The sequence below is a fragment of the Macaca fascicularis genome, chromosome 4 (assembly GCF_037993035.2).
Source record: "Macaca fascicularis isolate 582-1 chromosome 4, T2T-MFA8v1.1".
Taxonomy (NCBI): domain Eukaryota; kingdom Metazoa; phylum Chordata; class Mammalia; order Primates; family Cercopithecidae; genus Macaca; species Macaca fascicularis.
In genome coordinates this window covers 57,262,571-57,406,749 of record NC_088378.1, presented here as the reverse complement: position 1 = coordinate 57,406,749, position 144,179 = coordinate 57,262,571, and the positions used below count along the sequence as shown (strand labels likewise).

The 144,179-nt window shown below is 38.6% G+C and overlaps 1 protein-coding gene across 6 annotated transcripts; it reads right to left on the bottom strand.

Moving 5' to 3' along the window:
• Positions 1–24,661: 24,661 nt before the first annotated feature.
• TAB2 (TGF-beta activated kinase 1 (MAP3K7) binding protein 2) lies at positions 24,662–116,038 on the bottom strand. Of its 6 annotated transcripts, XM_065543544.2 has the most exons (10): positions 92,998–93,147; positions 88,592–88,678; positions 88,116–88,167; positions 84,113–84,192; positions 65,504–65,694; positions 56,533–58,033; positions 38,703–38,863; positions 38,399–38,492; positions 37,241–37,321; positions 24,662–26,712 (listed from the first exon to the last, which is right to left on the bottom strand). In XM_065543544.2, the coding sequence occupies exons 5-10, from the start codon at positions 65,603–65,605 to the stop codon at positions 26,570–26,572; spliced, it is 2,082 nt and encodes a 693-aa protein (XP_065399616.1). In that variant the 5' UTR covers positions 65,606–65,694; positions 84,113–84,192; positions 88,116–88,167; positions 88,592–88,678; positions 92,998–93,147; the 3' UTR covers positions 24,662–26,569. The 6 variants fall into 6 exon arrangements, with proteins under 6 accessions (XP_065399616.1, XP_065399619.1, XP_065399621.1 ...); XM_065543547.2 differs by lacking the exon at positions 88,116–88,167 and having other exon boundaries at positions 84,113–84,195; XM_065543549.2 differs by lacking the exon at positions 88,116–88,167.
• Between the last annotated feature and the right edge of the window lie 28,141 nt (positions 116,039–144,179).

The window sequence follows — 144,179 nt, the reverse complement described above, 5'->3', positions numbered from 1 at the left end:
GGCTTGTGGCTGTTTTCAGCCCCCGCTGGGGGTTGTGGCCCACGACAGCGCTGTTATCACATCAAAGGCTGTGACAGTGGCTGCCAAGCACCCATCACTCTTGCCCCAGGGAGAAAATATCAGGGATCCCAAGTTGCAGCTGACCCAGTCACAGAGCCCCTGGGCCATGAGGCCACTGAACGCTTTTGTGGGTGCAGGACGGACACAGTCTCCAAATGGAGGGAGACAAAGAGCCCGGAGCCACTTGGAATCCTGGGAATCCTTGGTGACCCATCACTCAGCTTGCCCAGAACCATCCCAGCGTTAGCACTGAAAGTCCTGCATCCTGGGGGACCCGTCAGTCCCGGGCAAACTGGATGAGGGTCACCCTGACTCCTCACAAGCCCATGGGCCCTGAAGGCAAATGGCTGGGAAGCTCTGAGCACTGGCTCTCACCCTCCTCTGCTCCAGTGTCTGCAGAGACAGGAACATCTGGAGGAGTGGGGAGGACGGTCTTGCTGTGAGCCTCGAAATAGAAATCATAAGAAGCCAGATGGCAGAGCTTTGGGCCTGCGATGAGGCAGCTGGCTGCACCAAGGTCCTGGGAAGAGTCCACAGCAGAGGCCAGCCCTGTGCCCATTGCCACCGGCCTTCCCCAACCCCTATTGTCACCTCTGGGGAGTTGACTGTCACTGCTGAGTCTATCATCTCCCTGCTCTGGTCACGTCATGACCTTCAGAGGCAGGTAAGTTGTCAAGGGGTAAGTCACCACCAGCCCAGGGTAAGAGACTAATGTGGGACAATCACTTAGGGCCCTTGGTTGACCCCATTCTCTCTCCACCGTCCTCCTTCATGTCCTTGTCAAAACCTGCTCTCAATAAAGACAGCGTAGAAGGCGTGATCTGGGGGGAAGAAGACCTTTCTTGGGTCCACGCGCAGGAGTGAGGAGGCAGCTCTGTCTTCTCTGTCTCCATTTCCTGGGGCTAAGGTTGGAGCACCTTGTGGGCTTCCCACCCTGCGGCACGGGACCTTCTCCCACGTCCAGAGAACCCTCAGCAGCCTGTCATAATGACAACAAGAAGCTGGGCGCGGTGGCTCACGCCTGTAATCCTTGCACTTTGGGAGGCTGAGGTGTGTGGATCACCTGAGGTCAGGAGTTCGAGACCAGCCTGGCCAAAATAGGGAAACTTCGTCTCCACCAAAAAAAAAAAAAAAATTTGCTGGGATGGTGGCAGCTGTAGTCTCAGCTACTCAGGAGGCTGAGGCAGGAGAATCACTTGAACTTAGGAGGTGGAGTTTGCAGTGAGCCGAGATTGCGCCACTGCCCTCCAGCCTCGGCAACAGAGTGAGACTCCGTCTCAAAACAAACAAAAAACAAAAAAACAAAAATCACACAAGAATACATGTCTTGCTTTTATTTTACACTGTATCAGTTACAAAAATCATGTGTATTATTTCATCTGCCAGATATTTCATCTGTCAGTTTTATCGCACCTCACTTTCCATACTCACATCCTTTTAGTGGACCAATAACATCATTTTATTCATTAATGGATCTACTTAATTTTTTCTTAAAAGTTTACAAGAAAAGACGATTGAATGTTAATGGGAAAAATATGAAGTAAACACCCAAATCTTTTCCATTAATCCCCATCTTAATCTGGCTCCACATCATGGCACCCATTCAGAATGGCTCATAAAACTGAGAGTCAGGACACATCTTTTTTTTTTTTTTTTTTAACATTATATTTGGTAAAAATGAGTTAAGAATGACTTTTTTTTTTTTTTTTTTTTTGAGACGGAGTTTCGCTCTTGCTGCCCAGGCTGGAGTGCAATGGTGCAATCTCGGCTCACTACAACCTCTGCCTCCCAGGTTCAAGTGATTCTCCTGCCTCAGCCTCCTGAGTAGCTGGGATTACAGGCATGCGCCACCACGCCTGGCTAATTTTGTATTTTTAGTAGAGATGGAGTTTCTCCACGTTGGTCAGGCTGGTCTCAAACTCCTGATCTCAGGCGATCCGCCCGCCTTGGCCTCCCAAAATGCTGGGATTACAGGCGTGAGTCACATTTTTTATTTTTATGTTTTGTAGGAACAGGGTCTCACTATGTCGCCCAGGCTGGTCTCAAACTCCTGGCCTGAAGCCATCCTATCTCGGCTTCCCAAAGTGCTTGGATTACAGGTGTGAGCTACCCCGCCCGGCCAATTGTTTACATCTTTATGTCTGTGTATACCTATCGTTTCACTCCCACTTGTAAGTGGTTTTCTGTTTCTGTGATAATTCACTTAGCATAATGTTCTGCAGCTGCATCCACGTTGCTGCAAAGAGAAGCCCCGTTTGCTTTATCCAGTCCTCCACTGATGGGCACCTAGGTGGATTCCACGGCTTTGCTGTTGTGGACTGTGCTGCAATCAACATGTGAGTGCAGATGTATTTTTGGTAGAATAATGTATTTTCCTTTCGGTACATACCCAGGAACGGGATTGCTGGGGTGAATGGTGGTTGTATTTTTAGTTCTTTGAGAAATCTCCCAACTGCTTTCCACTGGGGCTGAATAATTTACATTCCCACCAACAGTGTATGAGCGTTCTCTTCTCTGCAACATTGCCAACATCTTTTATTTTTTGACTTTTAAAGAGTAGCTAAGAATGACTGACTTGCTAGATGGTCACACAGTGGGCACACAAACAAACATTTCATAAGATCATAATTAAGGAACATTTCAGAAGCTTTGCTGAGTAAGGATAGTCATTGCAAAAAACAAGCTTCCAAAAATGGTTAACTAAAACTAGGAGGGAAAGATATTGTAATACAGACAACTTACATTTGTGTGGCACGTTGGCATTCATCAAGCAAATTTCCATTTACTGTATTATGTACTTTACTGTATTATGTACATTTCCATGTACTGTATTATGTACTTTTCATATTAACAGTGAAAGTACCATTAATATGCTGTGAGGTAGGTTTTAAGTCCCATTTTATGGATAAAATGAGGCTCATGGGGTGACTTGTCTGAGTCCTTCGGCTGATGGGTATTGGGTTCCAACTGTGAAGGACAGGGACCAATCCAGGGATCTCTCCAGTACACCTGTGGGCAGTGTTGGGACAGGGCTTCTTTGCTACCTGCTGCTTTGTGGCTAAGTAAGCCCGCCTTGGCCTCAGGCAGCCTAGCTGCTGATATCAGCTCTACCTCCTACCATTTGCTGTGTGTCCTTAGGAAAGTATCTTAGCTTCTCTGAACTTCAAGTTTTTCATTAGTAAAAAGGGTGCAAAGAGTATCTGACATATTGGATCATCAAGAAGACTAAATGAGCTACTGTAACTAGAGCCCCAAGTGCAGTGCTTGACAACTTACAGCACAAAATGCTGGCAATGATCATTACATTGTTATCCAAGTAAATCATAAAACTAATTGAAGGAAGTGACTAGGGGATGCTCTGTAGCCTCTGTGACACAAATATTGCTCCATGAAGATATGGATTTTCAGTAATTTATTTTAATGTTTATTTTATTATTTATTTTGTTTTATTTTACTTTGAGACAGAGTCTCACTCTGTCGCCCAGGCTAGAGTGCAGTGGCATCATCTTGGCTCACTGCAACCTCTGTCTTCCAGGTTCAAGTGATTATCCTGTCTCAGCCTCCCGAGTATCTGGGATTACAAGCATGTGCCACCACCCCTGGTTAATTTTTGTATTTTTAGTAGAGACAAGGTTTTGCCATGTTGCCCAGGCTGGTTTTGAACTCCTGACTTTGGGTGATCCTCCCACCTCGGCCTCCCAAAGTGCTGGGATTACAAGTTTGAGCCACTGTGCCTGGCCTGATTTTCAGTAATTCTGAAGCACAAAGTACTCAGGCTGTTGATGATTTCACCATCAATACAAGTAAGCAGTCAGCTTCGTTAGTGGTCTGCTGTTGTGCAGATGTAGAGAACTGATAAACAGCATGGAAGGAGAAAGGTACGCCTCATCGCATGGTGTGGGAACACATGTATGTAGTGCTAGAAATACTAGTATTTAGTATTTTAGTATATTTAGTAAAATTTAGTAATTTTAGTATATAGTATTATTGGGTCAATTTTGTTCTTAGTTTCACACTTACATTCTTGGACATTTCGATATTCAAATGCCTCGTGGGGAATTAGTAACATATCTCTAAGGTCTTGTCCAGCCCTAACATTCCACGGTTTCTAAAAACCACCCCAACACATTTACATAGCATCGCTGACCAACTTGCTTTGAAACGGAAAAAAGTATGTTCTCATTTCATGCGGTTTTTTTCCTATCCTACTACAGAAATAGTTCTCCCCCTCAAATCTCACTTCAAATGTGGGTTTGAGGCATGATTTTTAAAGAGCTTCAAACATTGCCGTGGTGTTGGCAAGGATGCCGGGAGGGAGCCCTCCAGAACATAGGACTCCACTCCTTTAACCTCTGCAAGGCGGGAGGAAAAGCACAATCGAAATTCTCTGGAGGGGAAGGCATTGGTCTGCTTCAGCTAACTGAGAAAGGAGCTGAGCAACTGTAATCCGCTCCAGTCCTGAATCCTTTATTCTCTTTACACAGAGTGGCTAGAAACAGACTACCCAATACCCAATACCCAATGGTGGTGTCCCTTCAGACCCGGGGACGCATGTCAGAACCAGAACGGACCAGTAGGTGGCGCCGTTGTAGCACAACAAGCATTGACCTGGATTGGCGACTATTCTGAACCTGCTCGCGGTGGAACTGCCACTGGCTCTCTCCCGTGTCATGGGGTTCCCACAGGCCTAGCAGCTCGGAGCCTCAGGTCAGCAGCCAGTGAACAGCTGAGGATGATGATGATAAAATACAGGAAAAAGCACCGGCACTTGCACCCTGGCAGTTACAGCTCTTTGTGATGGAAGATGTAACAGCTACGGCAAATTAAATACATTTTCATTTAAAATTCATAAGAAACTATTTTGAACATACATAAAATTAGTGTAAGTATGACTATTGTAACAAATGCCTGATTTTTTTTTTTTTTTTTTGAGACAGGGTCTTACTCTGTTGCCCAGGCTGGAGTGCTGTGGCATGATCTTGGCTCACTGCAGCCTCCGTCTTCCAGGTTCAAGTGATTCTCCTGCTCAGCCTCCCGAGTAGCTGGGGCCACAGGTGTGCACCACCACACCTGGCTGATTTTTTTGTATTTTTGGCCATGTTGCCCAGGCCTGTCTCAAAATTCAAGTCAGGCAGCCACTTTGGGAGGCTGAGGCAAGAGGACCACTTGAGCTCAGCAGTTTAACACCTTGCCATGTTTGCATTAATATTTTATTTCTTTTAATCATGATTTGTAATTTTCTTTACAAATGTACAAGTGCATACTTTATTAAAATTATTTCTGAGTACCACGTAGATTTCTACCACTATTGTTATTATGAACGGGTTCTTTTTTCTTCACAGTCTGTTATTGGTGTATTTTGTGTGTGTGAATAAACTTTGAATTCCCTGAATACTTTATCTAAATCTATTGAGATCATTACATTTTTCTCTTTCATCTTTGCATATGGGATAAGCCAGTTAATTTTCTCCTTTAGCACTGATCAAAAAAATTCTGTTTTTAAAAATAATATTATGGCCGGGCGTGGTGGCTCACAGCTGTAATCCAGCACTTTGGGAGGCCGAGGTGGGTGGATCACTTGTGGTCAGGAGTTTGAGACCAATCTGGGCAACATGGCGAAACCCCGTCTCTACTAAAAATACAAAAATTAGCCAGGCATAGTAGCGGGCGCCTATAATCCCAGCTACTTGGGAGGCTGAGGCAGGAGAATCGCTTGAACCCGGTGGCGGGTGGAAGTTACAGTGAGCAGAGACCGTGCCTCTTCACTCCAGCCTGGGCGAAAAGAGTGAAACTCTGTCTCTTTATAATAACGTGAGCATTTCCTCATCTTACTATAAACTCTGTAAGGATGATCTGTGGGAACTACATTTTCCGCAGTGGAGAGACTAAACTTATTGCACATTATGTCTCCTTTTTTGCTATTATAAATAAAAATACCTTTGGCATAAATTGACCCAATTAGATGCAAGCAAAGTATGTGATATTTTTAGGCCTCTGACGCCTGTTCTCAAGCTGCTTTTGTGAAAGCCGTGCAATCGCATACCATCACCATCACCAGCAATGCACGTCATCACTTCTTCACCAGCAAGACTTCATTAAAAACAATCCCCCAAACTACTGTCATCAGCACCACACCAGCAACGTGGTAAGTGAAAAGCTTCAGGTTCATTTCTTTAACTTTTTCCCCCCATAGGATTGTTAACACGTTTAATTCCTCTTTGGTGAATCATCTATTCAAGTATTTTACCTGCTTGGTGATCAGAATCTTGGTGTTTTTAATTTATTCATGGTAAGAACACTGTAACTATTCAGAATAGCAATCTTTTGTCTGTTTTATTTGTTGTGAACCTTTTCCTCTGTTTGCTTTTTAAAATTCGGCTGTTTTGACGTAGCGATGCTTGCAGTTCTCCTGTTTCCAGCGCTTTCTGCTGCTCTGCCTGGCTGTGAGTGCCGGCGCGGCTCTTTTTGTCTGGCCCCCTCCCATTGGCCATTTTACTCTGTGCTTGAACCATCACTGACAGGTGGCTGCCTCTCTCTGGGAACACACCTCAGGGGCCCGCTGCCCCTGATGGCTCTATTGGATGTCCCCCTGGCATTGCGCTGCTCCCATGTACCCACTGCTCTCTGTGTTCCCTAAATCCATGAATGCCACAGTCATCCACCTGGCCACCCCCACCAGTCGCGGGCGACACTCCCGATTCCCCCTCTGTCCACTTTCTCACCAAACCTCCTGGTCGTTCTGCCCTCACCTGCCCATGGCTTCGTCCCCACAGTGAGTTCTGTGAAATTCCCTCTGGATTATGTAAATTGTCTTTTTGCCCCCCATACTTTCTTTAAAAAAAGTTTTTAAACATATAGAAGTGCAGAAAATGTCATAACATATACCTATGCGTCTACTACTCAGATTTTATAAATGCTACCATTAGCCATTACGTGCTTTGAATTTTTAAAAGAATGAGACTCCTATAGATGTCACTGAAGCCCTCTTTACAGCTTTCTGGATCCTGACAAGAAGAGTGAGGATGATGGTAAATCAGGAAGAGCGTTTCTTAGCAGACATGTGATATGGTAATGAGCAATGAGTCCGGGCTTGTTTGCATTAGGGAGGATGGGGAAGGAGGAGGAGCCCGGAGCCAGCTTCCCCCTGCTGCTGTTTGAGTGCTCCCCCATCACAGGCATTGTGCCCAGTGACTTCCATACATTACCATTTCATCCTTGCAGCCAATCAGAAAGTAGGGTTTAAGATGAGAACACGAAGGCAGGCAGGGGTAAATGACTTGCCCCAAAATCTCTTCTTTTCAGACATCACGGCTACTTTTACAGCTTTCTCTGGATCCAGAACATTCGTAGGAATAGCCATCCAGCCAATGCTATCCTGTGCCCTTATGAAGCCCTTTCTTCCTACTGCCCAGGCAGAATACAGTTTAGGCCATGATCAGGCTATGGAGATATTTGAAATATATGGGGGGGCACAGCGGCTGCAGGGAGAGTGGAGTTGCTGTGACTGCTGAGCTGTATTGAGTCCCCGGGAAGGATAATAGAGCAAATGAGCAGTTTGAGGCTGGGTGTGAGAGCCAGTGGCCTCTCTGTAGCTTCTGAGGAGGCTTTTGTCTCCTGTAGTGAAAGAGCTGACGCAGCTGACCAGTGGATTGAGGATCTGATAGTCCCAGGACTTTGGGGATGTTTAAATACTCAGTCAAGGCAGCTGTGTTGTGCTGAGGTCATTCATCTGGCTGGGAAAACACAGCTTGCAAGCATGGGATGGGAGCATATACATAGATGCCTCCCAGGACATGGGCTCTGCAGACCCCTAGAGCCCCCGGAGCTTGCAGATTTGGCCCACCGTTCCCTAGTGAGAGGTGCCTTGTGCTGGGAGACACTGCAGAGGCCTCTGCCCAGCCACAGGTGCCTCCTTAGGAGCTGCAGTCACCTCCTCTCCTGGCTGCCAAACTGCAGACAGGCTTCAATCCCAGCACACACCTGTAGCTGCCCAGGGAGGACAGCAATTGTCCTCTAAAGGATCTGAGGGGTTGGCCAGCATGTGCCTGCAGGAGTCAGGAGAGCACCTCTGAGATTGCATTTTGAGGGGGCTTGATCAAGGAGGCCAGAATATAAGATTGGATAAGCAAGAATCCATCAGTTTGGGGGTGTACTTGGGGGACACAGGATTTAACACCCTGGCAAGGACTCCAGAGGATGGGGAAAACTCCTGCTTTGTGCTGTTGGGAGCCTGGAAGTGTGACAGCCAACACAGAGCGAAGCGACAATGCCCACGTGGCTCTAACAGATAGACAGGAAGGAATAAAGAGCCTGAGGGGGCTCACACCTGTAATCCCAGCACTTAGGGAGGCTGAGGAGGGAGGATTGCTTGAGTCTCGGAATTTGAGGCTGCAGTGAGCTATGACTGTGCCACGGCACTACAGCCTTGACAATAGAGTGAGGCAGAATTAAAAAAAAAAAAGAACCTTAGTTGAGTGGTCATGCTGTAAATCATCTTACTGAGACCAGAAGACCCCAAGTTGTGTTCCAGAGAGGGCCCTGGGGCACACTGAGGGTGTCAGGAATGCCCTGATGAGAGGGACACTGACGTCACTGGGGTGATCTGTAGTGGCTTCCTCTGCAGCCCAGGCTTGGTGGTAGAAGGGATGGTTGCAGAGCTGTGCTCATTCACGGTCATGCCCCACCCCATGGTGTAAAGGAGCTGTGGCAGCCTGACATCAGGCTGCAGTGACCCTGGAGAGCAGCAAGATGGGTGTGGTGGAGGTGGTTATCACAGCATGGTGACCCTAGAGGCCACATGGACGGGTGGCCAGTGGGATGATGCTTAACACCTACAACCAGAAAAAGAAAAGGCAAAAGTGGAAGAGCAGAAAGCTCAGGGCAGCTGCAGCTGCCCAAATAAAGTCATGAGCCTTTCCTCGGTCATGCACCAGCGTCTATTTTCAGATCTGGGACCAATTAACTGAGGAGGTGGCCACATTTCTAGGAAGTAGGATCTCATAACACTGTGTCACATGCATCCCATACTGAGCCCCCGAACCCTCCCCCAAAGGGAACCGTGGCCATTGACTCAGGTGGCTGGATGCTGGGAAGGGGCAATGCCCAGACATTTTGAGGACTGGTGGACACAGGGTCTGCACTGACACTGACATGCATGGCCCCGAGTAACTCTGGGACCCTATTGTTGGAGAAGTAGCTTACTGGGGCTGGGGTAATAGATGGAATTCCAGCTACAATTTGGCTCTCAGTAGTCCGCTGAGTCCACGGTCCCACCTGTGACCATTTCTGCAGTCCGTGAGTGCGCAATTGGAATTGATGTATTTGGCAGTTGGTGTCACCACTATCTGGGGTCCTTGACCCGTGGGATTCTCTATTCCCACTCCCCCCAACCTCCATCCCCTGCCGAAAACATACATCAAAAACACCATTGCACCCCAGGAGAAATGGTGGCGATTAATAACCCCAGGAAAGATGTAAAGAGTAAAGAGGTGGTGGTCCCATCATATCTCCCTCCATTTCACTGACTGGCCTGGCCCCTGTGGAAACTGGATAGATCTTGGAGAGACAGCATGGACTGCAGGCTCAACCCGATAAAAGCTCTGATGTCAACTGTAGCGTCGGGTACGGTATTGTTAAAGCAAAATGAGAAGGCCTAAGGGACAAAGAAGGCCTTTGAGTTGGCAAATGTATCCTTTCCTATTCTAATTGGAAGAGAGGATCAGAAAGTTTGCATTCATGTGGATGGACAACAATATTCATTCACAGTTTACCTCAGGGCTATGTTAATTCTACTGCCCTCCCTCATAATCTAAGCCAGCGCGGTCTGAACTACGTGGCCTTCCCATAGAACAGCACAGGGCCCAGTGCACTGATGACTTCACGCATGCCCATCAGGTAGGACGAGCTAAAGGTGGCGAGTGAGCAAAGCCTAGGTAAGATGCAGGCCCACTAGCAGGTGGGAGGCAAACCCCATGAAGATTCAAGGACCTGCCACTTCAGCGAGTTGTTCGGAGGCCCAGCAGTTAGGGGCATGCCCGCATATCCGCTCCCCAAAATTAAAGACAAATTGCTGCATCCTGCATCAACAATCACACGGAAGAAAACCAAGTGCCTGGTAGGCCTCTTTGGGTTCTGGAGGCAACACGTTTCACACCTAGGAACACTTCTGCAGCGCACATACCAGGTGACATGAAAAACTGTCAGCTTCACGTGGGCTTAGGAGCAGAAGCGGCTCCCTCGCAGGTCCAGGCTCCCACTAAGCAGCCCTGTTGCTTGGGCTGTAAGGCCCAGCCAACCTTGTGGTGCTGAAGGTGCAGGTAGTAGAAAGAGATGCTGGGTAGAGCTTACAGCAAGCTCAGTGGGAGAATCCCAGCGCAGAGCTCGGAACTTTGGAGAAGGCGGTGCTATCCATAGCCAAGAATTAGCCTGCTTTTGAAAAGTAGCTCCTGGCATGTTACGGGCCCTTGATCACAGGGTACCAAGTGGCCAGGCATCCAGAAGTGTCTACTATGAGCTGGGTTCTGCCAGATTCACAAGTCGTAAAGTTGAATGGCCCCACCATCAGTCCATTTCACGGGGGGCATGGAGGGTCAGGCCCAGCAGAATCAGATGGCACAAGGTTGCATGAGCCAGGAAGGAGGTCCTGACTTCCTGTCACTCCCTTCCTCAGCTCACACCTATGGCCACCAGGGAGGGTCCTATACAACCAGTTAAGGAGGGGGACAGAGCCCAAACTTGGTTTAAGGGTGGGTCAGCTCAGCACGGGGGTACAAGCTGAAAATGCATGGTGACTACATTCCAGTGACATGGGGTGGCTGTGAGTGTCAGTGGAGGGAAAACCTTTTCTCTGGGTGGAACAACGAGCAGTGCCCCTGGCCATCCACTTTGAGTAGAAAGAGAAGTGGCTCAAGGCGAGACCCTGCTCACCAAGGCCAGCTGAGCTGCTCCTGCCTCTGACTTCCCAGCCCGCCAGCACCAATGCCAAGCCTCTTGGTGGGACGGCTCTGCGAGGACAGCCACCCGCGACTCCATTCGGTCCAATCTACTCATACACCACCCCCTGCGACTGCTAAGCTGGGCAAACTGTGCCTGTAGAAGCCCCTTCTGCACTCGATCGCTGCTGCTGGGCAGGGCAGTGTGGAACAGGACCTGTGAAGTCACTGTGAAGGGGATGCCGTCCCCTGCTGGGCAGTGAGGGTGTCCGTGCCTGTGGGTAGGGCACACAGTACCACGTCTGTGCCCAGGATTCCTACAGGCTGTTTCTAGCCACGGACCAGCACAATGGGTGCTGATGCAGGTCACCCATAAAGACAGCTGCAGCTCGAGGGCTCCCACAGCCCTGTCTCAGCCTGGCACAGCAGCCCAGGAGCCTGTCCATCTGGTCTTTCCTTCTCCCATTCCCCATGTACCCCTTCTCTCTGTGCCTCTAGCCAGGCCTCGGTGGCTGCTGCAGCTGAGCTGTTTTTTGGATGTAAAAGATCCATCGCCGGCCCATTTCTCAAGGGGTGTAGGTCTATAACGAAATTTGAAAATGTTCAAATAAAAGACAGCCTTAAAAAAATCAGTTAAGCTGGCCAGGTGCAATGGCTTATGCCCGGAATCCCGGTACTTCGGGAGGCTGAGGCGGCAGATTACCTGAGATCAGGAGTTGGAGCCTGGTCAACATGGCAAAATCCTGTCTCTACTAAAAATACAAAAAAAAAAAAAAAAAAAAAATTAGCCTGGTGTGGTGGCACATGCCTGTAATCCCAGCTACTCAGGAGGCGGAGGCAGGAGAATCGCTTGAACCCAGGAGGTGGAGGTTGCCGTGAGCCGAGATTGTGCCACTGCACTCCAGCCTGGGTGACAAAAGCGAAACTCCACCTCAGAAAAAAAAAAAAAAATCAATTTAGCTCTGTAAGAATTCAGTATTTTGTTCTTTTAAAAAAAAAAATTTGCTACAAATCACTGAAAAAAAAATCAGTTCTGGATTGGGGATGATGTGAAGTCTGGCCTCTGAGAACCACAGGTATAAAACGCACTGGGCACTCCTGGTTTCCCCAGCACAGGTGGAAGTTTGCCCTTATATGGTGGTAACTGATGCGTATTTTTCTCATGTCTGCTTTGTAGATGGGCACACGTAAGTGTAAATGCCCTAACACAGCAAATGGAGGTGGTGGGGAAGTACCTATTGTAGGCAGAACTTCATTCTCATGCAGCAAAGGTGATGGCTTCACTCTGGTTTTCAAACAGCCTCTTCTGAGACAGAGTTGGGAGAGGACGGCAGGAGGGCTTGGACCCCGACTGCTCCCTGCAGCCCAGAAGCCCTGCAGTGAAGCTGTTGTTTCCTCTGCTTGGCTCTCATGTCCTATGATCAATAATCAGGCACTTTGAAGTTGGCTGGACCTCATTTGTGCTGTCTTTTGGAATTAATTGAAACCTTAATACTCTGCTCTAATAGTTTCTTTTGAACTATGGAAATAGCAGCCCTGTAAGAAAATATTTCTGAAGGGAATGCTGAAAATAGCTTAAACTTTTCTCTGTAAAGTTTTTCCCGGTGAGCAATGTTTTTAACTGAAAATGTTCCCTTGTAATTATGCCTCTGTCTGTATTTGTGCTTTTCTTTTGCTTGACTTCCATTCTGTTTATTCAGCAGTTAAGGGCCATGCCACAGCGATCAGCTGACCGAAGGACAGCCTCGTGATGTGCTTAGAAAGCAAGAAAGTGGAGCCCAAATAAAGAAACCAGACGCGCGGCTTCCCTCCCCAACACAGCAGTTAACGTGGAGAGGAATGATCTTTCTGAGATGCCCTCCACTCTCCCTTTCCTATTAAAGATAGGAGAGAGACAGAGAGAGAGAGAGCGTGAGCGTGAGCGAGAGAGAGCGAGAGATCAGATGATCAGATTTAGGAATCCATCCAACCTAAAACAAAGAAAAAAGAAATCATCAGATGTGGCTGAGGTACCACAACTGCAAGACGCTGCTAGTGCAGTATCTGGAGCAGAAGCCGCCGGCCTTCAGGGAGTTGTGGCCCAAAGCTGTTACTTCCCATTTCTCTTTCCACCCCACCTCAACAACAGCAGCAACATCACAGGCAAAATCAGTACCAAGTACTTAAGAGCTAATTTTTATTTCTTTTTAAAATTGTTTTTATTTTTTAGCATTTAGCAACACCCCTTGACTAATGAGTTTCTTTATTATATCACAAAAAGCAGAAGCCAGGAAAAGCATTAAGGTTTTAGGTTTATAGTTTTTTTTAGTAAAGTTCCCTTGCATCTATTTCTTATTTGTTTATTATTAAGACAGGGTCTCAGTCTATCACTCAGGCTGGAGTGCAGTGGCATGATCATGGCTCACTGTAGCCTCAAACTCCCAGGCTCAAGGGATCGTCCCACATTCAACCTCCCGGGCAGCTGGGACGACAGGTGCACCACCACACCTGGCTAATTAAATTTTTTTTTTTTTTTTTTGTAGAGACGGGGTGCTGCTCACGCTGGTCTCAAACTCCTGGCCTCAAGCAATCCTCCCTCCTTGGCCTTTCAGTGTTGTGGTTATAGGCATGAGCCACCCCACCTGCCTCCTTCTCATTTCAGAATTTTATTTATTCTTCTGGATTTGAACATATGCTACTAAAGAGGGAATCTACAGTGAAAATAAAGCAAGACCACTCTCAAAGCACATGGCAGCACATGGAGCAGGGTCTTCAGCATGCACAGGGCCTGACAGCCAGTCCAGGCCCAGGGGAGCCAGGACGGTAGGTGAACACAGGGGTCTTTGTGTCTTGTTCACTGCGGTATCCCCAGAACCCAGGCCAGGCTTGGCACATGGGATGGCACTCTGAGTGAAGCAAATACAAGTAAGATTTCTAAATCAAGGCTTAACTCTGGGAAGCAGAGGTGTCTGATAGTTGTCTGGGATTTGTTAGGCAGCATAAGATGCTACATAGTGAATGTGACCAGAGTTAGTTTTAGATAAAAGAGAATCACTGGACATACAGTCAGTCAGCCCTCTGAATCTGCGGGTTCTGCATCTGTGGATCAAACATATTAGGAAGACAAACATATTAGGAAAAAAATACCATAATAGAATATAAGCTGGGTGTGGTGACTCACGTCTGTAATCCCAGCACTTTGGGGGAGGCTGAGGTGGGAGGATTGCTTGAGGCCACGGGTTCGAGACCAGCCGGGCAGCACAGGGAGACTGCACCACTGCAAAAAATAAAAAAATTAACTGATGTGGTAGCGTGCACCTGTGGTCCCAGCTATTTGGGAGACTAAGATGGGAGGATCACTTGAGCTGGGGAAGTCGAAGCTGCAGGGAGCCATGATCATGCTACTGCACTGCAGCCTGGGTGACAGAGCAAGACCCCATCTCAAACAAAACAAAACAAACAAACAAAAAATAAAGACCAATACAATATAACAACTATTTACAGAGCATTTCCATTGTATTAGGTATTATAGGTAGTCTAGAGCTGATTTAAAGCGCAGGGGAGGATGGGCATAGGTTATATGCAAATACAACGCCATTTTATATCAGGAACTTGAGCATCCGAGGGTTCGGTATCCATGGAGGTTCTCGAGTAAAACCTCTGTGGATTCTGAGGGATGACTGAATATTTTAATGGAAAAGATACTCGAAAACAGAACTAGAGGTAGGCAGCTCCCTGGAGAACATCTCTTTAATCCAAGCTGTGAGGAGGCCAGAGGCCATGCCTGCAGGACGTCCATCCCTGACGTTGGTATCCCTTTATTGACCATCAAATAGTGGTTGCATGGGAGTGTGGGCACCACTAGGACAAGGCAGCTCTTTCCTCCCTCAAAAGAGTGATCCTCAGCAAGGACCGGAAGACCAAAGTACCAGGATGGCATGGATCTTGGTGTACATATGGCAACATTCACTTGCACAGTCAGTGGGTCACACCGAGCTCCCTGGAAGAAAATGATGACGACACAATGCTCCTAACACAGGGTGACCACAAGCAGTTATCTTTCTTAGCATTAATTCAGTAGTGTTATGGTTGGAGAAGAAAACCATGCAGATATGTGGTGATATATTATAGAGGAACTGGCATATATATAACTAGTATAAAGTGAGTTTTAAATAAAACCGAAGTTAGCAACAGTATGGGTAATGGACTATCACACAGGAGGGCATCTCGTAGCTTTGGCTTTAGATACGACGAGGTTCTGTTTCACATCTGATCATTACTAAGGCAGTACCTCGTGGGTAGCTTGCTTTGTGTTCTGCTTTTCCCCTCGTTGGTCTTTCTCATGGATGTAAACACAGTAAACATTTCGTCTCCTAAAGATTTTTAAAAACATTATTTTTATTAATTTTTTTGAGACAGGGTCTCACTCTGTCACATAGGCTGGAGTGCAGTGGTACAATCTCAGCTCACTGCAGCCTTGACCTCCCCGTTCTTAAGCAATCCTCCTGCCTAAGCCTCCAGAGTAGCTGGGACTACAAGTGTACAGGTACCCCATGCCTGGCTAATTTTTTTTTCTTTTTTTTTTCTTCTTCTTCTTTTTTTTTTTTTTTGTAGAGATGAGGTCCCACTATGTGGCCCAGGCTGGTATTTGTTCCCTTTTACTGCTGAGTAGCATTCCAATATGTAGACACACCAGCATCTGTTTACCATCCACTGTTGATGAACATTTGGGTGGTTTCCAGTTTTTGGCCACTATGAATAAAGCTGCTCTCAACATTTAAGTCTTTATATGGACTGATTTCTTCATTCCTCTTGGGGAAATTATCCCCAAGCTTTTCATGGCTAATTTTTGCCCATTTCATTAAGTACACTCTTACTTGTCCTCCACAGAATATATATTTTCCATCTTATCTTCCCCAGCTTTTAGCCAAACAAGGTTACCTGCAGATCCCTATACCACCCCTAGAGTTTCTAAACTCCACCATAGCTCACACTGTTTCCTGTGTCTGGAATGTTTCCCCCTCTGTCAGAGTCTCACCCACCATTTGAGTCTCATCTCAAATGCCTCCTTTTCATTAACTGTCCCTGACTCAACCACGAGAAATTGTCTCTCTTCACTGAACTTTGTAGCTTTTTGTATAGCACCTGCCCACAGTTAATCTCATTATTAATAAGTGGTAGTTATGTTCTATAAAGTCTCCACAAACACTGATTTAGCAAAGAGTGAACAGTGACTTGCTCCTAGGGGAAATGCAGGGTTAGGTTCCCACGAGCCTCTGCCCATGATATTTTCACCAGCCCATGAATACATGACCTTGTTTTATGTGTTTCTGTTTAAAGATACTTTATTAATGAACATTGAACTCATAACCAATGGGGCTACAACTTGCGCATGAACAGTTTTCTAACATGTATTTTCTCGCTAAGGCCCATCCTGGCATTCTTGGGCTTACACTAGACAGCATTTCAGCAATGTTAAGGGCGTTTTAAACTGCAAAATCACCAATAAAAATGCAAAAAACGTATCACTAAATAGACTGCAGAAAGGACACTTGGTTCACAGTACAGGAGCTGACACAAGAGGCAGACCATTGTGTGGCTTGACCTGAGATGGGAATACGAGCATTGGGTGACTGAAATTTGTCACTGTTCTACACATATCTGCAAAGGACTATGAAAGTGCCATGAAAATTTTTAGTGAATAGGCAAATTCACAAACGAATCCACAGATAATGACTGTACTTGCATGCTTACTTCTCCTTTATGAGCTCTAAGATGGTGACTGTCTCCCATGTCATCAAACACACTGCCTGACATGGCAGGAATGTGATATTGAAAAGCATTTGTAGAAAATCATAGAAAAATAAAGATAGATCCTGTCATCAAATTTATAACATAAAATTTGTTGCCCACGTACTATGTGCCAGGCCTAAGCTGGGAGCAGGGTACAAAGCAGTGAAGGAAATGAGAGAATGTGGCTAAGATTAGGAAGACTAGCAAAAGGAGGAAGTAGAAAAGTTGAAATGTGAAATTTTTGAAATATAGAGATGATTCTGCAGATTGAGAGCTGATAAATTACTATCGCTACCTTAGAACAAACTGGAATCAAAGGGACAAGATGACAGCTGACCTAAGGTTTTCAGTGAGTACTACTTATTCTTTACTTGTTTCCAAATTTGGGAGCCCCTTGTTTCTTGTAATGTGAAGCCAGTAGTTACCTGTTAACTGTTAGCATATTAATAATAAACAGTAGATGCTGGGCGCAGTGGCTCACGCCTGTAATCCCAGCACTTTGGGAGGCTGAGGCGGGCAGATCACTTAAGTTCAGGAGTTCAAGACCAGCCTGGCCAACATGGTGAAACCCTGTCTCTACTAAAATATAAAAATTAGCTGGGCATGATGGCAGGTGCCTGTAATCCCAGCTACTCGGGAGGCTGAGACGGGAGAATCGCTTGAACCCGGGAGACAGTGGTTGCAGTGAGCCAAGATTGCGCCACTGCACTCCAGCCTGGGTGGCTGAGCTAGACTCTGTCTCAAAACAAAACAAAACAAAATAAGCAGTAGAAAGGAAAGAGATTGTAGTTAATAGAGTAATACAGGTGGAAGTTTAAAAATCTTTGCTGCGTGTTTTTGTCATTTGATATTGAATATAATCATGTTTTGAGATACTTCATAACAAAAATCACCTATTGTCATTCACTGGAATGGAAATTGCACATATTGCTTCTCATTCATTACCTTAGCAGAGGTTGGTTGTCTGGGTTAGCAAATTGGTGTTCTAAGATTTGTATGCTGTTTTATTACAAAAATAATTTGGCAGTTCAGCAAAAGGGCATGTGAAAGACTTCTGTTAAAAACTAAAAGGTAGTAGTTAAGACTTCAGTTCAGATAATAAAATGTAGGCTTGTTTCATGTCACTCACCATCAGGCAATGTCTTGGTTATCAGACCAATGGAGTATAACCAGTGGAGTCTCTGCTCTCCACTGCTAATCCTTTAGTCAGAAGCCTGGCTTGTCACCTTTCTTAGGAAAGAAGACAGGATTATTACATACTTTGTATTTAATTTTCTTCTTTCTTTCCTTTTCTCTTGACCAGTGTTCTCCAGAAAAATATTCTCCCATGTCCCTGTGCTTCAATTTTGAGGAAAAAAAAAAGACATTCATTATGTCTAAGAAGCAGCCACTCAAACATTTAGGTCCATGAAAAAGCAAACTTTAAACTTTGAAGTAAAGTTAGATGTAACAGAGGCCTCAGGTTGAAATGCCAATTTCTGAATTTTCCAGAATATCCACAAAGATCTCTACTTCTTCATTCCCCTCTGGCACCACACGGAAGATACCAGAAACATTATTTCTTGGTTTCATTGTTACATTTATGTATCCCAATAGTATGCCTGTGCTTATTTCAGTTTTTCAAATGCAAAGCATTCCAGCTAATTAGTGGGCTGGCCTGGGAACCTACTGCTTGTAATACTAGTTCTAGGGGAAAATACACACTACATTCAAAATGGCTGTACACATTGGTTAACTTGAATAAATGTTAGAAATTAACTTGGACTTCACGTTAAGTAAGAGTCATTATCATCAAGTCTGGGTGCGGTGGGGCGCGTTTGTAGTCCCAGCTACTTGGGAGGTTGAGGTGGGAGGATAGTTTGAGACTAGGAGTTCAAGTCCTGGCTGGGCAACATAGTGAAAACCTATCTTAAATAAAAAAAGAATCATCATCAACTACTGACCTTTTGCCACATATGAAGATATTTGCTATGGGGACACAAAGACACACCTGCCCTGACAGTCATACCTTGGAGATATTGCAGGTTTGGTTCCAGACCACCATAATAAGGTATCACAATACAGTCACATGAATTTTTTGGTTTCCCAGTGCACATAAAATTATGTTTACACTGTACTGCAGCCTATTAAGTGTGCAACAGCATTATGTCTAAAAACAAAATATACATTCCTTAATTAAAAATACTTTACTGCTAAGAAATGTTAACAATCATCTGAGCCTTCAGCAAGTCATAATCTTCTTGCTGGTGGAGGGTCTTGATGGTCGCTGAGCGATCAGGGTGGTGGCTGCTGAAGGATGGGGTGACTGGGGCAATTTCTTAAAATAAGACAATGAGGCTTGCTGCAGCAACTCTTTCTTTCATGAAAGATTTCTCTGTAGAATGTGTTGCTGTTTGGTAGCATTTTACCCACAGTAAATTGGAATCAATCCTCTCAAACCCTGTGGCTGCTTATTAACTAAGTTCATGTAATATCCTAAATCCTTTGTTGTCATTTCAATAATGTTCACAGCATCTTCGCCAGGAGGAGATTCCATCTCAAGATACTACTTTCTTTGCTCACCCATAAACAGCAACTCCTTATTTGTTCAAGTTTGATCATGACAGTGCAGCAATTCAGTCCCATCTTCACGCTCCACTGTTAATTCTAGCTCTCTTGCTATTTCCACATCTGCGGTGACTTCCTCCACTGAAGTCTTGAAGCCCTCAAAGTCATCCATGAGGGTTGAAATCAACTTCTTTCAAACTCCTATTAGTGTTGATATTTTGACCTCCTCCCATGAATCACAAATGTTCTTAATGTCATCTAAAATGGGGAATTCTTTCCAGGTTTTCAGTTTACTCTGTCCAGATCCATTAGAGGAATCACTATCAATGGCAGCTACAGCCTTATGAAATGTATTTCTTAAGTGATAAGACTTCAAAATCTAAATTATTCCTTCATCCACAGGCTGCAAAATGGATACATTAGCAGGCATGAAAACAGTAATCTCCTTGTACATCTCCATCAGAGCTCTTGGGTGACCAAGTGCATTGTCAGTGAACAGTAATATTTTGAAAGAAATTTTTTTTTTTTTTTTTTTTTTTTTTTTTTCCTGAGCAGTAAGTCTCAACAGTGGGCTTAAAATAATTCAGTAAACCATGTTATAAACAGATGTGCTGCCATCCAGGCTCTGTTGTTCCATTTCTGGAGCACAGAGAGCATATATTTAGCATAACTCTTAAGAGCCCTAGGATTTTTGGAATGGTCAATGTGCATTGGCTTCAACTTCAAGTCACCAGCTGCATTAGCCCCTAACAAGAGAGTCAGCCTGTCCTTTGAAGCCAGGCATTGATCTCTCTTCTCTAGCTATGAAAGTCCTGGATGGCATCTCGACACCTTCTTCCACCTTAAGGCTGTTTCATCTACATGGAAAATCTGTTGTTTCATGTAGCCACATTATCTTAGTTTGATCTTCTGGATAACTTGATGTGGCGTCTACATTGGCACTTACTGCTTCACCTGGCACTTTTATGTTATGAAGATAGCTTCTTTCTGTAAATCTCATGAACCAACTTCTGTTATTGTCAAACTTTCTTCTGCAGCTTCCTCACTTCTCTCATAGAATTGAAGAGTTAGGGCCTTTCTCTGGATTAAGCCTTGGCCTAAGGGAATGTTGTGGCTGGTCTGCCTTTCTATCCAGACGATTAAAACTTTCCGTATCAGCAATAGGCTGCTTCACTTTCTTATCACTTGTGTTCACTGAAGTAGCACGACTAATTTCCTTTGAGAACTTTTCCTTTGCATTCACAACATGGCTGTTCGGTGCAAGAGGCCTAGCTTTCAGGCTATCTTGGCTTTCAACATGCCTTCCTCACTAAGCTTAACCATTTCTAGTTTTTGATTTAATGTGAAAGATGTGTGACTTTTCCTTTCACTTAAAGTTAGAAGCCACTGTCAGGTTATTAATTGGCCTAATTTCAATACTGTTGTGTCTCAGGGAATAGGAGGCCCAAGGAGAGGGAGAAAGAGAGGGGAATGACTGGTTGGTGAACAGTCAGAACACACACATTGGCTGGGTACAGTGGCTCACGCCTGTAATCCCAGCACTTTGGGAGGCTGAGGCAGGCAGATCATGAGGTCAGGAGATCGAGACCATGTTGGCTAACACGGTGAAACCCTGTCTCTACTAAAAATACAAAAACTTAGCTGGGCGTGGTGGCAAACACCTGTAGTCCCAGCTACTTGGGAGGCCAAGGCAGGAGAATCACTTGAACCAAGGAGGCGGAGGTTGCAGTGCACCGAGATTGCGCCACTGCACTCCAGCCTGGCAACAGAGTGAGACTCCGTCCCAAAAACAAACAAAAAAACACATATTATCAAGTATTGGTTAAGTCTCACACAGACATGGTTCAAATATCAATTAAGCCTTAACGTGGATATGCTTCGTGGTGCCCCAGAACAATTATAACATCAAAGATCACAGATCACAAATCATAACGAATATAACAGTAATGAGAGTTTGAAATATTGTGAGACTCACCAAAACGTAATACAAAAGACACAGAGGTACATGCTGCTGAAAAAAATGGCACCAATAAATTTGCTCAATGCAAGGTTACCTCAATTTGTAAAACCTTCAATTTGTAAAAAACACTTCTGTGAGGTGCAATAAAGTGACACACAATAAAACAATGTATGTCTGTATCTAAGTGGAGAGGTCAAAGTAGCAATGAGTGCCCAGTAGGCAGAAAATATAGCAAGTGCTACGAGAAAAGGTGCAGTTTGGAAAGGTGTCACGATGGTGACCCTTGATCTGATCACTGGAAGTTAAATTTAAGTACAAAGACAAGGCAAATGGCATGGACAAAAGTACACTGGTGGGGAGGTGCAAGGCCTATTAAGGTAAGTGATCAGACCAATTTAGTTTTAAGAGGGCTCTGTTGGAAAGTAATGATCCTGAAGAGATGGGTAAGGAACAAACAAGTGTTACAAGTAAGCCCAGTGAACAATGGGGAAATAATAAAGATTTCTGAACAGGAGCGTGGGCATAGTGTTATTTCTGTAATATATTGTAATCTAGCTGCAGTGTGCAAGGAAAGAGTAAGAACTTGGAATCAATTAGGTCACAGTGTGAAAGGGACAAAGCCTACCAACAATCCATAGATGAGTTCAAAGGTGAAAATTAAAAAAAAAAAAAATCTGTAGCCAGGTGCAGTGGCATGCATCTGTAGTCCCAGCTACTTGGAAGGCCAAGGTGGGAGGACAGCTTGAACCCAAGAAGAGGCCAGCCGAGGTAACGCAGCAAGACTTTGTCTCCAAAGAACAAAACCAAAAACCACTGAAAAGCATTTCCATGGTGAAGATATGGCAGTCTTTGTTCACGGCTATGAGGATCAATAAACACTTCTGGAATAAGATCAGTAAGCTGTATTGGTTCCACGTCATGTCAGAGGAAGGCTGCCCTCAGAAGAGGAAGAAGGGAGTAAAGAAGGGAATCCGTAAAGAGCAAGGCACTAGAGAGAAGTGTGCTTTGGGTTCATTTTAGGCTTAAAACAAATATGCAGACATGCAAACACTACAGTAAGTTATTTGTTTATCCTGGAGAAATAATTTGTTATACTCCATCATAAAATGTACATTCTTTAGACAGCTGAACATATAATAGAAATATAAACATACCTGATCTTCAGGTCAGCCTTCCAAAGTTTAATCTTTTCAAAGCTACCTACCTTTGACATTGAGGGAACAATTCAATCTCAGTGATTGAAACATCAAATTCTGATCCATTGAGATGTGCCTAGACCAATTCAGATAGATAGCAAACTTACCTGTTAATACTGTTGAGAGAAAAATACTTCAAAACCCATTCATGTAAAAACACGACCCACTTTTAGGACAACACAGTTCCTAGTCAAAGAGAAGGGGTGGGCTCAGATGATAGTTTTACATTAATCCTTACAACACCCCTGTGAGGTGGGTTTAGCATTAATCTAATTACCTTGGTTCCACAAGGAGAGGCAATACAAGCAAGGAACTGTGCCAGGATTACAGAGTAAATCCATGAAGACATCTGAAATCACAGCATTTTGGGCCATGAGGATCACTTGAGGTCAGGAATCGAGGCCAGCCTGGCCAACATGGTGAAACCCTTTCTCTACCAAAAATATAAAAAAAATTAGCCAGGCGTGATGGCGTGCGCCTATGATCTCAGCTACTGGGGAGGCTGAGGCAGGGTAACTGCTTGAACCCGGGAGGCGGAGGTTGCAGTGAGCCGAGAATGCTCCACTGCACTACAGCCTGGGTGATAGCGTGAGACTCTGTTTCGTTAAAAACAAACAAACAAAAAAAATTGGTTTTCTTAGGCCTTTTCTCTCAGTTGTCTAATTGTATTTTCAGATGGAAGCAATACAAATTAAAATGCAGCTGAGCCATTTCAAGTAAAATGGATATAAAATTGAAGCACCAAAAAAGCTGAAGCCAAAAATATATTCATCTGCCATACAGAAATAGAAGTACTTTGTGATATTATATGGGAAGCTATGCTGATATCCAGCATATAGTTATTAAATCTGGAGCAGTCCCTGGTGCCACTACGTTATTTTCTAGGGCAATATGGCCAACTTCCATTACTCATGGGCTGAATATTTTATCTTTCATTTTTTTTTTTTTGAGACAGAGCTGTGCTGTTGCCCAGGCTGGAGTGCAGTGGTGCACTCTCGGCTCACTGCAACCTCCACTTCCTGGGTTCAAGCAATTCTTGTGGCTTAGCCTCCAGAGGATCTGGGACTACAGGCGTGTGCTGCCATGCCTGGTTAATTTTTGTATTTTTAGTAGATGGAGTTTCCCCATGTTGGTCAGGCTGGTCTCAAACTCCTGGCCTCAAGCGATCCACCCACCTTGGCCTCCCAAAGTGCTGGGATTACAGGTGTGAGCCACTGTGCCCAGTCTGAATATTTTATCTCATACTGTTTACCTCTTAAACCTATCCTTGCTCACTAGAATTGCTTGTCAACATTATGTTGGGATAGAGAATACTGGTGACACGTCAGCTAGTTTTGCTATTTACAGCTGCTTTAATAAGTTTAAAGCTAACAATGAGTTTTGGACTACCCGTGCAGCTGATTTTCTGCATAATTTCCCCAATATAAAGTTAATTAATATTAGATCAAAGGCAACACAGGTTGGTCATTTAAACAAAAATTTTGAAAGAAAAATAAAATTTCAAATTTTTTTTCCCATAAATATCCGCAGTGTAACACACATCTTTGTCTAAAGTATTAGTTGTCACAGGAGGCATTTGGCTGACATTTTGTTAATATAAAAATTTTCCTGAGAAGTCTAGTTTACATGAACTGCCAGTTCCTCTACCTCCGAACCCCAAATGACCAACATGTCCAGTCCTCATATTCACTGACAAAGAGTATTTCCTTCCTATTAAAAGATCACTTAAGGAAGACCTTTCTACAACTGCATCATGGCGAGATCAGCAAATGCTAGTTTGTTCTTTTCAGCCTGAGAAAAACACCTGAGTTTTTGTAATTTTTTGAAAACTGTAAATATAAAAATTCTCTTCAAGAGAAGCACCACCATCCTCATGAACTGCATTACACATCAAGGGACAGAACTAATATTAACGAAGTGTTTACTTCAGGTTAAATCGTCCCATAAATCACATTTGTCTTTAACAATGGGGTAAGTTTTGAAAAATCCAAAGGAAATCAAAGGGAAAGCTATCACAAACTATGAAAAAAGAAGTCTAGGGCAACTGATAAAAACACTCGAAGAAATGCAGCTGAATGTCATAATGTCACAAGGAGACTCTACAGAAGAAGTTTTCTCTGATTTCCATTAATGTTTAAATGATCTGATGTATAAATTATCTCCTGTCCCACAAACTGAAAACAAGTCACAAAATCCACATTAGAATATAAGTTTTTTAATTTTTATAAATAACTTATCTGTTACAAAGATAGTTTACCCAGCTAAATCACAAAACCATCAACTCAAGATATCCAAATTACGTTTTATTAATAAAACAAGTAAAAACTGATTTATCAATCTTCACATAGAACTGCAGATGAAGCTGAAAAACAAGGCCTATTTTTAAAATAAAATGCATCAAACCTAAGGGCTTTGGGTCTACGGTTTAATTACCTAGGATTGTCTTATTTCTTCCCATATACAAAATGCAAAGCCTGAAAGTTAAGGCTCTGACATTCATAGAGATCAACTTTAATAATCCCATTTAAAACACAGCCACTTGCAAACATTTACAGTGGGTGATAGTCTATATTATCTTCCATCCTTTGCTCTATTTCAGCACTTCCCTTAGCCCCATTCTAAGCACTCATATAATTTCATAATTCTGTCCTTTTAAATGCATACTGTTATTTTTTCTTGATTTCATTTAGTTATATACATTCCTGATCATCTGAATATTTATTTTCCTTACAAAAATATATCATCAAAATAAAGAGATGCTTGAGGTTGCTTCAGTGTTCAAGTTTGCTTGTTTTTCTTTTTTTCCAGCTTTTCTTCAGTTGTCCTAAATATGGCTAGCCTTGTTTTATAAATACACATGATACTGTCACCAAGTCAGGATTAGAAATGGACTGCCCCAACAGTAAAGCATTTAAACTTCTCTCCAAAAAAAGGGCTGCAGGTACTGCTGCTGTTGGTGGTTTTGAGACTGTACTTTCCCAATAACAATCGCTTGTGCAAGTTCTGTGGGACACCAAGCAGATGAAGTTTAACCTTGTTGTTCTGTCAGTGGGTTAAAAATATCTTTTGTTTTAAGCTTCCCTGTGGAAGACAAAACACTGTGTTGTGTCACCCACTGCTCAAGTCAGTATTTAATGTGACCTACAGACATCACTTCTGTAATATCATCTGCAATTCACTGTGCAGCATCTCCCTGTCTTCACACAACATTGGAACTCATGAGGGCAAAGTACAGAATAAGTAGAGGAAAGTTATTCTGTGCATAGTTTCATCTCATTAATGCTTTTTTATTTTAAGGCATTGTTCCTCTCAGGTAAGGCGTAAAAAGGGACATGATCGTGCTTAATTACTAAAAGGAAAAAAGAAAATTAGTTAACAAAAGGCTATTACACTATACATATAGAAATATAAGAAAATAATCAAGAAGAAAAGAAATCACTTGAAGCAGACTCGAGAGATCTGTACAGTAGGAAAAGCTTTGGGGGTATTTCACTGCACATTTGTACAGACAATGCATGCTGCTTTCCTTTGCATCTTTAGCCCCTAGATGCTGGCTTCACAGAGTGGAGACGTGTTCAGGGAAGACAAAGACAAGGCCAAGAGTACCACAGATTTCTGAAGTTCTTCCCCTATCCAATGGCACTATGCGGCAGCAAACAGTTCTTAAATAGTTAAACCTTGTTCCTTTTCTTCATGTATGTAGTGTTTCACTGAAAGCTTTACAAATAAAACAAGCTATCATTCTATTCCTTCCTCCTGTCAAAATTCAGTAGTGACATGAGGGGAAAAAAGTAATGGGAACACCTAGGCGTTAACATATTGAGAATTATCCATAATAGGATACTGGTAACACTGTACACAGTTAGGCAGTGGGCAACCAAGTCTTTTAGCAGATTACTTTTCATGTGATGAATTTCAACTGCTCATGACATTATACTGAGGTATTATTAGCTCTGTGGACTGACATTTAACATTAGCACAACACCATCTTGTCACACCTTCAATTTGACAAAATCCTATGTAGCAGTGAAACTTTTTCCCGATGACAGACAAGTTTCTTGAAATTTAGATGTGGTTTTAGAGAAGATACAGGGCCATCTGGCTCAGAAATGCCTGGGCATCTCACACTGTTCACAGCGAATTAAGGCTGGATGGTTCAAAAAAGTACAGGCAGTACAATTCCACTGAGCTCCCTCATCATCTTCTGTGTCTTGAGTCTTTGGTGTTTTGATGATGGACCTTTGATCTGTAAGAAAGAAAAGAAATGGTTTTATAAGAAAGAAATCACAAAGTCTAAAAAATTACAGACAACTTTAAACACCATTTGTAGTGCACAGCCTGAGGCAGCTTGCTCCCTAAATGAGGCATCTAGCTGAAACTGACACATATGCTTGATCACTACCAACCTCTATCTAGTTGGCACTTCTCCCTCTGGGAAATACAACATGAACATGATGTAATCACCTCCGTATCTCCTTAAAGGAGAAAACAGCATCATTATCTCCAATTTATAGTTGAAGAAAGGGTATCTAATTGCAAAGATTCCCATAATATTACTCAAGATTGTAAAAAGGTGTCCTGCTGCAAAACAATACTGTCACTGCACGTAAGTCTCATTAAAGTTAGAGTTTCGTTTCCCACTGCAGTAGTATTTATATTTGTTTTCTACCAGACAGGGAAGTTTTTTTGTTAATTCATGTTCTCTATCTGCCAAAAATGTAAGCCTTGGATGACACAAATAAAATATAAACTAGTATCTAACGTCTTATCCACAGACTCTGGAGAAGTAAATCTATATAAAAATTTTACCATACTTTATTTTTTAAAATCACATTTGGTATCGTAGAGTAGAAAGAACACTAGAATTTACAGTTGTGAGAATGGAGTTCTGTTCCAGGCTCTGCTACTAATTTCTGAATATTTTGCTCCGTGATCTCAGATAAATCATATACATTGTAGGTCTCTTTGTTTCTTACTTATAAAATAAAGGTCACTGGAGCTCTAAGAGACCTATGTTCTAGAATGTTTATATGGATAGTGGTATCTTAAATACAGAGAATAATTATATTCCTCAAAGATTGTCTCTAACAAGCGATCACATTTATAAAACTACTTTTAAAAATTTGGGTCGCACAATGAAATTACAACAGTATTCCTACAAATTAATTTTGGGAGGTTTAAAGTAAAAGGAGCATGCATTGTTGAATTTTTCTGGTCAAGGTTATTAATTCAAAGCATCAAACCTATGTTAAAACAATGTACATTAATATGCAAATTCTACTTACCCTACTGATATCTTTTCTATTTTAAAAGACAGACATTGTAACAAGTAGATAAAAATATAGAAGTCAAATTTTATGACAAATTTTAAATAATTAAATGATATTTGGTACTCTGTATCCCTTTAGCACACCTTTCTTACTCATTATATAGAAATTTTCTTGCTAAGTCCTCAACTTTAGGTGTTGGCTTTCCATTGTCACAATTTTTGCCATATGCACAACTAACTTGAATAGTATCTATACAGTATTTTCCCCAAACTGAATAATTTTTTTTTTTTTTTTTGAGACGGAGTCTCGCTCTGTCACCCAGGCTGGAGTGCAGTGGCCGGATCTCAGCTCACTGCAAGCTCCGCCTCCCGGGTTCACGCCATTCTCCTGCCTCAGCCTCCCGGGTAGCTGGGACTACAGGCGCCTGCCACCTCGCCTGGCTAAGTTTTTGTATTTTTAGTAGAGACGGGGTTTCACTGTGTTACCCAGGATGGTCTCGATCTCCTGACCTCGTGATCCGCCCGTCTCGGCCTCCCAAAGTGCTGGGATTACAGGCTTGAGCCACCGCGCCCGGCCAAACTGAATAATTTTAAAACAAACATCGAATTAAGTCTTATCCTAAGTAAAAATATCTAAAAAAAATCAAGGATCTGACAATACCAGTTACTATGCCCAGAAACACATGAAAAGAAATACATTTTTAAAAACTTTGACTTTTTACCATGTAAAATCATTTCACATTCCACATCTGGGAAACATTTTACAGAATAATTGTTTTAATCTGGGGATCCATCCTACTTATTAGAATTTTGGTCTCAGGCATTAGAAAACATTTTCACCTAGCACGTTTTTAGTAAAACCTTGTTGATTCTGTTTAACTGCAAAGGTTAAAATTTTAGGAAGAGTGACCATAAAGAAGTACCTTTTTACACTTCAATGTATTACTAAATGCCAGCATATTTTTCATTATTTAAGTAATATCTAAGGCAATCAATAAGGGATCTACAATTTTTTTTTTTTAATGAAAAATCTCCAATGTTTTCTTATAAACTCACTTGGTACTTAGAATTATGAATTTTTTTTTTTAATTAGAGGTGTTTGGAAACTAAATAACCAAAAAATCGGAAAAAAGAGGAAATTAGATAACAAATAATGGTCTAAACACATTTAATTTTAGCTGTTAAAAAAATCTCTACATTGTGAAGCAGAACTGACTTCAAGGACTAAATAAATTTCTATTCATGAAGTTAATGTGTATTTTAGCCTTATTGCAAAAAATTATTGATTCCTTATTTCTCCCAAAACAGCCGGCATACAAACTTCTATCTTTCATGTAAAAACTTTTAAGTAATGGATGTTTTTATTGGATCTTTCATATTTATTATGGAAAATTTCGAACATATATAAAAGTAGAGAGGATAGCAAAATGAACATGTACTCATCCTACTTCAACAACTGTCAAGACCAATTTTATTTCACTTATGTGAAATAACAGATTATTATTAATCTGAAGTAACAGATTATGTTGAAGCAAAACAGGAACCTTTTCATAAGAAAAAATTCTTATTTTTCAAAAAGAGTAGGAAGATTGTATTCAGGAAACTCATTCAGTGTCTGAAATACACATCTTGCATATTTTTTAAAGAGTTAGCGCTTATACTGCTGTCATCTCTATTGCTTTATTCAATTAACATCCAAATAGCATCTAATCTCTGAACATTTGCTTACTGTGTCAAATGCCCTAATCTCACTCTGATCCTCTGTAATAACTGTTCATTGTATTCTAGCTATATTTAAAAACATTTAAATAAAATACGAGGACAGACCTACGTCTAATTATACATAAAAATGCAGGGGGCTGGGTGCGGTGGCTCAAGCCTGTGATCCCAGCACTTTGGGAGGCAGAGGCGGGTGGATCACCTGAGGTCAGGAGTTCGAGACCAGTTTGACCAACATGGAGAAACCCTGTCTCTACGAAAAATACAAAATTAGCTGCGCGCGATGGCGCATGCCTGTAGTCCCAGCTACTCATGAGGCTGAGGAAGGAGAATGGCTTGAATCTGGGAGGCAGAGGTTGCAGTGAGCCGAGATCATGCCATTGAACTCCAGCCTGGGCAACAAGAGCTGAAACTTTGTCTCAAAAAAATAAAAAATAAAACCAACAACAAAAAAGTGAAATAGAGTACAATAAATGAGAATGTGAAAGGAGAATGTGAAAATTCTTGTAACAAACTGAAGACCAGTAATATACCAGTTCTTCCTTGTTCCCATTTCTTTTTCTTTATTTCCTGCAATAAAACTTTATTGACAAAAACAGATGGCAGGCTGGATTTGGTCCATGGGTCACTGTTTGCCAGCCACTCTTCTAAAACCCAATTTAACATGGTATTCCTACCAGTATGTAAGCATGTGAACAACTGCCTGATTCGTAAAATGTTTTTCTCAACCTCTCCTTTTCCTCCCCTACGTAAGGCACTGAATTTCTCAATGACAGTAACTATACATTTTTTTTAGGGTGTCCTGTTCAGCTTCACAGGAAAAATGTACATTTTCCTGTCCACAATTCATACTTTCCTGTTCCTACAAACCATAATGTTTCTTAGGAAGGAAGAAGTAACACAAATAATTTGTATCTCTGAAGACATTTGAAAATATAAACATATGTGGAACAAATTGTAAGTCTAGAGTATTTGTTGCAGCACACTAGTGAGGATGATGCAACCCTATGAGTGCTGACCTGATTCACCATATGACTGCTGACTTCCAGAATTTGTGTGAATGAAAACTGTTGTTTTGCTGTCTTTATTTTGTCTCCCCCACAACTTTATTGATGTATAGTTGACAGTTAAAAATTGTAAACTGTACAACTTGATGATTTATGTATACACTGTGAAATACTTATTACAGTCAAGTTAATTAACATATTCAGCACCTCATATAGCTTATCTGCCTCCAACCCCACTGTGTTGAGAACACTTAAGATCTCCTTTAGCAAACTTCAGTTATATAATAAACTACTGTTAACTAGTCACACTGTTGTACACTAGATCTTCAGATTTTGTCTTATATAGTTGAAACTCTGTACCCCTTTGACCACAATCTTTCCATACCCTCTTCTCCCAGCCCCTGGTAACCACCGTTCTGTTCTCTGTTTCTAGGAGTTTGACATTTTTGCATTCTACATATAGGTGAGATCATGCAGTATGTGTCTCTCTCTGGCTTATGTCACTTAGCATGACATCCTCTAGGTTCACCCATGTTATCACAAATGAAAGGATTTCCTTCTTTCTTAAGGCTGAATAAATATTCCACTGTGTGTGTGTTATGTGTATACCGCTCACGTTTTCTTTATCCATATACAGACATTTATGTTGTTTTCATATTTTGGCTATTGTGAATAATGCTGAAAGGAACATGAGTGCAGATTATCTCTTTGAGATACTTATTGAATTTCCTTTGGATATATGCTCAGAAGTGGGATTGCTAGATCATAAAATTTTAAAGTTTTTGAACCTCCGTACTGTTTTTCATAATAGCTGCACCAACTTACATTCCCATGAAAGTGTACAAGGGTTCTCTTTTCTCTATGTCCTCATCAATGCTTGTAATCTTCACCTTTCTCATAGTAACCATTCTGACAGGTTTGTAAGATGGTATCCCATTGGGTTTTAATTTGCATTTCCCTGATGATTAGTGAGGTTGAGTACCTTTCAATATACCTGTTGGCTATCTGTATACTTTCTTTTGAGAAATGTCTATTCTGGTCCTTTGCCCATTTTAAAATCTGGTTATTGGTTTCTATTACTATTGATTTGCATGAGTTCCTGATACATTTTGAATATAAACCCTTTAGGAGTTACATAGTTTGTGAATATTTTCTCCCTTTCTGAAGGCTGTCTTTTCACTGCTGATTATTTCCTTTGCTGTGTAGATGCATTTTAGTTTAATGTAATCCCACTTGCCTATTTTTGCTTTTGTTGCCTGTGCTTTTTGTGTCATATCCAAAATATTACTGCCTAGACCAGGTCAAGAAGCTTTTCATCTATGTTTTCTTCTAGGAGTTTTATGGTTTCAGTTCTTATGTTTACATTTTTGATTCATTTTGAGTTTATTTTTGTATATGGTGTGAGGTAATGATTCAATTTCATTCATCTGCATGTGAATATCCATTTACTGAAGAGACTATCCTTTCCCCATTGTGTGTTCTTGGCACCCTTGTCAAAGATAAGTTGACCATAGATACATCAATTTATTTCTGGGGTCTCTATTCTGTTCCACTGGTCAATATGTCTGTTTTTATGTCAGTACCATACTGTTTTACTATAACTCTGTAATATTTTTAAAAATCAAGGAATGTGAGGTCTCCAGCTCTGTTGTTCTTACTCAAGATTGCTTTGGCTATTCAGGGTTTTTTCTGGTTGCATATAATTTTAGGATTTTTTTCTGTTTCTGTAAAGAATGCCACTGGTATTTTGATAGGGATTACATTGAATCCATAGACTACTTTGGGTAGTAAGGATGTTTTAAGAATATTAATTCTTTCAATCCATGAACACAGGCTATGTTTTTATTTATCTGTGTCTTTAATTTCCTTCATCAATGTTTTACAATTTTCAGTGTATTCCTAAGTACTCTTCTTCTTGCTATTGTTAATGGGATTATTTTCTTGATCTCCTTTGATAGTTCCCTGTGTACAGAAACACAATTGACTTTTGTACATTGTTTTTGTGTCTTGCAGTTTTACTAAATTCAATTATTACTTTTAAAAGTTTTTGGTTGAGTCTTTAGGGTTTTCAACATATATGATCATGTCACCTGCAAACAGAGATAATTTTACTTCCTCCTTTCTGATTTGGATACCTTTATTTTTCTTGTCTAATTGCTCTGGCTAGGTGATATGGTTTGGATGTTTGTCCTCTCCAAATCTCATATTGAAATGTAATCCCCAGTGTTACAGGTAGGGTTTAGTGGGAGGTGTTTGAGTTGTGGGGGTGGATCCTTCATGAATACCTTGGTGCAGGTTTCTCAATAATGAGATACTGCTCTGAGTTCAAGCAAGATCTGGCTGTTTAAAAGGTGTGGCACCTCCCCCCATCTCGTTCACCATGTGACATGCCTCTGCTTGCTTGCTTCACCTTCTGCCATGAGTAAAAGTTCCCTGAGGCCTCTCCAGAAGCTGAGCAGATGTTGGTGACATGCTTCCTGTACAGAAAGCATGTGGATGTCCGTGACATGCTTCTTGCAGAACTGTGAGTCAATTAAACCTTTGTTCTTTATAAATTACCAAGCCTCAGGTATTCCTTTACAGCAACACAAAAATGGATACTACATTAGAACTCCCTGTCCTACACTGAAAGTAAGTGGTAAGAATGGCACCCTTGCTTGTGCCAGATCTCAGTGGGAAAGCTTTCGATTTTCTCCATTGTTATATTACCTATGGGGTTTTTATATATGGCCTTTATTCTGTTAAGTTCCTTCCATATATATATATGGATATATAAATATATATATATATTTTTTTAGACAAGAGTTTCGCTCCTGTTGCCCAGGCTGGAGTGCAATAGCGTGATTTTGGCTCATCACAACCTCTGCCTCCCAGATTCAAGCGATTCTCCTGCCTCAGCCTCCTGAGTAGCTGGGATTACAGGCACTGGCCGCCATGCCAGGCTAATTTTGTATTTTTAGTAAAGATAGGGTTTCTCCATGTTGGTCAGGCTGGTCCCAAACTCCTGACCTCAGGTGATCCACCCGCCTTGGCCTCCCAAGGTGCTGGGATTACAGGCATGAGCCACTGTACCCGGCCTGAGAGTTTTAATTATGAACAATTGCTGAACCTTTTCAAATGCTTTTTATACATCTATTAAGATGACTACATGGTTATTCCTTTCATTTTACTTCAATGTGTGTGCTGTATCACATTGATTTGTGTATGCTGAACCATCCTTAAGTCCCAGGGATAAACCCCACTTGGTCATGGTGTATGATCCTTTTAATGTGCTGAGTTTGGTTTGCCAGTATTTTACTGAGGATTTTTTGTGTTTATGTTCGCCAGGAATATTGGTCTGTAGTTTTCTTTAGTTGCAGTGTCTTTGTCTGGTTTCGGTACCAGGGTGAGGCTGGTCTCAGAATGAGTTTGGAAGTGGTCCATCTTCTCATTTTTGGGAGAGCTTAAGAAAGGTTGGTATTAATTCTTGTTTGAATGTTGACAGAATTCACTCATAAAGCCATCTGGTTCTGGATGTCTCTTTGTTGGGAGTTTTTTTTGTTTTGTTTTGTTTTTTAAATTTCTAAATCCATGCTGGGTGTTTGTTGGGAGATTTTTGATTACTGATTCAATCTCATTTGTTATTGGCCTATTCAGGCTTTCTAATTCTTCTTGATTCAGCTTTAATAGGTGGTACGTTTCTAGGAATGTATCTTTTTTCTAGGTTATCTAGTCTGTTGGCATAAAATTGTTCCTAATATTCCCTTATGATCCTTTTATTTCTGAGGCATCTGTTGTCTCCATTTTCAGTTCTGATTTTGTCTTCTTTTTCTCTCAATTTATCTAGCTAAGGGTTTGTCAATCTTGTTGATTTAAAAAATCACCTCTTAGTTTTACTGACATTTTTCTGTGTTTTTAAATCCTCTATTTTTTGCTGTAATCCTTATTATTTTCTTCATTATGCTAACATTAGGCTTAGCTTGTTGTTCTACTAGTCCCTGGGGTATAAGTGAGATCTTTTTTTTTTAACGTACGTATTGTCTCTATAAACTTATCTCTTAGTACCGCTTTTGTTGCGTCCCATAGATGCTGGTATGCTGTGTTTTCATTTTTGTCCGAAGATACTGTTAAGATTCCCTTTTGATTTCCTTCTTGACTCAACGATTATTCAAGAGTGTGTTTAAGTTTCCACAAATTTTCTGGTTTTCTTGCTGTTAATTGATTTCTAGTTTCATTCCACTGTGGTTAGAAAAAAATACCTGGAATGATTCGTATCTTCTTAGGTTTGTTTAGACTCGTTTTGTGAACTAACATATAATCTATCCTACAGAATGTTCCGTGTGTGCCTGGGAAGAATGTATATTTTTTTTGCTGTTGGCAGAGAGTTCTGTGTTTGCTATATCCACTTGGTTTAGCATTTTGTTCAAACCAGCTGTTTATTTGGTTTCTGTCTAGATATTCTATAATATTGTAAGGGGGGTACTGAAGTCTCCTACTATTGCTGTCAATTTCTGTCTTCAGATCTGTCAATATCTGCTTTACATATTAATGTAGTCTGATGTGGGGTGTGTACATATTTATAATTTTTATATTTTCCTGTTAAATTGATCCTTTTACCATTATATAATAATCCTTGTCTCAACAGTTTGGCTTAAAAATCTATTGTTTCTGATATAGCCACTTTTGATTTCTTTGAGCTACCGTTTATATATAAAATCTTTTTCTATCCCTTCACTTTCTGCCTGTGTCTTTAAATATAAAATGAGTCTCTTGTAGATCGTGTATTATTGGATCCTGTTTTTATTTTTCTTATTTCATTTTAAACAAACAGTTTATTTAAACAAGAAGCTTGACTTGAAGGGAAAACTTTCTAGGATTCTTTTTTTTAGAGTAATTTATCCCTACTTAAAGACGGATTGCCCTACATGTAACAGCTACATACACAAAAGTTATAAAATTGTCCTTGGTTTTACAATGATAAACGAAAAACATTAAAATCCTCCAATTGAACAACGTATATGAGAATTTTTTTTTTTTTGTTAAAACAGTAAGAGCAAAATAACTTACTGGAATATAAAGATAGGAGCTGAATGAACATGCCACTAATGGAGAAAGGTGGTATTTTCACAGAATCAGTATTTTTTTCCCATCCTGTCTCCACTTGATGTCAATCAAAACATACCATTGGCTGTTTGGTTTGAAGAAAAAAGCAATATGCTTGTGCACATATACCAGTTACGTCATGTATAATAAAGGAATGTGGAAGAGGAAAAAAAGAATAAACTATACTCTAGTAGTCAGAATGTGGTGGAACCAAACTGCAGTTTTCTAATTGAGAATGTAATAATCGTGGTCTTTAAAGAACAGCGTTCTGGAGTAAAGAAGCTGTGCAGGTGTGTCTGTTCCACTGATTGATTGGCCATCAAATCAGAATCTGATCTGCTTCATTGACAATCCCTGTCGTTCACAATAGGCTTTCATTAGTTTACTAATTGGTGTATGCCTCTTAATCTTAAACACCACCACAGAATCATCATGTCCCGCCACCTTCAAATTAGTATGATCCTTGTTCTCAGTCTTGATTCCTTCTGTGGGCTTTTCGTCAGCCATGGCGAGCACCGGAGTCTCCTCAGCTGCTGCTTCACAAAAGAAATGGCAAGTCCGCAACTAACGAGCACACAAGCAGCAGCAGGAGCAGCAGGAGGTGACAGTGGTGGATGAGGCAGAGGGTGTGTGCACGTCATGGGCTCCCTCCCCTCCCACTGTGTGCACTAGCAGGAGTTCTTGGGGCCTCCCGTTGGCTGCTGCCAGATCCTGTTTTTAAAATCCATTCATACAAACTCCTTGTGAGTGGTGAGTTTAATCCATTTACAGTTAAGGTAATTACTGATAAGTGAGGACTTACTATTGCCAGTTTGTTGCTTCCTGTCTATTTGACAACTGTTTTGCTCCTCTTTTCCTCTTATTGTCTTCCTTTGTTATTTGATGACATTTAATCATGATTTACTTTGATTGTATTTGGTTATACTCTTCTATTTTAAGTTGATAACAACTTCAATTGCATACAAAAATACTATTGTATCTTTACAACCTTCACCCACCCACACTTATGTGCTCTTGCAGTTTGCTTCTTTTAATACTATATATCCATTAACAAATTTTTACCTTTTAATTAGAGTTGAAAGTAAATTATATGCTACAGTTAAGTGTTAATCTATATATATGTCTATATCTTTACCTTCAGCAGTGATATTTATGTACCTGTTTCCATTTCTATGCATATTTTAATGCCTGGATCAAAACACACAGATATACTTTGACATGTCTTAGTTTGGTGTGCATATATTCTGAGAATATCAATGATGTAAAATGATAGAAGGTAAAAAACTACTCATCTGGAATTTAGGGTATTTTGATTACTTAAAGTTATATATAAACTGAATATTCATGGGGGGAAAAAAAACTTCCCCAAGGTATCTTCCTTATCATTTGTCTAAGGTTTTAAATGATACAAATTTTAGTACTTAGTAATTTTTTTTAACCAAGACTTGCTGGTTGGGAGTGTATAGTGCTTCCTAAGCTTGTGCATATTACTCTTAAAAAGCTAAGAATATTACATCTTTGCATCCTCCCCAACCCCAAGCAAGTAAATGAAAATAAATAAACATCTTCTTAACGAATTCATTTAAGAATGCCAGAGTTTGAAGCAATTCTAGAGAGGAAGGTTGCTGAACAGGAAAATTTTTCTAAAATTTTGCTTTTCAAAAGTAACAGTTTTCACATTTAATGGATAAACTAACCTTTGGGTTTTGGTGGCACAGGACCTACAAATCCAATATTGTCATAAAAGTTATGGATAGCGCTGGGATTAAAATGCGGTCCTGAAATACATAAAAAGTAAATATATCAATGCTTATAGCTCAAAAACAACTTTACCTTTTAAAACAAGTCTTTCTTTCTAAAAAAAAAATCATGCTATAAGAAATGCTTTTCATTTATTTTGCCCTTCTAATCTCCAATTATATCTAAGATTTCAAAACATATTTCAAATATATTATCTTAGGTATAACGTAGTACTCATAAAAATATATTATCTTAGGTATAACATAGTACTCATAAACATAAATTTACCACTTACTCAAGGTAAGTGGTAAATTGTGAAAGAAGTCAAAGTAATGCTGGTAAGACATTAACAGAAGTAGAAGTAGACCCCTGTTCTATGTGGCAAGTTAAAATAACTTAAAATTTCACAATTTAAAATGTAATTTTAAATGATCAAATACGGACTAAACAGCTTTACCTCAAGTAAATATAAAAACCTTGCATTAATGTAATAGAATGGTTAAAATTAAAAAGTTCAAGGATTGTAGTTTCTAGAATAGCACCAACTTTTCTCTCCAGAGTTAAATTATGGTATTTTTCTATGAATGTTTAAAGATAAATAGCTTAATCAACATTTAAAAATAATAAAAATAAAAATAATCATCTTCCAGTTTTACAGATTCTGGAACACAGTCCCAAATGTATTAAAGACTTCTCTTTCGGTTAGATTCCTTCCCCTTCCTATCTTTTCCATTTTATATCTTTTTATTATTTATCCAACTTCAGAATTAGGTTTAAGTGATAACATTTCCTTTTAGTTCTCTACGGAACTGAATTAAATTGTAAACATTATTTACTATAAATCATTGCTTGTCATTAACAGCTCAAGTATAAAAAACTATCATTGTCTAAAGAGTGTATAAACCTTATTTTTATTATCTTCTCTATTTTATCAGTTAAGATAGTGCCATTGAGATGGGGGTGACTTTTTAAATATATTCTTAAAACTGTATCTGGTTCTAAAGCCACATGTTCTGAGACAGTGAGATTATGATTGATAAATCTGTTTTTAGCCACAGGAAAACTGCTGGTGAATTAATACGATGAATTTCAGCTACGTATACACTGAACTTTACCTCGGGCTTGAAAAAGATCAATTTCTTTGGTTAGGCAGTCAATGTCAATCTGGAGTTGTCTATTACAACTTCTCAACTGCTGCATTTCTTCGAGCTGAAAAATAATTCTATGTAAGTAAGATTTGCACTGAATTCTTAGTCATTAGTTAATAAAGAATGGAGTTTGGCAGGGGAAAGTTAGGACAGAAAAACAAGTAAGAGTTAAGAACATCTGAAGAAAACTAGATCGAGATATTATACTTATGTTAGATGGCCTACTCTCACGTTCAAGCAGAGAGATCACAACAGTTACATAAAGACTTACGGAAGGTATTTGGGATATAGAATTTGATCTTTTCAGGCGCCTTCGAGTTAGATTATTTTCCATTTCATTAACCTCAGATTTTAATTTATCCAGCTTTTTCTTTTGAATCTCAAGTTCTCTTTGAAGTCGTTCCATTCTGGCCTTCTGGTGTACCAATAGAGCTGCAACACATATCAGTAAACATGAGGACCTACCCACTTTAATCAATTAACCTTTAAGCAGACTTGGAAAAACAAAATAAACAAGAATTTGTCAAAAATCCCAAAGCTATATTAAAACAAAATATGGTATGTTTAGGCATTTAAAATTTCAAGTTTTTTTTTTTTTTTTTGACACGGAGTTTCACTCTTGTTGCCCAGGCTGGAGTGCAATGGCGCAATCAGCTCACTGTAATCTCTGCCTCATGGGTTCAAGCAATTCTCCTGCCTCAGCCTCCCAAGTAGCTGGGATTATGGGCAACTGCCACCACACCGCACTAATTTTGGATTTTTAAAGAGATGAGGTTTCACCATGTTGGTCAGGCTGGTCTCGAACTCTTGACCCCAGGTGATCCGCCTGCCTTGACCTCCCAAAGTGCTGGGATTACAGGCTTGTGCCACAGTGCCTGGCCAAATTCCAAAAATTTTTACTTAAAAATTGTTTTAGTTATTTAAATAAATGCTACTTTTCAAATGTTTTTTTAGGATTTGGAGAAATTCACTTTATGAATGAAGACAGCATTTTTAGGCTACAACTTCTCTAAAGGTTTTAGTATTTTTAATTAACCTACTTACCGTATCTAATTTACATCTACCCTCGGAAAGGACAAGCTCTCTTACTTCAGAGTGTCATGTTTGGTCTATGAATGAAGCATTCTAATATGAAAATGTTATACATATTTTAGCAGGGAATGTAGAATGGGTTGAATCCATTTTGATGTATGCAAGAAATAAAACAGGAAGATTGATTTTACTCCACATGAATGTTAACATTAAATTATCCCAATTGCCACTTATATTTTTGTATATTCAGATTATATTCTGTGAAAATATTTTCCAAGATCTTTAGAGAAACAAAATAAGCAATCAATCCCGCAGCATGAATGAACTACTTGGGAAACCATAATAAACTACAAATACTGGTATATGTTTTTGTGATCTATCCCTGGACATGAATCTCATCCTTTAGGATACTGGACTGGAAGTGAAGATACTGGAATCTACTTTTTATAAAGAAACAACATGGGATGATTCTATCTTGAGAAAAAAAAAGGCAGATTTGGAAAAGCACTTTAAACAACCTCTAGAAATAAAAGTCATTGAAATGAAAAAGCCAGACAGATTACATACAAAGACAGCTGGTGACCTGGCAGATAGACGTAAGAATATTACCCAGAATGCATAGACAATGTGACAGAAAACATGAGAGAAGAGTTGAAAGGCCTCACATACATCTAAGAAAAAAATTCCAGGCTGGGCGCGGTGGCTCACACTTGTAATCCCAGCACTTTGGGGAGGCTGAGGAGGGTGGATCACTTGAGGTCAGGAGTTTGAGACCAGACTGGCCAACATGGTGAAACCTCATCTCTACTAAAAATACAAAAAGTAGCTGGGCGTGGTGATGGATGCCTGTAATTCCAGCTACCTGGGAGTCTCTGAGGCAGGAGAATTGCTTGAACCCGGGAGGCAGAGGTTGCGGTAAGCCGAGATCATGCCACTGCACTCCAGCCTGGATGACAGAGTGAGACTCCGTCTCCGCTGGGGGTGGGGGTGGGGGTGTAGGGGGTGGGGTGGGGAAAGACAGGGAGAAAAGAATTCTAGAAGGAGACAATAGAGAGGATAGACAAGAGGCAAGATGTGAAGAGATACAGGCTGAAAATGTTCCAAAATTGAAGGGAAAAAAGGAAGTAACAAATTTTAGAAGATAAAATAATTTGTTCACCTAATTAAATTATCCAAGAATACAGATGAATAAAGGTATTTCCAGAACAAAGTCTGGGGAAATTCAACAATCACAGATAGCTGCTGAAATAACTACTAAAGATATGTTTTGATAAGAAGGAAATTAAATACAAAAGAATGGAATAAGATGAGTAAATCTGAAAAAAAAAAAGCTCTGACAATAAAACAAAGGAAAAGACTATGGCAGGGCAGGGGAGCAGCAGACATTGTTTAAAACAAAGTGAAAATAAAATACTGGAAAAGAATAACAAGACACTGAAGTGCAAAGATCAGAGGTGAAGTATTCTAAGGTCTTGAAGGTATTTAAGAAGAATACACTTAAATGTTGCTAAGCCAAATATACATGCTCAGTATTTAGGGATCAGTACTAAAAGAAGTTCAACAGAATGTGCAGTTTCTAAATTAAAAGAACCTAAGGAGAAATGAGGGAAATTTAATTAAACCTAGGTAGCAGGAAAGGAGGGGATAAAGGAAAGAAATGCAAAACAAAAACCTGACTGGGATAATTCCAAATATACTAGAAATAACAATGAATGCAACCTAATTAAACATATCTGTTGAGATGAGATCAGTAGACTGAATTGTAAAAACTCAGCTATATGCGGCTTATGAAAAACACTCAAAACATAATTCACTTATCTATTCTTGTAATAAGTTGAGGGTCTAGGTTTCAGGTGTTGTTGTAGGCATTTTGGAAGTCCACGAACAAAATAGGAAAACATCCTTGCCCTTGTGGAGCTCACATTACAATGGAGCATAGATCAGGGCCAGGGAGTAGGGCAAGAGAAAGACTCTAAACAAAGGGTAAACAGGTAGGCAAACGATGGCCCAGGGGCCAAATCTAGCCCCACTGCCTGTTTCGTCATTAAAGTTTTACTGGAAAATACAGCCTTGCTCATTTGTTTACTTGCTATCTATGGCTGTTTTCATTTTACAACAGCAGAATTAAATAGTTGTGACAGAGATTATGTGGCCTACAAAATCCTAAATGATATACTATCTGGCTGTTTACCAGACCATGTAGAGCCTTGCTGACCATATTAAGGACTCTGAATAGAATGGGGATCTATCATAGCACAGAAGGGTTCAAAATAAAAGGACTCAAGTAAAATAAGTATCTTGCACTTCAGGCACTACTCTAAGAAGCATAAAGTAATAGCAGTCAATTGCTGGAAGTATCTGAAGACTGTGGTGCACTGAAGGCAACAACAAAACCCAAACCCAGCTCCACTCCTGACTAAATTGATGCAATGACTCATAATAATAACCTGAAAGAAAAAGAGATGTCCTCATTTCTGGGTGTAAATACCATTTACTTTAGTCTCCTCTGTTCCTTTACATACAATATGTGGCATTCAATAAAAAATGAGACATACAGAAAACCAGAAGAAAAATGGAATTCATCATCAAGAGATAAAGTGATCAACAAAACTATACTCAAAGATGATGTAGCTGGAATTACCTGACAGAAAACTTAAAAGATTTAACTATGATTAATATGTTAAAGGATCTAGTTTAAAAGGTGGACAGCATGCAAAAAAAGATTCACAATTTGAGGAGAGCGGTGGAAATCATGAAAGGGTCAAATGCTAGAAATAAAAAATTATTTATCAGAGATAAAGAGTTCCTCGGACAGACTTAGCACACTGGACACAGAAGAATCAGTGAACTTGAAGATAAAAATTACCCAAACTGAATACACCAAGAAACAAGTGAAAAAAAGAACAAAAAAAACTTAAGAGTTGCAGAACCAATATCAAACAGTCTATGTGTAATTGGCAAAAGAGGAGGAAAAAAGGCAGGAGAAATATCTGATGTGATAAAGACCAAAAATTTTCCAACATTAATGAAATACAACAAATCACAGATCTAAGAAGCCTATAGATCACCAAAAAATGCTAAAACAAAACCCCTAGACACATCACAAAGTGCTGAAAACCAAAGATTTTCATATATTTCAGAAAAAAATCTGACTTTAGGGCAAAACATATGAGATAAAGATGTCCTTTACTTAATGATAAAAGGAAAAAATGCTAGTATACAACTCTGCATGGAAAATCATAAAAACAATCTAATTTGTTTTCCAACAAATACATTATAAAGTATACATTCCAGGATAAGGTTGAGCATTCTCCCAGTCACAGCTCCATCAGCAATCCCCAATCCCATATCCCTAACGTCTTCTATCAAAACAAGAAAGTAAATCATAGAGTTTGAGAGATACACAGAAGGCCAATATTAGTAGGAGCCAGACTTTAACAGCAGGCAGAAATCTGATTCAAAGATGATTTAGGAGACTTGAAAGAGTCACAGTTGCTACACATACGGTTGTGAGGTGTTTTGAGGTTCAAAAGTAAATTTTTCAGAATATATCTGAAATAAGCATTGCATCCTTAGATATTCAAAGGGGTTTTTGCAATGGCTGAAGATGTGGCTTACCTTTGGGAGTAAAGGCAAAGTATCTCTTATGATTAGTCTGAAGCTCTAAAGTAAAATATTGCAAATCCATTTACAATTACTTACAACTTATTTATGAGGCATTTCTTTGCACTTTAAACAAAATTATAGAGTTATAATGACTGTATTACTTAGAAACGACATACCTAGTTGGTTGACTTGTCTAGGTATGGCTGTTATAAACAAGCTAAAAATGCTATGAATATACTAGGAAAGCAGTTCTCTATTTCTTAGCAATTTTTTCTTCTAAGTGGCTGAATTTTTATGTGTCTAGTTCACTTTTCATTTGTGGTTTGAGATCTTTAGATAGGAATCTGAGAAAGACGAATTACAGAGAAAAAAGGGATCAAAGTGAATTTCTAAAAATCACTGTAAAAATTAGGCTAAAGTCAAAACTCTTCTCGAGCTGTGAGTTTTGTCTGCAAGTTTAACCTTGACTATACAAAATAATATCCAATATTTGTCCATTATGAAAAAATGTGATTAGATTCAATATGAAACAATGTTGGTAGATAAACAGCAAAGACAGTTTTGCTCTAATTAGCCTCCACTAAATGAAAAAATCTGTCTCCTGAAACCCCATAAAAATGAGGTATGAATGACAAAGGTTCAATCTACCAACAAATAAGAAAAAGAAGGCAATTAATTGACAACAGATGTCAACAAGTTTCTGGAAAGCTAGAAGCAGATGAAATGACAGGTGAATGAAGGAGTGGAGAAAGCTGAAGTCTCATGCACAAAGAGGGTGCTGTAGACAAAATGGCAGCTCATCTGCCCAGCAGAAACCTAAAAAGGCTCTTGACTTTGGAAAAAGGAGGTAACAACAGAAGGCAGGAGTTAGGAAAGGGCCAGAACACAGAGGCTTAATTAGCTATCTGTATATGGAACAGTCAACTTCTCCCCATCCTAAAGGGAAGGTAGCTGTAGGTTTAAGGATCACATAGTTGAAGAAAATCTGATATGAAGGCAGGTGGATCATCTGAGGTCAGGAGTTCAAGACTAGCCTGGCCGACATGGTGAAACCCCATCTCTACTAAAAATACAAAAATTAGCCAGGTGGTAGTGACTTGTGCCTGTAATCTCAGCTACTCAGGAGGTTGAGGCAGGAGAATTGTTTGAACCTGGGAGGCAGAGGTTGCAGTGATCGCGCCACTACACTCCAGTCTGGGTGACAAAGTGAGACCTTGTCCGCTCCCCTCGCCCCACCAAAAAAAAAAAAAAAAAAAAAAGGAAAATCTGATATGAATGTGAAAGATCTGCATAAACAGAGAAAAAAACTAAATCCAGATGAAGTGAAGACAACATAGTAGAGAGACGAGAACTTAAATTCTAATATTAAGAGATTTAAGACACTACTGTACCAATAAAACAACAATCTTCTTCGAAAAGCAATCAGAGAACTAGCTCTTGGAAATTAAAAACATAACTGCCAAAATGAAAATTTCATATGGGAGTTGGAAAAAAACTTAAGGAAATCTCCCACAATGTAGAATGGAATGATAAGGAGGGGCCGGGTATGGTGGCTCATGCCTGTAATCTCAGCACTTTGGGAGGCCTAGGAGGGAGTCATTTGAGCCCAGGAGTTTTACCAGCCTGGGCAACAAAGAGAGATGCTGCCTCTACAAAAAAATTCAAAAATTAGCCAGGCGTGGTGGTGCACACCTGTAGTCTCAGCTACTCGAGAGGCTGAAATGGGAGATCACTTGGGCCTGGGAGGTCGAGGCTACAGTAAGCTGACAGCACCACTGTACTCCAGCCTGGGCAACAGTGACACCCTGCCCCTGCCCGACACCTCCAAGAAAGACAAAGACGTGAAATATACTGAAGATGTAACGAGAAATAGATAGAAAGCTCATTCAGGACATTAAACAGCTGAACAAGAGGAGGTCTAGAAACAGACAATAAAGAAACCATAGTGGGGATCAGAAAAGAATTTCCCAAGGCTGAAGGGAGACACTAGCCTGTAAAACGGACGAGTCTACTAAATGTGGGGCAGGATGATTAAAAAAAAAAAAAAACCCTACACCATTGTAAAATTTCAGACTACTAAAGACAAAGAAAGATCTTAAAAATTTCCAGAAAGAAAAAAAGTAGATCACATACAAAGATACAAGAATCATATTGACATCATATTTCCTCAGTAATAAGGAAATCACTACATTTTTCTGTGGAGAAATGATATTCAACCAATAATTCTATATCCAGCTAAAAGTATGAGGGGATTTCCAGATATTTAAGGACTTAGAGAATTTACCTCCCAAGTCTCATTAGGAAAATACTTAAAGACATGTTCTAGCAAATTGAAGGCATAAACCAAGAAAGAAGACAATATAAGATCCAAGAATGGTGACTCTAATTTATAACAGGGAAGAAAGAACTCCAGGAAAAACGAACAGATGGTATCTTGGAGGTGCCGAAAGGATATGATAAAGGCAGAGAACAACAACAAAAATTAACAATCCCAAGGAAAACAGATAAATACCTGGGCTTTGCAGTGAACAGATGATGAAGAAGGAATTACAGGTAAAGAAAACAATATTCAGTATCCTTTAAATCCTCTTTCAAAGTTAAAGTTTAATGGATAAAAGTAATTTAAGCATGCAACTCTCTCTTGTGGTGGTTGTTAAAAATAAGTGAGTACTAAGTGAACTCAAGCACCAGGGCTCTTAAACCACTGCTACAAGCATTCTAAATGGTTTATACAGAAAGCTCAGTACTTACCCAACTTTTGTCAGCTCATGAACAATGAAGAAAATTTGTTACTCAATTTTATTTGAAATTTAAAAAACACACTTGAAGTTCCAGATGGTGTTAGTTTTATTAATTTTAGTTATTCTTTACTGTAAATAATGTCAAATTTCTCCAGAAGTTAAAAACAAAAACACAAGAATTTGCTTACTGAAAAGAGACATATGTCATTGGAAAACATACTAGGGACTTGTAGATACAAAGATTTTAGGCTTGTTTAAATGAAAAAAGAAAAATTTTGCTATTGAACAACCTAATAGGTACTTACTTCTGGAATCTTTTTGTTTTTTGTCTGTAATGACAATTTTACATGTCTAAGTCAGGTACATGCCTAAGTCATGCCTAAGTTGTTCTACCTAGGAAAGTACAATGTCAGCTTCTAAAATAAATCAAGATTTTTCTACGCTGTAACTTTGTTGACAACAGGAATCATATCTGTTTTATATATCACTGTATTACCATAGTCACTTATTTGGTGACTGAGTCATAAAAGATTTAAAGATGGCAATTATAACTTTAAAGCAAACTGTTTTAATCTATTTTGTCTTTTTTTTTTTTTTTTCCCGAGACGGAGTCTGGCTCTGTCGCCCAGGCTGGGGTGCAGTGGCCGGATCTTGGCTCACTGCAAGCTTCGCCTCCCGGGTTTACGCCATTCTCCTGCCTCAGCCTCCCGAGTAGCTGGGACTACAGGCGCCCGCCACCTCGCCTGGCTAGTTTTTTTGGTATTTTTTAGTAGAGACGGCGTTTCACCGTGTTAGCCAGGATGGTGTCGATCTCCTGACCTCGTGATCCGCCCGTCTCGGCCTCCCAAAGTGCTGGGATTACAGGCTTGAGCCACCGCGCCCGGCCTATTTTGTCATTTTTAAAGGCAGTTTGAAATCAGATCAGTGCTGCAACTGGACCCACAATTTGGGCAACAGATGTAAAACAAAAGTATGAGGAATGATGCTTAATCTCTAACTATTTTTAATAACTTAATAAGAGATGAATTTTAGTCATTTTAGCATAACTGGTGAGACCTCTTGCTAGATAATTTGCTGGCCTTTATTTTACATAATTAAGATTCTGCATGTAATCTTACAGCATTAAGATATAGGTATTATCTAAAACTTTTATTTTAGACAGAAGGAAAACAGGCCTAGAGGCACCAAAAGAGCCTCAAAACAATAAAACTGGATGAATCATTATGTGACGTGGGCGTGTTTATGGCTTAGGTTTATACTTTTTTTTTTTTTTGACGCAGAGATTTGCTCTCTTGTTGCCCAGGATGGAGTGCAATGGCGCGATCTCAGCTCATGGCAACCCCCGCCTCCCAGGTTCAAGCGATTCTCCTGCCTCAGCCTCCCCAGTAGCTGGGATTATGGGTATGTGCCACTACGCCCAGCTAATTTTGTATTTTTAGTAAAGACGGGGTTTCTCCAGTTGGTCAGGCTGGTCTCGAATTCCCGACCTCTGGTGACCCACCCGCCTCGGGCTCTCAAAGTGCTGGGATTACAGGCATGAGCTGCCATGCCTGGCCAGGTTTATACTTTAAAAGAGGATATGGTAGCTGTTTTCAAGTTTTTGAAGGGATGCCATGAGACCCATTCAATATGGTTTCAAGGCAATACTAAAGAGAAAATATACTGTAAAATTTCTGGGGTGGGGTGCAGGGGCTCACACCTGTAATCCCAGCACTTTGGGAGGCCAAGGCCGGTGGATAATTATGAGGTCAAGAGATTGAGACCATTCTGGCCAACATGGTGAAACCACGTCTCTATTAAAAATACAAAAATTAGCTGGGCATGGTGGTGCGTGCCTGTAGTCCCAGCTACTTGGGAGGCTGAGGCAGTGGAATCGCTTGAATCTGGGAGTCAGAGGTTGCAGTGAGCCGAGATTGCACCACTGAACTCCAGCCTGGGTGACACAGCAAGACTCGATCTCAAAAAAAAAAAAAAAAAAAAAAAAAAAAAAAAAAAAAAAGGTTTTTTCCCCCCCCTCAAAATCTTGGAATACGGAAAGGCTTTCTAAATAAGACACAAAACCCAGAAGCCATAAGAGTAAATTCTGAGAAGTCTGAATATGTAAAAGTAAAAAATTTATAAGGCAGAAAAAATTTTATTGACTAAGTAAAAGGTAGTAACAAAGTAGAAAGAATAGACTAGGCATTTTACAGAAATATGTAAGTTCACAAGATGAGAAATACAAATGGCTGGAAAAAGAACACATGAAAAGATGTTCAACCTCAATCATATTTAAATATGCAAATTTAAGCTCCCAAGAAAAAGATGAAAACTTAAAAAAACCCAAAGCAACAATATATTTTTACCTATTAAACTGACAGATATACTTTTTTCAACCACCTACAAAATATGATGAGTGGAGAAGGGAAAGAGGAAAGATTATCCTTATAAATGTTACCAAAAATGTTCCCCATTTATAAGTATGGGAGTATAAACTGGTAAAATCTCTTTAGAGAGCCTCAAAATTGAAACTGGCAACATTTACTGGCAGTCATTAGTGCCCTTCCCCACATTCTTTTGTCTGTCTGTCTCCCAGGTATGTGGTGGAACTGTGCCTCCCTGTTGCTGCTGAATTAGGTGTGGCTGTGTGCTTTGTTTTAGCTACAGAGTAACATGCGTTGAGGCAGAGGCTTAAGGAGCCACTGCTCACCCTCTATGTTTCCTTGGTCATGGAAGCACAGAAATGGAGCTTCTCTTAACCTGGGTTCCTGGGTGAGGGTGAGGCAGAACAGAGGCCACCAGCTAACCTATATGGGATAAGAAATGTGAGACAGAAATAAATCTTTGTTGTTTTTAAGACATGGTTTGTTACTGCAACATAACCAAGCCTAAATGATACATCTATCAAAATTAAAAACACATATATCCTTGGACACAGCAGTTTCACTCCTAGTAATCTCACAGTCTGCCAAGATACTTGGACATGGGTACAACTATGTATACGCAAGGATTTTTATTGCAGCACTGTTTGTAAAAACAAGATTAGCAACTACTTAAGGTCTATCAAGAATGGACTGGTTAGATATTATGGTACACAACACTATGCAGCCATTTCTTAAAAAGCAGATCCTGCTGACATGGAATTTTCTCAAAGAGATAAAGACAAAAAAGAGAGACATAATCCTAGAATACAAAATGAACTGTTTGAGAAACTAGTTATCTCTAGTGAGGGGAATTTTTCACTATATACCCTTTAGTTCTATTTTCAGTTTTTTAAAAAACCAAGTATGTAGAAAAATATTTTAACGCAATTCCTATCAGAATTTCAGTTGACTTCTATATAGAAATTGACAAACTGATTCTAAAATTTACTTAGAATTTCAAGAGACTCTAAATAACCAAGCCTACCTTGAAAAAGAACCAAGCAGGAGAACTCACATGTCCCAATTTAATAATAAAATAATTATAGTAATTAAGGCCATATGGTATTGGCATAAAGAACATATAGAACAATGGAAAAGAACTGAGAGTCCAGAAATGAACCCACACATTTATGGTCAACTGGTGTTTTACAGGGGTGCCAAAATCACTCAATGAGGGGAAAAAGTCTTTTCAACAAATGGTGCTGGAATACTTGGATAGCCACATGCAAAAGAATGAAGTTGGATCCTTACCTCACGCCATGATATAGAAATTGCATCAGAATGGATGAAAGATCAAAGGTTAGAATATAAGAACCAAAATTATATAACTCTCAGGAGAAAAAATAGGAGTATCTTTATGACCTCACCTCAGAGTTAGAAACTGATTCCTAGGACACCAAAAACAAGAGCAAGAAAAATACATAGAGTTTGGACTTCAGCCAAATAAAAAATTTGTGCTTAAAAGACACCATCAAGAAAGTGAAAAGACAACACGAATGGGAGAAAACTGCAAATCATGTAAGGGACTTATTTCTAGAATATATAGAGAACTCACACAACTTAACAATAAAGATGAATAACCTAAAAGTAGGCAAAAAAGAAAATATGCAAATGGCCAGTAAGCACACGAAATGATGCTTGACATCATTAGCCAATAGGGAAATGCAAATTAAAATCACAACGAGATACTTTGCAGCCACTAGGATGGCAAGTAACACAAAGTCAGATAAAAGTGTTGGTGAAGATGTGGAGAAATCAAAACCCTCATACACAGCTGGTGAGGATGTAAAATGGTGCAGTCACTTTGGAAAACCGTATGGCAACAATTCCACTGCTGAAAAGGTGGAAAAAACCAAAATGTCCATCAACTGATGAATGAATAAATGAAATGCAGTATATTTATATAATGGCGTATTTGGCCATAACAAGGAAAGAACATCTTGCTACACCACAGATGAGTCATGAAAGATCAGATTCCATTTTATATCAGGTGTCCAGAATATGTAAATTTATAGAGACAGAAAGTAGATTAGTGGTTCCCTAGTGCTGAGGGTGGGGGGTAATGGGATAGGGAGGTGATAGCTTACAGGATATGGGGTTTCCTTTAGAGGGGATGAAAGTGTTCTACTGGCTGGGTGATGGTTGCACATATCAGTGAATAAACTAAAAACTGACGTTTACTGTAAGTCAATTGCACTGTATATTAACTACATCTCAATGAAGATGTTAAAATAATGTCTAAACATTTAAAAAATTTAAAGGATTTATAACAGTGTACTGTTCTCACATTTAGTGAATGTCTGTCAGACATACTGTAGAATATGTATATATTATATAAACACACGTGTTCACAGACCCATGTGTATAGTGTGTTCCTGCTTTAAGAAGTGTGTGTATACACATATATACACACAGGTATGTGTATGTGAATATAATGGGAATGAATGTAATGGGAAGGGGAATATAATAGGAAGGGGATAAGTAACTGCTAATGGAGAATATCCCTCATAGTTAAATAATGGAAAAGCTGGAAGAAGTGACAGGTCAAAGGTTGAAAGGAGACACATTTTTATTGCATTTATTTTTTATAATTTCTTTTACTGACTGGTATTTTCATAATACTTTTTAAAGGTATTGATTTAATGTAAGAAATTAGCAGGTAGAGCTCTCCAAAACCAGAATATGCTACCTTAGGAGGCAGTTTGTGTCTCATAGGAATTTAAAGTACAGAATGGATTTACACTTGATAGGCTGGATGGGTACGTGGACTGGATAACCTATGGAGTAGAATTCTTCACGTCCTTTAAAGTCTCTTCCAACTCTTGATGTTTACCCCAAATTAAAAAGGTATTTAGTCTTAAGACTGAGACCTACAAGTAGCAGGGCTAATTTAAAAAAATATTCTGTAAGTGGTCCAATGTCAACTAATCTTAATTACTGAGTTTATTATTATTATTTTAGAGACAAAGTCTTGCTACATTGCCCTGGCTGGTCTTGAACTCCTGCACTCAAGCAGTCTTCCTGCCTCAGACTCCCGAGTAGCTGCAACTACAGGTACATGCTACTGCACTAGGCTTTTATTTAATAATGTGATTTCAATGTCAACAAAGAACAACAAAAAGGCATTTCCAATCAAAAGATACATAAAGTTAAACAGAGTACAAGTTTTAGAATCTGAACTAAGTAAAATTATATTTCCTTTTGAAAAGAGTATCTTACTGAATTTGTGCCACAATAAACATTTTTTATTAAATCTCATTAAAAAGAAACGTGTTGTGATTTCTGTAGATGTACTGGTGAAAAATGGTGAGGAATGAGAAACAAAGTCCAAGAAGCTAATTTTCAACTCATAATTTTTCTTCCTTGTATTTCTATTTTAGGTTCAAAGTCAAGGCTACTGCTTAACACTATGGTAGGACTTTAAACATAACTGAGGAAAAACCATATTAAAGTATCATTAAAAATATTTATGATTTTATATATGTAATTTTTTTCTTTAAATAATAAAAACAGTTTACCAGCTAAGTCAATACCACAGATGGAGTTCTGTGGAAATCGTATTTGGCAGCAATCTTAGTTTTTTAAGAGTTCCTGGCTCCTGTAACAAAGTAAGAAAGTAGGCCCTTTTCTCTCCACCACGAAAATTTGTTGGAATGCATAATGCACTTTGTCCTCCATACCTATAAAAGTTGCCAGTGTTATAACAGGCATACCACTATGAAGACACTAGAATGTCTCAGAATATGCTGAATGATAGTTTTCAATATTTTTTGGAAGCTAGAGTTGGGTGGTATAACTTAAGGGGGAAAAATGTAGCTATATGTGACCACTGACTATCAGCAAGAAAATTTCACTTCTATACTTGTTCTTAATGGGTAACATAAGAATTTCCTTCATACCTTTAAACTCAAAATTTCTCTCCAACCTTAATTTGTTCTTTTCACTTTTGTCTCTGATTCCTGTAGTACTTTAAGGAATCAAGTTTAATTTATTTCCTTTAGGAAGGATGATGGTGCTGACAGACTTAGTGCTGAGGTGAGTGGGGTCTTGATGTTTCATTAATTTACTTCTTTTGCTTCTGATCACTCTATAGTAGAGGCTGTATCAAACAATGTATCTTTCATAAACAGAAATTCTCACTTTTGATAGTTTTTATCACAGTATTTTTAGATTTCAAATGGCAGATTAAAAGAAAAAAGAAAAAAATGCATTTTGGTTACGAAATTTATGTACGTATATATGTTCTCTTCTCAATTTGGAAAAAATATTTTCCTATCATTCTAGTGCCTGGCTCAACTTATTTTTCTACTCTAAAACGGTATTTCCAGGAGCATTAGAAAAATCAGTTTCATTGCAGGAGACAGAGATATTTCTTTCCTTTTTCTTACCATACCACATAGAGTTTAGAAAAGATATTTGCTTAAAGATCGGGATTACTCAGGCCACCCCGTTTAGTAACTGCAGAGTGTTTGTGAACTATGTAGGGTAAAAGCAGAAAAGATGTATTTTCCAGCAAAGGCCTCCTTTGTCTTGAATTAAGTGAATGAAACACTCGATCAAGATTGTGTCACTGAGCCAGGTGTGGTGGCTCATGCCTGTAATCCCAGCACTTTGGGAGGCTGAGGCAGGTGGATCGCCTGAGGTCAGGAGTTCAAGACCAGGCTGGCCAACATGGTGAAATTGCGTCTCTACTAAAAATACAAAAACTAGCCGGGCGTGGTGTCATGCGCCTGTAATCCCAGCTACTCAGGAGGCTGAGGCAGGAGAATTGCTTGAATCCAGGAGGTGAAGGTTGCAGTGAGCTGAGACTGCACCACTGCACTCCAGCCTGAATGACAGTGAGACTCCATCTCAGAAAAAAAAGACTGTGTCACTGGGTGATAGGTCCATCTGGATCAATACCAGTTCCATAGTAAACAGAAACAAGGAGAAAAGCTGGAGAACACTACCAACCCCAAAACTGCACACACACAGATAATGCAAGACTATGTAATCATACAAATGTTATAAAATTCTGTATGTATGTAGGTATGTTTAAAGGAGGTGATTATCAAGGTTGTTAGAGCTGTCCGAAGGCTGTTAAGCAATTTGAGTGGCAGATTCTGGAGAAATCTGCTTTCTTGGTAGGCTTAAACTCTCAAACCAGAGACTTCTCTCATCAGAAAGTTTTTTAATTTTTACTTTTAGGTACCCTCCGAAGGTGCTCTCTACTTCTATCCAGGGTGTTACTTTATTGTTTAGAGTTCTTTCTTTCTTTTTTTTTTTTTTTTTTTTAAGACAGAGTCTCACTGTGTTACCAGGCTGGAGTGCAGTGGTGCGATCTCGGCTCACTGCAACCTCCACCTCCGAGGTTCAAGCAATTCTCCTGCCTCAGCCTCCTGAGTAGCTAGGACTACAGGTGCATGCCACCACACCCAGCCAATTTTTGTACTTTTAGTAGAGACCATGTTGTTTCACTATGTTGGCCAGGCTGGTCTCGAACTCCTGACCTTGTGATCCACCCACCTCGGCCTCCCAAAAGCTGGGACTACAGGCGTGAGCCATTGTGCCTGGCCCCTAGTTAGAATTTTGACTCTGCCCTCGTCCTTTGATAAGTTCCTTAACCTATCTGTTCTTCAATGTTTTAATCTAAAAAATAATACTAGTGCAAGTAAAAGGGCCCTAAGGTTTGCCTTCTATGTTTAAGGAAGAGAGTAAAGCCAGGAGGGCTGGAACACAGTGAGCAGGTTGTGAGCAAAAGGAAAAGAGCTGGGGGGAGAAGCTGCTGATCCTGGAAGACTTCATAGCTTTTACGCTGTGTGCAACAGATAGTGATCATGTGCACAGAAGTGATATGGTTTTTAACAGTATCTCCCTGGATGCTGAGTTGAAAGAAGACTGCAAGGAGGCAAGGACGAGAACAGGTAGGTCACTGCAATAACCCATTTGAAAGGTGATGATTGCTCAGACCACAGTAGTGATGACAGGGGAAGTAAGAAGTCACAGGCCACGTGTGGAGATAATGCCTGTAATCCTAGCACTTTGGGAGACTGAGGCAGGCAGATCATTTGAGCCCAGGAGTTCAAGACCAGCCTGGGCAACATAGGAAGACCTTGTCTGCAAAAAAATACAAAAAGTTAGCTGGATGTGGTGGTGTGTACCTGTAGTCCAGCTACTAGGGAGGCTAAGGTGGGAGCATCACTTGAGCCCAGGAGGTTGAGGCTGAAGTGAGCCGTGAACATGCCACTGCACTCCAGTTTGGATGAAAGAGTGAGACCCTGTCTCAAAAAAAAAAAAAAAAAAAAAAAGAATAGGAGGAGGGGAATTGGAGATAGCAAGTTTATGAAACACTTTATTTTCACATTCTAGTTAAACATGAATATAATATCTTTTTAATATTAAATATGAATGCCTATTTTACTTGAAAATTTCCCTTATCAAATTATCTTCATAAAAAATTTGCTACTTGAGAATCAGCAACCATCCAACCATAGGACACCTGATGTTTTGATGGAAGGAGAGGAAGAGAAGACGATTTTGGGAGAAGAGGAGAAGTAAGTTATCAGTGGAAAAAATAATAGTATATAACATTAATAAACTGCGGAAACTAAACAAAAATGTTTGTAATCACAGATATATGGAAAATAAAAGTTTTAACATAATTTCTAGGGCAACTGAAATCACTCATGTACTCCTAAAATGCACACACACAAATACATGCACACGCATACCTAGGATTCACTTTACGTTTGGGTAGAGCCCTGGGTACTTTATTTTTGAGATAGGGGTCTCGATATGTTGCCCAGGCTGGAGTGCAGTGGTGTCCTGCAACCTCAATCTTCTGGGCTCAAGTAGTCCTCCCACTTCAGCTTCTGAGAAGCTGGGACTACAGGTGGGTGCCACTGCACCCAGTTAATTTTTTAAAGTTCCATGCATGATAATGGAATTCGAAAGGACCACAACCCAGCTTGGATTAAGAATCACTAGTGTAGCTGTTTAAAACATAAAATAAGGCAAAACAATTAGGACCCCCTACGAGACTCAGCAGTAAAATCACTTGATCAGAAATGTAAAAAAGGATGAGGATATTAGTGATAGTAGGGGCTGCATGCTGCCTAAGGGTGATGTTACAGTATTTTCCAACCTACAACTGATACATGAAACAATTCCCTGCAGATACATATATGACTAAGATACGCCTTTACTCTAAAAGATTCAGTTCATCTACAAACTGGCACAAATATTCAAGAAAACGAGTAACTTCCACCTTCTTATCTAAATGAATTTATTTAACAGTCCTACTGAAAATTATGTAACTTAAGAGGTTAGATAAAACATATGACAGAAATTTCCCTATTTGAATTAGTATAGACATAATGTAGTATTATGCCAATATCAAACAGTCTATTTCAGAAAAGGATAATCAATTGAAATAGATTTGAAAGTAATGTCCTTACAATTCCATATAAAAAGAAATACATTAACCAACATTTAAGGGAGGATGAAAGGGACGAATATCAGGAACAAGATTCAAACTTCTTTGATGTAAATTATCCTAATACTTATGCAGCAATAGATTTAATAAAATAAGTCAAAAATGTTGTATTAGAAAAAGGAAGAATTTCCCCCGACCCCAGAGAAGGGTCTCACTCTGTTGCCCAGGCTGGGCAGAGTGGTATGGTCATGGCTCACTGTAACCTTTGAACTCCTGGGCTCAAGCAATCCTCCTACCTCAGTCTACCCAGTAACTGGGACTACAGCTGTGTGCCACCATGCCTGCATAATTTCTAAACTTTTTGTAGAGACAGAGTCTCCCTATGTTGCCCCAGCTGGTCTCAAACTCCTGGGCTCAAATGATTCTCCCACCTTGGTCTCCCAAAGCACTGGAATTACAGGCATGAGCCACCATGCCTGGCCACGAATTACTTATTCTTCAAATATCTGGTCAAAGAAGGCAAATTTATCATATTAGTCAAGAGAGTCAACTAGTTGCTTATTAAAATATGTTTCTAGGAATTTTTATTTACAGAAAATTTAAAGAGAAAGTCAGCATCACCACAGGTATAAAGAAAGTGTTATAAACATTAACAAACCAACCTACCAGAGTTGGTTACTCTGAAGAGGTGATAACCCAATTACTCAAACTTCCAGTTTTATAATAATAAAATAAAATTAAAATTAAAATGTATATGTATAATACTCTCAAATGTTACAACAACATCATTTGGGGCAATATTTAAACAATGAAATAATAATGCTAACACCCATTTCTGTTGTGAAATCAAACGTACACCAACAAGCCCAGCATGGAAAACTATCCCACCTTTAGTACTCATATTACCTTGTGTGTAGGCAGCATCGTCAGATCCCATACTCAGTTTCCGTGTTTCACTTATTCTATCCACATGTGCTAACGTAGGGTCCGTGAGGTGCTGAATATTCTCGGTTTCTACATAATGATCAGGATGATTTAGAAGATTTGTAAGTTCAAAGGTAGGGGACACTACCCCTGGTGAAACTGCAGGGGGTTTATTGGGAGAAACTGTAATTTTGAAAGTGTATTTTGTATTGGGCTGAGTGACTACCACTCGAGGAGAAGTTGCAGAGTTATTGCCTATTGCTCGACTTTTGGGAGGATGGTGATGAATAAAGGCAGGACCCATGCTCACTTGCCCAGACATGTTCCTGGAGGCAGCAGATGCTCCAGAGTTTGTGGATATGAAGAGTGTGGGCTGATTCCGCATGACCTGTTCATCTCCTGTGGTGGCATTAGCTGAAATATAGACCTTAGGTTGACTACGGGACATCAGCTCATCCGTATTTGGGGGGCTGGCAGCTATGTAAACAGTGGGCTGATTTCTGTTTAAGGTTTGGCTATTGACTGAAGAGGAAGTGCTGGAGGTTCGAGGTCCAGAAGAACGCAGTTTTGAAGAATTATTTCTTTGTGGGGGTTCAAGTTTGATTTCAATCTGGTTTTTTCGAGGTCCTGTTGAAATATTCTGAATGTTATATTGGCTATGGGCAGAAGACTGTGAGCTACCAGATGAATGAATGGTGGGTGGTTGTGAAGTAGTAGGTGAACTGATTGGCATGTAGACATGAGAGGTCTGGTGGCCTTGCTGATTTGGCTGCTGAGATGAGGTATGTGACAGAGGATTAGATGCAGGACAAGTAGTCCAGGGACCAGGCTGTGAAGGTTGATAAACTTGCTGAGGGTTCATGGGATTAAACTGAGATACCCAGCCAGAATGCTGTTGTGTCTGTCGAGTTGTACCACCAGGAGTTGTAATGTAAGGCCTAATATAGATAGAATTTCCCTGTGGACTGTTAAGTACAGGTGGAGGTACACCATGTATGTGCAAAGATGTAGGAGTATTACGACCAGTCTGGATATTTGGGGCTAAAGTTACCATAATGGGATTAAATCTGGGAGTTTGTTGAGAAAGGCTAGATGTTCCTTTGCTGCCTAAGTGAAATCCAAGATGTGGTGCTGAATTTGAAGCACCAGAAGAACTGGACATTCCAAAAACATTAAAGCCTTGAGGAACTTGAGCTGGTGCTGTCTGTGGCTCCTGCTGAAATAGTTCACTATTGGACTGGCCACCTTGAAGTTGTCCATCACTAATGCTGTGCGTTAGAGTCCTACTTCCATTCATCCTACTTCCTTCTCTTCCATGGTGGTAAATGTTCTGTGATTGCAAGTCCAAGTTGAGAGAAGTCATGTGATTGCGTAGACCAGAAATTCCAGAATCATCTGAAAAATTCAAGTCTCCTTCACCATAAAGATATCTTGTACTCTCCTGAGAGAGAACAGCACAGCAGGCATCCAGGTTATTATTATTCTATGAAAACAAAATAAATTGATGTTAACAATCAGAAGCTAATGCTTGTATTTGCATCTCTACAAATACATGATGAACAAGTGACTGGCTAATGCAATTATAACACATATTTGGATATTTAAATTTGAGAAGTATTTTTATGCAAATGATTGAATTAAAAATCCTTACTACTAATGTAATAGAAAAGCTCTGACCAACAAAGTGAATCAAATCATTGTTCCACTTTAGCAGCTACAATGGATAAAAGGAATAAAATGGATTCAGACAGATATATTAAAATTATAATCTAATTTAAAAGGCAATTTTAATGTTGAACAAAATATAATCATTCAACTTACGTATATAATACTGTATAATTAAACATTTTTTAAAAAGCTAAATAGAAAAAATATCAATGTTTGATATACAGCACAATGTATCAAGTGCTATACACATTTGTTTAAACTAATAAATGTTTAAAAAGTTACATTTGTAGCATTTAAAGTTCTGAAATTCACACCAAAGTCATCTCAATTCTTCCCATGCTTCCTCTTAACTTGTGTAATCTCTCTCTCTCTCCCCCCCTCTCTCTCTGGAGGCTCAAGGTAGCCTCCAGAAGAACTAGTTCCTATCTCTGCCTTTAGACAACATCATAAAAATCTACTCGGGGTGGGGGGGAACCCTCAGATTGTTTTTAAAGAATTCTCAAAAGACACTGACTAACCAGTAGTCATAAATCATCCACGAAAATGTTTGCCAAACACCTCCTATATGCATAGCACTGTGAGCCTGTGGAAGAATCAAAGACATATAAAATCAAACTTTTCCCCTAGAAAGGAAGACAAACCACAGATATCTGAAAAGGTAACATGAGTACATGCCAAATATTAAGTGGTGATGAAGTTCAACAGAGAATTAATATTGTAGGCTACTGAAGAAAGGAATGGGTTAATGAGGAAGGTATGGCCTGATGTTTTTCATAGAATATGCAGAACTTCAACAACAACAACAACAACAACAACAACAACAATAATTCTTAGTGAAGCGAATGGCACGAGTAAAGAACATAAATGTGAGAGTTAAGTAAACGCATGTTCCAAACAAGGTGGCTGGAACAGATCTGGCTGGAGCTAAAGATTTGTAATGAAAATGTTGTTGAACAAATTGTTGCAAAAGCAGATTGGATTTAAATAACGAAGGAGTTTTGAAAAATGAGTCACAGTAGAGTTTGACTGTATTATAAGCAATGAGGCGAGCTACTGAAAGTGGATGAACAGAGAAGTAAAAACACAAAGGGTATTCAGGGAAGAGAAGTCTACTGATACTTAAGATGAATAAAAAGATGAAAAACCTTTGGCAAGATGACCAGTTAGAAGACATAAAGTAATGAGAGTTTGATAATGGAAATAAATTTTAAAAGAATATAAATTGTCAACACAATTTGGCCACAAGAGAGAAAGAATTCAAATAAGCCTGGAAGATTAAGAACCTGACAGAAAGGAGAGTTTTAGACTTAAGAAATATGAATAACCAAGTTAAAATGTCCACAGGCAGTTTGATATGAGATAAAATATTATTAAGAAAGAAGTAGACTAAAAAGGCATCCTGATGCCTTGTTAAGGAAATGACAGTCCACATTGTTTCAACCGGTAATTTAAAAGGATAGTGAGCAAGGTTTGACTTCCCCCTTCCTAAAACCAACAACTTAAATCTCTCATGCTACATAAATCCTTTTATCCTACTAATAACTCTGAATTGATACATACTAATTTTTCAAATAAAGTTGAAAAACTGATCACAATCTTTATCAATGATTCCTTATTAAAATTAGATCTTATCTTTTGCCAAACCTGATTGGTGCTTTTTGCTTTAAGTTAAATTTATTGCCATTCGAAGTAAATTCGTCTTCCTTCTTAGCCAAAGCTCGGAGACTTTATCTTCTTCTCACCTCCTCTCTGTCATCATTCTCAAATTAAAATTTACATTCCCTACCAAATTCAATTCCACACCTCCTTTGTAAAAGTTTGATATTCATATTTAGTCTTCCTCTTTAATTCTCTTGAGCACTCAAAAATCTTTCCCTTTAATCCTTTGTAATCTCTGTAATTATTCAATATGTTCATATTAAAAAGCAATATTCTAGCTCAGCTATGCCATAATTTATGTGCACTCAAATTATTTACACTCTACAGACATTACTTTCTTATCAGCAAAACATAAAAGAACTTACAGGGGTTTTATAAGGTTACCAGAGGAGAAAATGAAATGTACTTTTTATTAAAATTTTTATTTTAGAAAATTTTAAACATACATAAAAGTAGAGAGGAAATATGATAAACTCCCACATACTTATCACCCATCATTTTTCATTTGATATATATGCCTCAGCTACTCCCCCTACCACAACTAGATCAAGTCTCAGACATCATCTCGTTTTCATCTGTAAATACTTCAATATGTACTGTAAGAGACAGGGACTTAAAAACATAACCACAATGCCATGATCATACCTTAAAATAATCAATAAACCTTAGTATCACCTAATATTCAAATAGCATTAAAGCATAAAAATGTCTTTGTACAGTTAGCTTAAATCGGGATATAAATAAGGCCCACATATTTCATTTGGCTGATAAGCCTTTTAGGTTTCTTTTAATAACCAGCCCATCTCCTCTTTTAAAATATTTTCCAGTCATTTGTTTGTGAGAAAACTTGGTATTTGTGTAGCAGAATTTCCCCTATTCTGGACTGCACCCCGTGGTCAATCAATTTCCCCTGCATTTCATTGTAAACTAGTAGTTATATCTATGGATGTGATCAAGTCCATGTTTGAATTTTTGGTGACCATCATAGACGTCCACTGTCAAATCACACAAGGAGACACAGGAATGTTTGCCTGTCTTTTTGTGATTTTAAAACTGACTGGTAGATTCAGATGTTGTCAGCTGGATCCAACTAATGATTTTTAGCAGCTATTGATGATCATTGCTTAGAAACACTATTTCATTAGGGGTGCTAAACAGTAATACTGCAATGTTCCAATTGTAAGATTTTGGCCAGGCACAGAGGCTCACACCTGTAATCCCAGCATTTTGGGAGGCCAAGGCAGGATAATCGCTGGGCCCAGGAGTTTGACACTAGTCTGGGCAACACAGTAAGACCCTGTTTCTAAAAAAAATTTTGTTTTTAATTAGCCAGGTATGGTAGTACACCTGCAGCCCCAGCTACTCAGAAGGCTGAAGTAGCAGGATCACTTGAACCCAGGAGGTTGAGGCTGCAGTGAGCCACGATCATCCTACTGCTGCATTCCAGCCTGGGTGAGAGTGAGACCCAGTCTCCAAAAAAACATAAAAAGGATTTAGTCTTCATTCTTAGCAGCAATTCTTCCTTGAACACTTGCTCTCTTCAACTGTTTGGTTATGTTCTGCACAGAAGAGGCAGGATAAAAAAATTCTTTTCACCAGTTGCCAGAATAGTAAATTTGGTCCCTAGGAACCTCCAAAGGTGACTATGATTTATTTTTAGTATCATTATAAACTCGTGTATCTTTAATATTTTGATGTGTTTCAATCACTTTTGGACATTATATCCCCTCTTCAGGTTACTGTGAACAGCTTCAAGTTGGCTCCTGGATATATGACATGAATCCAGTAGTTTTTCAAAGCTTCTCTGCTTTCTGATATGACAAGATGTTCCAGCTCATCATATGCATCTACTCCAGACTTGGAATCAGCCATTTCTCAAAGAAGCCCTGGTTACTTTTAGTGAGAAAGGGTAGAGGACTCTCTTGGAGTGTATCAAAAGGGGTGGAATATGAGTTTTTAAAAGGTGGAAAATCACTGCTTTTTGGTATACAGCCACAAATCTGCATTCTCTTCAAAGCTATAAAAAGGTCTGAATCATTAATTCCAGTTTCTCTTTCATTTTTCCCCAAACTCCTGCACAGACACAGAAATTACAGATAGTATCAAAGTATATATACCCTACAGCATTCATTCACTCCTTTAACCAACATTTACTGAGCAAGGAGAAAGGAATATGATCGCTGATCGCCAAGAATCTCACAGTCTAGTGGAGGAGATTAACGTGAACACAAATGAAATGCAGCATGGTAGGTGTTATCATAGAAATATGGGTAAGGACGATGGGTGAAGGTCATTTGAGAAGGTTCCACTAAGTACATGGCACTTAAATATTAAGTGTTGCATATACTGAATGAACAATACTTATTAATGCAATACTTTGAAAAGAAATACCAATTTTAAACTTACAGATTCAATCGTCCTGTTAAGAGAATTTAAAAACAGTAAAAAATTCAGTTAAAAAATCAAAGTGAAAACTATGCAATATTTTCATATTCTTCTAAGGTTTAAGATTTAATTATCAAATATAAAAATCAACTTTAAAGATACAAATTACACCTGCTGGTTATAAGCTATCTTAGAGAATTCACAGTAGAAGGAAAAGATATGAGTAGTTTCAAAAAGAGGGAACTGTGCAACAGATAAACTTAAGAAGAGAACAACAGAGAATAGATAGTTTTGTTCTCTTCCTGACAAGCAAGATGTCTATAAAGAACATGTACACAGAACTGGTAGCATGGCATGATCCCTCACTATTTTTAAAAAGTTCTGAACCAGTATACTGTAGGAAGGGTCTGTCAGAAGAACAGAAACCCACCCAACTGAGAAAGGAAGAGCAGCCCCAAAAGAGACACTGTCATTTAGAGGTAGCTTAATTTGCCTTTTCAGTTTAAAAATATTGCTCTAAATTTGGGGAAACTTGCACCCTAGTTGTAACCACAGAAGAAGGAGCTCTTCCTATGCCTTTCTTGTCAGATTTCTTGTTATATCAGCTAAAAAGTACATTACCTGGATACCCTAAATTATTATCAACTCACTTTTAAAAAGTGTGGTCTGTTTCAGGCAAGCAAAATATTTCATTTTAGTTAACACGAGGTGTTGGGAAGCATGCTAAGTAGAGGAGTTTGCTTCTGTAAAGCCAGATTAACATTGTGAAGGTGATATTACTAGATGCCCAAAGGAAATGGAAAACCATTCATTTCTTATTTTTGGGTTAAAGCTGAAAACATGCTTAATTATTTTACTTTTAAATAGGTAATTCATTGACACAGGTTAAAACAATAAAAAAAGATAACTGTTGAGAAGTCTGAGTCCTAACTCTGTCCCATCTGGCCTGTTCCCTCTGGCCTACTATGGATAACTATCTTTTATTAATTTCATTTTTAATTCTTCCAGTATTTCTTTATGCAAACAGGGACAAATACATGGGTGTGTAGGTATTTATTTGCCTTGTTCTATCTATATACTCTGCTCCGCATCTTGCTTTTCTTAACACGTACTGGAGATTTATATTTTAAGAGTGCATTAGAGCTCTTTTTTTTTTTTTTTTTTTTTAATATTTTAAAGTAATTCTACAAAAGGCTCTATGTTTTACTCCCAGTTAGGGTATTTCAAAATCTCTATACCTGTACTATATGTAGGGAAATGTTCTGGACAGTTCTTTCAAAACGAAGTCTACAGAAATTTATCGAAGAACTTATAGTTATCTTCCTGCTAGTTTTTAAATAACCTACTGAATAGCATAGCTTTTACCACAAAATTCTCTTTTATTTGAAAAGTTAGGGAGAAGTTACTTGGGTTCTAGGGGGGAGACTATTTTTCCCCACTATCTCTGCTCCTTTCCCACACTTTCTTTTAACTTCTGACTCCATCCTTATTACATGTTTTTATTCTCTCATTTTTTTTCACATTCTATATTAACAAGTGTAAACTATTGATTCATTTACCAAATATATATTATGGGCTTTCTGCTGTTGTTATTCCTTTTAGAACTGGCTGCTAACATTTATTGAATACTCATTATGAATCAGTTACCCTATTGGTTGTTTTACCTACATTGTCAAATTTAACTCTCTGTTAAGTTTTTTTATTCCCACTGTGCAGTTGAGGAAATGAAAGTCAGAAAATGAGGGTCAGAGAAGTTAATTATGTTACTGCTAGTAACTGTCAAAACTTGAACTCAGTCTGGTTTATTGCCAAAAGATATGCTCTTAACCATTATACCATAAGAAAAGGCATTGCTGGTGGGAGAATTCCATGCAGCTCAGGATGACCAGAGCATACGGTATGAAGAGGAAGGACTGGACAAAGATTAGGGTGTAGAAACAGCCAGGATTCCAGATCACAGACCTTGTATGCCCTAGTCAAGCTATATGAGCGTCATTCAGAAGGGCACAGGGAACAATCAACAGGTTTTAAGTGTGTGAACAGCTCTGCACTCTGGCAGAAGAGGATAGATTGGAGAGACCAAAACTGGGTTAGGTAAAGCAGGTAGACCAATTAAAAGGTGATAACGGTGATAAGGGTGTGAACAAAATGTAGTCATTTAATATAAAGTATAGATTCAATAAAAATTTCATATAATTTCAAACTTTAAAAATCACTTCAAGAGTAAATATGCTTGACTGAGCCCCAGATACTTTTTTTTTTTTTTTTTTTTTTTGAGATAGGGTCTCTTTCTGTTTCCCAGGCTGGAGTGCAGTGGCACGATCCCAGCTCACTGCAACCTCTGCCTCCTGGGTTCAAGCAATTCTTGTGCTTCAGTCTCCTGAGTAGTGGGACCACAGGTGTGGGCCACCACGCCCAGTTAATTTTGGTATTTTTAGTAGAGATAGGGTTTTGCCATGTTGGCCAGGCTGCTCTTGAACTCCCGGCCTTAAGCAATCCACCCACCTCAACCTCCCAAAGTGCTGGGATTATAGGAGTGAGTCACAGCACATGGCCCCAAATACATTTCTGATACAAAGATTTTCAGTTTAATAAAACAGAAAGGCACAACTATCATTCAATATTTGGAATTGTGAATTTCTAAAATTGGGTATACTAAGAACAATGTACAAATTAGAGGGTTAGTGATATTAATTGGAAAACTTACAAATTAAATTAAAAAATATAAAAACAGACTTTTTCCCCACTTTGGAATTGGGACCTTAGGCATTGTCTAGTCAAACTCTTTTATTTTACGGATTAAAAAAACCTAAAGCACAGAGGGCATATTCTTTATCAGATATGCTTGGGGTGCCCATTTAGGATTATAACCCAAGTTTCCTGACTCCTTAATCATTTTTCTCACTTTCATACTAAGATCTGAAATTAGCTCTTCTGGCAGAACAGGTGGGAGAAAAGTTAAGACAGCTCATATCTAGTAAGTACAGAGATTACCAATGCTTTACATTCAGATCTCATTTAACTCTCACATCTACTCTACAAGTTAAGTATTATCTATACTACAGATGGTACAGAAAGCTCTATCTTGCTAAAGGCCACATGACTATCAGACACCAAAGCTTATCTCTTTTCATCATAGTACACTAATACCAACAAGAAGATAACCTAAAAGACCTTTTCTTCCAATGTTTAAAAAAAAACAGGTTTGTATTAACAAATTCAGAAATCATTGAACACTGACCTGTAACATGCACCTGGATACAACAACTTCAGGTACTTCAGGGAATTTTTGTCGCAGGTCATGTAAAACCTGAAAATCAATTTGGTGGCTTCCTTGGGCCATTCGTATATTGCCTGATCAAGACTATTTGTACAGTAGGCAATTCTAGGCCTTAGTGGAAATAGTACTCATCTCTTCTGTCCAAGCATTTTCTGTGAAAGAAAGAAAAAAAAATTTTAATGAGAACTGATTATAGAAGGAATATTGTGGATTTAAAATTTCAGTACAAAAGAATATGTGCTTTAGCACTTAACATTATAAACTATAAAAATATTTAGACCTAAAGTGCTTTCCATATAGTTATACTATCTTTTTAGTATAAACTCTGATGGTAAACTTTTATATTGTCTAACTCCTATATATTTATATGTTCTATAAATGGCTAAGCCAAAAAGCATTCAAATAAGAAATTACTGTCAAGGTTGTCTTCCCAGAGTCTTTTAAAAAGGGAGAAGGAATAGCATCACTGATTTTTTTCTTAATGATTACCTCGAGGTAAGTAATCTAAATTCTTAAAGTTTGGATACTAAAAAAATATGTTATGACAAATGACTCTGTTTTGTCTAAAACTTAATGATTCAAAACCCAATGCATTCAATATTTTGCTTTATTTTTCAAATATACTTAATCCTTAAATGCACAATCAATTCATTCTCAGGAGCTTAGTAGCATTTTATTCCCTCTGCTTCTATTAAATCAGTATTTAAAAAATACTAATATTTCTCAAGGGGTTTGACTTAATTGGCTGAGCAGTGAGCAGCCTGGGTATATGGAGTTTTATAAGATCCCAAGGTGATTCTAACGTGTGGTCGAAGTTGAAAACTACCTACCTTATTTTTATTCCTGTTGTTTCTAATGTAAACCATGTTTAATGTTGAAAAATCTTTTGGGGATATAAATAGAAGGTAAGTACATTAACTTAAAATATTAAGACATTTAAAATCATGCTATTTGAAGATACCTTTCATTAGGACAAATTTCATAAGAAGACAATCTCTTTAAAACTAATTTCTTATTTGTGGTATTTCTCTTTTAACCTCATTAACATAAGCCTAAAAATACAGGTCTATATATTGCATTAATGTAGGAATTCGGTCTCTTTTATTATTGTGTATCTAGCACTTCATAAACAGTCTTCAGCATAATAGATATTTAAAATAGTTTTGAGTAGATTTAGTTATAGAACTCCTCAGTGCTCAATAAAATAAATGCTCACTTAGATATCATGCATAGTAATAAGCCTTTTAGTTTTTTATCATCACTTGATTAAATTGTACTTAATTATTCTGTCTGTGTGGCTTTAGCTTAGTTTCATCTCATGTATAAAATCACTGCCACATCAAATTATTTGCATTATAGATTTTCCAAACGTTATTTCTATGTAAACATACACACACAATTTTTGCATTCAAAAGTAGTTTTTCTATAAATGGGTTGCAGGAGAGAAAGTACTAGAAATTAGTAAGTGACATTTTAAAATAATTTAAGTGGTGATAATCATGCTATAGAACTGCTCATTTTAAGGAAGCCTTCCTTGACTCCTATCAGCTCATTTCTCCCCCTTCCCCCAATTTTGGGCTAAAACTCCTGGAAAGAATTGTTTATATGTTAAGTGTCTTCACTTCCTCCCTCCCTCCTAATCTCTTTTAAACCTACCCCAGTCAGGCTTTCATAGTTTTTCTCCACTGAAACTATACTTACCAAAGCCACCATACACTTTCAGTTTATGAAACCCAATGGTGAGTTCTCAGTCCTCAACTTACTAGATCTCTCTGTAGCTCAGGACCCATTCAACCACTACTACCTCATTCTTTAAACAATTTCTTCATGTGGCTTCTGAGGTTTATACTCTTCTGGCTTTCCTTCTACTTACTGGCAGATTCTTCTAAGTTTACTTTGCTGAATCCTTTCCCTTTTCTGGACATCTGAATGTTGACGGCTGGTAGAGTTCAGATCTATGGCTTCCTTTCAACTATATCTACATTCCTCTTCAAGACAATTTCATTCAAATATATTGCTTTAAACAATATCTATATATTGGTGCTTGGCATATTATTATCTCCAACTCCAATTTCTTCCTTGAGACTAACATATCTAACTGGCTAACTGACATCTTTTGTGCATCAACTTAGTTCAAGCTTGGTTATGTCCAAAATCGAACTCTTAATTCCTCCCCCATCCAAATAAATCCTTTCCCAGTCTTTTCCATGTCAGTAAATGGTACCATCATTCATCCAGTTGGTCTTTCTCTCATCCCACATCTAATCTACCATCAAGACTTCCTTGCTTATATACAAAAAGTGTTCTGAATCTAACCAATTTTTCCCAGTTGTTACTGCTCTTGTCCAAGCCACTATGATAATTCATCTAGACTACTACTGCAAAGGCCTCAATAGATCTCCTTGCACCTTCATTCTTTTTGCCAACATACTACCTCTTCCCCTGCCCCTAGTATTTTCTTTACTGAGCAGAGTGATCTTTGTGAAAAGTAAATCAGAGTCATCATTTTCCCTGCTCAAAATAACAAGGCTATCTATCTGGCTATCTACACCCCTCTAACTTCATCTTCTACCCTCTCCTTGTTCCCTCAATTAAAATGGCAGTCTGGTGATTTCTCAAAGAAGCCACTCTTGTTCTTTCCTTAGGGCTATTGGATTTGCCACTCCTTTACTACTGGAACAGTTTTCCCTTAGACCCACTTGCATGGCTCCCTTCTCTTATGTCATTAAGAATGTTGATCAAATGTCACTTCTTCAGAGACAGTTTCCTTGACCAACCCCTCTATCTAAAATAATGCCATAACTCTTCCTATCTCCCACCATTGCACCCTCATACTGCTTTTTCTTCATAGCCTGTATCAATACCTGTGATATATTTTATTATCTCTCCATCCGCAAAACATTAGCCCAGCGGGATCAAGGACTCTGAAGTTCATTGATCTATCGCCAGGATCTAGATCATTCCTGGTTCACAGAAGATGCAACACATTTATTGAATAAAATGAATATTTTATTATAAGGTTTCTTTATAGTTTCTTTCTACAAGGCTTCCAAAACATATTTCAAATGATCTAGATTTGAAAAAAAAATTTTTTATACACAATTTGAGGGAGAGGCAAATAGTCTGAGACACATTTTTATTATTTAAAGGAGGATGAACCCTGAAAACAAATTTCAACATATTTCATTATTAAAACATATACTGAAATCTCTCACCATACTTGCCTGCTTTTCTAATAAAGACTATGACTTACACAATTGATAACATTCTTCAATTGTACAATTTTATTTTATGGGTTCTACTTCCTGTAATGGCTGAATAACGCCTACCAGACCAAATCTCTCATGAATAACAACTATAAACAGCAGAAATGCATAAAAAACTACCTGAAGGCAGAAACAAATTGGGGGAGGGAAGAAGAAGGGGTCAGCACTTGGAAGAAGGAAACAGCAAGGGTAACTTTCTATTTTTAATGGCTTTTACTCAGAGAGCAGGTCCCAATTAGTTTGGGTAGCTAAAACTCAGATAAAAAACCTGCAGTCTTACTTGCTTGATGAACCAAAAAGGACAGACGATGGCACAATCGCAACAGCTGAAAGCTTAGTGAGTAGATCACAGGAAGGAGAGAACCACAGAGAGGAAGCCCTAAATTCTGTGCATAAACTCTGTATATATCTTTGATCTCCAAACTATACATATGTATGACAAATTCCATTCAAGCAGCAAGGATAAGGTTAAAATAACTGAACTGAGATTTCAGAGCTTATACTTTAAGTGTAGTCAAGTTATCTGGCTTGAAACAGGTAACAAACCAAACACCAGTACTCACTGGAGGAATACAGAATCCAGAGTCTCTACATGGCATTCATAATGTCCTAAATAAAACCCAAAATTGTTACACATAATCAGAAAAAAAATGACCCATACTCAAGAGAAAAGGCAACCAATGGAGACCAAGCCCAAGATGAGCCGAGCCAGCTGCTAGAATTAGCACATAAGTATTTTAAAGCAGCTATTTTAACTATGCTAAAGGATATAAGTGCAAATATGCTTGGAACTCTCAGCAAAGAAATGGAAATTATACATATATAAAGCAAATAAAAAATTAAGAACTAAAAAATAAAATATCTGAAAAACTTCACTGGGTAGACTTAACCATGGATGGGAAATGGCAGAGTCAATGAACTCGAAGACAAAGCAATAGAAATTATCCAATCTGAAGGATAATAGAAAAGTGACTATGGGTAGTGGAGAGGAGAGAAATAGAACCTTAGGGATCCGTGGTAAGGTATCACAAGCTTTAATATACCTGTAATTGGAGATTTAGAAGGAAAGGGGAAAAAGAATGAAGTAGAAAAAAAATGTGAAGAAATTAGGGCTAAAAATTTTGTTAGTAAAATATATAAATTTACAGATTTAAAATATCAGCAAATCCCAAATAGAAAAAAACAAAGACTACACACAGGCACAAGACAGTCAAACTGCTAAAAACCAAAAAGAAAATCTTGAAAACGCTAAAGAAACAGAAAGACAACAATTCAAGTGAATGATGACCTCTCATCAGAAACAATGGAGGTATCAGAAGATAGTGAAATGACGTAATATAAGTGCTGAAAGAGGAAAAAACCAAACTGTCTATCAACCCACATACTATATCCAGCAAAAGTAAACTTTAAGAGTGAAAGCAATATAACTATTTGAAAATGTAGCCTTTGTGGAGCAATAAGTCATTTGTAAGGACAGCCCAAACACATTACTGAAACAACTGGTATTTACTACATTTCAAAATAAAAACCAAGAAATACCTTATGAACTTACTCTGTAAAATTATTTCTTATAATAAACAGACACACATTTCCTAGGTTAAGATGCAAAATAACCCCTCTCCTGAGAAAAAGAATAAAGAAATCATACTTTATAAAATGTTTGCAGCAATAGGTATAAAGTTTTGGCATCTAAACTTCCACCAGCTAAAATGATCTAGGAGGGTTAATTCCTTAAGGATTCTAAATAGCAGAGTACATACAGTACTACAAAACATAAGTAAACATATTGGAAAGGTTTATAAAATGTGCCATATTTTTTCCTTTCTTAAACAATTTTTGATTTCTCAGTAACTACAACAGTGAAGAGTACTAGGCACTGGTTAATGGCTCACTCAGACTACAAGTTATGCTTCATATTCAGTGCAGTTTATCATGGTGGATGTTTCTAGGACCATAAGAGTATACAAAAGCTAACTGTTTAACACGAGACCATGTCTCCAGATTAAAAAAACAAACAAAAACAAAGAATGCGACTGGATATACAGGTTTCATGAAAATTCTGGGCATTTATGAGACAACTAGATAAGAGTATTTAAAACTGGGAATATCATCTATTTATCTACCAACCATACATTTAATGAGTGCCTAGTATGCAGGAGATATCACGCTGGAGATAGTACAAGTATTAGAGTCAACGTCCTTGCCCTGCAGATCACAGAAACTGCTAGGTTAAAGGCACACAAATACAAGCTTATAATTTAGATAACTATTTTAATTTGCCCATTATTTTATCTTCTGTCTACCTTCTTCTGCACTGGGTCTGCTGCCTGCCATCTCTCTTGTGGCTATCACAGCCAGTTTTTATCTCTTTCACATCATTCCAAAGCAGAGCATGGGAACATGGTACATTAGAAAAAACTGTAGAGAGCAAAGATCAAGAAAAATAGGTAGGTCCCACATCATGAAGTGCCTTTAAAATTGGGGATTTTATCTTAAGAACAATGGGAAGCCACTGAAGGATTTAAAGCTCAGAGGTAGGAAAGGTGACATGATGAAGAAATCATGTGTGTATAAAAAATGGCTATCATATGGAAAAAGGGTTAAAGAATATATGAGAAGACCAGTTAGAAAACTACTGCTGTAGTTCAGCCAGGAAATGGTAATAGCTTGTACTGTGGATAGCAATGGAGACTAGGTAGAGAGAAGTGGAAAACCTTAAAGGATATTTAGGAAGTAAAAACATATACAAATTTGGTGATGAATTAGAAATTGGGGTAAAAGTGAAGGAGGTGTCAAGGTTGATTTCTGATTTGCTCAACTGGACAGTGGTCTCATCTCTGAATTAGGAAACAAGGGGAAAAATCAAGGAGTACAAACAAAGAGAAGATTACAGGCTTGTTTCTGAATCTGTGGAATCTAGGGTACCTTTAAAACATCCAAATACAGATATCATACAGGGAGTTGTGATATACGGGTCTAGCGCTCAAAGGACAGATCTGACCTGCAGAGAAAAATGTGAGAGGCATCTCTGATACCGGCGTTAATTAAAACCTGAGTGTGAATGAGATAATCCTACCATATAATTTAAATATATCATTAGTTATATTATAGATAAAACATTATATAATAATTATTAGTTTTTTCACAGTGGTCAACATTCTATCCTCAAAAAACTGAAGAGTATGTTTAAAGATGGATTTTCAAATCTCTTAATGAATTTTCTGTTCAGAAAATATTTTAATGTGGCATTATCCTGTAATGAAACTTTAAAACATGTTTAAGAAAGAAAACATGTCAACAGTTTAAAAAGCCAGCAAGTGCTACAAAGCTCATCAGGGAAACTTTCCTGCCTCATGTCTCTACACCTTTGATTCCTACCTATTGTTGGAGGTGGGGCTTGGTGGTGAATGAATCATGGGGGCGAATTTCTCATAAATGGTTTAGTGCCATTTATGAGAAAATAAAGATTTAGCTTTATTTTATATACCATACCTCTCCACTGCTATACTCCTCGGCCCAGTTGCTTATTTTACAATTTTTGTTTAATCAATATTAAAATACATTTTTCCCCCTATAAATACTGTTAGCCTAGATACTTAGTCAATAATGAGGGATGGACTAAATCTCCAAGGTCCCTTCCTGTAGTGGTACTTAGGGAAGAAAAGTATAATTTTAATTAAAAAAAACTGTAGAATATTAATCATATGTGACCAAAGCTGGTATTCAACCAAGTCTGATAAAATAACAAAGCTCTTGCAATTCTAACACTAGCGAAAATGGGGAGAAATGGGAGGGAGGGGACAAGGGAGAAACATGGCTATTGTACTTAAGTTATAGATTTAGATTAGATATATTATTTTCTGGAAAACAAGCTGCCTTGATATTAAAAACAAAACAAAACACCAAAACAATGACTATAAAAACATGGCAAAGTCTGTCAAAGATTGAAGCTAACTGCTCTTGACTAGTCTCCCCTTTCCCAGTACACCAAACCAGATGGGATAGTTTTCTAAAACTTTCCAAAAAAAGGTAATTTTTGTGTAGTTTAAATTGTTCCAAAGTCCAGACAAATTTCACTTTTCAATTTACTTTAAAAGGTTATAATATAGTTTGGGTATTATCCCCCCTAAATCTCATGCTGAACTGTGATTCCCCGATGTTGGAGGTGGGGCCTGATGGTGAATGAATCATGAAGGTGGATTTCTCATAAGTGGTTTAGCACCATCCCCTTAGCGCTGTCCTCGCGATAGTAAGTTCTTGTGAGATATGGCTGTTCAAAAAGCATGTGGCACCTCCTGTCTCTTGCACCAGCTCTATGTGATATCCAGGTTCCCCCTTTGCCTTCTGCCATAGCTGTAAGCTTCCTGAGGTCCCACCAGAAGTGGAGCAGATGCCCAGCACCATGCTTCTTGTACAGCCTGCAGAACCATGAGCCGATTAAATCTCTTTTCTTTCTGAATTACCTAATCTCGGGTATGTCTTTACAGCAATGCAAGAATGGTCTAACACAGAAAACTGGTACTGGGAATAGGGCACTACTATAAAGATACTTGAAAAATGTGGAAGCAACTTGGGAACTGGGTAACAGGCAGAGGTTATAAGAGTTTGCAGGACTCAGAAGAAGACAGGAAGATGAGGGAAAATCTGACAATTCTTAAGAGACTGGTTAAATGGTTATAATCAAAATCTTGATAGTGATACGGACAGGGAAGGCCAGGGTGATAAAAACTAAGATGGAAATGAGGAACTTATTAGGAACCAGAGCAAAGTCATCCTTGTTATATCTTAGCAAAGAGCTTGGCTGTATTGTGTTCATGCCCTAGGGATCTGTGGAAGTTTCAACTTAAGAGTGATGATTTAGGGCATCTGACAGAAGAAATTTCGATGTGGCTTAGATGTTTCTAACAACCTATACTCAGACATTGAAGCAAAGAAATGACTTAATGTTGGAAGTTATATTTAAAGGGGAAGTAGACCTATAAAAGTTTGGAAAACATGCAGTCTGGCCATGTGGCAGAGAAAGAAAAGGCTTTTTCGGGAGAGGAATTCAAGCAGGCTGTGGAGTAACCACTTGCTATAGATTGGCCTGACTAAAAAGGAGCCAAGTGCTAACAGCCAAGACAATGGGAAAAAGGCCTCGAAGGCATTTCAGAGATCTTCACAGCAGCCCCTCCCATCACAGGCTCAGAGACCAGGAGGAAATAATGGTTCAGGCGGCCAGGCCCAGCCCTGCATAGCTCAGGACACTGCTCCCTGAATCCAGGCCGCTCCAGCTCCAGCTGTGGCTCAAAGGGCCCCAAGAACAACTTGTGATGCTGCTGCTTTGGAGAATGTAAGCCACCATAAACCCTGGCAGCATCTATGGTGTTAAGCCTACAGGTGTGCACAGTCCAACAGTGAAGAAGGCTTGGCAGCCTTTACCTAGATTTCAGAGGATGTATGAGAAAGTTTGGGGGGCCAGGCAGAAGCCTGCTGCAGGGGCAGAGCCCTTACAAAAAAACCTCTACTAGGGCTGTATGAAGGGAAAATGTGGAGTTTGAGGCCCCACAGTCTCCACGGGGGAACTGCCCAGTGGGGCTGGGGAAAGGGACTCCCATCCTCCAGACCCTAGAATGTTAGGTCCACCAGCAGCTTACACCTTGTGCTAGAAAAAGCTGCAGACACTCAACTCCAACCCATGAGAACACCTGTGGTGGCTGAACCCTGCAGACACAGGCAGGGCTGCTCAAAGGCCTGGAGGTGGGACATGGAGTCAAAGGAGATTATTTTGGAGCTTTAAGATTTAATGACTGCCCTACTGGGTTTTAAACCTGTATGAAGCCTGTACCCTCTTTCTTTTGGCCAATTTCTCCCTTTTGGAATGGGAATGTTTACCCCATGCCTGTACCCCCATTGTATCTTGAAAGTGAATAACTTGTTTTAATTTTACAGGCTCATAGGTAAAAGTGACTTGGTTTATCTCAGATGATACTTCGGACTTTTGAGCTAGGCTGAAATGAGCTGAAACTTTTGGAGGACTATTAGGAAGGAATGATTATATTTTGAAATGTGAGAAGAACATAGATTTGGAAAGGCAGGGGCAGAATAATATAGTTTGGATGCCATCTTCTCTAAATCTCATGTTGAATTATGATCCCCAATGTTGGAGATGGGACCTTGACCGGGAAGTGAATGGACCATGAGGGTGGATTTCTTATGAATGGTTTAGTGCCACCCGCCTTGGCACTGTTCTCATGATTTGAGTTGTCATGAGATCTGGCTGTTTAAAACTTTCTCCTCCCCTGCTTCCGCTCTTGCCATGTGACACAATGGCTTCCCCTGTGCCTTCAGCCATGATTGTAAGCTTCCTGAAGTCTCACCAAAAGGCGAGCAGATGCTTAGCAACATGCTTCCTGTATAGCCTGCAGAACCAGGAGCCAATTAAACCCTTATTCTTTCTAAATTACCCAGTCTTGGGTATTTCTTTATAGCAATGCAAGAACAAACTAACACAGGCTAACATAAAAAAAAAAAATTCAGAAAAAAAAGGCTATCATCTTCTGATGTAGAAATTTAACATGCAAATAAAGTAAACAAAATACCTATATATCAAGAGCATTTACTTTAAAAAAACTGGCACAAAAATTTTGAATAAAAGATTAGGAAACAGTATACAAACTATAGAGCTGGATTTATTACAGGTATCTCAGTTTAAAGTAAACTTATTAATGTATTTCCATTATATTAATAGTTAATGGAGACTACTTATACTATTATCTCAATAGATACTAAAAGCACATTTAGGAAAATTTAAGTCTTACTTTTGGGAGAAAAAAACTTGGTTTCAGTTCCAGAATGATAGTGTACTGAGCTAGTTCAGAACCTCTTCTGTTATGAAAAACCAAAAATAATGAAAAAATGATTGCTTTTGTTTTATAACAGCAGAGCTTGCAAGAAAAGAATTCCCTGGTGCCAGAAACAAAGACAGAATTAAAAGCCACTATAATAAGTGTTTAAGTTAAAATACTGTGGTGACGTGGGGGAGAAGTGTTTCGAAGGAGAGAGATACAGTTATTAGAACTAGATATACTGGAGCTGGGGTTTTAATGCTATGTGGAAAGAAGACACACTATAGGACCACACCAGGAAGACATTTTATTTAAATGAAATAGTTGCATAAATAAAGCCTAGATTCTGGAAGGTCCTTCCTTACTAGGAAAAAGCAGCTAAACCTCTATCCATTGCCACATAGGAGCCACAAGAACTGAAATTCACCAGAGCCACGAGTGGGAAGGAAACATCTCTCTCACAAAATTAAAGACATGAGCCTACACCATACACAGGTGTGGAATCCAAATTTACACTACAGGTGTAAAAAAGAAACTTAAAATAGAAATTAACAAAAAAATTGGTCTGAGGCTGGTAATACCATAGGATTTCTGGCAGAAACAAAAGCAAAACTGCTATGGACTTATTTCTGTAACCCAGGAAGCAAAGGATTTCTAGAGGTAAAACATGAAAAACAAATAACATTATATTGAAAATGAGCTCATGTTAAATAAAATTCAAAAGCACAAAGAAATAATCCACCATGAGTAAAGATCAGGAACACTAATTAGATGATTAATATCTAAGAATGTAAAAGAACAGAACCTGAAAGAAGCTATAAAATAAAAATATTTAAAATGACTGTGGAGATAAAAGGAAATCATAAGAATAAGATATAAAGTGAAAAGGCAAGATCTGAAAAAGAATCAATTAAGACTTCTAGAAAATATATCATCATAAAATGTAACAATCAATGAATAGGTTAAACAACAGAAGGTACTTGAGACCACAGAGAAAGGTGAACTGGAAGATGAGTAAGAGAATAGCAACCAGAAAGCAGCAGAGCTTATAAAGCAATGGAATATATGGAAGAGAAAATGAGAAACAGAATGAAAATACATACTGCATCTAATAGAGGACTTGTAGAAAGAAAGATGTGAAAGAATAAGGGAAAGGCGAAATTCAAAGAGATAATGGTTGAGACACTGACAGTATGTTTCTTTATAATATACTGAAAACACGCGTGCGCTCTCACGCTCACACACACACACACACACACACACACACGCACACAAAGTTCTGAAGAGAAAAATAGAAAGAAATTTGCACCTAGATATATTGTAGTGAAACTGCACAGTACCAAAGACAAAGATTTTATCTTTAAAACAATCAGAGAAAAGAGCCATAATCTACAAAGGAATAACTAGATTGATGAGCTTCTAATTAGTCATAGTCGATGCCAGAAGACAGAATAATACAAGTTGAGCATCCCTAATCTGAAGATATGAAATACTCCAAAACCGGAAACTTTCTGAGTCCAACAGGATGCCATGAGTCGAAAATTTCACATAAGTACTTAAGATAAACTTTGCTTCATGTACAGAATAACTTAAAATATTGTATAGAATTACCTTCAGGCTATGCGTATAAGGTGGACATAAAATATAAATCAGTATCGTGTTTAGACTTGGGTCCCATCCTGAAGATACTATATATATACAGAATATCCCCAAATCTGAAAAAATCCAAAATCCAAAACACTTTTGGTCCCAAGCATTTCTAAAAAGGGATACTCAACTTATATATACACATTTCTGAAAGAACATAACTGCAGATCTAATTTAATTTGCAGACCCTATGATCCAGCAATTTCACTTCTAGGAACTTGAGAAAACAGACAATCATGTAAAGATATATATACGAAAAGGCCGGGCGTCGTGGCTCACGCCTGTAATCCTAGCACTTTGGGAGGCTAAGGCAGGTGGATCACTTCAGGTCAGGAGTTCGAAACCAGCCTGGCCAACATGGTGAAACCTCGTCTCTACTAAAAATACAAAAAATTAGCCGGGCTTGGGGGTGGATGCCTGTAATCCTAGCTACTTGGGAGGCTGAGATAGGAGAATCACTTGAACCCGGGAGACAGAGGTTGCAGTGAGCCAAGATCGCACCACTGCACTCCAGCCTGGGTGACAGAGCACGACTCTGTCTCAAAAAAAAAGAAAAAAAAAAAAGATATATATGAAAAGATGTTTATTAGAGTATAATTTATAACATGATAAATACAGAAACAAGCTAAATGTGGTAAAGTATTAAGTTCATCTAAATGTACTGACATGGGCAGATGTTCATTAACACCGTTCAAGGGGGCAGAAGTATATGACTAAACAACATATAATGTAACCCATTTACATATTGATAAAGAGTCTCTACTATTACTTTATACCCATCAAGGCTAAAATGTGTTTATTTATTTATTTTTTTCTTGAGATGGAGTCTCCCTCTATTGCCCAGGCTGGAGTGCAGTGGCACAATCTCGGCTTACTGCAACCTCTACCTCCTGGGTTCAAGCGATTCTCCAGGCTCAGCCTCCAAGGAGCTGGGAGACTACAGGTGCGTGCCACCACGCCCAGTTAGTTTTTGTATTTTTAGTAGAGATGGGGCTTCACCATATTGGCCAGGCTGCTCTCGAACTCCTGACCTTGTGATCCACCCACCTTGGCCTCCCAACGTGTGGGGATTACAGGCGTGAGCCACTGCATGCGGCTAAAATGTTTTACACTGAAAACACACTACTTTTAAAAAGTAAAAATGAATTAAAAGTAAATAATAAAGACACGATTATTTCAGTTTTCAGCCACTAGACTGTTACAAATGTCATAATACTGGTGAATGAAATAATTTGAATAGTCAAGGTATCTGTAAAAAGTAATGTGTGCTCTTTTGAACTGACAGGTGCATTTTTATAATTTACTGTAAAAAAAATTCTATGGAAAGGTAAAAGTCTGTCTGTAGCAAATTAATCATATAAGAGATTTTGTTTTAATGCTGGAATTCATTTCAAACCAAACAAAAACTCCTAAATTCTACACTACAAGAGTGAATACTCAACATCTGATGTCAAGATCTACAGATGAAGTTTGGAAAAATTTTTTTGCTTTAGATCCATCCTCGCCTGCTATGGTCTGAATGGTCATGTCCCCTCAAAATTCATATGTGACATCCTATCCCCCAAGATGACAGTATTGGGAGGTGATCAGGTTTGAAGGAACCTACATGAATGGGATTAGTAGCCTTATAAAAGAGGCCTGAGGGAGTTCAGTTGCCCCTTCTGCCATGCGAGGACATAGCTAAAAGGTGCCACCTATGAACCAGGGAGTGGGAACTCACCAGACATTCAATCTGCTGGTGCCTTGATCTTGGACTTCCTGGAATCTAGAACTATACGAAATAAACTTCTGTTGTTTATAAGCTACCTAGCTTATGGTATTTTGTTACAGCAGCCTGAATAAACTAAGATTATCATCTTATTTCTGTAACCTTGTTTAATGGTTGCTTATTTTGACAATCCACATCTATGTGTATAAAATGAAGCTGAGTCTCACTTTCAGTTAACCCCCAATTTTAGTCACAGAAGCACTGTGAAATCTTGCCTTTAATAAGGCCATACTAAGTTTTCTACAAATACCTGTTGAATGGCAGTTTCCTACATTTCCATGTGCTAAAGTAGAACTACCATTACCATTAGTTAGAAGGAAATAAGCATTTGGAATTCTCTAGGACATTAGGAAATATGATTAAATTAGGAGGTATCAGAACAGATTCAGTAATTCAAATTTTACGAAATCTATTTGAAAACCCAATATATCACTTTGTCATTTATCACTTCTCAAAGAGCCTTTCAATGGCTTTTGTTAAGTGTTACATGGAAAAATAAGTTTTTTTTTTTTTTTTTTTTGGCAATATGTTTGAAAATGCTGTTACTTAAAGTTAAGGAAGTTTCTTTATTTCTGGATTTTAACCTCCACTGTGAATCTTTGGGTAGCCGCAACAGACGCAGTATTTCCCAAATTTAGTTGGGCATGATCCTATTTACCTATAAACATCTTGAGGTAGGAAGCACACAGGTAAACAGTGTCATGTAAGTAAGGTAATCAAAAGACAGCAGTACCCTTCTCTCTTAGGAATTTATGCTAAGGAAGTAATTCAACATAAGTTTAACATAGTTTTTTTTTTTTTTTTGAGATAGAGTTTCGCTCGTCACCCAGGATGGAGTGCAATGGTGTGATCTCGACTCATTGCAACCTCCACCTCCTGGGTTCAAGCGATTCTCCTGCCTGAGCCTCCTGTGAAGCTGGGTTTACGTGTCTCTGTCGCCACACCTGGCTAATTTTTGCACTTTTAGTAGAGACGGGGGTTTCTCCACGTTGGCCAGGCTGGTCTCAAACTCCTGACCTCAGGTGATCCACCCACCTCGGCCTCCCAAAGTGTTGGGATTACAGGTGTTAGCCACCATGCCTGGCCTAAGTTTAAAATAGTTTTCTAACAGTAAAAACCAAAAAAGAACCAAACAGCTTCACTTTTGGAAAGCAGCTTTTTGAACTGTAATTTATTAATACTTGACTATTATGCAGACATTAAAACTTATTAAAACCTCAGAAAAGGCAAGGAAATAGTCATGTAATATTTGGTAAAAACAGCAAGACATTATCATGTAAAACATTTTCACCGGGGAAAATTTTAAATTGGAGACAAAACAAAAAAGTATGGGGTGGCGGATCATGGGAGCTTTGATTTATTAAAAAATAATCATCTTTAATTAACATCCAAATGTCTGTTAATACATCACTTGGTGAGGGGAATCTTCACCTCAGAGTGCAGTCTCTATAGCTGTCAATTTGGCAATCTCTATCAGAATTAAAACTGCATTTATCTTTTCACTTCACAATTCTACTTTTATGAACCTGTTTGCAGATACAGTCACACAGAAAACTATATTTACCAAAGCATGTTTGTAATGATAAACAACCAAAAATTACTTAAGTATCTGTTAATAGCGATGTGTAAACTATGGTCATTCACAAGAGTATAATGTACTATACAGCCATTAAAAAGAATGAGGTGCTAATATGGAATAATCCCCAAGATACAATACTCAGTTAAAAACTACCACCACTAAGTGCAGAACAGTGTTCTGCATTCTCTTACATACAAGAACACACACACTTTTACGTGCACAGAACATCTTTGGAAGGATACACAAGAACTGGTAACACTGGCTGCCTTTAGGGAACACAATTAAGGGAGATTTACTCTTCGTTATACATCTTCTCTAATAAAAAAACACATAAATAATTTAAATTAGAAAAACCTATTTTATTTAATATATTGTTTCTGTAATAAAAAATATTCAATAGAAAGTGAAAATAATGTGTTTTATATTTCATCTTACAATTTAGACTTGGGAAAATGAAGATGCTTCAAAGTGTTATGTAGTCCGAGATTACCTGAAGTTCTAAAATGGAGATTACATTTTATGACATGATTTTGTGACACGATCTACCTTTCTAACATATTAAGTACTTATTTAATCAAAAGTTTTGAGATTTGCACAATCCAAAATGAGGCTCTACAGAGTGCTTGTTTACCTACTTCTCTTTCGATTTCAGGATCAAATAAACAAACTGATGTGGTAACATAAGACGGCATACAGATACACTAATTAAGGTAAGCAGGTGTTTGTGTTCAAAGGGCATGATTGCATTTTGGATAGCAGAAGCTGGGACCAATTAGATGCACATAATTGAGGTTTTGATGAATGTTATAAAGAAACCAATATCCAGTAAAGGACACTGTAGAGAAATTTAAATTTTATCTAGACATCTGTCAACACTGAGAAGCAAGAAAATGGAGAAGCAGGATTTAACTTTTATGCATAAATGTAATTTGAACTCCAAAGTTTCAATGGGTTAAAATTTTGGCGTTAAAAAATATATACATGTATGTATGTCTCTTTACATATGTACACATACACAAATATATAAATATATATACTTAATCTCTCTCTATATATAGAGAAATAAAATATACACCTGAAGAAAAGTTAGAAAATAAGCATTGTTTTAAATGACTGCATAACAGTCCATCAGGTCAATATATTACTATTTAGCCAGTCTTGTAAACAAATAATTAGGTTATTTCCAATTTTTCTCTAGAAAGCTATGCAAAAAGTTTTTTGTACATGGATAATTTCCATATTTAAATTATTTCCTCAGAACATGACTTTATATTCACAATGTCAAGGCAACAATATGAAGGTCAACCTTTAGTTTTTTTTTTTTTTTTGAGACGGAGTCTCGCTCCGTCGCCCAGGCTGGAGTGCAGTGGCCGGATCTCAGCTCACTGCAAGCTCCGCCTCCCGGGTCTACGTCATTCTCCTGCCTCAGCCTCCTGAGTAGCTGGGACTACAGGTGCCTGCCACCTCGCCCGGCTAGTTTTTTGTATTTTTTTAGTAGAGACGGGGTTTCACCGTGTTAGCCAGGCTGGTCTCGATCTCCTGACTTCGTGATCCGCCCGTCTCGGCCTCCAAAAGTGCTAGGATTACAGGCTTGAGCCACCGCGCCCGGCCAGATTATTTTATAAAGACTTAAAGGGGTCGTTCCCCACTTAATTTTTTCCTAATGCCTATGTAATATCCTGCTTGCTAGCACTAAGTTAGTGTTTCTCCATTCTGGATGCACATCTAAATCACTTGGGGAAGAAACTGGTAACAATGATTATCTGAGGAGTAAGAGGGAATCTGGGAGAATAGAGGCTGGGCAGGAAGGCTTAAGAGACTTTCTCTTCACTGTACACTTTTTTGTGCTTGTTGAATTATGTATTATATTCCTGTGTTACCTAGTAAAAGAGGGAAGGGGAAGGAGTAAGGCGGAGAAAGCATCAGCAGCAGCAGCAACAACCCAGCAGCAGCAGCACCTACAGAGCTTTGAAACGCACAGTCCAAAGTTGGGGAGGTAACTCAAACCTAACAATGAGTATTAGAATTTCTGGACGTAGGGTCTACACATGCATCTCTGTTACTCAAAGTAAAAATAAGATACTCCACCAGTAACTGTGATAGGAAGTCAAGGTAGAGAACCATGGAATCAATAATTCCACTTTACAAGGCTGATGATGTTCAAAACAGGTAAATCTTAGAGCAAACAAAGTTGAGTGTGTAAGCAGGAGCCAAAACCTTAAAAGCTCCTTAAGATTTAAGACATGGTACAAAAATGACAACTCTCTCCTCATCAAGAAAAGGGTGTGTTTCCTAGACCAGCATTTTTTAGTTTGGTCTGTGGACCACCTGAAACAAAATCACTGGGCTTCATCCTGGACCTACTGAATCAAAGTCCCTAAGTATAAAGTCCAAGTATGTTCACTGATTCATCTCTGAATCCACTGTGATGAGCCCTCTCATGACAACTGCTCATCTGAATGTTTCTTCAAGTAAAGTTTACTACAGTTCCTACAAGACTTCTAGTTGATAACACAGTAAATGAAAGGCAGGGAAGGGACTAATCAAAAACCAAGATGACTATGGTCAAAGGATCACATATAAGAGGTGCTCATAGTAAAGTATTGATTTAAGGAAGGAAAATAGAGATGGAAAGGGGTGTGGAATTTCATGAGTTTAAAAAACTAGGTGAAAGGCAATGAAATAAAAAGATTTACTAAAATGAAGTCAATTACCAACAAGCCTATAACAGGAATGGTTAGAAACTTTTATGTAACTTGATTCAATGGGAAAGAAGTAACTAGGGGAAGAAAAAATTACCTCTATTAAGTATACACAAACAGGTTCTGCAGCTACTATATATTTAGGAGTGTAGGAAAATGTAGTTGTACAATAAACACATGTGGATCACCATAGGTCAGCTAAAAATGAAGCTTATTATAAAATAAAAGCTGTTTTTGGGCAGGTAAATTTATGAAAAATCTTTTACTATCAAGAAGGTGCCATACAAAGTAAATGGTGGAGCAAAGCTAAATTCCCAGAGATCTAACTTTTAAAAATAAAAGGAATAACTAGTAATGTATCTCACATAAACTACTCAATTTACATAATTTAAACTTGACAAAGTATTCGCCTTTACTATTAAAATCTTAACAAAGAAAAGGAATCAATGAATAAATAAAATGTCACTCTGAGACAGGCATAAACTTTCCTGAAGAGTAGAGTTTCCTAAGAGTAAGATTAAAAGAAACAGTATTCTATCTTAGCCATGCATGCTTCTAAAATTTTCTGGTGAAAGAACATGTTAATAGTTTAAAACAGAGATAACCTAATGTTGCTAAATATTTTGACCTCAGTTTCATAAGTGTACACTGTCTTATCTAACTAGATGAGACAATTATGATATAATGTATATAAAACAGTATTTGATACATAGTGACAGCTGGTTAAGTGTAAATTCTAGGATTCCATGGGTTCATTTATGAAGTTTAATATGCTACTTACTTGCAGTAACTTCTTGGGCAAATCATTTAATTTCTCTGTGCCTCAGTTTCCTCATCTATAAAATGGTGATGACAGAGTAGCTACTTCATAGGATTGTTATGAGAATTAAATAAGTAATCCATGTAAGATAATAAAAAAGAGCACATAGTAAGTACACATGTAAATAAAATATCAATACTATCATTTCATTCTTTGTAAAATGGAGAAAACAACTCGAAGAGCTTCAAGGATAGTGACAACATAATTAAACCCAACTGCATTATATCTGTCCTGCCTACAGCAAAAAGTACAAACTGGTAGTAGTAGTAATTATTTATTCTAAATATCATGGACTTCCACAAAGTACAAAGGAACAAAACCTTACAGGGCTGCACATTACCCTGGTTGCAGAATATTGTAGGGCTGGATTGAGTCTTTAGGGCTTTCCTTTTCAATGTATATGGGACAAAAAACTTGCAGTTGGGGAAATCTGACAAAGCTACATGACAAACTCAACAGTATTACATTGTGCAAAGTACTAGATAAGTGGCATAAACTGTGTTATAATAGGTGTTTAAAGGGATCTCGCTGGGCTGAGGAGGAAGTAGGAAAGTATTGAAGCATAGGAACTTAAAGTATAAAAGAAGACAAGTAAGGCAGATTCTGGGGATCGTGTTACCTGTCTTGCAGGAGGGACAAAGAGGAAAGAAGGGGATTATGAAGAAGGTACTCAGGATGGGGAGTAGTTACAGGAGAAGATGAGAAGATGAATGAAGGTTTCAAGGTATAGTGGTCTTTATCCAAGAAGACCTTGAGATATGCTAATGCTAAGGTTTTAACATATGTCCAACTATATATACATCATTTTATCTTTACCCCATTCTTATATAATTATGAGTTTTGTTGGAACAAATTTAATTACGTTAACAAAGTAAGCTGGGCACGGTGGCACACGCCTGTAGTCCCAGCTACTCGGGAGGCTAAGGAAGGAGGATCCATTGAGCCCAGGAGTTCAAGGATGCAGCGAACTATGATTGCGCCACTGCACTCCAGCCTGGGTGACTGAGATCTTACAAAAAAAAAAAAAGACATAAAATATGGTTCATGCCGAGTATCAAACAGTAGTAGGAAGAAATACATAAAATTCACTTCTCAACCACATTAGGATTCTTCCTTAGCTTGTGTACAAGAATGTAAGGAGATTTTTCCATTTCAACATACGCTAAAAGCAAATTCCGGTTTCTAAAGTAACCATTAGAGGCAATAATTTTTTCTGTAAATCATAAAATCCTGAATTGGACAGAATTCTAGGAAGTTATCTTGTAAAAGTATAATTCAAGAGATCTGAAAAATGCCTTGGTGCCCAGTCGTCTCCTTGTTAGACTTCCTCTTCTCCCAGTCAATCCAATTTACCTCTTAAAACCAAGCCCTGGTCACAAAGAAAATTCTTTACGTGAGAAATATTAGTCCCCAGCCAGGCGCGGTGGCTCATGCCTGTAATCCTAGCACTTTGGGAGGCCGAGGCGGGTGGATTATCTGAGGTCAGGGGTTTGAGACCAGCCTAGTCAACATGGTGAAACCCTGCGTCAACTAAACATACAAGAAGTAGCCAGGCATGGTGGCAGGCGCCTGTAATCCCAGCTATTTGGGAGGCTGAGGCAAGAGAGTTGCTTGAAACCAGGAGGCGGAGGTTGCAGTGAGCTGAGATCGCGCCACTGCCCTCTTGCCTGGGCAACAGAGTGAGACTCCATCTCTGCATGAATGAATGAATGAATGAATGAATGAATGTATGTTAGTTCTCAAGCTGAGAGACTATTTTTCACTGGTGTATCCTAACTACTTAGTATATGTCAAGTGGATGCTCAGTAAATATTTGTTGCAATAAGTCTCTAAATAAACATCAGAATACATATAGCTTTTAGACTACTGTAAAAAGTGTTTATCTATCCCCGCAAACTCAAGCGTTTTCCTTAACCTCACCTATAAGTCAGTGCTGCTATCTGTTTTGAAAATGTAAATATGTTCCATCACGATTGATATGAAAGAACAATTTGAACATTAAGTGAATTTTGCTGTAATTTCATTTGTAAGAAACACTAGGTGAACACAAAAAGCCATATTGAGCTAAAACGAATATACAAAACGTATATTCATATATTCATTGTGTATTCATATGAATATACAAAAAGTAAACATGAAAACATCTGAAACATTTACCAGCTATCTCAGCTTAACAGATCTGCATGTTATTAATCACACCCAGCCACATTACTGATTTCAAAAAACTCTTTCTTTTTTTTTTTTTTTTTTTGAGATGCAGTGTCGCTCTGTCACCTAGACTAGAGTGCAGTGGTGCGATCTTGGCTCGTTGCAACCTCCGCCTCCTGGGTTCAAACAATTCTCCTGCCTCAGCCTCCCGAGTAGCTAGGATTACAGGTGCATGCCACCATGCCTGGCTAAGTTTTTGTATTTTTAGTAGAGATGGGGTTTCACTGTGTTAGCCAGGATCATCTCAATCTCCTGGCCTCGTGATCCACCCACCTCTGCCTCCCAAAGCACTGGGATTACAGGCGTGAGACACAGCGCCCAGCCACAACTACTTTACAATAACTCACAACCTGCAACTCTTCTTGTGTTCCCTTCCATAAGCAAACTTTAGGTCTTATTCAGGGAAAAGTATAATATTCATTGTAGTATTTACATATTTCTTAATTTATTTTACATATTTCTTAATGTATTTATTTCTTAATTTATTTAACATGAATAAAATTGTTATCTGTAAGTTTTTTTTTTTTTTTTTTTGAGATGGAGTTTTGCTCTTGTTGCCCAGGCTGGAGTGCAATGGCGTGATCTCGGCTCACTGCAACCTCCACCTCCCGGATTGAAGCAATTCTCCTGCCTCAGCCTCCCGAGTAGCTGGGATTACAGGTGCCTGCCACCACACCCGGCTAATTATTTTGTAGTTTTAGTAGAGACAGGGTTTCATCATGTAGGCTAGGCTGGTCTCAAACTCCTGACCTCAGGTGATCCACCCGCCTCGTCCTCCCAAAGTGCTGGGATTACAAGCATGAGCCTCCTCGTCCGGCCTTATCTTTTTTTTAATGTTCACAGGTGACGTTTCCAAGTGTTATACCCATAATTCCATTTTTCCCCATAAGCCCTGTGTGTTTTTTGGCGTGACTTTGCATAGCATGGTGATATTTAGGAACATGCCTCTGGCTCAACAACTGACTATTAACATTAACCTCTCCAGGATGCCAAATGGGATGGCAGAATGTTTCAGTCTATCTATTTAGTTGTCAAAATGATGCTAACAGTTTCTTTTTCTTTCTTTCCTTCTTTATCTTTCTCTTTCCTTCTCTCTCTTTCTGAGACAGGATCTTGTTCTGTCACCCAGGCTGGAATGCAATGACACAATCATGAATCACTGCAGCCTCAACCTCCTGGGTTCAAAGGATCTTCCCTCCTTAGCTTCCTGAGTAGCAGGGACTACTGGTGCGCACCATCACAACTGGTTAATTATTATATTTTTTTGGTAGGAGCTCCCTGTATTGCCAAGGCTGGTCTAGAACTCCTGGACTCAAGTGATCCTCCCACCTTGGCCTCCCAAAGTGCTGGGATTACAAGTGTGAGCCACTGTGCCTGGCCCAGCTTCTTATTAATTACAATTTCTCTCTTCTGTGAATTGGCTGACATTACCACACTGCCATGAATTACTCTTAAATAATATCTTTACCACAGAAAGAAGTGTTGATAATGCAGTCAGAATAGCTGGATGATGCTATAATATTTTTGAATTAAAGCAAATTTTAAAACCTTTTGACTTCAAAGAACATTTCAAAATTAAACATAAAATAAGAATCATATTACCTAAGTACATATACTATTTAAATACCTTTTACATTATTGACATATTATACAAGTATCATATCATATACCAGTTAGGTAATACTTGATGCACTTCAGATTTAATTAACTTTAAAAGAATTTATAAATGTTAATTTAACAAAGTTTTTAAACTTACTTTTTGTAGTAAATTATTGGAATTATATTTCTTGGAGCATGATGTTACAATTCTATCAAGGCAAAGCAAACTTTACTTAATCTCCATTTAAGATAAAAATGAGATAACTATAATTAATCTTTACCATAAACTTTATCACAAAACAGTTATAATACTAAATCATTTCACACAGATAATCAGTTATCTGCAAAAATAATATAATCCAAATGCTACTTATTTTAAGTTAGCTATTATGTTCAGATTTAGAGTGATTTAAAACTTAAAGGGAGCAAATGATTATGTTACTAAAAACTAGATTTTATAATTTTATAAGCCTTAATAATTTACTTTCTAAAGAATAACAATAAACATTAATAAATAAAGTAGCATAATAATCCACACTACTTCCTCTTAAAGAGAAAATTTCCCATTTTCTCATTTAATGCACTGCCTTAAGGCCATGAATGCTGACAATTTCTTATGGTTAACAGGCTTACCAGTTATAAGTTCTTCTAAAAGGAATGTGCAAGTCGGCCACACTTGGCAATTTATGTATTGTGGTTTTGTGGTAGGTGCTACATTTTCTAAGGATCAAGAAAAGTGCAATAAATCTAAGACGGAATGGTTATACTTCATCAAAACATATTATATAACTGACTACCTTTTGTGTATTTTATAATTCATATCTCATTATTGTTTTGCAATACATTATCGTTCACTGCCCTCTTTCACTCTAATTTTTGGATAATCTATCCTGTGCATAAATATCATCTATAAAAGAAAACAGGAGCTAAGTATGATAAGTTCCTATTTATGGGTAAAAGGGAAAGAAGAGAAAATAACAGCACCCGAAGGAACCAATTTTCATCTTACATCAACCATAAACATTTATAACAAACCAATTAACTCAATGATGTGTAGAAATTTTAATAATTTGGTTAAATATTAATTTAAAATGGCACCTTAATATTCAGAGAAAGTTATAAGAAGTATCACTGGCTGGGCGCAGTGGCTCACGCCAGTAATCCCAGCACTTTGGGAGGCCGAGGCGGGCTAATCACCTGAGGTCAGGAGTTCAAGACCAGCCTGACTAACATGGTGAAACCCTATCTCTACTAAAAACACAAAAATTAGCTGGGTGTGGTGGCAGGCGCCTGTAATCCCAGCTATTTGGGTGGGTGAGGCAGGAGAATCACTTGAACTCGGGAGGCAGAGGTTGCAGTGAGCCGAGATTGCACCATTCCACTCCAGCCTGGGTGACAAGTGCGAAACTGTCTCAAAAAACAACAACAAAAAAGTATCACCCAACTGATCCCCATGCAGTTTCAATCCCTTACTTGATCCCATGGTTTTTCCTGTTCATCTTATATAATTCTGCTCATTTTCTTTCTAATGTCATGGCCCTCAGCTGACTTTTTCCCATAGTCCCATAGAGGACTACTGGCCAGCTGCTAAGGGAGAGGGGTGTATGTGTTTGCACGCGCACATGCGCGTGCGGCATGTGCACAATAGCACTAGGAGTATGATAATTAGTCCACAAGTTAGACAAAGTGTACATGGATATTTGCTACTACTAATAAGGTACCAGAGTTCTAGCTTTCTATCCATCTATCCATCCACCCATCCACCCCTTCCTCCCTCTCATCATCTATCCAGCTACATGAATTAAAGCATCTAATCTAGAAAAAACACACATGTGTTTAAAGTGGCGTAAACAAGAATGGTCATCCCAGTGTGTGTTTCTAAAAACAACCTCAATGGCCATCTAGGAGGAATAAATAAGTACACTATTGCATAGCCACACTAAGGAACACCATGCAGCTTTTTTGTTGTTATTGTTATTTAGTGGAATATGATATCCAAATAATTATATGGACCTATAAGATATTATTGATTGAAAAAAAATCAAGATGCAGATTCCATGTATAATACCTTTTGTGTAAAACTAAAGATACACAAAAGATGTATTACATTAAAAAGCTTTTAAAAAATGTTTTGTCCCTTCCTATGATGCTGAAAATAGATGTATTTTAAACAGATATTTTTATATGACTGTATAGGAAATATTTTGAAAGTATACACACACTAATTATTCTGGAGAGGCAGCTGAGTAGAATGACACATGGATGAAAGGTATTCCAAGGAGGTTTAGTCATCTGTTCCAATTTTTATAATAATACATATTCATGCATTACTATAAAGTTATTCCTTACTTATTTCTCCACAACATTACTTGTATTCTGATATGTAGATAGAGTAAGAATAGAACAGAATGAGTTATTTGAAAGTAACCATATTAGCCAACCACAGGTACTTTCAAATAACTCAAAGCCTGTGTTGTCTATGCTAAAACTGTTATGGATGTGCAGTTTACAGCTGCAGCATTGACCAATCATCAGGATGCTTGATAGATGAGATTTACAGTTACTTTCTAACTTAAATGTTACTTATGAATTTATATATGTAGGTCCATCCATGATTAACCATGTCTAAGCTTAGTGTCATAATTTGTAATCCTTGTTTAAAACAAAGAAGCCAGGTGACTTTTTTTTTTTTTTTTACCTAAAGGCTACCTCAAGGTGAACTATTTATTACTCAAGCACTTAAACTAAGTATTACACATCTACCAATGAGATGGTTTATTTAATTAAAGGAAAGAGGTAAGGGGTGGTAGAAAGAGAAGTAGGCTTATTGTTACTATTAAATGTAAGAGTCCCCCAATAAACACAGTATCTTTATGGAAAGTTATTGTACTATCATACACAATGGTGGACAAGACACACTGCTTTCTCTGAGCCTAGAGTATAATCACTTTGGTTCTACACTTACTATGAGCCAAGTCCTGTGCTAAATGCCTTAAACATGTATTATTTCAGCTACTTTTTACAATATTCCTGTACTGAGGATTAAGTGAGAAACTGAGGGTAAAACTCTTTACACAATGCCTGACAGAGTAAATGTCCCTTATTACGCATTACTACTGCCTAACCTCTAACTTCATCAATTCAACCTTCACTCTACAGTAGTCAGCTTTTCAAAAGATTCACTGATTTAACACGTACCAGTTCTGAGAAATCTTCAACGGATTCCCATTCCTACTAAAGTCCAAACTCCTTCATCTGACATTCAAAAACATGTCATAGCTCCATCTCCCATCACACCCCTCTATCCAACTATTCTCTATGCATACTGGACTGCTCACAATTTCTATAATATATTAAATCCTTTCATCTTCATAACTTAGAAATACTCTTGCCACTTTCTCTAAAGAATTCCATCTATCCTTCATGGTTCAGTAAAAACATTACCTTCTCCACAAAGCTGATTCTCTCCAGTACTCTTAAGTATGCTGTATGCATCTCTATTATGACACTTTCATATTACTTGTCTGTAAGCTCACTAAAACAAGGTTTATTCATTTCTATATTCCTGCTGTGTCTAGCATACTGTTGTACACACAATTTACACTGAATAATGGAGAAAAATTTCACCATTAATAGCACCACTGAAAATAACTAAGACTTGATATTCATATGTAATTCCTTCTTTAATTTCTACTTCAATTCACACAACAGTGGTAATGACCCTAACTAGTAGCTCCCTTTCCAGCTCTAATTAAACACTCAGTGACACATAATTCTTTCAACACCAAACAAATAATGTGGCACACAATCAGTGAACTAACACTGACTAAATTGCTAGATATTAAATTCATTATGCATTAATACTGCAGAAAGGGATATAAGGAAGGAGTTAAGTACATGCTAGAATATTAGAATTGCCTTTTAAATTCACAATTGGGATACAAAATTCCTCTTCAATTTTGGGTAATCTCTAACCTAGATGAACTGAACTTTAAAATCAAAAGACATGTATGATTATCTATCCATCTAGTAAATAAATTCATCTTTCAGGGATTCTATTTCTGCACCTATATAAATTGGTAAAAGGAACACCCTTAAAAGCTAATTGATCTTGGCCCTCTAGCCATTCATGAGTAGCTTTCTCTTGGTTAAAATCTAAGGCATTAGGAAACCTCAGTTTTTGGTTTTGCTGTTACACTTCAGGATGATTCCGACTATTTATAACTTCCTTGGCTAGCTTCTTTTGGGTAATCAAGTAAAAAAATTAGCAAATATTAGTTATACACTTAGTTTAAAAATATAGCTAAATTCTTCAGGTAAAGTACTATAAAACATTGCTTGGTTCTATCCAGAAATAATATGTATAATTTCCAATTACTGAAGAATATATTAACTTTTTTTTTTTTTGAGACGGAGTCTCACTCTGTTGCCCAGGCTGGAGTGCAGTGGCGCAATCTCAGCTCACTGCAACCTCCGACTCCCTGAGTTCAAGTGATTCTCATGCCTCAGGCTCCCAAGCAGCTGGGACTACAGGCGCAGGCCACCGTGCCTGCCTGATTTTTTTGCATTTTTAGTGGAGGCGGGGTTTTGCCATGTACAAATATATTAACTTTTTAGGTAAAGGCATTAGTAGCGTAGAATAGTTGAGGATCTCAGGAAGAGGGAAGTAGTTTCATTATCTGAATTCCCTATACTGCTTGTACTCAACGTAAACCTTTTAAAGGAAGGCAGTTTTGTTGTTGTTCTTTTTCAATTTTTTTTTTGTACGTTTATAGGGCTTCACTCAATAGCATTTCAAATTTATTTTTCTTATATTTTTGCATTAGTTTGCTAATACTAGCAAACAAGTTAAATTAGAAATATTCAGGCAAAAGGTATGTTAAACTCAGTACTAGCTGCATGTTACCTAGATGTTAGTGTTACTATACTTTAAAGCAAGATGACTATACATTTTGAAAGTCAAGTTTTAGTTACTATAGATTTAATAATAAGGCAGTTACACAGGCTAAGCTTGACTGGTGCCATGGACTTTAGCATACCTGGAAATAGAAAAATTCAAATTGTAGCTGTTCTTGGTTGGCCCATTGCCATTTTTGCAGCTTACAAATTGTTAATTAAGTAACTGCAGTGAGCTCATCTCTACAGGATACTTCTTTTCCAGGGCAGGTCCAGGAACTGGGTCTGGAGCCTTGAAAGCAGAAGAGAAACTAGAGTAAACTAGAGGTAGACAGAACAAGAAATGTGACCAGATAACATTATGAGATGTAATAGCAGTAAGGTAGTCCCCAAAGTCTCACATAAAATATTCTGAAGGGAAAGTGGGTCTCTTAAATTGCAAGTTACCAAGGATGCGGTTTACTTAAGTCATTATTTTAACCTACCCAACGTTATTCTGGACTCTCAATTCCAGCAACTCAAAACAGTAGTTTTTATGAAATCTCTAATGGCTTTTAGCAACAGACTGTCCAACAGGAGACCACAGAGTAACTCTAACAGAAAAACAACAAAATCCAAAATTGGAAATGTAAAGTCCTCATTTTCAGGTCATTTTGCTCTTCCCTTTCACTATCGTATTTCCAATCATCTTCTAAATGCTCCCCTGATTTCCTACGATCAATTCCCAGGGGTTTCTAAAGAAATGCTTTAGATATATCCAAGCAATGAACTAAATGTTAAGTTCCAATTTTTAAAAATACTTGGTAATTCTTAAAGAGGGAGGCAAAGAACAGCTCATAAGATGTGGTTCTTAAACCGCACTGGAAAATCTTTTTTTTCCATTACCAAAATAGATTCAATGGATTTTTTTTTTTTTAAAATTTTTGTTAGGGCCATATAAAACAAAAACCAAAAACAAACTTGCAACTATGAAGGTTACAGAAATGATAAGATATTACAAATGGCAGAATTTGTACTATTTGATTACTAAACCTGGAAATGATGTCCTTATGCTTGGTAGGCTGGTACCCTTAGGAATTTCTCTAAGAAACTAATCCCACAGGAGTCAAAATAAATAGAATTTTCCTCTACTCTCAAATGATCATAGATATTGTGAAAATTATAATAGGACAAAAAAAAAGTAGTGAAGACAAAGATCCAAACACTGAACTCCCTGCATTTCCAGTAACTAGCAATATAAACAGCAAAACAGAGTAAAAGTAGTTTTTGTGAAAAATATTAATTTCCCATCTATTGTGATGGCACATTATAGGACAAAGAATTCTGCGAGACAGAAGTCTAAGTTCAGATCTGACTTCAGTATGGCCTTGAATTTAAACTGCAGAAATCTCCCTTCTATTAAATGGAATATCACTACCCACCCTGTTGTACTGTCCATGAGATTTAGCTAAAGTGTATGTAAAGCACCTAACAGTGTGGCACATATAAGCATTCAATATATTTTTCTGCATTATTAAAGAATGTAACATATTTTCCTGTTCTAAACATGTGGGTATACTTAAGTTTTCGTTTTCACAAATGCTAAAGCAAACAACTAGGTAGCAGGATTTCAGTTTAAATAATTCAACTATAATCACATTCTAAGACATATAACTGATTATCTTCCAGAATAGCCACAAAGTGAGTATATGAGAGAGGTCAATTTTGAGAGCTGATGATAAATAAAAATATAACAATTTATATTTAGGATATAAGAAGAGTTAGTAGTAAACAAGACGACATGGAATTCTTCTCCTTCCAAGTAAAGTATAAAATACTTCTGTCAACACACCTCTTGTTAAAAAGTTATATATAGATCCGGTATAATGCTTTTTAAAAAAACATACAAGCAATCAATGCATGATATAATTTGGTCTTTAAGTCAGGGAATGTTTTAAGGGCAAAGAAAAGCCTTATATATGGGCAATAATTTTCCTCTTACTGATAGAACAGTAGGTTCCACACAAAATTATTATTTACCAAATAAGGCTCAAAGATCAGATTACACCCTCTCTAACATTACCAAGTAACAGATCAAGTATCACAAGCCACAAGGAATTTTTAAAAATGATTTCCTTATAGTCGTTTTAAGTGTATTCTCTGCCACAACTTTATTTTAAAATAGTTTTAAAAAGTTTACATGGAAGTGTCTTATTCAAAATATACTAAAACTTAGATAAGACTGAATTACTGTATTCCTCAGAAAGAAGGGGAAAGGGTATTTAAGTTTGAGGATTTCCATTCAGTAACCCATATGGATAGGCTTTCAGTTTAAAGACCATCAAGTAAAAAAACCACTTCAGATAAACCATTACTTTTTAAGTTTTTTAACTAGTCATCCTACTGAAATCTCATTACTTACAGCAATATTTCAGTTGATTCTCTTGGCTTTTCTAGGTATACAATGTTATTTACAAATTATAATGAATTTGCTTTTACTCTTTTAAAAAAACATATTGAGTAATTTTTAACCATTATCAAAACTCCAATAAGCAGCAGAGTTAAAACCAGAAATGTATCTGTAACTTTCTAACCTCATGTCCAAGGTTCCTTCTTTATTGTACTAGCTCGACATTACTAATACTTTTCTTTCTGAAAACTTCTTTTCCGGTCAACACTCTGCATTTTAGTTTCTTAGAATTCTTATTTCTATGCCTCTTATTAACGTTTGCCAAAAGGATGTAGGTGTAAAGTTGTAACATTCATTCTCTCACTTGTTCCTCTGGCATCTTATTTACACTCACAGCATAATCTAAGGAGAATCTCCTTTAAATTGTAGTTTAAGCTTTTTATTCTACTTGATGAAACTTAAAAGATTCTGAATCATAGATCTGATGTTGAAAGGAGCCTTATAGATTATCTAGTCCAACACCCTTATTTAATAGAAGAAAAACATAAAGTTAAAATAATATGTCAGTAGAATCTGAATAAAAGTTTAACACAGAAAAAAATTAGTCTTATTACTTATGAATTGTAAAGTAAATGCCTACAGTTATATAAAATATAAACAAAGCAATTAAACAAATTTCAAGAGTAATTATTGAGGGCAGGCATGGTGGCTCATGCCTGTAATCCCAGGACTTTGGGAGGCCGAGGCACGTGGATCACCCAACTCAGGAGTTTTGAGACCAGCTTGGCCAACACGGCAAAACCCCGTCTCTACTAAAAGTACAAAATTAGCTGGGCGTGGTGGTGCACACCTGTAGTCCCAGCTACTAGGGAGGCTGAGGCAGGAGAATCACTTTAACCTGGGAGGTGGAGGTTGCAGGGGGCCGATATTTCTCTTCAGCTACAACCCCCTCAGTGTGGTTTTCATTGCCTTCTCCAGTTTGGTTCCACTAGATCAGGGGTCATGAATCCCTTTGGCAGTCTGAAGAAAGCTACAGAGTCCCCCTCAGAGTGGTTTTAAATACATAAACTACAATACCTAAGATTATAAAGAAAACCAGTTTTACTAAAATATAGTTGTTTTTGAAAGTATGGTTTTAAATGCATAAAATAAAAATATATATTACCAAGAAAACCGATTATACTGAAACAGTTATCAAGTGTTTTTAAAAACCTTGTATGTGATATATTTATACATATGCTTCTTTAGTAATACTTAATACAATAAAATCTAGCGGGAGTCTAACAAAAAGCATAATTCTGAAGTAGTAATATGCATAAAATATATTTAGAGATATCAACTGTAAAGTAATCTGAAAATATCTGTGCTTTTTCTATTAGTAATAAAAAGATACAGGTACTGCTAATACTACTGTAGTCTGCTGCTTAAACTCTCATTAAAAGGAAATGCTAAATTTCATTTCAAAGTTAATAAAAATATAAAGATGTCATTTTTTTTTTTCTCATCTAAATGCATGCAGCCCTCTAAATTCTATCCCTGGATCCCTTCAGGGTCGTGCAGATTAAAACTACTCTATTAAACTCACCTGCTTCTATTTCCCAGCAGTTCCCACGCCCTTAGGAATCTGGGCAGGCTTGTCTGAACATGTTCAATCCACACTTTCCTTTCTTTGCTTACTATGCTACTGCCCTTGCTTAGAATGTTATGTCTTCATCTAGAGGCTTATCAAAATCTTAACTACCTCTTCAAAACCAATTCCAATTTCACCTTCTACTTGAATTATTTTTATCCCGCTTTAGCCCACATGGATCTTTTCCCAGAACTACTAATGTAGCTGTAGGTCAATGCTTTATGATTCAACATTTAATTATTTTCTTACATAGTTCTACTTCTGTGTCTCTACATGTAAGTTATAAGATCCCCGGAGACATGTGCTATGTGCTTATGTTTACAACACTGCCTATACATAATGTAGGCACATATAAAGTACTCAGCAAGTGCCCCCAATAAATCAAGCACAGAAGATCATCTGTTTGGCAACTTTCAGCACCAAAAAATACATCAAGATAAGCCAAAAGTTCCACTAAGGTGTTAAAACAGACATAAATTATGCTTATAGTTCACCTCTATCAGAACCTAGATACTCCTATTTAATTAAGAACCCAGAAGCTTATTTACTAGGCAGCAATGAATTCCAAGTAATAAATCAAGGAAGGAGCACTAAAGTCAGCATGAGACAATAATTCATTCCAAACATATTGGTTAAGCACTACTACATGCCAGGCACTGTTCTAGAGTCTATGATTCAGTTCTCATATAGTAACTTAGTGCCAGGCCTTGGACTAGAACCTGGGGTTCCTGACTCATTCTGAAGCTCTGAAACAAAAAATTATTTCTATCTTCCAGAAAAGGTTTACTATGCAGGGTAAAAGGGTGGGGAGGGGAGGAGGTGTTACTATTTCAGAAAGCAGCAAAGTATGTGAAACATTATAAAGAAATAGATTTGGAGGTATGAATATCTATATTTACCTACACATAATATATATAATATATTGTAAAATATCTATAAAATCTCTAAAATAGATTTGGGGTAAGTTTCAATCATTTTATGTACTTACTACCTAACTACACTAGATGAATGAGGTGTTACTCTGCTTATTAATAGTTTAATCAGAAACACTTCATAAAATTGCATTTTTCTTCAAAGAGCCCTGCCAAGTTGCTTCGTTTATTTGATATAAAAATAAAACACTAGGCCAGGTATAGTGGCTCGTACCTGTAATCCCAACACTTTGGGAGGCCAAAGCAAGAGGATCACTTGAGCCAAGAAGTTCGAGACTAGCCTGTGCAACACAGCAAAACCTTGCCTCTACAAAAAAATTAGAAAAAAAGTATTAGCCAGGCATGGTGGCTGGTGCCTGTAGTCCCAGCTACTTGAGAGGCTAAGGTGGGAGGTTAAGGCTGAGCCCAGGAAGTTAAGGCTGCAGTGAGCTATGATTGTATCACTGCCCTCCAGCCTGGGTGACAGAGTAATACACTGTTTCAAATATATGTATGTATGTGCATGTGTGTGTACATATATATATACACACACACACACACACAAACTTTTCTACCAATTTCCTGGAGGGTGGTGTGGTAGTAATGATGGTAGTAGGTATTATTCTAAATAATCTTAATCTTTTTTCCCTGGGGAAACAGACCAAAAGAGGATAATGAGAATGTGGGTAGGAAATGAGGAATTGGTCTCCACACATTTCAAGCTCTACTGCTGACTGTGACTAAAAAAAAATTACTTTTCCTAAAGGGAAGTTCTTAGACTAATAGCAATGGAATTCAGTGAGTGAGTGAGGGAGGGAGGCGGAAGGGAGGGGTGGGACTGCAGCAAGTAAACTAATAGCCTGACAATACTATGCTGGCAACCTAAAGCTATCTTGTCCAAAACTCAACTCACTGTCTCCTACTCACTAATGTATTTCTCTGTTAATTATAAATGACATGCTTCTAAAGCTAGAAACTTCAGAGTTCTCAATTCTTTTCCTCTCCACATATAATCAATGGCAAAGTGTCACTGATTACTCCCACAAAAATTTCTCTATTCCACCACAATCTCCTTGTTCAAGTATCTGTTACCTGGGCAATCACCTAACACCATAACCTCTTGTCTGACTGCTTGTTCTACTCTTAAAAAGTTTTTTTTTTTTTTAAGCGACAAGGTCTTGCTCTGTTTTCCAGGCTGGAGTGCTGTCGTGTAATCATAAATATGCAGCCTCGAACTCCTGGGCTCAAGCGATCCTCTCAACTCAGCCTCTTGAGTAGGTAGGACTACAGGGGCACCTTACCTGCACCGCTAGTTTTTTTATTTTTAGTAGAGATGGGGTTTTGCTATGTTGCCCAGGCTGGTCTCAAACTCCTGGCTTCAGCAATCCTCTTGCCTCGGCCTCTCAAGCCACTGGTATTACAGGCCTCATGCCTGGCTAAGCCTTTCTAAACTGTATTCCACAGTGGTAACAAACTTGGCTAGCTTCCTAAAATACTGGCTGAATCATGTCACTTTCCTCCCTAAGAAAGGCAAGAGATTTTGTAGAGATAGGCTGTAGTGAGTTTCAGCAGAAGGTGTTGACACTGACGTAGGAAACAATGAAAAAAACAAACAAACAAACAAACAAAAAACGAAAAAAAGGCAAGAGAGAGGAGACCTGAGGATGAAGAACTTAGAGTAAGTCAGAAAAATTAGGCAGAGAAAATGCTGGGAAGAATGGTATCAAGAAAGCCAAATGAAGAGTTATAACAAAAATGATTATGAAGTTTAAAGTTTATTATTTTTATAATTTTATAGCAATAAATTTTCTATTAATAGCTTACATTTACTAAGTGCTAGGCACTAGGTCAAATGACTTACAATGCATTCACTCATTTAATGCTCCCAATAATCATGTGAGGCAGGTACCTCTATATGAGACTCAGTTAACTACACAGTTCTGTCCTACTAGAAAAAGAATTATTTTATACAGTTCCCTTTCCTTAGTCTCTGAAATGCTTAATGCAAAGCACTTAAACATTCTTTCTATGTTGGTGTCAACAATACACCAATACAAAGTTTATAAGAGAAAGACATTCTTCTTACAAACTTTACTAATTTGCCATGGACTAACACAACATATGTATCTGCACACACATATAGACATATAGACAGACACACACACACACACACAATGGATCTGGAAATAAAAGAATATGTGGTTTTAAAAGTACTGAATCTCCTAATATTTAAATCTGCATTGGAATAATAAGGGCTAAGGGTATTTTTGTCTTATAAAGCTCAAAAGTGAAAAGGTATATAAAAACACTGAAGAGAAACTTGGCCTATACATCTACCACCTACCTGAAAATGGGCAGAAGGACTGGGTAGAAGATAGTCAGATGAACATTCCTTTCTTTTAAAATGTGCACAAGAAATTTCCTAGCAGACATGCTATTATGGACTCAACTCTAAACCTAGCCAACTATTTGCAATGTGTACTCCATTCAACACAAGAAATCTGGGCCAAAGTTTAGATGAATTTGCAGAAATCCATTACCACTAGGGAAAAGAGAAAAAAGAGAGGTAAAAATGTACGCCTCACTAATCCTGGGTTGGGGACGCTGCTATGTATGGGTGCAATCTCTAGGGGTAGAATGCTTGTTTGGAAGCATCAGAAAGACATTCAGCCACAACCTGTACTCCAGAATCCCAAAAACTCATTTACTTTTGAAAACGATCAAGTCTACTAGCTTTAAACTCTAGTAGTCTGTGTCCACTCATTCACAAATATTCACTGAGCACTCAAGTGCCAAGGTATCATACTCATGCTATAAAAACCGACATTTAGTGGGAGAAACTGAAAGGTAAATAGATAATTAGAATACAACATGGTAATCTTGCAAATGGGGGTAAATAAAACGAAGTGCTAGAAAGATATAAATTATCAATAAGGAAATATTATTGGAGCTAATAATCAGTTACAACAGAAAAAAAGTGTGGCATTTAAAAAATTTTCCAAATTATATTAATTTAAAGTAAACACGGTCAGAGCGGGACTCAGAAGATATGTCTTTCTACAAATTCTCTGTGACTAAGACTGACCTGCTCCCTTTACTGATGTATTTCTGGCCTAAACCTCTCCTTGCTAGCTATTTTACATTCTTGTTTTTCATCTTTATTTTTCATTTATCTCTCTGGCTGTTTTTATCTGTAAGATAAATGTTGCCACAGAAAGTCATTAGGGCACTTAATAACAGCGTCAAACCCTTTCTTTCCACAACATGTAGTTACTTCATTTTGTAAAGATTTAGGGCAAAGCTCTAAAAATTAGTAAGACACTATTAGATGACCACTATTACAGCCATTTACCTATCAAATAAGTATGATTAAGTACATATTAAATATACATCCCCAAATCACCTCCCAATCCCATAATTTCTGTTGCATTTCATGTCACATACACAGCAGAACTAATCCAAATTTTCACAAAGCTCTTTCACATGTTAGAAGAGTCTGGCTTTTTGCTAATAAATCTGAAATTACAGTAACTAGACAGCAGTCACAGGTATAGTTTTAAACAAATACCACTGTAACTTCTTTCACATCAACTCCACTGATACTCCCAAATTCATATTTTTAGTCTGAATCTCTTGCCTGAATTCCATTATACTGAATGAATTGCCTAGTTGATATCACCGGTTATATGTCTAAAAGGCATTTCAAAGTTAACACGTCCAAAAAAAAGGCTCCTGATTGCTCAGTCTAAACTTGCTACTTCACCACGCTCCCAAACTGAGTCAATGGCAACTCCATACTTCCAATTGCTTGCGCCAAAAATCTCTTGTCATCCTTGAATTCTCTCTTATGCCTCAGATCCAATTCATCAGCAATTCCTTCCCACACAGAGTTTGAAACATACCCAAAATCTGATCTGTTCTCACCCTTTCCTATTACTGTCCTGGTCCCAGCCACCATCCTCTCTTATCTAGAGTAAGACACTAATTTCTAATATATTTTCCCTATTTAAATCTTTGCTCTATCTCCAAAGTCTACTCCACATATAACAGAGTGAATATTTAAAAAGGTAAGTTACCACGAGTTACCAGCTTAAAGAAGAAAAGCCATATGACCATATCAATTGATGTAGGAAAAAAAGCATTTGACAAAATTGAAGACCTACTCATGATAAAAACACTTAACAAACTAGGAATAAAAAGGGAATTTTCTCAACTTGATAAACAGCATCTACAAAAAACCTACAGCTAACATATACTTAATGGTGAAAGACTGAATGCTTTTCCACTAAGATCAGAAACAAGCTTGTCAGCTCCCACCACTATTATGAAACAGCATTGCAAGTAGCAGAGCAAGAAAAGGAAATAAAAGGCATACAGATTGTGAAGAAAAAAATGTAAATAACTGTCTCTATGCACAGGCACATCAGAAAACCCAAGGAATCTACAAAATAAACCTCCTAAAACTGGTAATTTAGTAAACTCTCAGAATCTAAGATCCACTCACAGAAATCAATGAACCATACTGCCACATATAAGACATGAACAATTGGAAATCAGAATTGAAAACACAGTATCACTTACAATTGTTCTAAAAAATATACATCTAGGTATAAATCTAACAAAATATATATGGGATTTTTATGCTAGAAATGAAAAAATGCTGACAAAAGAAATATAAGAATTAAATAAGAGACATACCATGTTCATGGATTGAAGACTCAACAAAATAAAAATATCAATTTCCCCGAAACTGACATTGCTATAGATTCTAAATTTCACATGGAAAGGAACTAGAATAGCTAAAGCAATTCTGAAAAGGGAGAATGAAGTTGGAGGAATTTCACTATCTAATTTTAAGACATTATATAGCTATAGTAATCAAACAGTGTGGTATTGGTGGAGGGACAGGCACAAAGGTCAATGGAACAGAACAGAGAATCCAGAAATAGACCCTCACAATTATGACTATCTGATTTTTGACAAAGGTACAAAAGCAATTCAATAAAGGAAGGATAGTCTTTTTTCTTTGGGACCTAAGGTTAGCCAGTGTTCTCAGACTTGACAAGAAAGGCACAATCCATAAAAGAAAAAATGCATAAAATGAACTTCATCAAAGCTAATTTTTTTTCTGCTCTGCAAAAGACCCTGTTAAGAGAATATAAAGACATGCCACATACTAGGAGAAAGTATTTGTAAATCACGTATTCAACAAAGGACTTGGATCTAGAATGTGTAAAGAACTCTCTAAACTCAACAGGAAAATAAAACAATTCAATTAGAATATGAGCAAAAGGCTTGAACACATTTCACCACAGAGGATACGCAGACAGCAAAGAAGCACATGAAAATATGTTCAACATCATTAGCCATTAGGGATATGCAAATTAATGGTCACTATATACTATTAGAACGAGTGAAATAAGAAATACTGACAATACTAATGCTGGGGAAGATGCAGAGAAACTGTAGGTTTCTCACATACTGGGGGTGGGAATGTAAAATGGTACAGCTACTCTGGAAAAGTCTGGCAGTTTCTTACTTAAACATACATTTATCACACAACCCAACAACTGCACTCTTGGGAATTTATCCTACAGAGATGAAAACGTATTTTCACATAAAATCTTGTAAAAGCTGTTCACAGCAGTTTTATTTTTACAACCCAAAGTTGGAAATTCCAAAGTCAAATTGTGGTACATCCATATAACGGTAAAATCTGTAGCATTAAAAAGGAATGAACTATTGATACATGCAACAATTTGGAAGGATCTCAAGGGGATTATATTGAGTGAAAAAAAGCCCATCTCCAAAGGTAACATCATGTATGATTTCATTTATGTAATATTCTTGAAGTGACACAGTGATAGAGAACAGAAGCAGATAAGTGGTTGCCAGGAGTTAAGGCTGGAAGGAAAGGTGAAACTTAAGGAGTAAAACAAAGGAGTCTCTTTATGATGAAACAGTTTTAAAACCTAATTGTGAAGGTCACATGAATTTATACATATCCATAATAATGTTACAGAACCACACACATACAAATGCCAAGAAATAATGTTCTAAGAAGTGAGGGGGGAAAATACAAATTAGAGTTTATCTTAAAGCCCTTTGGTGACTTCTTACCCCATCCTGAGTAAAACCTAAAGTCCTTATCACAATCTAAACACCCTACATGAACAGCATACAAAGTTGGGTATCATCTACCCTACTTCCTCCCCACAACCCCGCTCAGCTCCAATTATATTTGCCTTCCTGCTCTTAGAAGATGGCAAGCACATCCCACTTAAAGGCCACTGCATTTGCTACTGCCTCTATTTTCATTCATGTACCTGCTCAAATGTTATCTAGTCAGAGAAGCTTTCTCTATCTCCTCCATACAAAGTGAAGTCTTCCTCTTTCACCCTCCACAGAACCTTAAAATTAATAAACAGAACTCAAACGTCTTCCTCACCTGTTGCAACCCTGGTCTGTTATGTATTGGTGAATATCACCATCACAACTATGCACCCAGGAACTCAAGCCAGGGCATGTGCGATCTTCACTGCTTTACTTCACATTCACTATTTCCTTCTCAAACACATTACCTATACTTCTTAATTACTCCATTATCAGTGCCTTAGTTCGGGTCCTAATCAACTCTCAAATAGATACTTATATGCCTGCCTCTTCCTCCCACGCCTGGCTCTTTTCTAAAGTATTTTGTGCACTACAGCCAGAGAATCTTTCTAGAATGTTAATTTAAGGACTTGTCTTCCATCATTTGAAGGATGAAGTCAAATCTCCTTTATGGAGTATACAGATATCTTAATGCTCTTTTTTCTAATTTTCCACCTCACTTTCAGCTAACCCACCACTGGTACCTAATGCACTGTAGAACTACTCACAGTTACAGTGTACATGTGGACCTTCCTACCTCCATCCTTCATGCATGGTGTTTCTCTGTCTAAAAAGACCTCTCTAACTGCAACCTGTAACTCTCTTCCTTGCCTATCTGATACACACTCAGATTAAGTGTCACTTTTCCTAGGAAGATTTCCCTGTCATATCCTTTCATCCTTTACTGAATAGGAGATACTGCCTAATCCTTATCCATAGGAGATACTACCTCCTATGGATTCCTAAAGTATTTTATGTTTAACCCTGTCACAGCATTTGTCACAGTATATCACATTTGTTTGTATATATGTCTCTTAAGGACAAGAACTATATCTTACACATCTGTCCACCCCTTTGACCTAGCAAAGTATAGGCACACAGCAGGAACTCAAAAGTATTGGATAAGTAAGGCAGTTTGAATAATAAGGGAATGTAGAGGCCGGGTGCAGTCGCTCACGCCTGTAATGCCAGCACTCTGGGAGGCCGAGGCGGGCAGATCACGAGGTCAGGAGAGAGAGACCATCCTGGCTAACACAGTGAAACCCCGTCTCTATTAAACATACAAAAAATTAGCTGGGTGTGGTGGCATGCGTCCGTAGTCCCAGCTACTTGGGAGGCTGAGGCAGGAGAATTGCTTGAACCTGGGAGGTGGAGGGTGCAGTGAGCTGAGATTGCACTACTGCACTCCAGCCTAGGGGACAGAGCAGACTCCGTCTCAAACAAACAGAATGTAGAGATGAGACACAATGGAAGAATGAGTAAGGCAAGATTTCTTGGGTTAGACAGCTATTCTGCATAAGCATGTCATAGAGGACATATGAAATACGCTCTATGGAGTTTCTGTTCTTTTGATAATTTTATATTCTATAAAAGTTGATGTACTGATAAATAGCTTGGTTTGGTTAGGATCACCACTTCAATCTTCCCATGAACTAAGTACCTTCAATAAGAGTACTTACTTCTTGTTCCACTTGTAAAATTACAGCAATGGCTCTGTCATCCTTTAAATGTATGGCATTGTTCATGAGGGGAAATATCTCATGAAGAGAATGAGTATGTCTCATGTAGGCCAAACAATTACCTTAGCTAGACAAATCTCAAAGGGCATTCAACATGTGTCAATGTACTTTTATACGCAAAAAAGCAGAATCGTCATATGTGGAAGTGGGAATTTTCTTCTGAAATCCCCATTTCCATGTGCTTATATTTCCATTTCCTATAAAATCACCCTAAGAGTGACAAACAGTACTTCAGTCAAGTACAATTCAGGTACATGCTAAGCATAGGGTAAACAGTAACAGTTCCTCTCAACGCAAATTATAAAATATCTGTATTTCTAGCAACTTTTACTTGACATGGATCCCTTGGATGGTTCCTTGAGCACATTTTCTCACAATTCTAGTAACTACCTAACTGTGACACTTACATACATCTGCAACATACAGCTGCTTAACTTCTGAAGAGCAGACGCTCATGTTTGTCAGGTCACTAATTGCCTTTTAAAAATTAACCAAGTTGCCAGGCTCAGTGGCATGCCATACATAGTCCTAACTACTCGGGAAGCTGAGGCAAGAGGATGGCTTGCGCCTAGGAACTGAGACCAGCCTGGGCAACATAACGAAACCCCCATTTCTAAATAAATATAATAAATCAATAAAATTAACCAAGCAACTATGCCATAATCTGTGCTCAATGAATTAAAAGGAACATTTAATCTGTCCTAAATTTTTAAAAAACAACCATCTTGCCTATTTTTTTTATAATGATGACAACACTAACAGAAACCTACAACCAGGAAATGCTAGTATAAAAGAAAAGCGTAAAAGACAAAATAGTCCATAGGATATCAAGAATGTGGAAGCAAATATCTATATAATAGGCTTTATACCACAGATCTGAATATTAATATTTAAAGGGCAGTTTCTCCCAGTTAAATTTTTCTGCAAGTATTAGCTTTGCTGAACATAAGATAAACTCTTGCAAACTACAAAAAAGCAAAATTAATTTGCTGACCTAATTATTACTGATATGAAGTGACCTATCCAAAAGGATTTGAAAATGTTAGGCTTTCTAAATAATGGCATTTCATCAAAACAAAAATAAAACTTCTGTGCATAATACTTCACTCTACATGTGATTTTTCCAACAGCAAAAGCTAAAAACCACTTAAAAAAACATGGCTGAGGCTGGGCGCGGTGGCTCACACCTGTAATCCCAGCACTTTGGGAGGCTGAGGCGGGTAGATCACCTGAGGTCAGGAGTTCGAGACCAGCCTGGCCAACATGGTGAAACCCCGTCTTTACTAAAAATACAAAAATTAGCAGGCATGGTAGTGGGTGCCTGTAATCCCAGCTACTCAGAAGGCTGAGGCAGGAGAATTGCTTGAACCCAGGAGGCGGAGGCTGCAGTGAGCTGAGATTGTGCCACTGCACTCCAGCCTGGACAACAGAGCAAGATTCCATCTCAACACACACACACACACACACACACACACACACACACACACACACACACGGCTGAAAAGACCAACATGTACCTTACAATTCTTTCTGCCATGATAACATGTCATTTATCCAGTGATTAACGGTTCAATCTCCTATTTGCGCTTCTGGTTTTATTGTACAGATTGCACAAAAACTGCACATGTGTAAGATTAAAGAGTATTTATTACCTCTAGGCTAAGAGATTTCATGTATATACGTTACAGAATGTTCTAAGCCTATGAACTTAATAAAACGCAACGAGTTTTTTTGTTTTTTTTTGAGATGGGGTCTTGCTTTGTCACCCAGGCTAAAAATTTTTGTCTTAATCTACTGAGTAAACCAGTGTACCTGCTGTAGACTATTTTGCTGTAATGATCAGTATTGAATGCTATTTGTGTAACTAACATTTTAACATAGTAATACCATTTGTTTACTCTTCCTGGTACTATAGTAATATAGATAACTTATTACCGAAATATAAATCCATTGCTATAATGTTAAAACAGACTGGGTGTGATAGCTCACACCTGTAATCCCAACATTTAGGTAGGAGGCCAAGGCAAGATGATTGCTTGAACCTAGGAGCTCCAAACCAGCCTAAGCAAAATAGGAAGAACTCTCCTCAACAAAAAATACAAAGTAAGCTAAGAGTTGTGGTGCGCATCTGTAATCCCAGCTACTCGGAAAGCTGAGGTGGGAGGATCGCTTGAGCCTGGGAGGTCAAGGCCTCAGTGAGCTGTGGTTGTGCCACTGCGGTCCAGCCTGGGCAACACAGCGAGACATTCCCTTAAAACATAAATATAATAGAAAAGTACACAGATCAAGTGGCACAAGTTCTGTAGTATTATATTAAACCTCATATTTGAGGTGTTTTCAAAAGCTTATCCATGCCAATTTTCTAATGCTTTTCCTACAAAGAACTATATTATAGATTTGTGGACTAATTTCAAATAAAAAATGCAGCTTTTCCCACAGGAATAGGTAAGAAAAATACAAATAATTAATAATCCGCATGTAGTTAAAAAAATAATGGTGATGTTCTGTTTGTTTCATCTTTGGTCTAAAGAGTTACAGTAAATTAAAAAGTATATAAATTCTTTTTCATTATATTTGTTGAAGAAAAATGAAGTGGACAGATACCTTAAAGAAAAAATCTAACAAAGCAAAATTCCAAATGTAAAATTACTTCCCATTATTTAAACTACATATCCTAATGTAACTAGAACAAGAATTCACCTGTTCTATGAAAGGTAGGTAATACTATATCCATTTTTCTGAAGAAAACTCCTTGGCTCAGAGATTGTGAATGATGCCTAAAACCACATAGCTACAGTCAGCAACAGAACTCAGATTTGAACTTGGGCTCATACTGTTTTAAAGCCCAGAGCTTTTCTTATTATACTTCACTGACTTCCAACATGGTAAAGTTAAGATATTTAGTTAAAGCGGTGGGGGCTGAGAAGCTGACAAATTAACAAAGAGATCAATTCAAAATCAAAAGCAGTATTTTCCTAGCCTGGGCAACAAAGGGAGATCCTGTCTCTACAAAAAATTTTTAGAAATCAGCTGGGTGTAGTGGCGCACACTTGTTGTCCCTGCTACTCAGGAGGCTGAGGTGGGAAGAAGGCTTATGCCCAGGAGTTTGAGACTGCAGTGAGTTATGATTGTGTAACTGCACTCCAAAAAAAAAAAAAAAAGGAGTATTTTACACAGTTTAAAACCAGGTCAAGTCTCTTCTACCCCATGGCCCCAGTTCACACCAGAATTACTGCTTTTGTTGATTTCTCTGACTAAACAAAACTTGCCTGGCCTGAGGACAATGTTCTGCAAGGTCAAGTTGCTGAGTTCAAGTTTTCATCTGCATTAGCAAGTATTTTCTCTCATTGATGAGGAATGGAAAGTCACTCCCCTGAACTGCCACTGGCTCTATACTGATGAGCCAAGCAGTATCTTTGGCCTGCTTCACTGGCAAACCGACAGGAAGCAAACTTGTGATGTGCTCAATTTTGCTAACATTAAAAAGGTAAACATTAAGATATTAAAGGTAAAAAATAATTTTCCTTAATATCAATGTGAGAGTAAAACTTTAAGCTAAAATTCAAAATATGAATAATATTATTTAATGATTCAGATGATGGTTAATAAACTGGGGAATAAAAATTTACAGAGCAAAAATTACTCTTTCACACATACTTAAATACATTATTTTAGACAAGTCTACTATTAACAATCGGCATTCACATATTTCTACCAAAATCTCTGCTAAAATCCCCATTCCTATACTCTTGCTGCTTCCTTCTCCCTCTCTCTCTTTCTCTCTCTGTCTCTCTGCAGGACCTTTCCAACCTCTACTTTATTATCTGGCTTCTGTGACTTGTACTAGGAGCACTGGTACTAGGCCGGTTTTTGTTTTTCTTGTTAAATGAAACAAGAATTCCATTTTCTTTTAACAAGGCAATTAAAATACTACAAATTCTTATACTGCTCTTGTCTCTTGTACTTGTTGGAGGTAAATCAGACTTCCTTTCTGAAGCCACTCAAACTGACACCTTGTAGGAATTATTTCTGTCCTATAGTAGATGGTTGTTGTTCAAAACAAGCAAAGAAACAAAAAAATTACAAGAGTATAAAATGTTCAGTTGTATGTATTTCAATCTGATTTCTAAAATAGTAATGTGGCACACCAAATACTAAAATGAAATACTTTTCACCCTATTTGTTCAAATATAAAGCACACAATACATGCTTTGTCGGGAACTTTTTAAAAATCCAAGAAATATTTTGGGTAAAAGACTAAAAGCCTCAGAACTTGACAGAAGACTTAAGTTTGGGGAAAGCTAAAATTATTTTCTTTAGGTAGAGGATAACTTACAACAGAACACGAAAGAGTTGACTGGTACTAAGATTTAAGCATCTTAAGAATGGTTACTGTGAAGATGGGAGGTGGGATGCTGGTGGGACGTTTTCATTTTTCAGTGAAAACACCAATATTTCCTGCATCACAGGAAATATTGTAAGTAAATGACTGAGCTATTTAATCCATAAAGCCAGGACAAATCTACACTTTCATTGAAATTATCTTAAAAAGATCAGGTAAACTTGTTCTTTAACAGTTAAGAGCAAATAATTATTCATGAATTTTCTTCTACTGTTTTAAAAACTGCTATATTACTTTTTCACTTTGATGCCAACAACATCATAGAAATAGGTTAATGAAGACTAATCTAGCTACAAATAATTGATTTCTTCCTCTCAATTTCTAGAATATTTTTTGAACTTCTGGCTAGATTCAAAACATAGCATTTAAAAGACTTTGCATAATAATATCTTATTCAGTGCTTAAAATTAAAAGTAGAGATTCCAGTGCAGCCACTTTTCAGACTCAGGAGTTTACTACAAAAAGAGCTGTAATCTACAGAAAAATGATCACTAAGAACCATTCAACATTTAACACACAGTATTTCTTGAGCTCTTAACTACAGGCCAAGCCCTGAAAATAATGTGAAGTAAAGACTGAAAGGAAGACATGTTTTGCCCTTGAGGTGCTGTTTCGTGATCTTCCAGTCTAAACATGAAAATAAGTATTGCAACTTGCATGGTTATTCCACTTTTCCTCAAAAATCCCATTCACAATTTGAGCTATTTTATCTTTGCAAAAACGTTCCTTAATAATTTATGTAACAGATTCTTTGAATTAACAAGTAAAATAATGACAAAAAGCAAACATTTACTCTATACTTACTATGTGCCAGGCACTGTACTAAATATTTTTAAAGTATTCATGAATTGGAATTTTATACAATATTTGTTGTTTACTTGTTAAAATGCTGAGATCCAGCTCATCAACCTATTCAACAAGATATGACACAATGTTCCTTCACCAGAAAAAGAAAGATATCATATCCATTTTACACAGAGGAAAACAAGCTCAGAGAAGCTAACGAATTGTAACTGGTCCCAAATCTAGTGGCCAAGCTAGTAAGTGGCAAAATCGGGATTCAAAATTCCAATTTTCTATCCAGCCATAAAACAGCTTTCTGAAGTACTAACAATAGGAAATCGCGGTTGAAACTCTAACTTTGAAGTACAAATATAATTGTGTTCTGAAATTTGAAGTGTATTCTTAAAGCAAAAATTTTATGTATGGGATAGGCTTTGCTTTTTGAAATCAAGGATAATACCCATTACACAGCTTTTAAAAAGATCAATAAGTAATGTTCATTCCCTAATTCCCTTTTCTGTTTTATTTTTCTGCACAGTACTGTTTTCTCCCAGGCATATTACACTGTACTCATTTATTAAGTCTTTTACCACTAAATGTAAACTATATGAAAACAGCTATTTTTGTCTGTTCTTCAATACAGCACCTCCAGCATCTGGAAGAGTCCCTAGCACATAATAAGTGCTCAATACATATTTTTGAAATGAAGAAAAGCTTGGCACACAGTAGGCATTCAATAAATATTAGTTCCTTTCCCTTTATTATGCAGGATATCACTCCCTGGGTATCATATTCTTAACTGGAATACATGATGAGAAATGAAATAAAATTTCTTACTAAAGTTTTACATTAAACATGCATAAGGCAAATCAAAAAGTCACATTCAGCAAAGCCTCATTTATGAAGCATAAAGGTAAGGGGGTGTATGTAAATTAAATTTTGAACAAATGCACTTTTAAGTGCCAAAACTTTAATCAATTTTCATAGACATCTTTTATTCATATAAACATACACAATTTTACTTTGTGACAATTCTGACTTGGATGTCCTGAAACATTACTCGTCAGCTGACACTTCTCACTGTGCTCATTCCTTCAGGAACAGGAAATAAAGTAAACATATTCTGTAAAATAAGCCAATAAAAATCCAAGTAAAATGCATAACCTCAATGTAGGAGCTGTGTGATCATTATTCTGGCATCTTTTTCTTTTCTTAGGAGGCTGAATGAATGTAGGTAAAGTACCACTTGCTAGTAAACAGGCTGTTTTGAGAGATGGGATACTTGGAAAAAGATAGCACCCTCTTAGCAATCTCTAATTCCTTAGTTTTATCAAGATCAAGTTTAGTGATTAACTAAAGAAAACATAAAAAGTATAACTCCTAAGAGTACTTACTCAGGTTTTTTAGCTTTCTGAGTAAGCAGCGTCCTTGATTTTTTAGGACCAGAATAATCAGAAACAAAACGTTAAAATACTTTAAGTATACTGGAAATATGAGTCAGAGGCAAAAACACATGAATATGCATACATTTAAATTCCATATAATTTCAATGTCTCCAAATTCTTATCATTTTAATACAGAGGGTTTTAAATAAGATGACATATAGAGAGTGCCAGAACCTATGAAACGGCTCAGAGGCAATCTCCTTCGTACAGTTCAGCATGATCATTTTCCTGTGCTTGGCAGCCACCGCTGCCCACATCTCCACATTCCTAGCTGCCTAAAACTTTTCATCTAATTCTCTGCTAGCATCTTATCCTCTGTCTCTCTTCCTTATTACTGTTTTGCCCAATCTTCACATGTACCTCTGTTACTACCTCATAATCCTTCTATTCTAGAGAGACCCAATATTAGATCAAATAAAGATGACATAAGTGAAACAAAGGGAAAGTGCTACTAGTGTTCTGGGTCACGGGAATCTGGCCAGAGAGAGATATAATGGAATTACAATTTCGATTTTTCAATTACAGGTTAATTTATGAACTTTATATATTGAAAAGATTATCAGGAACTTCCCCCAAAATATCTATAATAAGGCAAAAATTCTAAAATATGATAAAAAATAAACTTTTAGTCTTGATCTGCTTATATAACTCAAAAAAAATGCTGTTTTAGAAAACAGACATTCCTCAAGGACTTTTTTTGCAAGTAACTCATAAAGTAAAATAGCCTACATTATACTTACTTTTCAAAATGCAGTACGTTCACAGATACATATATGTACATTTCATTTTAAACAGTATTTTGTGAAAATAAATTTTCCTTACTGGGAAAACTACGGATGTAGAATAAACTATTTCTGTCAAGACACAAATGTAATAAGACATTTACCCAAGTGTAAGATGTTATTAACACTAAAGAAGCAATTCTCAATACTGACCTAAGTGGGTATCTGCTTATGTAACTGCGGAGTTTAAAAACCTCCTCATTTCATTAGGTGTTTGGGAGGCCGAGGCAGGTGGATCAGCTGAGGTCAGGAGTTCAAGGCCAGCCGGGCCATCATGGTGAAACCTCGTCTTTACTAAAAATACAAAAATTAGCCGGACGTGGTGGCAGGCGCCTGTAATCCCTGCTACTTGGGAGGCTGAGGTGGGAGAATCGCTTGACCGCAGGCGGAGGTTGCAATGAGTCAAGATCGCACCACTGCACTTATACTCCAGCCTGGGCGACAGAGCGAGACTGTCTCAAAACAAAAACAAAAACAAAAACAAACAAAAAAAAGAAAACAAAAACAAAATTAAAAAAAAAAATTGTTTCCCAGTCTTAGCAATACCCTCAGCTGAAGGCAAGTGCTTTTTTCCATTAAATAGAGGACCAAGCGTAGGAGTGATTTCAATCTAATGGGATTAAGTTAAAATTTATTTTTCAGAGAACACGTATTTGATGAGGTTCTCATTATTTTACCCACTTCTTAATGAGTCACTAAAGCACACGTTCTACTATGAAACAGTTAACTAAAGGGGATTCAATAGTAGCATTTCATCGGTGTCGTTAAGAGAATACTTTTAAACTCAGGAAAAGTTATTCGATGTACACAAGAGAAAAAACAAATAATGGAGTATATGCAAGGGATAACTTACTCATCTATAATTGATATATTCAACTTTCAGTTTGATTCTTGAAAGATTTAAAACTTATGCACCCTCTATTAGAAACTGATTAGACTTATGGGGGAAAAACCCAAACAGAAGTTCTGAATCACTGGAATTTTTGTTCTATTTCCTGTTAACACATTGATAGTACCATCGTTCAACATATTCTCTCCATACATGTTTTTTAAAAGCAGTAGAATCCTTAAACTAACTGTACCCTAATTTAGCCTATAGCTCAAGTATCTAACAATTCTTCCCATTGTTTCTAATTAAAATGCTCAGCCAAAGCATACAACAAAAGAAAAACAAGTCTTCCTTTATTACAAACTGCCATGGTTTCAAAATTTAAAGTTTCAAACCGTCAAAGTTTAAAATCGTGATTTCATTGTTACAAAGAATGTAAAGATATTTTTGAAAAGGTGTCAATACTCTGCTACTGTATGAAGAGTGTGGTAAGCAGAAGTGAAAAAACTGAAAGCAAATACTCTATTCCATGCCCACCAAATTTCCCGGCCAAATCTGGAATTGCATAATGATCATCATAATCTTTAGAGTATACTAAAGCGGAAACGAAATTCCTTTTCTAAAATGTGAATCAATCTGACCCCAAAATTAAGACACTTTACAAACTTACCTAAAACAGACAAAATGGATGCAAAATTATACTGCCGTACAGTTGCTCTGAATACGATCTTAGCGTTCAAGAACTTTCCAATGAATAAGGGCACTCAACAGCCTGCACTGGGGGCCTGAATTTCATGAACTACGGAGAAACCCCTGTGAAGCTGCAAATTCCCTCCACTCTCCTGGAAACCCCTCTTATCAGAAACATTTGAAGAATTTATCCACAACAATTAAGCTGACTTGAAGAATGGAAACCTAACATCTCAAATATACTATATATGGAATGAAACATGGCCAAACACATAAATACAAACTCACACGGTCTCTGACACTTTGGTGTACAACTCTGCCTGAACATCTCAGAGCATCAGCAACAGAAAGATCCACCTGTCACCTGTTAGGCAACGCCAAGAGACCCTTGCAGCCTCCCTGCCTCAACCACAATCGTAGGGTTTGAGGTTGATGGGACAGAAAAATAGAAACATCCAGTGAGATCTAAGGGGCCACATAATCAGAGCAAGGCTTGCCCCCCACTTCAAAGAGCTACAGAAAATCAAGATCGGCAAGGGAACGATGTTCTCCCCCTCGCTCGACTCTCATATAACTGCCCCATGTCTCTCCCCAAAAACCCCCGCCCCTAAATTATCTTTAACTATACCTCGGCTCCCCAAAAGGAGATTTTTCCTCCCCCGCCCCCACCTCACACATGCCTGGGGGCGGGTCGGGGGCGCCGACGCAGGGAGGGGCCCTCCCCAGACCCTTGGGCCCTCCCCCACCCGGGGCTCTCCCCGGCGCACGATTCCAATGAAGCTCCCCCTCCCCCCCGCACGGACGCCCCAGAGCCCAGGCCCGGCCCGATGCTCCCCACCCCCACCGGACTGGGGGACTCGGGGGGCCTCCCTCTCCGCCTCGCCACTGGGGGAAGGAAAGAGACGGAGGGAGGAAGAGTGTGAGTTAGAAGCGGACGCCCCGCACGGGCCTCGCGAGGCGGCAGAGCCCCTTCCAGACGGAGGGGGGTGCGGGGCGATGAAGGGAGAGCCGGGCTGGGGATCCCGCCGAGGCCCGGCAGCGCTGTCCGCTTACCCTTCGCCGCCGCCGCTTCCCCCTCCTCCTCCTCGGCCGCCGCCGCCGCCGCCTCTCCCACTAGGGCAGCCGTCTCCACCGTCGCCGCCGCCGCCTCCGCCACCACGGCCGCCGCCAGCGCCGCCGCCGCCTCCGGTTCCACCCGGCAGGGGGGACACCTCAGCCCTCCCTCCCTCCCCGCTCAGCCCCCTCCGCTCGCCCGCCGCCGCCAACTCCCTCCGGCCGCCGCCGCCGCCACCGCTCCTGGCTGAGGGGGAGGGGAGGGGGTCGGGCTGGGTCGCCCCGCAGGCGGCTGCAGCAGATCAAAAACGACGGCTGGGCGGCGTCGCCGCTCCCCGATCCTCAGCTCCGGCTTGCTCGGCCTCCCCACCTCCCTCTGCCCCCACCCCCCTCGCGTTCGCCTGCCCTCCCCCCACCCCCCCAGCTCTCGCTCGCTCTCGCCGCGGCTCTGCCAGCCCAGTCCAAATCAAAATACTGTCACACAATATGGCGGCGCGGCGGCCGGCAAACACCGCGAGATCTGCGGCCGCGGCTGAGGCGGCGGCTGCGACGAGGCCTCCCCTAGCCCAACGGCGGGGGAGCGGCCGGCGGCGGCGGCGGCCGGTGGATGCTCTTTCGCCGCCCCGTACCCCTCCCCTGACACTCGCAGTCTCTACGCCTGTCTTACAAGGGCTGGATGGAGGACGCGGGCCGCCGCTGGGGACTTGCGAGGCGGGCGCCGGTGCGGGCAGCCGGGGGAGGGCTGGGACCCCCTTTCTCGGCCTGGGCCCCCCATCCTTGGGGGTAGGGTGCGGGTCACACCTCCCGCCACGGGGGCCGCTAGCAGTTTGGGCTGAGGGGAGAAAAGAACTGAGCTTGCGTCCCAGCTGCACCTCGCGGAGGGGCTGGCCGGGTACGGAAGCGGGTGGCGGGACTTGCGGGGCGGCCCGCGGCGCCGCGCGGGTGGGGTCCGGGGGTCCGGGCGGACCCCGGGGCGCAGCGGCGGTCGAGAGGAGCAGGTGGGCCCGCGGCGGAGGCGGGCGCCGGGTGTCTGCGGGCCGGGACACACCCCCTTGGAGCCCGACCGCACCGAGGCCGCCGGCTAACGGGAGGGACCCGTGCGGAATCGTCCCTGGGGTGTGCGGGAGACGTCTTGGGAGCCTCACAACTGGCAACTTCGAGACTTGAAAAAAGTGTCGGCTTCTGACTTTTCTTGAGCAGTTGAGGGGGAGAAAAGAAATCTGAACGCTGCGAGAGTTTCGTTGTTTCGATTTATTTTAATTGCACGTTCCTAGAAGTCCTAGAAGCAGAGCCAAAGACGCTTTAGCTTTGTGGGGAGGAGGGGGGGCCTTCAAGTTTCTATCTCCTTAAATAAATATTTGTTTAGTTTCCCCCTAGGGGGAAAAAAAGTGTTTAACACTCAGACACGTCTCACAATGTAAAATATTTATTTAAAAATTCTAGCGCTTTCATGGTGCCCAAAACACTAGGGCATTTTTCTGCCCCTGTCCAAAATGTCCATATCCCTGCCAGTTTCTTCCTTGAAACAATTCTTACTCCCGAGAAAAATCCTAAAGGACCATTTTTATTCTTATATTTCCAGTGTGAGCACTGTAGCTACAGTGAGAATTTTTTTAAAGCATCTTTTTTTTTTTTTTTTTTTTTTTTTGAGACGGAGTCTCGCTCTGTCGCCCAGGCTGGGGTGCAGTGGCCAGATCTCAGTTCACTGCAAGCTCCGCCTCCCGGGTTCCCGCCATTCTCCTGCCTCAGCCTCCTGAGTAGCTGGGACTACAGGCGCCCGCCACCTCGCCCGGCTAGTTTTTTGTACTTTTTTAGTAGAGACGGGGTTTCACCGTGTTAGCCAGGATGGTCTTGATCTCCTGACCTCGTGATCCGCCCGTCTCGGCCTCCCAAAGTGCTGGGATTACAGGCTTGAGCCACCGCGCCCGGCCAGCATCTTTTAAGTAACAGAGCCTTCCCCACAGTTAAAGTTCTTTCTCCCCACTTCCTTTTTCCTCATTCATCCTTTAAAAAATACCTGAAGTCTGGGCTATAGCACCAATTCAAATACTTTGCCACTTCAAAAGCTGAACGTACTTACGATTTACAATATCGGAATTTAATTACTCTCCATTGGTGATATCATTAAGAGAAGCAAAAGTAAAATTAGGGTTTACAAAATTGGAAAGATTCTAGTTTTACTGGCAAGAAGAAATCATGAACTTTAATACTTTACAGCAGTTCTCTGAGGAATTATTTCCATACTCAATGATAAAATAATTGATTAAATAATTTTAGATAAATTGAATCCAGTCAGTAAATTTAACTTGTCTTTGAAACCATTATAAAGTACAGAGCCAACAATTGCTTTTGAAATGGTAGGATAATGTATTTTATGCAAATTTTTAAAAATTTATGGAATGTATATGTACATATTTTAATAGAAATATAATGCTTTATAGACTTACAGGTGTGAGTAGGTCAAGTCTAAAAACCAGTGGGGGGCAGAGAAGGTATGTATAAGAAATACATCCTTGCACCAGCAGTGAACTTAAATCTATCTAGTCATGAGGAAGCATCAGACAAACCCAAGTAGAGGAAAATAAAATATAGAATAACTAGCCTGTATTCTTAAATCATGGTCAATGTCATAAAAGACAAAGACTGCAGACTAGAAGAAACTGAAGACATGGTAACGAAATGCAATACGTGACCCTAAACTGGATTCTTTACTGGAGGAGAAAAATGTTATATAGGACATTTTCGGGATAATTGGTGAAGTTGAAATATGGGCTGTAGATTAAAGAATTGTATCAATGTTAAGTTTCCTGAATATGTTTGCATGAGAATATCCTTGTTTATAAGAAAACACACTGAAATATTAAGGGGTAAAAGAACATGATATGTGTGATTTTCTCCCAAATGGTTCAGAAAAAATAAAACACATGCATATACACACATACACACATCTCTGTTATACACATATACAGAAAGAAGAGATTGATGCAATTTAAACCTTGGTGGTGAATCTGGGTTATTTTTAAAATAAAACAATTAAAAATTGGTGAATCTGGATGTTTCTGTACTGTTCTTGCAATTTTTTGGTAAGCGTGAAATTATTGCTAAGTAAATAGTTTTTTAAAACCCAAGAGCTTTAAACTTCAGAAAGTTCCTTTATCTCACTAAGAGGAGGACTGTTATAGAGAGATGATAGATCCTTTTACAATGGAACTATCCCTCTGTTCTGAGTAACTAACTGGAATTTTGGTCATTCAGCCTTTTCTTCTTCCTTATTTAATCTGTTTGAATTTGGGACAAAAGTAGTTAGAGGAGTCCTTGTGTATTTGGTAAATGTGATTTCTGTATTTATTGATTCAGTAAATATTCAGTGTCTTTTATCTTCAAGACTGGAGAAAATAAAAAGGAAAAAACAAGACTGTGGCTTTCAGGTGCTCTCTGTAGTCATTACAGGAAAAAAAAAAAAAGGTCCTGGACTATGTTCAAGAGCTTTTTAGTCTAGTATGGTCCTGATACAGTAGCCACTTGCTACCGGGGGCTGTTTGAATTTAAATTAGCTAAACAAAATTAAAATTCAGACCTCCAGTTGCAGTAGCCACATTTTAAGTGCTCAATAAACCATGTGTTCCATCTGTTCTATCGAACAGGGCTTGTAGTAGAACAGACTGCACTATATAAATAGCATTGATGCAAGGTAGCTGGCAATAAATACCATTGAAACTTAGGGGAAAAGGGATTACTTTGCACAGGGTGGAAGTGGAAGAGATATCAAGGAAAGTTATTAAAAAATTGCACATAAACAGGTGAAAGTGAAGCAAGAAGCAAGAGTATTCCAGGCAGAGAAAACATGCACATAGCAGAAAAGGGAGGGATATCTGTGAGAGCCCTTCATTCTGTGTATCTGTAATAGGAGGTAGGTAGAGGAGGGAGAGTAGGGCTGTACGAAACCACAAATGCTGAGCTGCTGTTCTCTAGGCAATAGGAAGTCTGTAAAGGTCTTTGAACAAGACAGACAAAATGAACAAATGGTTCTTTAGGCACGATAATCTAGCAGGTACATGAAATAGATTAGGTTCGAAGGCAGAAAGACCAGATAGCACTGTAATAGTCCAAATGAGAGATAATGGAGAGTTGATATAGTGTGGTCTATTGCATATGTTTAAAGTTAAATCCCAATCTGTAATGGCTTAAGTAATAAAGAATTTCATATCTCACAAATTTGGAAATTTGGAAATTCCAAAGTAGCATAGACTTCAGGTCTGAAGGATTCAGAAACTCAATAACATCATCAAGGACAGGTCCTTTCTATTTCTGCTTTGCTATCTTGGGTGCAGGCATCACTGTCTGGTTAATAGTAAGATGGAAGATGGTAGTGGTCATTCCAAGCATCCAAGTCCAGAAGAAGCATCCAAGTCCAGAAGAAGAGAGATCATCTTAAGAGAGGGAAAATGTTTCCCAAAACTGCTCCCTACACCTCCTGACTGAATTCCCTTCCCTTCCTCTCCCATCTCCTAGGCCATAGTTGGATCGCATGCTCATTCCTGAATCAGTCCCTGGTCTACATGGTGGAACAAGTGTCAAGGAGTCAAAGATGGAGAAGTAAGAGTTAAAGATGACTCTGAGGGTTTGAGCCAAATGAGTAGGGAACAAGAGAAGAGAAGAAGTTGTGGGAGGAAAGAAGATTTTTGTAATAGTCCTCAGTTTGAGATGCTAAAGAGATGTCCAGCTGGATATGACCAGCAGGTGAAAACATGGGACTGGAGCTGAGAATGAAGATCAAAGTTGAGGATGTACATTGGAAGTCATCTGCAGAAACAGAATAAATAAAGCCATGAGATTGCCAAAGGAGAGGAAGGGTGAGGAGAGCCCACAAAGCAACCCTGGAGGGAGAGGTGCAAACAGGGAAGGCACGGTCAGCAAGCTAGGCAAACCTGGGCCATGTATAGCACAGAAATCAGGGGCAACAGATGGAGTTTCAGGAGGGCCAACAGTGTTAGGAGCTGTGGAGAGAGAGGCTGAGATGGGAGGATCTCCTGAGGCTGAGGTGGGAGGATCTCTTGAGCGTGGGAGTTTAAGGCTGTAATGAGCCATGATTGCATCACTGCATTTCAGCCTGGGTGACTGAGACCCTGTCTCAAAACAATAAATAATAAAAATAATATATATGCATATATTTTAAAATATTAGGTGGCAAAGAGAGAGGATGGTAATCTGATGGAACCGTAAGGTTAAAAAACGTCTGTTTAGGCAAGAAATAAAATGCCACGTCCACGTTTTTAGGCTGAGAATAAAATTCAAAGGTGAAAGATTGAGAGTATGAGAAGATAAGATAATGGATACAAAATTTCAGTTAGACAAGAGGAATAAGTTCAAGAGATTTATTGTGCAACATGGTGGCTACAGTATTGTACTCTTCAAAATCAGACAGTAGATTTTAAGTGTTCTCACCACGAAAAATAACTATGTAAGGTGATACGTTATCACAATTCAGCCATTCCACAAGGTATACACTTCAAGATATCGTGTTGTACATGATCAATACACAGAATTTTTCACCCAGCGGTAGAGAGGTTGTGGTGGCCTCCATCCTCTCAAATATGTGAAAAGCAAAGAATCTTAGGGGTTTCAAAACACATGGAGGCAGGGCACAGTGACTCATGCCTGTAATTCCAGCACTTTGGGAGGCTGAGGCAGGTGGATCACTTAAGGTCAGAAGTTCGAGGCCAGCCTGGCCAACATGGCGAAATGCCATCTCTACTTAAAATACAAAAATTAGTTGGGTGTGGTGGCATGCACCTGTAATCCCAGCTACTGAGGAGACTGAGGCACGAGAATCACTTGAACCCGGGAGGCTGAGGTTGCAGTGAGCTGAGATTCTGCCACTGTATTCCAGCCTGGGTGACAAGTGAGACTCAGTCTCAATAAATAAATAAATACATAAAAATTAAAAAAAAAAACCATGGAAAGGAGATATCAACTGATGTGATGTAAAGGAAGAGCATCATTCATTCATTTTTGTCTTATTTCTCTAACATACATGAGGTAATTTATGTATGCATGCTCTTATGTGCACAAAATGTGATATGTATGTGTTGTGTGATGCCACTGTAGGGAGAAGCACCTGAAGTTGTTATGAATGATTAAAAAATTATTTCAGAGAATACTAACAGTGGGGTCCATGAGAAATCAGCAGTCCTGTTCACCTACTCAGTTACCCTTTGCATCAGGACTAGACTTGAAAACAGAAGGAATTAGAATGAGGTAATCTTCTCATCTCTCCCTTCCTTTCATGACATATTGTAGTCTCTTTCATAAAAATCAGAATGGTGTTGGTCAGCATAATTGGCAATTATTTACAATCTGTCATAACATCACCTATCTTTAAGCTGAACTTGGGTGCTCAATACATTTAAGGTTCTTCTTCACCTTTGGATAGCTATCAAACTGTTGTTTAAAAATTCTGTTATCTTCCCAACTGGCCAACAATGATGGTTTCCATTTTTGAGACTAGGTTCCAATATAAGATCTTAGAAAATATTGCTAAATGTAGGACATGGCATATTGATACAAGGTTGTAAAGCACGAATGTGATAGGAATTTAGAGCATACAAAATTTACTAATTATAAACCAGTTACTACGACTAGCATTAATAGTGGTATCATTACTACTACTACCAATTCACAACTAAAGATAGGGAGGTTTAAGAGGTTAAATGACTTACATAATCTAAAACAACTAGTAAATGAACAGCGGGGCTTTGAATAGATCTTCTGACCCCATACATTGGGTCCCCTCACCATACCATCATGCAAGACATATTCTCTGTGCTTTAACAATTTTCAAACAACTATTAATGACAATAATAAAATGGGTAGGCAGTTTAAGAGAAACTAAGTTACTCTGGGAGTTTCGAGAGGAGAAGATCACAGGAGAGGGTTATTGGAGGTGATATTCCACATGAACTTTGAACAAGAGTTGAAATTTCAATTGACAGAAAAAACAGGAGGGCATTTCAGGTGTCTGTGATAGCTGGAGAAAAAGACAGAGAGTCAGAAAAGATAGAGCATATTTAGGGAACATGAAGTAGCTGATGTTGCAGAACTGTAGGAAAAATGTAGGATAGCGGTGGGAGACAAGACAAAGCAGGTAGCAGTGTGAACTAAATTTGGTAGGTGGAGGTGTACCATTCAAGTTTAGTGAATGATGGAACATAATTAGATCATAATTAGATCTATGCTTGATCTACCCTCAATTCAGGTGGAGAAGGAAGAGAGCGGAAGTAGGGAGACCATGGAGTCAGTCATCACTCAGCAAAGGTATGGGGAACCCAAACACACTTGTGGCAATAAAAAAAAGAGTGAGAAGCAAGATAAATTTCCATGGTAGATTTTTCTTTTTTATCACTTTAGACAAATGAAGGAAAACACGGGGTGAGGGAGAAAGGTATCAAAGAAGAATATGTGATTTTGACACTGAATAATGGAGAACTGTTATTCTATTAACACAAATAGTAAAGTAATGTAGAGATATTGCTTTTGATGGGAATAATGAGTTAGAGTTTTTCATGTATTGAACAATGATTTTAGTTCTCCTGGGGGCCTTCTTGAGCCTTCTATGTCATTCAGATATAAAAGGATGAGAGGCCAAACTTACAGAGAATGCAAATGGACAATAAACGTACAAAAGACTTCAGCCTCATTGGTAATCATGTAAATGCAAGTTTTTTTAAAAGAATATATTATTTTCCAGCCTATTACATAAAGGTTGAGAAAACAAACTAGACAAACTACTCAGCAATAAACTTAAGAAAAACATAGGATTTGTAAGAAGAAATCTAAAAGGTCTATTGAAAGACAAAGAAAGTTGGAAATAAATAGAAATAACATATACTTGAATAGAAAGTTTTAATATTTTAAAAATGAAAATTGCCCCCACATTTCTGTTTTATGTTTTTGTTTTTGTTTTGTGATGGGGTTTCACTCTCACCCAAGCTGGAGTGCGGTGGCACGATCCTCCTTCACTGCAACCTCCGCCTCCCAGGCTCAAGCGATCCTCCCACCTTAGCCTCCTGTGTAGCTGGGACCACAGGTGCGTGCTATCATGCCTGGCTAATTTTTTTGTATCTGTGGTAATAACGGGGTTTCACCAGGTTGCCCAGACTGTTCTCAAACTCCTGGGCTCAAGCAGTCGGCCCATCTCAGCCTCCTAAAGTGCTAGGATTTTAGGAATGAGGCAACGCACCCTGCCCTGCGATTATAAGCTTAACTCAGTCACAGTCAAAAGTTGACAAAATGAGTTTAAAAGCACCTGGATATTTTATTAAGTGAAATAAAATAACCAGGTTGCAGAACACTGTGTATAGCATGCTATGATTGCTGTAAAGAAAGGAAAAATCTCACACACACACACACACACACACACACACACACACACACACACACTGTCCTGGGAAGGGAAGGGAAATGGGCAACCAAAGGAGAGACAGACATCTCATTTCATCCCCTTTCCTATTTCTGAGTTTGAAAATGTAAATACATTATATATCAAAATTAATGAAATCAATGAAGAAGAATAGTTAGACCATTTTTTTTTAAAGAGGAATAATTGAGGCCGGGTGCAGTGGCTCACACCTGTAATCCTAGCACTTTGGGAGGCCCAGGTGGGTGGATCACGAGGTCAAGAGATCGAGACCATCCTGGCTAACAAGGTGAAACCCTGTCTCTACTAAAAATACAAAAAAATTAGCTGGGTGTGGTGGCACACCACTGTAATCTCAGCTACTCTGGAGGCTGAGGCAGAAGAATGGTGTGAACCCGGGAGGCGGAGCTTGCAGTGAGCAGAGATCACGCCACTGCACTCCAGCCAGGCAACAGAGCAAGACTCTGTCTCAAAAAAAGAGAGGAATTATTGGTGTTGGGGTGGGGAGGCATTGGTATGACATACTTGACCACATAAAAGACTTGTTACAAGGATTAAATAAATGAACATATGTAAAGAGTTTGCAACACTATATGTAAAGCATATGTAAAGTATATGTAAAACAGCATATGTAAAGGCTTTGCACGTGAAGTATCACATAAATATTTGTTGCTATTATTGTCACAATCTTGATATGTGAACTGTATGACTTAAATGCCATCTATCACGAAGGAATATATCGATAGATTTTTACTATATGAAGTTTAAAAACTTTTGGAAGAGAAAAAATTAAAAAAATAAGATGAAACACAGCAAATGGGGAAAATAGACTTAGAACATATATGATGAGCAAGGTCAGTCATTTCACAAATTTTTTTTAATAGCTATCCTGGGTCAGGCGTTACACTAGAGGCTGGCTATGTATATGATGATTAAGAAGATGGTCTGGCCCTCATGGAACTTATAGTCTACAGAAACTAAGAGTTAATATTCTTAATATGCAAAAGATTATTAAAAATCATAAGGGAGAAAAACCCACAGGGTCCAAAGAATTTTTTAAAAAGAAAATATCAGCTGGGTGCGGTGGCTCACCCCTGTAATCCTAGCACTTTGGAAGACTGAGGTGGGTGAATCATGAGGTCAAGAGTTCAAGACCATCCTGGTCAACATGGTGAAACCCCGTCTCTACTAAAAATACAAAATTAACCAGTCGTGGTGGCACATGCCTGTAATCCCAGCTACTCGGGAGGCTGAGGCAGGAGAATCGCTTGAACCTGGGAGGCGGAGGTTACAGTGAGCCGAGATTGCACCACTGCACTCCCACCTGGGTGACAGAGTGAGACTCCATCTCAAAAATAAATAAATAAATAAAAAGAAAATATCACTAATGGTTAAAAATATAGGAAAATAAATTCAATCTCTGTAGTCAATTTCACTTGAAAAAACTAATAAGATACATTTCTTTCTTCGTTTGTTTGTTAATGGTAAAGATTTTTTTAAAAAGCCAAACTCCAGTGTTGGTATGGTGGAGACAGAGGCATTCTTGTATCCTGGGAGTGGGAGTATAATCAGCGTAAGCCTCCTGCAAGGCTGTTTGACGACATGTATTGGAATTTTAAATATGTAAACTGTTTGACCTCTTCCACTCCTAGGAAGAAATAACTGGGTGTATATTTGAAGATGTGTGTCAAAGGATGCTTACCTCAACATTCCTTAATAATAGTAAAAAAAAAAAAAAAAGAAAACAACCCTAATACGTCTTACTAGGTAATGAGTTAAATTATGGTGCATTGGTACAATAAAATATGATGTAGTGGTTAAAAAGAATGTAGATTTATACACATTGACATGAAAAGATGTCATAATATAATATTATGTGAAGGAGGTAGATTTCATGATAGATTGTCAAAAATACTATGATCCAATTTAAAAAAATGTGGGTGTATGTCTGAATGTGGGTATGTATAGAAAAAAGTCTGGAAAGATAGATTCTAAAACATAACAGAATGCCTTGGGGTGGTAAAATTAGGAGTGATCTTTGTTTTATTCTTTGTACCGTTTTGCTGGCGTTTTCTGAATTTTTAGCAATGACTAGATTACTAAGATGTCAAAATAAAATTATTCAAAAGTTGTTCCTAAATATTTCTGAAAAACTCTTTGGGAATAACTTTGGTTTAACCAAAGCCATGATAACTGAAATTTTTATTATTCGGACTCTCAGGTTTTGCACATTTATATTTTTTCCTGTCCTAAGTCAGTAGGGAAACCTTTGTAAATAATAAAATATTCCAAGAATTTGGAACAAAATGACAATCACAGAGTACTGACCTCATTTCCACAACAGTTAAAAGTATTGAAGAAAAAGAAATCTTGAGAGGGCAGCAGACAAAAAAATCTGAGCAGCATTGACCTCTCTGAAATGGGTTCCTTGGCAGGGGTGGGGGTGTGGTGGAATGGAAGATAAATGAGGATTTCACGTCTTCCTTGGTTTGCTACTGGCCTTATTGTTCCCCAAACTTCATAAATTTCCCCAAATAGTAGTCTTTAGGACTCACCTTGTCCGTGTCACTCTTCTCCCATCCTGGTTGAATTTCATCTTATTTGCCTTGTTATCTGGACATAGAGTTCTCTTGGCTTTGCAACTGTGCTAAGGTGGCAGAAAAATTCCCCAATTCAACCCAGTCTTTTGTGAGACTTGGGGGCCTAATGCTGATCATATTTGCAGCAGAATTGCTCTGTAACTCACAACACTACCCATCTATGAACAGACAACAAGGATGTCTCAGCCCCAGATGTTGGGGCTGGAGGAGGGGCAGCCTTTGGGGACTATGGGGTGATTGTAATGAATCTGTGATTTCATATAGGTCCCAAGTTTAGAAAACGAAATAGACAAAAAGACAATTACTGTCATGTGGGGACCAACATTTTGAAACACAGATTAAAAAGGAGTTCCTGTTTTCAAAAGTATACAAACTACAAATTAAGAAAATAAACTCTGTATGGTCTTTCCTGTATTTGTATTTCTGTACATGCAGTTTCCCTCTGCCCATCCCCACCCGCAACTTTCCTGCCCTGCTGAACCCAGCAGTGGCAGGATGCCCAGCACACAGCAAGTGTTTTTTTTGAGACAGAGTCTTGCTCTGTCGCCCAGGCTGGAGTGCAGAGGCGCGATCTGGGCTCACCGCAAGCTCCGCCTCCCGGGTTCACGCCATTCTCCCGCCTCAGCCTCCTGAGTAGCTGGGACTACAGGAGCCCGCCCCCACGCCCTGCTAATTTTGTGTGTGTGTGTGTTTTTTTATAGAAAAGACGGAATTTCACCGTGTTAGCCAGTATGGTCTCGATCTCCTGACCTCGTGATACGCCCGCCTCGGCCTCCCAAAGTGCTGGGATTACAGGCGTGAGTCACTGCGCCCACTGCAAGTTTTCTTTCCTTTTTTTTTTTTTGAGACGGAGTCTCGCTCTGTCGCCCAGGCTGGAGGACAGTGGCGTGATCTCGGCTCACTGCAAGCTCCGCCTCCCGGGTTCGCAAGTTTTCTTTTTTGAGACGAAGTCTCACTCTGTCGCCTAGGCTTGGAGTTCAGTGGTGTGATCTCTGCTCACTGCAACCTCCGCCTCCTGGGTTCAAGCGATTCTCCTGCCTCAGCTTCCCAAGTAGCTGGGACTACAGGACTGCGCCACCACACCCAGCTAATTTTTGTATTTTTAGTAGAGATGGGGTTTTGCCCCGTTGGCCAGGCTGGTCTCCAACTCCTGATCTCAAGTGATTCTCCTTCCTTGGCCTCCCAAAGTGCTGGGATTACAGGCCTGAGCTACCACTCCTGGACACATAGCAAGTTTTCAACAAGACTGTTCAGTCCAAATTGTATAGCCCTGTAGAACAGCCCACCCACTTCTTTCCCTTCATCTTAGAACAAAATTCTCACATGAGTTACAAAAAAAGGGAAACAAACTGATTGTGGTGGTACTTAAAGGTGGACGAAGGAGAGGCATTGATCATCTTCATATTCCTAGGCCTCATTATTGCTTTACCGACTAGAAAAATTCACAAAATTTTCTGAACATTTCTTTTCCAAAATAAATGTGGAAATGCTTGCTATTGTAAAATGGAAAAGCTTATGCGTTCTGAAGAGCTTTATAATCATAAGTCTGTGTATCTGAATTGGAGGAAAAAATGACATGTGAAGGAAACATTTGTAGACTCCAGTTTCAGCTACTATAGCATTTCTTTAAATAAAAGTGAAAAGAATATTACCTCAGATTTATGAATAACTGCTTTGTCTATGTTACTCTCAAAGTCAGCATTTCACGAAAGAACTTTGTGTTCTATTGTTTTTTTTTTCTTCTTTGAACTACTTTTCTTTCCATGTGATAATGTCAGGATTTTTAGTTTCTAACAACTCATCTATTAACAGCAAAGAACAGGCAGGACGTTTGAGATAAGGAAGTAATTAGGAGGTGCTTTTATGTGTTTAATGGTTCCTGAGTCTGAACAGTCTTGTGAGATTTGGATAGGGCTCTTTGAAAAAGGAAATGTATTCAAAGTGACAAGCTAATGCAGGATTTCAATTTTAAGCTTGTGGTGAGCCCAGTAACATAGGCTCATGTAGCAGAATTTGACATTAGATTATGTTAATAAGGCACACTCCTACCCCAACTCTATCCCATTTATACTAATAATCAGTATATCAGACGGGCATACGAACAGGCAGAAAGACATTCTATCCATGACAAAACAATTTAAAACATTTTCTGAGTGATGTTTCCAAACTTGGAAAGACTGCAGTACAGTCGGCCCTCTGTATCTGTGGGTGCCACATCCACAAATCCAACCAATTGTAGATGGAAAATATATAATAAAAATAACAATAACAAAACAACAAGTAACAATATAATAAAAACTAATACAAGTAAAAATACAATAGGTAGCATTTACGTTGTATTTGGTATCATAAATCATACATTGTAACTAATCTAGAGATGATTAAAGTATATGAGAGGATGTCTGTGATATGAAGATACTATGTCATTTTGTATAAGGGACTTGAGCATTTGAGGATTTTGGTATCCATGGGGACTGGAGGTGGAGGTATTCTTGGAACCAATCCTCCCGGGATACTGTGGGAGGAGTGTACTAGGCCACTTTTAAACAAATGATTCTAGTCCTTTAGATAAAATGAGAGACAATCCTGATAATGGTGTACCTATGCTGTTTTCCATAGAGAAATCAGATGTGTGTTGCATATTTGTAAAGCCAACTGCTTTGTGAAGTGAAGGCAGAGTGTCAGGACCTAGGCTTTTGCTGTCATGTCTGCCATTTCTTGTGTTTTTACCCATCAGTATAGGACCTGCTCCATAACATGTCTTCTTCTGGTGAGCCCGGACATGTCTCACTTTTGAAGCTCCAGAAACAGAGCTGATCCAATTAAAGCAGGCACTTTCAGGTGGAATTCACAGATTTTGTTACTGAAGGAACAGGGAGAGCCAGCAGGAAACTGGGCTGCCTGGCAAAACCCACGGTGACCATCAGTAGAAAGGGAGATGTGATCACTATAAAAATGAAAAGCATCTTTAAAAATAATGAGATTGCTTTTAAACCTAGAAATGAATGTGAGGAAACCACATCAGGTGGCCATAAAATCAAGAGTACTGTAACCTTAGATAATGACTCCCTGGCTGAGGTTCAGGACTGGGATCACAAGGAGACCTCATTGGGAGAAAGATGGTGGGTGAGAAGATGGGGGTGGAAAGTGGTGAGCAATATTACCTGTGCTCAGAAACAGGGGATAGAATGAACAAATTCAGTCTCAAACTCCTAAGGACTCCTAAGCTGTGATCCAAACTGCAGAGGTTGTTTAAACAAAATTCCAAATTAAAAAGAAAGTTTCCTGTTCCTTCAGTGTCTAACTGAAATGCCACCTCTGCACTCACTCTTCCCAGTCCTCCAAACAGATACTCTCTTTTCATCTTTTGAACCTTTAGCACTGGCTTTGCGCCTCCCTCGAGGTACTCACCACTCATCGCCATTTAGATCCCCACTTTCCTGACTTCACTGATTCACCTTTACCTTTCCATCTGCCATTGCTCCTTGTACAGGACCTCGTCCATAGTAGGCATAGCAAATACTTCAGTGAAGAAGTAAATGAATATATTGATTATTTAAATAGTCCAGTAAAATGCAAAGTTAGGTACAAATAAATCTGTTGTGGATTGAACAAAATCAATACATGTAAAAGTTTACTTTTTTATTGCACAATAATACATATTTATCATAGAACTTTAAGAAAATACAGGCAAGTAAAAAATTATCTATAATTATTCTATCAAGAGAAAGCCACTCTTCTGTCTTTTCTTCTATTCATAGACATACATAGATCTATGTATGCTTATATTTATATGTATAAATATATAATGTGAACACAAACACACACGGATACATTTTTCCAACCAAAATATAATAATAGGGTATCCTGCTTTGTAGCCTGTGTTATTTCAACTTCTCTGAGAAGCAGACATCAAGACATGATTAGATGCAATGGTCCTCAACACTTTTAGCACTAGGGATGGGTTTTGTGGAAGACAATTTCTCCACAGACTATGGAACAGTGGAAAGGATGGTTTTGGGATGATTCAAGAGCATTACATTTATTTCTATTATTATTACATTGTAATATATAATGAAATAATTATACAACTCACCATAATGTAGGATCAGTGGGAGCCCTGATAGATAATCCTATCTGGGGTTGATGGAAGACAGTGACAGATCATAAGGCATTAGATTCCCGTAAGGAGTGCACAACCTAGATCCCTTGCGTGCACAGTTCACAATAGGGTTCGTGCTCCTATGAGAATTTAATGCTACCACTGACCTGACAGGAGGCAGAGCTCAGGAGGTAATAGGAGTGATGGAGAGTGGCTGTAAATACAGATGAAGCTTCACTGGCTCACCTGCTGCTCGTCTCTTGCTGTGTGGCCCAGTTCCTAACAGCCCCCAGCCCAGTACTGGCCCATGGCCTGGTAGTTGGGGACCCTAATAAGATAAGAATCTGTGAAAGAAAGTCGGGAGAGGCTGGGAGTTAGATAGATAGATAGGGGAAATAAGTCTGACCCCAAGTGAAGCAAAGAAAGATAGGAAGGTGACTGGTAATATCCTAGACTGCCATGTAGTGCAGAGAAAGTTCAGCAAGACCTTGTGGAGTACTTTAGTAGAAGAGCCGGGAGATGTGGACTCCTCTGCCATCAGAAGAGTCTACATTTCCCAGGAAGGAGACTGCAATAGTAACTCTGTCAGGTTCAATCACCACGGCCTTGGCACGGATGCAGAGCCAGATTTTCGGAGAACAACAGCAGAGGCCTTTGGGCAATTATACTCCCTGTAGTTGGAAGTGCACTACCAATTAACCACCTTTTATTAGGGCCATCTTTCCAAGCCATAAAATACTCATATATAGGGTTTCAATAATATTTATGCTTCAAAAATAATACATAGATATTTTAGAAAACCTGGAAAATGAGCTGAAAGAAGATAAAATTTATAAGTAAGTCTAAGTCTAGAATTGCCCACTATTAACATTTTGATATGTGCTTTTTCAGGTTAAAGTGTATATATGTAATGTTATATGCTTATATATTTGTATAAATACAAAATATAAATATATATATATGTTCACAATTTTCTAGCATTTGGGAAAATGACAGTGTCTGCTCTTTAGTGTATCTTGGACATATTTTTGAATACCTGTATGAAACAGAACAGGCTGTAAGTTCGTAGAAGCTGATTGAGAGATTTTTAACATATACAATGATAAGACATTATATCTGCTGAAGTGGTTTTCTGCTTGGATTTTAGAGATAGGCTTGATTTCATACCTCTTCACCAAAGTTATTTTATAAATTGTATATACAGTTTTGTATTAAATGATATAAGAATGTAATGAGCAAATGTGCCGTAATCTTTCAAAGTTTACTTGTGTTTTCCAAAGTAGTAGCTTAGTGACTAAGCCAATAGCTTTATAAAAGTGATTTATTTTGAAATTATAAAAATAGCCGGGCGCGGTGGCTCACACCTGTAATCCCAGCACTTTGGGAGGCCGAGGCGGGCGGATCACAAGGTCAGGAGATCGAGACCACGGTGAAACCCCGTCTCTACTAAAAAATACAAAAAATTAGCCGGGCGAGGTGGCGGGCGCCTGTAGTCCCAGCTACTCAGGAGGCTGAGGCAGGAGAATGGCGTGAACCCGGGAGGCGGAGCTTGCAGTGAGCCGAGATGGCGCCACCGCACTCCAGCCTGGGCGACAGAGCGAGACTCTGTCTCAAAAAAAAAAAAAAAAAAAAAAAAAAAATAGTAATAAAAATAAGATTTTAAAGGTTGTAACATGTTCAGTAAATAGTGTTTGTTGAAAAGTTGTGGTTAAATACATAGAGCTCTTCTTAGTCACGACATACATAACTAAAGAAGAAATGTTATGTGGAAACATTCAAATGAAGATATAGTTCTTGTGATATGTAACAACTTTTACATGAATGAAACAAACAAACAAAAAGATTTGAGAATGTGAACTGGTATTCATTGAGTTAGCACCTACAAGGATGGGTTCTTATTTCTCCCCACCATGCTTTCTTGATGAATGTGTATGTGTAATGTACAGAAATGATCTTATTAACATTCTCTTATTAACTTCCTGCTGGCCTTCACTTTAAGAAATTTTTATAGTTGAAATGTAATCTATGTAGGCAGGCTTCAACAACCTCAATGTATAGATAAGATTATAATTCCCTTAATACGCCAGTTTATAATGGCCCCAAGCACCCACCACTTGACTGGCAGGCTTTCCAGCTTTCTTCTAGCATTGTTGTAGTTCCCCTGTTACTGTCTGCTGGTGGAGAGAGAACTCAAATGTCCCTTGAGGCTAAATTCGGTAACTGCTGGCTTCTTGTTGTGCCTTCTGGTTTTGGTTGTCCTAAGTGCGAGGGATTTGTCCCTGGTAATGTTCAGTGGTTGCTGACCACCCTGCCAAGAACCTCTATTCTCCTGCAGAGATGTGATTCCAGCCATCCCAATGTGGACCTCTGCCTATTAGCCTCGTTCATGATAATTCCAAGGGTGAGAAGGAAGATGGCCTCTCATCATCATCCAAATTCTACCAGGGTTCTCCCACAGCAAAACTCCCCAAGCTCTGAATGGCATAGCACCTGATATAGCAATTTCAATTTGGATATAGGTTCGTTTTTGCCAAGTTGCATCCAATACGCTTGAGTAGCTGAGTCAGGATTCTCTCTTTCCAGGAAGCAGGATGCAGAGACTGGGATACTTTAATTCCATGATTTAGGTCTTGAAGCTAAGAACCAATGGTATGGACTCTTTTCACCCCGCAATGCTCTCCTGGCCTTCTGCCCACTCTTCCCTGACACTGCCTCCTTAGGATGAATTTCCTCAGTCTGACACTGGGTCTTTCTTTTAACCACTGTGGAAGGTGTATGTGAGGGAAGAGGGTGAAGGTGAGGGTGGGGAAAAAGATGGTTCCTAACCAATGATTGACAAAAGGTTATGTTGCATAACACTAAGCTATGCTCAAGAATTAACACTGAATCAGGAAAAGGCTGAAGGAAAGAGAATGATCCCGAAGAGTCATCTTCAATCCAATATTAAATTTTAAAATACCTCACAGAATTGTGTAATTTTACAACTGGAAGGGATTTTAAAACCTTTTTCATCCAACTCCCTTATTTTATCTGTGCAGAAACTGATGTGACTTGCTCAAGGTCAGGGTTATTGACAGAACCAGCTCTATAATCAAAATTATCTGACCCTGTCAACCTCGCACCCACAATTCAGCAAACACATCTTACAGATCAAAACCACTCTGTTCTATTCTTACTTTTATTAGAATCAAACATACAAACAAGAGCTTCAACTTTATTTTTTAAATCAGAATAACTGTTAGCAATGTATAGATGTTTTAGGATGGATCCCTTACCTGGATTCACCAGGATTACAGTGATCTATTTTTAGTTTTCCATCTTCCTAGTCCTATACAAGATACTGTTTCTATATTGTTAATACATTGAGACAAAAATTCTTCAAAAATAGTAAGTAAAAAGGTATATTTCTATCTTTATCCAGAAGCTTTTATCTAGGAAAATTAAAAAAATTTTTTTCTTTTTTAGAGACAGGTTCTAGTTCTGTTGCCCAGAGTGCAGTGGCACAGTCATAGCTCATTGTAACCTCAAATTCCTGGGCTCAAGTGATCCTCCTGCTTCAGCCTCCAGAATAGCTGGGGCTACAGATACGAACTGCCATGCCAGCTAAGTGAAAAAAAAAAAAAAAATTGTAGAGCTATGCTATGTTGCCCAGGCCAGTCTCGAACTCCTAGTCTCAAGTGATTCTCCTGCCCCCTACTCCTAGTGTTGGGATTACAGGTGTGAGCCCTGCCCCTGGTGTAGTGAAAATTTTATCTAGTTTATCTAGCTTTATTTAGCTTCATTTTAATCTAACAAATACCTGAGTACAGGATAGAATAGGTTTGCCCTAATTTATAGCACATTGTCACGTGTATTCACTTTCCTTCTGATGTGAATTATTATTGTTATTATTTTTTGAGACAGAGTCTCTCTCTGTCACCCAGGCTGGAGTGCAGTGGAGCGATCTCAGCTCACTGCAACCTCCCCCTCCCAGGTTCAAGTGATTCTCTTGCCTCAGCCTCCTGAGTAGTTGGGACTACAGGCCCATGCCACCACGCCTGGCTCATTTTTGTGTTTGTAGTAGAGACAGAGTTTCACCATGTTGGCTAGGCTGGTTTTGATCTCCTGGCCTCAAGTGATCTGCCTGCCTCAGCCTCCCAAAGTGCTGGGATTACAGGCGTGAGCCATTGCACCTGGCCTCTGATGTGAATTATAATGGCTGCTGGTAAGACCCAGCGGCCAATAGACACTAATGTAATTACTATAATCTCTTGACCAGAATTAAACATTTCAAGCCAATGCTATACCACGAAAATTTTCTACTAAAATCAGACAGATTCTTAACACAGTTTTTCTCTTCCACTGTAATACTTTCATTTTCTGCTATATATGAAGTACATAAAAAGGTTAATAGTTGTGCAGTAAAGGAAGAAAAATAACTCCCATATTCATTTAGCATGAAAAGATTCTTTAAGCAAATCCCCAGTCAAGAGTTATGATTGATAGTAATAGTAGAGATAAGCATGTTTTTCATTCAAAATTAACATAAGCAGAAGGAATGTACTTTGCCAGTTATGGAATTAATCCCTCTAGCTGAGATTATCTTCAAAATTTTCAAACAGGTTCTGTCAAGCGGGAGAATATAATATCATTTTACAGAATTAGTGTCTGAAATAAAAAAATTAACATTTCTTTGTGTGTGTGTCTTAGATTTTGTAAAACATCTTCCACATTCTAATTCTTCCTTAGAATAAACTTAAAGAGTAAATACTATAATCTCCCAATTTATAAATGAAAAAAAATCCTGAAGTTCAACAAGGTGAAATGACTGCTTTAGGTTACAAGTGTAGTAAATAGTGGAGTCTTTTTTTGTTGTTGTTGAGACAGGGTCTCTGTCATTGTGGTGTGATCACTGCAGCCTTGACCTCCCGGGTTCAAGCAAGTCTCCCACCTCAGCCTCTGGGATAGCTGGGGCTACAAGTGTGCACTACCACACCTGGTTAAGTTTTTGTATTTTTTTTGTAGAGATGGGGTCTCCCTATATTGGCTAGGCTGGTCTCAAACTGCAGTCTCAAGCCATTGCCTACCTTGGCCACCCCAAGTGCTGGAATTACACATGGCTGAGCCATGGGCTGGGCCAATAGTGGAGTCTTGATTTGAAATAATGTTTTCTGATTTTATTTTTCCTTTTTTCTTTCTCCTTTTCTTCCAGTGATTTAAAAACTATATGCCTTTTCCCAAAGAATGCCTTTCTGAGGAATAGCATGCATATTTTCAGATACCTAGACTAGTGCCACTTTACTACAAAATACTATTGTGGCTTTGAATATAATCTCCTGAAATCCTTTAAGATTGCTTATTTTTTTTTTTCAATTAAATTGTGATTTAGTACCAATGGGTTCTTTGAGTATTTTAAGTTGATGACTCTACTTTTTAGGCAAATAGACTAAATTTATAATGACATTGTCAAGTATAAAGTAATTGTTTTCAGAATTTTCCTAATCCAACATATTGTCCCAGAAAATCAAGTATTTTTTAGCAAATAGGGAACCTGCAGTATAATAAGAGAAAAATCTAAGCAGAAATATCAATATTTCATGAACATCATAAATTATTTTAAAAAGTGGTCCTTCACTAAAACGTATATTGGTTTAAGGCCAGGCATGGTGGCTCACACTTATAATCCCAGCACTTTGGGAGGCTGAGGTGGGAGGACCACTTGAGGCAGGAGTTCAAGATCAGCCTGAGCAACATAGTGAGACCCTGTCTCTAAAAAAAAAAAAAAAAAAAAAAAAAATTATCCAAGTGTAGCGGCATACCCCTATAGTCCTAGCTACTCAGCAGACTGAACTGGGAGGATCATTTGAGCCTAGGAGTTCAAGAATGCAGTGAGCTATGATCATGCCACCGCACTCCAGGTTGGACAATAGAGCAAAACCCAATCTCAAAAAGAGAAAAAAAAAGTGTGTGTATGTATGTATTTAAAAATTACATAAGTTGGACATGCTAGTTGAAAAAAATTAAAACAATGCTGCAGGGTATGAACTAAAAAGTTTGCATTCCTCTTCTCACCCAAATCATTATTTGTGTGCATATATCTTGTCAAATCTTTCTAATCATTCGTTTTTAAAATGAGAAGTCATAGATATGACTAATAAATGAAATGCATGATCCTTGATTGGATCCTGAATTTAAAATTGATTCTATATTGATAATGGCATTGTGTCAATATTTACTTTCTTCAGAGTGATAATCGTATTGTGGATGTAGAAGAACGGCCTTGTTTTTAGAAGATATGTGATAAAGTATTGTGTTGAACTGTCAAAGTGTCTGAGTCTAACTATCAAATGGAAGAGGAAGGTATGGAAAAAGGAAAAGAGGAAGAGAGGGAAGGAAGGAGGGAGAAGGAGAAGAAAGAGAGATAGAGAGGATGAATGAAAGAAAAAGTAACTGTGGAAATTTTACCAACTGGTGAATCTAAGTAAAGAGTATCTGGATTTTATTGTATTATTCTTGAAGCTTCTCTGATGGTCTAAAATTTTTCGAAATGAAAAGAACAATAGGGCAAAAATAGAAGATATCATAACAATGTGCTATCATGAAAATAGCTATTTGGTGCTAGAAATATCTGTGTTGAATTCCAGACTACAAATTACTTAATAGCCAGGTGACCTTGGCCTAGCTAGTTAACCTCTGAAGAATTCAGCTTTACCTCTTTAAAATAAAAGTACTATCTACCTTGAAGCATTCTTTTAATAATTGTATGAAAGAAGTCCTGACCTACAATATTCTCAATACATACCGGTTCTCCTTTCCTCTGAACTAACACCCATTTTCTTTAATAATAACTTATGTGAGAACTTTCTGTTTATAGTAATGTTGATCTAAATTATTCAAATCAATTTCCCCTCTCCGTCCCCCAGCTGAAGACAACTAAAAAGGCTGGATATAACATCTTAAAACATTTCTTGAAATATTAAAGAGATGACAAGACAGTAAGACATTTTTAGGCCAACAATGGAAGGAAAATGAGAACCTAGAGAGAAAAGCAAGAAAGAAGTCACTTTTGTGTTGATGTCATTTTTTAATTCTTTAATATTAGAACCTTCATTTGACAGGCTTGAGGACCTGGAAGACAAAAATCAAAGTCCAGATCTTGCTTGGAGTGGGGTTTGAAGCAGTGATGCCTCTCACAAATAAGCTGAGCCTTCCAAGGGCTACAGCCTGGGGGTCAACCACAAGCAAGACAACCAGCTCTGTTCAAATCCCCTAGTCAGTTTGAATTGCCTCTGACCCTCACGGGCAGGAGCAAGCACAGATCCTCTCTTGAGCAAAGTTCCTTCACTGTAAGCCTTAAATTATTCCTATAAATCCTTTTAAAAATGCATTTGTAATGCATCAAAGATAACCAGGCATGGCCTGGTGCAATGGCTTACGCATGTAATTCAGCACTTTGGGAGGCTGAGATGGGCAAATCACGAGGTCAAGAGTTCAAGACAAGCCTGATCAACATGGTGAAACCCCGTCTCTACTAAAAATACAAAAATTAGCTGGGTGTAGTAGCATGCACCTGTAGTCCCAGCTACTCAGGAGCCTGAGGCAGGAGAATTGGTTGAACCGGGAGACAGAGGTTGCAGTGAGCCGAGATCGTGCCACTGCACTCCAGCCTAAACGGCAGAGCAAGCCTCTGTCTCAAAAAAGAATAAAAAAAGATAACCAGGCACAAAGATAAGTGATAACTGAGAACAGTAAATATGACACATTGGAAATAATCAAATGTAACTACCAAAAGCAAATTAAAAGCATAACTAAAAGTTTTGAACTTAGCAGATAGTTTTAACATTAGAGGCAACTAAAGATGAAGTTAGTGAACTATAAAGTATATCAGAAGAAATTATCTTGGAAACAACATATAGAAACAATATGAAAGAGGATTATAAACATAAAGGATACTGTGTGAAGATCTAACATAGGTTTAACTGGAGTTCCAGAAGGAGGGGACAGAGACAAGGGAAAAGGTAATATTTGAAGAGATAATGGCTGAGAATTTTCCAGCCATGAAAGATAACAATTCACAGATTACAGATGACCAGTGAATCTCAAGCTGAGTAAATTACAAAAAAAAAAAAAAAAAAAAAAGAAAAGAAATCCTTACTTAGAACCCACTGTAGTGAAACAGCAGAAGACCAATGACAAAAAAAGTCTTAGTGCAGAAAGAAAGATAGATTATCTTCAAAGGAGAGATAATGGGGCCAAGTAAAGGCCTAGATAGCTTCACTGGCAGCTCTACTAAACATTTATGAAAGAAATCAGGTCTCTCACAAATTCTTCCAGAGAATCTTGATCCTGTTTTAGGTGTTCACAATAACCTCCACTCAAGATGAAAACTCTATTCAACTTTGTATGGGAGGTTTTGGCAGTACAGTAAGGTGAGAAGAAAACATAAAAGTATAATGACTGGAAAGAAGAAACAAAACTGTAATTTACATGATATGACTGTATATTTTTCTTTACCTGTGTGTTATATTTCACACAAAATGTTTTAACAGTCTTATATCTTCATAACATTTTATGGTTTCTCAAGGCACTCTTACAATAATGATCTTATTTGATTGTCACAGCTCTGTGAGGAAAACTAAAGTTCAAAGAAGTTGAGTCACAAAGCTGGCCAGTGGGAGAATTTGCACCAGAACGCAGGTCTACTGTGCCTTTCCAGTTTGTAGGTATCTTTCTATGGCATTCAATTTAATGACAGTTGTTCATAAAGTAATCCATTTGTTTGGGAACATAATTTACATTATGTGATGTGCTATTGGTTATAAAGTGATACAAAACTGTACATGACCGTGGAATTAGATAGGAGGAAGAAGCTATAACTTAACCAAAGCAGCTGTTTTACTTTGCTTATGAAAAGAGCAGATGCTCAAAGTATATTAGAAGCCTTTTATAGCGCTAGTGTTATAGGCTAAATTGTGTTCCTCCAAAATTCATAGGTTGAAGTCCTAACCCTCAGTATCTCAGAATGTGACTCTGTTTAAACACAGGGTGTTTTCAAAGAGGTAAAGTTAAAATGAGGCCATTAGAATAGACTCTAATCCAATATAATTGGTGTCCTGAGAAGAAAAAATTTGAACACAAATGGGCACAGAGGGAAGACCATGTGACGACACAGGGAGAAGATGCCATCTACAAGCCAAGGAAGGAGGTCTAGAACACATCCTTTCCTCAAAGCCTTCAGTAGGAACCCACCCTACCAACACCTTGATCTCAGACTTCCAGCCTCCAGGACTGTGAGAAAATACATTTCTGTTGTTTAAGTGACCCCAGTCTCTGGTACTGTTATGGCAGCCCTAGCAAACTAACATAGCTACTGACTAAAATAAAATAAAGGCCATTACTCTCTAGCAAAGTCAGATATAATCAGATACTGGATTTATACAGCAATTCTTAGTGTTTTTTTTAGCTCTTCACTTGTAACTTTAAAAACCTATTAATTTTTTTTCAGGGAAAATAACTTTGCTACTGAGTGTTTGATACTCTCTAGTCTCTATCTGCCTTTTCACCATTGAAACAAATTTTTTATAACATTACATATTGAATCAATTGAGGTTTCATAGTAATTAAATTATTATGTTATAGCAGAATAGCCGCTTCTATGATGGTTCTTTTCATATTATCAGATGATGTAAATGAGTTCGTATTATCTGTGAAGTGATCCAACAACATTTTGGAAGATATCATAAATTTCACTTTAACAGAACATGTTAAGCTTACATTTAGGGGGACATATTTTTGAAGAGTTAACATGAATGCTAATATATTAACTATCTGAAAAGGCACTGGGACCCTGTCATTTATGCCCTTCTCTACCCAGGCTGAATGTACCTGGAACATCTGGTCTTTCATTCATTAAATTCAACATTCCAGCGGAAAATGCTATTGGAATGTGCAAAGATTCAAACAACAAGCCAGGACAGCTGCATCTGAGACCAGTTCTATTTTGAAATCAGAAAACCCATGCAAATAAACAATAGCAACACACATAAGAAGTGAATTAATGACAGCTTACTGGAGATGACTCAAAAAGAGAAAAATTTCAATTGCACTTTCCAGCCTTCTCTCAAGGATTAAAAGAGGTAGATTGCTAATCATCCTGAATCAGATGGTAGATTTATGTAAAACAAATTTATATTACAAAGAAGAAAAAATTTCAGAACATTTTATACTCAATGACTTTTTCTAAATGAAATAATTCCATTTACACTTCCCCCCACATTTCTCTCTCAACAGTTCTAAAAAGAGGAAGAAATCAGAAGTTTTCTAATGCATTGCCATTATTGGACCCCTCTAACCGAAGGCCTGAAGTCACGAAGCCTGGCCCGAGAAGGCCATTTCTGGAGTTCTCATGGTTGTTTTCATGGGAAGCAAAACTCAGTGGGAAACTCTCAACTTGCCAACATTTCAATCAGGAAAACTAGTGAAGATATGTACCTGGAGAAATTAATTTATTCATCTGGCCAAAGAATTTTAGTTCAGTCCTCATATATTGAATAACAATGAAAAATTTTATAATTAGCTTAAGTTATATGGTACTTTTATTAATGAAAAACAAAGGAATTTAATTCAGATTAAGAACATTCAAGAAATAGGTCATATGGTTAGCTATGAAAAAACTCCAGAGAAAGCTCATTGTTGCTTAACTAAGGTACAGTATATTGATTTTAGAAACTTCAGGGGTGCTTTTGTTCCAAATCAAAAATATGCTGTATTTCTTATATGTCATTTTTATGCTCCTTAATTTACCTATTTGAATACTGTCAACAACATAGTTCAGTGTTTTTTCAAAAATAAAATTTAATGACTGGTTCTTTTTCCATTTAAAACAATTTCTTTTAATCCCTTTTTCAAAGTTTATTTTATTCTCTTTTTCAAAGTAAGGGGAAATTCTAGAAATGCTTGCTGGCATAGTCTGATTGTTTAAACTTGCTACTTTATAGCCAATCTGTTGCTTACTAATAATTTTAATTGCATCAATCACTCATTCTAAAATTGTGCTTTTTATCTTGACTTGTTCAGTTCACATGCACTCCTGATTATGAAAGAGTTTTTTTCTGATGCTCCAACTCACTGGAAAATGAGGGGAATCAGTTTTTCTTGTAAAATATGTACTAAACCATTTACCCTTTACAGAGCATTGTACTAATCAGAGGCATTATGTCTCTGTCTAGTGAATCAATCTGCTTAACATTCTTATACTTACATTTTGCAAAACGCAGTCCCTGATTACATCTCTAGAAGGTTTCTAAGATTACTCCTTTATAAAGTTTCTCATTTAGGTCTTAATTTGCAAAAATTTTAATGAATGTTCATTGGTATGTTGCTTTATAACTTTTCTAATTATTTAGTTCTTATGATCTGTCTTCATAGCTTGACTATAAACTTTCAAGGGTTGGCACCATGTCTTCTACTATTTATATAACTAGCAACATCACTGTGATTAGTACTCATTCACCTAGAAATCTAAAATAACATATAGAGTTTTTTTTTTTCTTTTTTCTTTTTTTTTTTTTAGAGACAGGGTCACACTCTGTCACCCAGGCTGGAGTGCAGTGGTGTGATCTTGGCTCACTGCAACCTCCACCTCCACGGTTCGAGTGATTCTCCTGCCTCAGCCACTTGAGTAGCTGGGATTGTAGGTGCCCACCATCATGCCTGGCTAATTTTTGTATTTTTAGTAGAGACAGGGTTTTGCCATGTTGGCAAGGCTGATCTCCAACTCCTGACCTCAAGTGATCTCCCTGCCTCGGCCTCCCAAAGTGCTGGGATTACAGGCGTGAACCACTGCACCCAGGCCAGTGTGAGAGTTTTGACCTGCTTCATTTCCAGCCTGGTCAGGTTCACCCCTCCTTAGGCAACCTGGCGGTTCTCTGCTCCAGGGAGGTCACTATATGGATGCCAAACTTAGTGCAGACACCTGATCGGCTTAGAGAACTATGGTCCAGATCTCTTGTGCTCAGGTGATCCTCTCACCTGAGCCTCTGGGGTAGCTGGGACTACAGGCAGGCACCACTGTGCCCAGCTTAAAATAATATTTCTACCGATGACATCCAGTCACAGTAAAATTCTGAAGTGTTTTCTGAATAATTGAAGAAAATGTGAACTGAGTTTCATGCTGTAGTCCAATATTTTGAATTTCAGCAATCTTGAATTATAAATGTACGTCCTCATTTTCAGATCCCAGATTATGTTCTCCCCAATCATTCCAAATGAACAAGAGTTCACTATGTGGTGTTCTGCATAAAGCAGGAACTCAGGGCTTGCGTTTGATTTTAACAAATTGGAACAAAACCCCAAAGAGAAGAAAAACTTTTCAATTTGCATCCCATTAATTTGTATTTTGTGATAAAAAACAAAACAGGGAGTAGGCTGAAGTATACCTTTGTTTTAGCTATGAAAATAGGGTTTACCCTGTAAATTTTTAATGTAAAGAAGGTGAAGAAACTTAAATAATTCATTCATTCAACAGCCAGTTATTTAGCCCCTACTAAATACTATATGCTCTTCTTCTTCTTTTTTATTTTTTATTTTTGAGACAGGGTTTCACTCCTGTTGCCCAGGTTGGAGTGCAGTGGCACGATCTTAGCTCACTGAAACCTCTGCCTCCCAGGCTCAAGTCATCCTTTCACCTGAGACTCCTGAGGAGCCGGGACCACAGGTGTGCACTCCCCCACCCGGCTATTTTTTAGTACTTTTAGTAGAGATGGGATCTTGCCATGTTGTCCAGGCTGGTCTCAAATTCCTGAGCTCAAGCAATCCGCCCACCTTGGGCTCCCAAAGTGCTAGTATTACAGGCGTGAGCCACCATGCCCAGCCTAAATACCACACACTTTTCTAGACTCTTGGGATATATAGGAAAGCAGAAGGGACAAGGATTTCTGCCTTTGTGGAGTTTACATTTTAGTGAAATAGAGTGGGGCAGGAAATATAATTAAAAATTAGTAAATCTATAGGATGGTGATAATTGTTATTGAGAAAAACAAGGAAAATAGAGAATATGCGGGGTAAAGGGTGCAGAGGGTGGTTAGGTATGGATCCTCTGAAAAGACGATGTTTGAGCAAAGACCTGCAAGCGTGAGGGATGAGCCATGAGTTCCTGCAAAAGCACTGTTAAGCCCCTCCAATATCTGAATGGACTTCTCCTCTCAGACAAGGGAATTCCAAAGTTAACCTGAAAAACTAGTTCAGGCCATAGTGGGAAGTGGAAGTTGGACATGCCTCACAGCTGACCAGCATTAACATCAACACAGAGAACTTAAGACTGATAGCACAGACTCTTTTTAAGTCTAGTAAGAAACCTTTACAATCTTTTCTCTCTGAAGCCTGGAGGCTTCATCTGCATGATAAAATCTTGGTCTTCACAAC

Coding starts and splice junctions, on each gene's coding strand:
- TAB2 (XM_005552087.5), bottom strand. CDS start 65,605: ATGGCCCAAGGAAGCCACCAAATTGATTTTCAGGTTTTACATGACCTG. Junction 38,864..56,532: donor CGATGCTGCCTACACACAAG/GTAATATGAGTA, acceptor TATGTGTTGCAG/CTCTATTGGTACACCAGAAG. Junction 38,493..38,702: donor CTATATCCCAAATACCTTCC/GTAAGTCTTTAT, acceptor ATTATTTTTCAG/CTCGAAGAAATGCAGCAGTT.